General features: G+C 41.3%; 11 protein-coding genes and 2 long non-coding RNA genes across 23 annotated transcripts; 6 read left to right on the forward strand and 7 right to left on the reverse strand.

Moving 5' to 3' along the window:
• Positions 1-20,998: 20,998 nt before the first annotated feature.
• LOC115677744 (cytokinin dehydrogenase 3-like) lies at positions 20,999-24,216 on the forward strand. Its single transcript, XM_030600965.2, has 5 exons — positions 20,999-21,648; positions 22,132-22,259; positions 22,604-22,873; positions 23,081-23,349; positions 23,775-24,216. The coding sequence occupies exons 1-5, from the start codon at positions 21,042-21,044 to the stop codon at positions 24,067-24,069; spliced, it is 1,569 nt and encodes a 522-aa protein (XP_030456825.1). The 5' UTR covers positions 20,999-21,041; the 3' UTR covers positions 24,070-24,216.
• Positions 24,217-25,355: 1,139 nt separating this feature from the next.
• On the forward strand, positions 25,356-30,001 carry LOC115677714 (armadillo repeat-containing protein LFR). The gene is made up of 8 exons (XM_030600928.2): positions 25,356-25,588; positions 25,905-26,074; positions 26,209-26,333; positions 26,440-26,696; positions 28,776-28,881; positions 28,964-29,102; positions 29,203-29,330; positions 29,442-30,001. Exons 1-8 carry the CDS (start codon positions 25,402-25,404, stop codon positions 29,695-29,697), a joined length of 1,368 nt encoding a protein of 455 aa, XP_030456788.1. The 5' UTR covers positions 25,356-25,401; the 3' UTR covers positions 29,698-30,001.
• A 2,758-nt stretch (positions 30,002-32,759) lies between these two features.
• LOC115677701 (3-ketoacyl-CoA synthase 11-like) lies at positions 32,760-35,023 on the reverse strand. The gene is made up of 2 exons (XM_030600913.2): positions 34,103-35,023; positions 32,760-33,867 (listed from the first exon to the last, which is right to left on the reverse strand). Exons 1-2 carry the CDS (start codon positions 34,913-34,915, stop codon positions 33,088-33,090), a joined length of 1,593 nt encoding a protein of 530 aa, XP_030456773.1. The 5' UTR covers positions 34,916-35,023; the 3' UTR covers positions 32,760-33,087.
• Positions 35,024-42,765: 7,742 nt separating this feature from the next.
• LOC115677700 (U-box domain-containing protein 43-like) lies at positions 42,766-48,549 on the reverse strand. 2 transcript variants are annotated; one of them, XM_030600910.2, is made up of 4 exons: positions 48,042-48,549; positions 45,607-46,934; positions 45,023-45,341; positions 42,766-44,453 (listed from the first exon to the last, which is right to left on the reverse strand). In XM_030600910.2, exons 2-4 carry the CDS (start codon positions 46,837-46,839, stop codon positions 42,964-42,966), a joined length of 3,042 nt encoding a protein of 1,013 aa, XP_030456770.1. In that variant the 5' UTR covers positions 46,840-46,934; positions 48,042-48,549; the 3' UTR covers positions 42,766-42,963. The 2 variants fall into 2 exon arrangements, with proteins under 2 accessions (XP_030456770.1, XP_030456771.1); XM_030600911.2 differs by having other exon boundaries at positions 45,607-47,036.
• Positions 48,550-52,478: 3,929 nt separating this feature from the next.
• LOC115677604 (uncharacterized) lies at positions 52,479-55,082 on the forward strand. Its single transcript, XM_030600787.2, has 2 exons — positions 52,479-53,026; positions 54,851-55,082. Exons 1-2 carry the CDS (start codon positions 52,898-52,900, stop codon positions 54,950-54,952), a joined length of 231 nt encoding a protein of 76 aa, XP_030456647.1. The 5' UTR covers positions 52,479-52,897; the 3' UTR covers positions 54,953-55,082.
• Positions 55,083-64,268: 9,186 nt separating this feature from the next.
• On the forward strand, positions 64,269-67,235 carry LOC115677719 (CBL-interacting serine/threonine-protein kinase 4-like). Its single transcript, XM_030600934.2, has 2 exons — positions 64,269-64,997; positions 66,188-67,235. Exons 1-2 carry the CDS (start codon positions 64,395-64,397, stop codon positions 66,902-66,904), a joined length of 1,320 nt encoding a protein of 439 aa, XP_030456794.1. The 5' UTR covers positions 64,269-64,394; the 3' UTR covers positions 66,905-67,235.
• A 5,834-nt stretch (positions 67,236-73,069) lies between these two features.
• LOC115677667 (serine/threonine receptor-like kinase NFP) lies at positions 73,070-77,764 on the forward strand. The gene is made up of 2 exons (XM_030600850.2): positions 73,070-74,271; positions 76,808-77,764. Exons 1-2 carry the CDS (start codon positions 73,117-73,119, stop codon positions 77,555-77,557), a joined length of 1,905 nt encoding a protein of 634 aa, XP_030456710.1. The 5' UTR covers positions 73,070-73,116; the 3' UTR covers positions 77,558-77,764.
• A 466-nt stretch (positions 77,765-78,230) lies between these two features.
• Positions 78,231-81,397, reverse strand: LOC115677673 (uncharacterized). 2 transcript variants are annotated; one of them, XR_008816084.1, is made up of 4 exons: positions 80,413-81,397; positions 79,769-79,901; positions 78,736-78,994; positions 78,231-78,655 (listed from the first exon to the last, which is right to left on the reverse strand). It is a non-coding gene; the product is annotated as an uncharacterized LOC115677673 (long non-coding RNA). The 2 variants fall into 2 exon arrangements; XR_008816076.1 differs by having other exon boundaries at positions 78,736-79,901.
• A 252-nt stretch (positions 81,398-81,649) lies between these two features.
• LOC115677668 (adenosylhomocysteinase-like) lies at positions 81,650-83,159 on the reverse strand. 2 transcript variants are annotated; one of them, XM_056309492.1, is made up of 3 exons: positions 82,848-83,159; positions 82,449-82,712; positions 81,650-82,348 (listed from the first exon to the last, which is right to left on the reverse strand). In XM_056309492.1, the coding sequence occupies exons 1-3, from the start codon at positions 83,157-83,159 to the stop codon at positions 81,650-81,652; spliced, it is 1,275 nt and encodes a 424-aa protein (XP_056165467.1). The 2 variants fall into 2 exon arrangements, with proteins under 2 accessions (XP_056165467.1, XP_056165464.1); XM_056309489.1 differs by having other exon boundaries at positions 82,449-83,159.
• A 6,921-nt stretch (positions 83,160-90,080) lies between these two features.
• LOC115677674 (uncharacterized) lies at positions 90,081-93,351 on the reverse strand. 6 transcript variants are annotated; one of them, XR_008816058.1, is made up of 4 exons: positions 91,690-93,351; positions 91,027-91,602; positions 90,683-90,919; positions 90,081-90,612 (listed from the first exon to the last, which is right to left on the reverse strand). It is a non-coding gene; the product is annotated as an uncharacterized LOC115677674 (long non-coding RNA). The 6 variants fall into 6 exon arrangements; XR_008816065.1 differs by having other exon boundaries at positions 90,081-90,755; positions 90,839-90,919; positions 91,690-93,350; XR_004005293.2 differs by having other exon boundaries at positions 90,081-90,919; positions 91,027-91,597; positions 91,690-93,350.
• Positions 93,352-93,854: 503 nt separating this feature from the next.
• LOC115677669 (adenosylhomocysteinase-like) lies at positions 93,855-97,441 on the reverse strand. Of its 2 annotated transcripts, XM_056309500.1 has the most exons (4): positions 97,142-97,441; positions 96,743-97,006; positions 96,574-96,643; positions 93,855-94,480 (listed from the first exon to the last, which is right to left on the reverse strand). In XM_056309500.1, exons 1-4 carry the CDS (start codon positions 97,439-97,441, stop codon positions 93,855-93,857), a joined length of 1,260 nt encoding a protein of 419 aa, XP_056165475.1. The 2 variants fall into 2 exon arrangements, with proteins under 2 accessions (XP_056165475.1, XP_030456712.1); XM_030600852.2 differs by having other exon boundaries at positions 96,743-97,441.
• Positions 97,442-104,550: 7,109 nt separating this feature from the next.
• LOC115677670 (rRNA-processing protein EFG1-like) lies at positions 104,551-109,659 on the forward strand. 2 transcript variants are annotated; one of them, XM_030600855.2, is made up of 8 exons: positions 104,551-104,749; positions 106,242-106,371; positions 106,478-106,605; positions 106,789-106,927; positions 107,394-107,508; positions 107,876-107,939; positions 108,013-108,297; positions 109,448-109,659. In XM_030600855.2, exons 1-8 carry the CDS (start codon positions 104,612-104,614, stop codon positions 109,451-109,453), a joined length of 1,005 nt encoding a protein of 334 aa, XP_030456715.1. In that variant the 5' UTR covers positions 104,551-104,611; the 3' UTR covers positions 109,454-109,659. The 2 variants fall into 2 exon arrangements, with proteins under 2 accessions (XP_030456715.1, XP_056165489.1); XM_056309514.1 differs by having other exon boundaries at positions 108,019-108,297.
• Positions 109,660-117,128: 7,469 nt separating this feature from the next.
• On the reverse strand, positions 117,129-118,422 carry LOC115677672 (auxin-induced protein 22D-like). The gene is made up of 3 exons (XM_030600858.2): positions 117,926-118,422; positions 117,616-117,824; positions 117,129-117,494 (listed from the first exon to the last, which is right to left on the reverse strand). Exons 1-3 carry the CDS (start codon positions 118,150-118,152, stop codon positions 117,319-117,321), a joined length of 612 nt encoding a protein of 203 aa, XP_030456718.1. The 5' UTR covers positions 118,153-118,422; the 3' UTR covers positions 117,129-117,318.
• Between the last annotated feature and the right edge of the window lie 12,402 nt (positions 118,423-130,824).

The following is a 130,824-nucleotide window of genomic DNA, read 5'->3' on the forward strand; positions in this document are numbered from 1 at the left end:
CAATTCAGACTAAAAGAAAATGAATGATTACAACATCAATGAACGGGAGTGTGGGCCATTCAAGTTGAGCTATCTAAGGAAGCTACCATTTGACGAGATATTCTTCCATTGTTCATATACATATAAGCTCAACTCACATGCACCGTTAGATGAGATGAGTCCATACATCAAATTCATGAAAGTTGCTCCATTTGGACTTTATCAGATCAAAATTGAAAGCCTCGATACTTGGCTCGATACACTTAAAGCTTGATTTTAAAGCTTGAGCTCTCTTTTGATGTTTGATTCAAGGAGTTTAAAAGCCTCCAACTGAGATTTCGTCTTGCGGGTGAAGGTTTCTGCAAAGTGTGTTTCCATAACATTGGATGATATATCAGTACATGAACCTCTATATTTTCTATATACATGTACATTTTTTATGTCGGTGCTTGACTTGTTTCTTAACAGTCTTGTAAAGATTAGGCGATTCTTATGAATGTAACTCCAAAGGGTGAGGGTTCACACTTTTCTTGCTTCGGTAGCTCAGTCTAGAAGATAGAAAAAAATCGAATAAATCAATTCACCGACTATGTGATAATGGAATCTCTATGAATCAAGCACAATTAATATCCTAACGATGAATTTTAATATCCCTTTAGCTCAAGGAACATCCCCAGGTCTGCAAGAAAGATAAAGTCCGGATGACCCAGCTGCGCGGCTGCGCCAAAGAAAAAGAAGTTTCCTACCGATGGCTTTGAAGGACATTAAGGCTTCTGAAATTAACAGCCTTTCTAGGGCTCAAAATGTATTTATCGCGGTACACGTCTTACTGGTAACCCAATCGAGAGGATACAGAGGAATCAAATGAAAGTCAAATCATTGACTAATGATATCAAAATCTCTGCAAATCAAAGCCAAGAACCCTAACAATCATCTTCTTACAAGTTGCGTATAATAATTTTCTTTTCCAAGAGGACATGGCTACGCAAAAAAAGAAGAAGTCGAAACAACACTTAAGATCAGCGGGTTCGGCGAGAGTTGGACAGCAACACGATTATCGTAATGTTGTTACAACTACTACCTTTATAAAAACTTAGTGACCGCTTCCTTAAACAATAATGACTATGATATCAAGTTAAGAATAATGTGGAATATGAAATTGTGGAATTTATGTATATTTCTATATATATATTAATGAAGAATATATTATCCTATTTAAAGGCTTTATGAGATTATTAAATAAGGAAATCAAATCGGATATGCATAATCAAAAGAAATTTGGAAAATCACAATAGAAAATTGTGGAACTTTTGTATATTTATGATGTATATTAACAAAGAATACAACATCCTATTTATAAGCTTTATAATATTACTATTTAAGAAAATCAAATCAGATATGCGCAATCAATTATGAAATTTCTATGTATTTTGAATAGAAAATTGTGAAATTTATGTATATTTTGATGTCTATTAATAAAGAATACATCAGCCTATTATTAAGCTTTATGAGATTGCTATGTAAGGAAATCAAATCAAATATGCATAATCAAAAGACATATTGAAAATCAGAATAGAAAATTGTGAAATTTCTATATAATTTTTATGTATATTAATGAAGAATGCATCAACCTATTTATAGGCTTTATAAAATTAATATTTAAGGAAATCAAATTAGATATGTATAATCAAAAGACTTAGGAATATTAGAGGAAACATCATAAATATCTCTAACAGCAATAGTCTCCCTGCATGCGTGTTTATATGTGAGACCCTTGTGAGCTCTCCCTCTCAACTCCACCACATACACCAGCACACGCCAACTTGCTCGTTATCTCTTTGTTCCTCAAACGTTAAAATGGCACAAAACCATCCAATGGCCTCACGTTACATGAAGATACAACAAAAACAAAGTAAATATCAATACTCTGTTTTCGGAATATTTGTATTTTTAGGGTTTGGCCACCGTCATGCCCGCCCATAGATGCATTAGTTGCATGTTAAACAGTAGACTTGATTGACTATATATACATGCTTTGTATATTCATGTTTTAAGTTAAACTATTACAATTCAGACTAAACGAAAATAAACGATTACAACATTAATGAACGGTAAAGTGGTGCATTCGAGTTGAGCTGTCTAAGTAAGCTACCATTCGATGAGATATTCTTCTAATGATCCAGATACATATAAACTCAACTCACATGCACCGTTGGATGAGTTGAGTCCATAAATCAAAATCATGAAAGTTGCTCCATCTGGACTTTATCGGATCAATATTGAAGGCCTCGATACTTAGTTCGATACACTTAAAAGCTTGATTTTAAAGCTTGAGCTCTCTTTCGATGTTTGATTGAGGAGTTTAAAAGCCTCCAACTGAGATTTCGTGCTGCGAATGAATGTTTCCGCAAAGTGTGTTTCCATAACATTGGATAACCTCTATATATTCTATATACATTGTCGCGACCGAACTCCCGAGCCCTTTTTTAAACAACATGCAAAAAAGGGGGGGCTCGCCTGGTACGTGCTAAGTCTAGGTTCGGGACTTAACTCGGGCCCTCCCAAGCCCATACCATATCGCGACTTAGGGTTTAAATATTTAACATGCAAGTGGTTTATACCAAGGAGTCGCCACTAATCGATTTGGGGTGGGTCGATTAGAAACCCAAATAGGGTGATGGGAGAATCACCCTATTCCTACGAACCAGAGATTAAATGAGTTCGGGGACTTGGTTACACTAGTTGGATAACTAATGCCCTTTCGGTACCATTTTACCCTGTTCATTTCTGAAAACATTTGTCAGGCAATTTGGATTGATTTTAGGACCTTTCTCCTAAAATGTGAGGTGATCAAGCGAGTGCATAATCAGAAACGATTAGCAGTCAGGAACACAACAATTCATGCAGCCTAAGGTTCTAACCTTAACTAAGTCAGATGATATTCAAAACACAACTCATGCAATTGTATTAAAAACATGCATAACAATACGGCGATAATAAAAATAACATGCAAAATATTAACGCGCAATCTCAGGCTTGTCCAATTTAAATAAGACAATAATATGCATAATAATACAGCAATAAATTAAAAACTTAGATATAACATAATTTTTTTTTAAAAAAAAATTTAATTTAATTTAATTTTTTTAAAAAAAAAATTTTAAAATTTTTTTTAAATAAAATAAAATAAAAATATAATATTAACCGGGTCGGGTCGGATCCGACCCGGGTCAACGAGATCCGACCGGGCGTTGACCCGGGTCGGATCGATCAATCCGGGTCGGTCGGAACCGGCCGGGTCAACGGATCCGACCGGGCGTTGACCCGGTCGGAAGCCTATTATCCGGGTCGGTCGGAACCGACCCGAGTCAACGGATTCGACCCGGGCGTTGACCCGGGTCGGATCTGTTGATTCGGGTCGAATCCGACCCGAACAAACAGACCCGCGGGGAGGGGGGCGCCGGCGAGGCCAAAATTGGCCGTCCGCCGGCTGACCCAGGCCAGCGCCGCCCCCAAGTCGCCCGACTAGGACCGCCTGTGGCTGTGCCACTCACCTGAGCCACCGTCGGACCACCGTTCGCCGGCCGGCGATGAAACAAAAACCGGCGTGGTTGAGGCATTTCGTCGAACGCCTGGCGGGCGCGTGGAAAAACCGGGGATTCCGACCTCCTCCGGCGATCCGGTCGACTCCAGCGGCTTGGGTTTACCTCCGACGGCGACTAGGAGTCGGGATCGACGACGGTATGGGCCGGGATTCGCGCGAAACGGCCGGCGCGAGTCCCGGCCAAACCGAGCCAAAAATCAGGGGAAAACAGGGGAGCTTCGCGGCCGAGGGGGGCTCACCGATCGACGGCGCGTCTGGATGGCTTCCGGCAGGTCTGGCGGCGTCGACGACCGCTGCTGGTTCTTCTTTAGCTTCGGCGGACTCTCGGCTCTCTCTCTCTCTCCCTGTTTTCTCTCGGTGCTCTTTTTCTCTCTCTCCGTCTCTCGCTCTGTTTTTCTTTTTTGTCAAACGGCCGACAGGGACTCTCTCTCTCTCTCTGTGTCGCCGCCGTCGGCTCGGCGACGGGGATGGATGGCTGAGGCGCGGTGGCCGCCGGATGAGCTCTCCGTCTCTCTGTCTCGCTCCGTCTCCCTCTTTCTCTCGGCTCACGCTCCCTCTCCCTCTGTATTTTTCTCAAAAAATGGCCGACCGGGGCTCTCTCTCTCTCTGGCTTTTATAGGCGGCGACGACGCGTCTCTCTGCCTCTCTGCGTCGGCGTGACGACGGCCTGCACCGGCCTACGCCACGCCAAGACTTTCGTGGCCATTGTAGGCCGGTGCAGAGCAGAGCAGAGGGGGGGTCGGTGCAGAGAGGGTGCAGAGAACCGAGAGGGAGGAGGGGATAAGGGAGAGGGGAAATGGGAAGGACGGGACTGGCCATTAATGCCAGTCCCATCGGCGTGCTCATCCGGCCCTCCTCTGGCCAGACAGCGACGGCGAGAAGCGGCGCCACCGTGCGTCACGCTTCCGTCGCGAGCAGGGGAGAACAGGGGCGAGGAGAGCGACCGGCGCAGGGGGAAGAGAAGGAAAGGAAGCTGGGCCGGGCTGGGCCCAGCCGCGGGGGAAAAGAAGAAAAGAAAAGGAAAACGGGCCGGGCCCGCGCGAAGGGGAAGAAAAGAAAAGGAAAAGGGCCGGGCCCGGGGGAAAAAAAGGAAAGGAAAAAAGAAATGGGCCGGGTCGGCCCAGCTCCGACCCGGCCCGACTCGAATTTTTTTTTTAAAAAATTAAACTCTATAATAGACTCTATTAGTGCAAATGTACCTAATTTCTATATGCAATGCATTTAAATTGAAATATTTTTGTTTTAGGAATTAAAGAAAATTAATTCCTAAATTTTGTGTAATTAATTTTTGGGGATATTAAAAATAGGTGTCAACAGCTGCCCCTCTTTGAAGGTGAGCTTGCAGAGATTGAGCTCGCAGAGGTTACGTTCAAAGATAAAATGACACCTAAATTTGGCCCATGCATGCTCAATGAATGTTATTTTTGGCGAGACCGTGAGTCTCATTTTTTTATGATGCGATAAGATGATGCATGCTAAAGCAAATAAAAACATACCTGGGTCTACTTACCTTGCCGAAGGGTAGAGTAATTCCAGATAGTGATATTGTGTGTCGAGGACCCGAACCTGTCTTCGGTCACCTTGACGGGAAAAATGGTTTGTCTAGGACCCGAACCTATCTTCGGTCGCCTTGACTGGATTTTGTTTGTCTCGGACCCGAACCTTTCTTCGGTCGCCTTGACTGGGGGAAATCGCTTGCTTAGGACCCGAACCTATCTTCGGTCGCCTTGACTGGATTTCATTTGTCTAGGACCCGAACCTTTCTTCGGTCGCCTTGACTGGGGAAATCGCTTGCCTAGGACCCGAACCTATCTTCGGTCGCCTTGACTGGATTTCATTTGTCTCGAACCCGAATCTACCTTCGGTTGCCTCGACTGGGGAAATCGCTTGCCTAGGACCCGAACCTTTCTTCGGTCGCCTTGACTGAATTTCATTTGGTCTGTCTAGGACCCGAACCTTTCTTCGGTCGCCTTGACTGACTGGATTTTGTTTGTCTAGGACTCGAACCTTTCTTCGGTCGCCTTGATTGGGGAAATCGCTTGCCTAGGACCCGAACCTATCTTCGGTCGCCTTGACTGGATTTCATTTGTCTCGGACCCGAATCTACCTTCAGTTGCCTCGACTGGGGAAATCGCTTGCCTAGGACCCGAACCTTTCTTCGGTCGCCTTGACTGGATTTTGTTTGTCAAAGTACCTGGGGGTCGTCGCCCGAGGGTTTGACGGTTTGCCTGGTGGGTCCTCGCCAGCAGGTCTTGAAAAGGCTCAAAAGATGAGCACCTGGGGGTCCTCGCCCGAGGATTTGATGTGAACAGAGGGAGTCAGTTCCATGCTCAGGAGGGTGAACAAAGGGGTCAATCCAATGTTCAGTTGGTGAACAACGGGGTCACTCCGATGTTCAGAGGGTGAACAAAGGGGCCACTCCGATGTTCAGAGGGTACCATAACAATCGTAGGTACATGGATTTTTGGAATCAGGCATGGGTAAAATGTACTTACCTGGGCACATTCCTGCCTCTTAAGGGCGTGTCTCCTGTCAGACAAGTTTTTTTTGTGCAAAGACATACGTATTCATCGGAGAAATAGACAACTGAGGCTATTCTTGAATATCGTATGAAATATCTTGACCAGCTGGTCAAGATGCTTTTCTTTTTCAAAGAAACACCCCGTTTACCTTTTGGGTAGTTTGAAAAGAAATCCGATGAAATACCTGGGATTTCTTACCCGGAGGTTTGATGTATCATCTGCTGAATACCCGACCTTTTTCAGGGCATCTCTTTTGTGATATTAATGAGGGCTTCTCCAACGCCCGAATTTTCGTATTCTATCACTGGGGATTAGAACTCTGAGCTGCAAAAGCACGCTGTGTCGATTCCACTTGGGGAGCGGAAGAAATTTTCTGTGACACCTTTGGAGACGCTCCAAAGGTCATATGTTCTTTGAGTCTTTGAGGATATTTTACCTGTCAAAGAGGGTTAGCGCAAACATGCATGCATTCATCAAGGATAGACAAGCTAAGCTATCCCAGAATGTGTGTTTGAAAGTTCATGCATGATAATTTCGCCATGTTTGCATCACCAAACATCCACCGAGGGTCAATCAAGACAATTTTCGCTTGGGAGGTGGACTTCTCGAGATGCTGAACGGGAGATCCTCAGTCAGAAAGGACTTGCCACTCGCTCTCATTGAAAATGGTTGTTTGTCCCGTCCATTAATGCGGGAACATCGAAGGCACTCAGTCTGACCGTTATCACATCCGCAAGGGTCTGAGTTTTCTCGCAAGCGGTACGACGCTGCCAATCTGAGAGGCCTTCTTCAGGGTCGTAATGTAGGCTTGGTCAATGGCTTAACGAAGGAGACTATCCGAGTCAAGGCCATGAAAGAAAATATTCTGCAATCATCTCCGGGTTTACAAGTCAAGAACCCTGCAAAACGAGATAGAAATAGTCTCGCTCGCACTTCCTCGAGCGTTGTTTATAAACATTTGAAATTTCACGTTAATTCAAGTGTCCTAATCAGAAGAGACTTCATGAGGGACGTAACGTGGGTTCGGTTCACAGGTTGAGAAACGAAAGGATCGTTAGGCTCAAAAATGTGTGTAAGGGTGAGAGTTGGTGATCATCTTGGCATTGTCACCTGTCTTTTTCTTCATCATCAGGATCCTCTTGGACAACTCCCTGGGTAATCCCGTGTTTTAGCATCTTTGACAACATTTTCTTGATGAGCTTCTGCATCAAGCATTTTCCTGGATACCATTCTATCCCTGTTCCAATTGCTTTCTCAAGAATAGGCTTGTCTTCATCTATCATGTGACAGATCTTTATCAAGACAGAGTTCTTAAAGTAGGAATTTGTATCGAAGAAGAACTCAAGTTTAACCCTTTGGAGTCGTCTTTTTCATCGTTTTTCTTCTTCTCCTTTTTTCTTTTTCTTTGTTTTTTTATTTATGGGCATTGGCCTTGCTTTTACCAGGCACACTGCTTTTTCATGCCCCCTAGTTTTCAGCATTTTTTTTTTGCTGCTCTTTTAGTGTTGTCAGGACTAACCTAAACAAGTTTGAGCAGACAATGTTATTAGGCTCTTGGAGTCTTCATCTTGATTCGGTACTTTGGACCTTGATGCTCGAGCTGTGGTGACTTTTGCCTTGCCCCGGTGTAGGGGATGATCACCAACTGGGTTGGTACGAAATGAAATCGCCAGCTCAATTGGGCTAGCAAGGGATATGAGTATATGGGATAGAAGAAGAACTGCTCTTCGTCATCCTAGGGCACTTAAATTATTGTGAGAGTTCATCTGCAATAAAAACACTCAAAGATTAATGCAAGTGAAAGCAAGAAAATTTATATTCATCTTTTTCACCTTGTGAGAGCTGTTGCAGCTGATGATCATAGAAAATTTTAGATATTACAAACTCCTCATCCTTCTTGTCTTGCTCATCACTGTTATCAATAAGATGTTGACATTTTGGATAAGCTTTAGTTTGCTGCTTCTCTCTTGACAAAGCCCTCTTAGCCTCGACTGTCCGGCCGTCGATGACGTGCTTGTCTTGGAAGACTTTGTCGAGGACCACCGGATCCGTGAAAACGACGAGGCCGAAGTCACAGGGGCGGTGATCGAAAGGGAGGGACGCTCTTCTTGCTCCCTCTGAATTTGAATTCTCCCTGTGATGCTGATTTACCTCAAGCTGCCCCAATGTAGGGTGGTTCTTGACAGGGGTGATTTAAAGGGAACCTCCAAGTGTATGGGCTTAAATGGTCAAGCAAAGGATTAATGGAAGTGTATGGGGCAGAGAAATGAACTGCCTCTCGTCATTTTGGCTACCGTACCTTATGCGAGAAACCCCTTTACCTTGTAGAAGTGGAACCTTTTCGCTCATCTTGCAAGGGTTTGATATGTGAGAATGTGTATAGATTAAGGATTGCCTCTCATCATCCTGACACACCTCGTTCAATACATCGGAGCAGTTCGACGCCATTCGTCGAATTGTCAAAATTTTCATAGAGAATTGGTGAATTAAACAGGTAAAATTACCATGCGAAATTCTTTCCAAAAGATATGCAATGCACTTTGGGGAGGGTTAAGCATTTATTTGCTTTAACATGTTTCCTCTTTCTTTTGATTCATTCAACTCTTAAAAAGAGTTTTAAGGGAAAGAGATACTTACCTACGCTGCAGTAAGCGACGAGACAAACCTGCAAGGCGATAAGAAAGGCCGTGTTAATGAACGGGTCTTTGAGGAACAGGAATTGGGAACGACACAACATTACCCTTCGTGATTCCCTTCATTTGAAATTAAATTGACAACTCCTTGAGTTTTATCGGATGTTGATAATTTCTCCTAACAAAAACAGGAGCTTATGTTAGAAATGAGAGGATTGAGGGTAAATTGAGAACGATACAAATTACCCTTCTTCCATTTTGCCTTCAAAGCTAGCAGAGTCTTTTCTCCTCTTTACTTTGTTCAGCCTTCTTTGTCTCAGTCCGCTCCTCCATACTCTTGGTCTCGAAGCTCGAATGAAATCCTCTATAATTAGGGGTGCTTCCAAATAGAGGGTTCTATTGTCAGCTGATGCTGTGTCAATGCGGCTCCGGTACGTCGGGGAGTTTCTCGGGAATCATATGATTCCTGACATGCACAGGGTATGTGCAATTGCTTGCATGGGAATTTTCGCAGCAAAGCTAATCTCTACTTTAAAGGTCTTTGACGAACATGGGCATGACTACCATCGAGACTTCTGTGGTTGTCAGGATCTGCCTTGACGTCATTTTGTCATATGCAAAGTCCTTTCCAATTGCTTATACCATGAGTGTTCTTTACTCAATTTTGTCCTATGTAAAAGGAAGAGATATGTCATTTCTATGCTAAAGTGGATGAACTTTAGGAACGAAATACACCATTTTTGATGGACTGGGAGATCGCATGCCCCCTAGTCTACTCTTCCAATTAAGCACTTCTTCGTCATGTTTCATTCGAGAGGTCCCGGCATTGGTGCTCTATCCGGCTCGCTAGCACGTCAGAGTCTAGCATGTTCCCCAGTTCATTATCTGCAAAAGAAAAGGGATGGAATGTCATTTCCGAAATTTGTTAAGGAATAAGACATACCTTTTCTTTCAAAAGGGATAATCTTTTCTTGATCTGCCCCCGACTTTTGTACGAAATGATGTTTCGCTCATCATGGGGTCAAGGAATGGTCAGCATTCTCTTTGACTTTCTGGGGTTGATATCACCCACTGGTAGTAGTGAGATTTGCCCCATGTTTCATTTGAAGGTTGGATGATCTTTGCTCAGACTACCCCTATCAGATAAGTTGGTCCGCGATCATTACCAGGGACTGATGTGCTCTTTAGTTTGTGTCATTTCCAAATGTCCCATTTGTAATAACAAATCAAAAAGGAGTATGCTCTGAGACACGAAGTGAGCGAGTTAGAAAGACAAACAAGGCTAAGAGCATGCACGCTTTTCCACCATCGTTCCTTTTTGCCCTTTTGAAAAATGATAAAACGTTTGCTTTATTTTCAAAAGCTTACAAACGAGGAAACATGAGGAAGCCCGGGCCTCAGAACACTTTCCTTTTCGTGGCTGGATATCATCAACGGGCCGGTTTGGAATACTTCCTCAGGCCCTCAAAACAAAACATTTGTAATTCTTTTGAATAATTCAGGCGAATTACATTTGTTGAAATGGAAATTGCAATACTAAAATTCCAAGCATAATTACAAATTCAGAAAACTGGGAATTCTAGAAAACAGCTGAGACTTTAGAAAGCAAAAAAAGATCGCAAGTATGGGAGGATTCAAACTATTAAATATGCCTCTATTCTAAGGGAGGAAAATTGAGTCTACAGTTTACTCAATGACGACATCCGCGCCTCCTGCTTGATTGGGTGGTGCATTGTGGAATGAAAGCATCTTTGCATCCAATAATTTCTGGACCTTATTTTTCAGGACGACACAATCATTGACGGAATGTCCTATTTCGCCCAAATGATAGTCACATGCCTTGGAGGGATCGTAGTTGGGGAAACGCTCAGGATTTTTACGCTTTGGCTCTTTAGCAAGCAACCTCTTGTCCAGGAGAATAGGCAGGATCTGAGACATAGGCAAAGGGAGTGGCGTGCACTGTTTTTTGTTATTTCGCCTTTGGGGTGGAGGGATACCGGGTTTGTATTGTTCACGTTGCATGAACTTTGGGCATAGGGTGCTCAATTCCTTAGGATCAGGGGACTCCTGGACATTGTCAACTATGACATCTTTACTCTTCTGGTTGACACTGGATGGCTCCATTTGAATCATCACCCCTGGTCTTGGATTGCGAAGAGGAGTCATGGTGAGTTGGTCTAAGCGGACCGACAGATGTTCCACTTGTTTTGAGAGTCGTTGAAGAAAGGCGAAGACCTGCTTCATTTTGGTTTCCATGTTATTGAGACGGACGTTTTCTTCGGCCATTTTTTGTAACTACCTGCGAAAACGCGTATATGAATGAGTATAATGCCCAATAAAGAATCATTCTATGACTTAGTCATATTATTATTGCATATTTTCTTTATTTGCAAAGAAAAAAAATAAGCAAAAAGGGTTTTTATTAATATTAACATTACAGGCGGCGTCCCCGGGGTTCGAACCCCGGTCGCCTCGAACTGTGACTGCTCATCCCCGGATACCACTGGGCCGAAGGCCGCGGTGGTGTCATTAAGGGGCAAAAAATTTCATTTAAAGCATAAAAAACGGCCCGAGTTATATTAACATTAGTACAACCCAAAAACATTTTTACAGGAGATAACCAAAACCCCTGAACATAATTACTAGGAAATATAAAAGACAGAGGCTTTTAACAAAAGGGTGCCCTTCCCGAATACTCATTTTATAAACGATGGGGAAATCACGGTCTCTCGGAGGCGCTTATTTTTACGGACAAGCTCCGCAATAAGCGTATCCCTGGTATATAGATTGCAATCAACAGGTGGCCTAATATTAACAAATCAATTGAATAAGTAGGTCGTATATATAAAAAAATGAAAAGGGGTAGAATATATACCTTTCCTTGAACCATGGCAATCGCAACAACATGCACATGAGGAGTGAGATTCGATTTCTATCTAGACTGGCTCAGCAACATGAAATAAAAAGGGTGCCTGACCGTCGCAGTCTCGCGTTGGTGTCAAGTCCTTTTAACCTCGGCCAAATCGAAAGGAATATCTTATAGTCACGCGAATAGCGGCTAAAGATACTTCTTTACGATTTTTAGAAATAAATTTCGGGGAAAAGAAAGGCAACCTCTACATCGCGGGCTCGCGTTCGAGATCATATCTTTCTTAACACCATCCTAACATGCCCTATCGCGGCCCAGGTCCGGCAGCGTGGTTGTGTGTGCAACGGTGTAGTGCTAAATCATTAAAGCATGCACAACAAATTATAAACAATCAATTCGAACCTGCAAGACAAATAACACCTTAATGTCAAGATCATACCTGGAATCCTTGCTGCCAAACAAAAATTATTTTGAACAAGATAAAAAATTTTGGCTTAAATCCACTTTAAAAAAAAATGCAAGTCCCCAGTGGAGTCGTCAGTCTGTCGCGACCGAACTCCCGAGCCCTTTTTTAAACAACATGCAAAAAAGGGGGGCTCGCCTGGTACGTGCTAAGTCTAGGTTCGGGACTTAACTCGGGCCCTCCCAAGCCCATACCATATCGCGACTTAGGGTTTAAATATTTAACATGCAAGTGGTTTATACCAAGGAGTCGCCACTAATCGATTTGGGGTGGGTCGATTAGAAACCCAAATAGGGTGATGGGAGAATCACCCTATTCCTACGAACCAGAGATTAAATGAGTTCGGGGACTTGGTTACACTAGTTGGATAACTAATGCCCTTTCGGTACCATTTTACCCTGTTCATTTCTGAAAACATTTGTCAGGCAATTTGGATTGATTTTAGGACCTTTCTCCTAACATGTGAGGTGATCAAGCGAGTGCATAATCAGAAACGATTAGCAGTCAGGAACACAACAATTCATGCAGCCTAAGGTTCTAACCTTAACTAAATCAGATGACATTCAAAACACAACTCATGCAATTGTATTAAAAACATGCATAACAATACGGCGATAATAAAAATAACATGCAAAATATTAACGCGCAATCTCAGGCTTGTCCAATTTAAATAAGACAATAATATGCATAATAATACAGCAATAAATTAAAAACTTAGATATAACATAATTTTTTTTAAAAAAAAATTTAATTTAAAATTTTTTTTTTTTCGAAAAGAAAAAGAAAAAAATAATAATACAAAAAAAATTTAATTTTTTTTAATTTTTTTTAATTTTTTAAATAAAATAAAATAATAATATAATATTAACCGGGTCGGGTCGGATCCGACCCGGGTCAACGGATCTGACCCGGGCATTGACCCCGGTCGGATCGGTCAATCCGGGTCGGTCGGAACCGACCCGGGTCAACGGATCCGACCCAGGCGTTGACCCGGGTCGGAACTGTTAATCCGGGTCGGTCGGAACCGACCCGAGTCAACGGATCCGACCCGGGCGTTGACCCGGGTCGGATCTGTTGATTCGGGTCGAATCCGACCCGAACAAACGGACCATGAGGAGTGGCGCCGGCTGAGGCCAAAATTGGCCGTCCGCCGGGCGACCCAGGCATGCGCCGCCCCCAAGTCGCCCGACTAGGACCGCCCGTGGCCGTGCCACTCACTCCCGAGCCGCCGTCGGACCACCGTTCGCCGGCCGGCGATGAAACAAAAACCGGCGTGGTTGAGGCATTTCGTCGAACGCCTGGCGGGCGCGTGGAAAAACCGGGGATTCCGACCTCCTCCGGCGATCCGGTTGACTCCAGCGGCTTGGGTTCACCTCCGACGGCGACTAGGAGTCGGGACCGACGACAGTATGGGCCGGGATTCGCGCGAAACGGCCGGCGCGAGTCCCGGCCAAACCGAGCCAAAAATCAGGGGAAAACAGGGGAGCTTCGCGGCCGAGGGGGGCTCACCGGTCGACGGCGCGTCTGGATGGCTTTCGGCAGGTCTGGCGGCGTCGACGACCGCTGCTGGTTCTTTTTTAGCTCCGGCGGACTCTCGGCTCTCTCTCTCTCTCTCTGTTTTCTCTCGGTGCTCTTTTTCTCTCTCTCCGTCTCTCGCTCTGTTTTTCTTTTTTGTCGAACGGCCGACAAGGACTCTCTCTCTCTGTGTCGCCGCCGTCGGCTCGGCGACGGGGATGGATGGCTGAGGCGCGGTGGCCGCCGAATGAGCTCTCCGTCTCTCTGTCTCGCTCCGTCTCCTTCTTTCTCTCGGCTCACGCTCCCTCTCCCTCTATATTTTTCTCAAAAAATGGCCGACCGGGGCTCTCTCTCTCTCTGGCTTTTATAGGCGGCAACGACGCGTCTCTCTGCCTCTCTGCATCGGCGTGACGACGGCCTGCACCGGCCTACGCCACGCCAAGACTTTCGTGGCCATTGCAGGCCGGTGCAGAGCAGAGCAGAGGGGGGGTCGGTGCAGAGAGGGTGCAGAGAACCGAGAGGGAGGAGGGGATAAGGGAGAGGGGAAATGCCAGTCCCGTCGGCGTGCTCATCCGGCCCTCCTCTGGCCAGACAGCGACGGCGGGAAGCGGCGCCGCCGTGCGTCATGCTTCCGTCGCGAGCAGGGGAGAACAGGGGCGAGGAGAGCGACCGGCGCAGGGGGAAGAGAAGGAAAGGAAGCTGGGCCGGGCTGGGCCCAGCCGCGGGGGAAAAGAAGAAAAGAAAAGGAAAACAGGCCGAGCCTGCGCGAAGGGGAAGAAAAGAAAAGGAAAAGGGCCGGGCCCGGGGGAAAAAAGGAAAAAAAAAAGAAATGGGCCGGGTCGGCCCAGCTCCGACCCGGCCCGACTCGATTTTTTTTTTTTTTAAATTAAACTCTATAATAGACTCTATTAGTGCAAATGTATCTAATTTCTATATGCAATGCATTTAAATTGAAATATTTTTGTTTTAGGAATTAAAGAAAATTAATTCCTAAATTTTGTGTAATTAATTTTTGGGGATATTAAAAATAGGTGTCAACATACATAAACATTTTTTGTGTCGCTACTTGACCCGTTTCTACATAGTATTGTAAAGATTTAGGCGATTCTTAGTACACAGTTTTGTAGGGTTCACCACTTTTCTTGCTTCGGCAGCTCAGCCTATATGATAGAAAAAACACGAATAAAATCAATTCACCGATGCTGATTGGTTAAATGATAGTGGAAAAGATTCGTCCAAAAGGGAGTGGATTATCACCGCAAAGAAGAAAACGCTTGAAGGGGGACAGAGTTTGATCGAGAGAGAGAGAGAGAGAGGGAACAGAGAAGGGTTTTGAGAGGAAAGGGTTCGGTTCCTCTACTCACGTGGGAGGATCGCCGGAACCCATTCACCATCGCTGGAAAACGACCCCATTTATTCGTCATTTCAAACGTACGAGCCGCCATTGTTCATTGCTGTTTTGCCGTACCGAAAGACGCCCAGATCTGTCATGGGCCCGTTCGTGGACGCCTGTGACTTCACAGCCACGAACCAGGTAAACCTCCCGCCTATAATGACATGTGGTCCCCTGCATCAATGAGCTTGGGAGCATTGAATCTTAGTGGATGAGTTTGAACGAAAATCGTGACAAAATGAGAAATCTGTTGAGGAAAACTCCTATTGATTTTGAAGTTGACAAAACCTTCCATGTTATTGTAAATCTGATACTTATTCTGAACTAATTTATTCCAGGTATGTATATTCTGGAAGCTCAGAAGGAAGTTATTCAGACTTTACAAGCTGGTAAATACCTTATTGAAGACCCACATAATGTTAGTTCGAAGATTCAGACGAAGAAATTATTCGAAAGCGGAGACGAAGTTCTTGAGGCCGACGCGAAGTTCTTCGGATGCGACGAGAATTTCTTGACGAGATCGAACGAAACAAAACACTAGTGATCGATATGGATTTCACAGAAGGAAAGTTTTGATTGTTTCAATCTAAGGCTATAATTGATTGACAATCAAATACTACGACAAGCATGCATTACAACGGATAAAGCTCTACTTATGGAAACCAAGATTCGATTGTATGGGCGACGGAATCGGCGGGATTCGAGGACCGTCATCCAACGGCTACTCAATCCTTTTATACAAATCTGTCCAAGGTGAAGATTGGAAGATGATCCTCTGAAAGCTGTCCAACGGCTAGTTTGGAAGTAGATGAGTATTTAAGGAGATGAACGAGTAGCAGAAGGCAAAACAGAATCAAGAATCATCAAGTCCAAAGTCTGAGCATACTCCAATCATTTCTCTTGTCTTTCTGAGCCAAACATTAAGATCTTGAGGGATACTTTGTAAGAGTGATTGTGTGAGATAGAGAGTCCTATCATACACAAGAGTGCTAACACTCAGAAATTGTAATTCCTCTTGATTACATAGTGAAATCCAGCCGGTAGGCTGTCAGCGTGGGAGAGTGGACGTAGGCTTGCTATAAGCCGAACCACTATAAACTTGTATGCAGTTTTTCTATCCCTCATCTATCACTTTACACACTACACATCAAGAGCACTGTCTATATAAATTGTTTTGAATCTGAATTTTATTCAGACTCAACTGTGATCATTCATTTCCGCGTAAATTGATAAAAATTGTTTAAGATCAACTATTCACCCCCCTTCTAGGTGATCCTTGCTAGCTACATCAAAATCAAAGCTGTTTTGTGGTGAATAATGTCGACTTGAACTCTATAAACCATCTTTAGGCCGAGAACCACACTAAAATCGAATCTGAAGCTCATAGTCCAAGTCGCGTATTACCTGTTCGACAAAATGCCTGAATGAAATGTTGAAACCGATTTCGCAAAATTGATTCACAGAATCTTCGTTTTACGCTTTATTTGTTTTGAGATTGATGTTTTGTGACTGACTCTATGATTCTATTTGATTTTTGTGGCATATACAACGTTTTCCTGAATCGTCCATGGATGAACACCCTCTCACCGGAGACGCCATTCCCCTAGCCGGAGCTAAGCCTGCGGTTAGAGGCCGCAGTAGTCAGATTTCCATTCCCGTTCCGTGTGTTTATCTGTGTGTAGATTTAGAATTTTAGATTTGGTTGAGGATTGGAGATCGAAAAAATGGAAGTCGATAATGGTGTTTGGTGATTTTTGTGGCCGGAGTTAAGTGGCGGTTCAATAACAATTGTGATGGCTGACGATAAATGTGTAGGGTTGGTGGTAGTTGTCGGTGTTGGCAGAAAACGTTGACAACCAGAGAAGATTTGCTCCAAAGAAGCAAAAAAAATAGGGATAATGACACAAACAATCCCTAAATTTTGGCTCAATGTGTAATGTGATCCATGAACTTTTAATTTGTTCAATGTAGTTCATGAACTTTAGCTTAATGTTCAATATTGTCGTTGAACTTTTTCTTTATTTAATGTGGTCCCTGAACTTAATGGAAAGATTATATTGAACATTTTCATATAGTTTAGGGATTAAGTTGAACATGTACTAAAAGTTCAGGGATGACACTGAACAAATTAAAAGTTTGGGGACCGCATTACATATTAAAGTAAAATTTTAAGGACCACATTGAATAAAGTAAAAGTCCAATGACCACATTGCACGTTGGGCTAAAGTTCAAGGACTATTTGTGTCATTTTTCCAAAAAAAAAATATAGTGACGATGAGCTCTTTGTGCAAGCTCGTGAGGAAGAAGAAGACTAGAAAAAAAAATTAATTAGGATATAATAAAAAAACTGGGTTGGATCTGGTTATCGAAGATGGATCGGGTTGTGATTTGGGTCGGATTGGAAACGCAATGGCTGGAGGATGGCCGGAGGTTTTATTAAGTTGGGTTGAGTGTTTGAGATGAATATAAAAATGGGCTTAAATGGATAAAAAACAAAACTTGGGTATTTGGGCTTGAGCTAATATGCACACGTTTAATACTAGGCAAAAAGACCAGAATAAGCATGAGAGGGAATATTAGAATAATTAAATATTAAACCACACTTTCATCTAACAGCTTAAACTTTTAAAACAGTTAAAAATGGTTCCACAAATCTCACATGGTATCAGAACAGGAAGTCATGAGTTCAAATCTTACGGGCCTCATTTGCATTCCCAATTAAATATGTTCACCCTTAGTACTAGGCAAAAAGACCAGACTAAGCGTGAGGGAGAGTGTCAGAATAATTAAATATTAAACCATGTCTTTTTGTTTTAGCTTGACAAAATCTCACATTATAAATATTCTAGGATCTTCGAGAGAAAGGGATAGATAATCAGTAAAGACTACATATTTACTCAATTGGCTTGACTTTACAAGTTATTAGAGGGGATATTTATATCGGAACAATATGCATAGGAAAATAAATTAGCTATCATAGAGAATTACGAAATATTAAATAATATCTCTAACAATATTCACTAGTTGGGAAATCTCTAATCTCCATAAATATACTTTATCACTCCCCCCTCAAGCCAGAGTATTCGGCTTGCATATGATTGGTGCAACTTTCTTCGAAAGTCTATAATCAATTGCCATGTAAGTCGGATCTTACACTAAACAAACTAGATTTGACAAGTGCTAAAGCAACACATGCTTAGAAAGTTGACATCTTTTTTACAAAACCTTGATAGAATCGTATGGAAACCCAACTTGAATTGTAGTAGATATCACCCCCACAATGCTCATCTTTGACTACTTGATGAAGGTGTGCTTGACTCCGGCCCTAATAGCTACCTGGATACTTGATGACACCTCCCGGCGCTCATCTTTGGTTGCTCATTGAAGGTGTGCTTGACTCCAATGCTCACATTTACTCGCAATTAGAAGAGAGTACCATAATGAATAACGTCCATAGTAGAGTTGTTGAGTGTTGACAAAAACAAGAAGTTACTGAAAATGAGACGACTAAATATAGCATAAAAGAAGAAAAAGCTAAGGTTTGATTTAATTCCTTCTCTCCTTGTGGTTCGATACCATGTAAATATTTTAGAATCTTCAAGAGAGAGGGAGAGATAATGAGTAAAGACTACATATTTACTCAATTGGCTTGACTTTACAAGTTATTAGATGGGGTATTTATACCCAACAATATACATATGAAAGGTAGCGAGGAAATCTCTAATCTCCATAAATATACTTCATCATGAGATTTTGGTGAGACTATTGACAACTATTCTAAAAGTATAAACTATTAGATGAAGGTATGGTTTAATATTCAACTACTCTAATACTCCCCTTCACGCTTAGTTTGGTGGACATATTTAATTGGGATGCAATTAGGGCCTGCAAAGATTTGAACTTAAAATCTCCAGGTTTGATACCATGTAAGATTTTGGTGGAATCAGTGCCAACTGCTCTAAAAACTTAAGCTGTTAGATGTAGGCGTGAATTGATATTCAATTACTCCAACAGAATAGCTCAAGCCCAATAGATCAAACCGTATTTAGATCGGACCCAAGAGGTCGATCCGAATCTAAACCCAACACGGACCCACGATCTGGGTCAGACCGGCAAATCGGAAGGGTTCCCTGACTTGGTTTGAAGTCCCTTTTTCAGAATTAAAAAATAAAAAAATTCAGAAAAATAACAAAAATGTGGGAAAAGCTAAAACATTTAGAATTCACCTAGCTTGGGGCTTTTAACAAACATTTTGGGCTTAAAAAAAATTTGACTTGAAATTGAATAAGCCTTTAAGGCTTTTACCATAGGGTTTTTGAATGCATTTTCTTTTAAAGACAATACTAGGTCGCTGTTTATGCATTTTCGTTTCTATTTTACTTGATTGCACACTTTTCATCCATTGGTTGTTATTTTCTTTTTTAGAACGGGATAAATTTTAGGATCTTTGATTGGTAAAAGACTGCCCTACCTAAACGACATTAGTTAGATGACTAATGTAATCAAGTCCTCCATCCCTAAATCTTTGTTTTTACATGTATCGAGACGATACTCCCGTGCCTCAATTAAGGTTTTTAGCCGACCCTCAATAATAGATAATGGTGACTTCTAATGAATATATAGATTAAAACAATCAATGTCACGTGAGGTATGGATTTAGGGAGAGTCCCATAAAGTATCTCTAAACCTATTCCCCCAAGGGCGGCCCCTCGATAACAGGTATGTGATAATGGAATCTCTATAAATCATGCACAATTAATATCCTAAAGATGAATTTTAATATCCCTTTAACTCAAGGAACATACCTAGGTCTGTAAGAAAGAGAAAGTCCGGATGGCCTAGCTGCGCCAAATAAAAAGAAGTTTACTGCAGATGGCTTCGAAGGACATCAAGGCTTTTGAAAGTAACAGCCTTTCTAGGGCACAAAATGTACTTATCGTGGTACACGTCTTACTGGTAACCCAATTGAAAGGATACAGAGGAATCAAATGAAAGTCAAATCACTGACTAATGATAAAAAAAAATCTTTGCAAATCAAAGCCAAGAACCCTAACAATCATTGTCTTACGAGCTGCGTATAGTGATTTTCTTTTCCAAGAGGCTGTGGCTGTGCAATGAAAAACATTTGAAGATCAGTGGGTTCGATGGGAAATATACAGCAGCACGATTGTCGTAATGTTGCTACAACTACTACCTTTATAAAGACTCAGTGACCTCTTCCTCAGACAATAATGACTCTAATATCAAGTTAAGAATAGTGCGGAATAGAAAATTATGGAATTTATGTATATTTCTATATATATTAATGAAGAATAGATTAGCCTAATTAAAGACTATATGAGAGTACTATCTAGGAAAATCATATCACATATGCATAATCAAAAGAAATTTGGAAAATCACAATAGAAAACTGTGGAACTTTTGTATATTTTGATGTATATTAATAACGAATACATCGGCCTATTTTTATGTTTTATGACATTACTATCTAAGGAAACCAAATCAGATATGCATAAATTAAAAGAGATATAGACAATCAGAATAGAAAATTATGAAGTTTCTATATAATTTTTATGTAAATTAATGAAGAGTACATCGGCCTATTTATAGGTTTTATGAGATTGCTATTTAAGGAAATCAAATTAGATATGCATCAAAAGAGTTAGGAAAATTATAGGAAACATTGTAAATATCTCTAACCTATTGACAGGGTTTATGAGATTACTATCTAAGAAAGTCAAATCGGATATACATAATCAAAAGAGAAATAAAAATAAAAATTGAAAATTGTGAAATTTTTTTATATTTTTTTATGTATAAATGAAGAATACGCCAACCTATTTATAGACTTTATGAGATTACTATATAAGGAAATCAAATTAGGTTTGTATAATCCAAAGAGTCAGGAAAATTAGAGGAAACATCATAAATATCTCTAACAGCAATAGTCTCCCTGCCTCCGTGTCTATATATCAGACCCTTGTGAGCTCTCCCTCTCAACTCCACCGCATACACCCGCACACACCAACTTGCTCATCATCTCTTTGTTCCTCCGACGTTAAAATGGTGCAAAACCATCCAATGGCCTCACGTTGCATGATGATATTACTGCTCTCAATCGTATGCCAATCCAAGCCTTTGACCAATTCACTATACCACAAGCTCCTTTCTCTCCCCATCGCCGACAACCTCCACGTCGACCCCGAATCCATCTGTGCAGCCTCTGTTGACTTTGGCCTCATTGTCCGAGAAATTCCCGCTGTCGTCCTTCGCCCATCTCGCCCCGAAGACATCGCGACTCTTGTGGCATTCGCATACAATGAATCCACTATTCCCTTCACTATCTCAGCCAGAGGACGCGGCCACTCCATCTTGGGACAAGCTATGGCTCACGATGGGGTTGTCATGGACATGACATCTCTTGGTCACAAGTGGCGGGGCGCCACCGTGTTCTGGAGCTGGTCGCTCGGCCACTATGCCGACGTCGGTGGCCAGCAACTTTGGATCGATGTATTGGAGGAGACGTTGAAACATGGTGTTGCACCAGTTTCGTGGACAGATTATTTGTACCTAACCGTGGGTGGTACGCTCTCTAATGTTGGCATTAGTGGGCAAACGTTTCGATATGGTCCTCAAATCAGGAATGTCTACGAAATGGATGTTATTACTGGTATTTCATACTTACCCTCAGCTTCCATATTTGATGTCATTCTCGGTAGATGTATAAGTCAACTGGGTTAATAATACGTCCAGTTAATCTCAGAAGAACGAGGATTTTATTTATTCTTTGATCTTTATAACAAAAACTAATAGACTTCGAACTCTAGCCAACTACCATTTTTCTTGTTTATGCACGTATGTACACATGGAAAAAGACCACGATGTCCTCAGCGGAAAAGTTATGTCGCTGTTGTCGCGTACACACACCATTACTTATCGAAGAAAAAAATTCATATTACAATATAAACAAGGAATTTGATTTTAAGTTTCAAAATGTATCGACTTGGATAATTGATGAACATGTTTTGATGGATAAGATTCTTTCTCGCTCTAAAGTATTGAGTTATGCACCACAGACATGTATGTGTATTTCAGTTCCTCATATTTGCTTGCTTGTTGATGAGAGAAATTTTTTTTTTCCATTTTTTGGTAGGAACCGGAGACTTTTCGACTTGCTCCCCCCAGAAAAATCCCGAGTTATTTTACTCTGTCCTTGGTGGTCTTGGTCAATTTGGCATAATAACCAGAGCAAGGATTGCACTGGGTCAAGCTCCAAAGAGAGTACGTAATGCACTGGACTTAATCATCAATATGTGATCAGATTTCACCATAATCAGTCTTTAGGATTGGGACAATCACAATTTTTTTTTCTATGAGATTGGATGTCCAAGTCTCTTGATGTATCGAACCTCACAAGAGAAAAAGACATACTTGATACCACATGTTTTCATGTGACAGCGTAAGCTCTAATTTGCCTTTGGTAAGCTGCAATCAACTCTTATCTTTCACATTGACCAAAAACCTACAAGTCAGCAGCATATACGTTTACATTGGGTATTCTTTTAGTTGGTTGATAGAGAAGATTTACAAGGTACTAAATGTATTTTTTCTTGAATCCAATGCAGGCTAAGTGGGTGAGAATGCTGTATAGTGATTTTTCAGCTTTTACGATGGACCAAGAACGTTTGATATCACACCATGGAAGGGACCAAGATGAAGCATTGGACTATGTAGAAGGTTTACTTCTCATGCGCCGAAATTCAGATGGATGGATATCTTTCTTCTCTCTCTCAGACCACCAGCGGTTGATGTCTCTCGTGACCGAACATGAGCTCCTCTACTGTATCGAGGTAGCCAAATACTATGACGGACGCACCGAAAGCACAGTGGACAAGGTAAATGTTTGTCGATATCAAACTATCTTTGAAAAAGAAAGAAAAGAAAGATCCTAGCTTAAGTTTTGATTTTTTGTGCTTGCGTTGGGCTAGGGTTTTGTAGTACCTCTCTCTCTCTCTCTCTCTCTCCCTCTCTCTGTCTCTCTCTCTCTGAAACATCTTATCTCTTTTCTTTTACTAAATTCAATGTTATCTTGTTAACATTAGGACCTGGAGAAAATATTGAAAAATTTGAGCCATGTCCCCGAGTTCGTGTTCGAGAAAGATGTCGCCTACGTAGATTTCTTGAATAGAGTACGAGTTGAGGAGCTGGGGCTCCGAGGACGGGGGCTATGGAAGGTTCCTCACCCGTGGCTCCACCTATTTGTGCCCAAATCTGGCATCGCCGATTTCAACCTTGGCGTATTCAAGAACATTGTTCTCAAAAAGAACATAACAACCGGAACTGTCCTCATTTTCCCTATGCACAAAAATAAGTATGTTTTCTAGCTGGCAACCACTTTTATTTATAGCATATATTTCGTTAGTTGTGTCTAAAAGTTAATGAGTTGCAGTCACTAAACTTTGATTTTAATTAAATCAATGCACTAAATGTTTGATTTCTTGCAACCGATGCACTTTGACCAAAACTAGGCTCATTTCCCGACGAAATGTTCACGTGTTGCCGACGTGGCAATGGTGTGAGATCCCGAAAATTGGTCACTTGTCCACCACGTTATCAGTTCGTCAGAAAATCGGTCAAATCCTGCAGCAAGTGCATAGTATGCAAAAACTTGGAAGTTATAGCGCAATAAATGATTAAAATTAATAGGAAGTGACTTGATAAAAACTATACTAAACTTGAGTGACCATGTGTGGAACTTAAGCCTTCTATTTAATATTGATTATTGGTTTTTTGCAGATGGGATGATAGAATGTCCGCTGTCATACCAGATGAAGACGTCTTTTATGCGGTTGCATTCTTGCAATCAAGTGGGTTTAGAGACTGGCAAGAGTTTGACCTTCAAAATAAGGAGGTGCTCCGTTTTTGTGAACATAATGGTATTAAAGCTAAGCAATACCTCCCAAATTACAGCACCGAAAGAGAGTGGATGCAACATTTTGGTCCGAAATGGAGGGCTTTTCAAGAGAGCAAAGCTCGGTTCGATCCGAAAATGTTGTTATCTCCTGGGCAGAGGATCTTCAATCACAACTAAGGCATATATTCGAGATCGATGGGGTTTAGGGTTCAGTAGGTTTTCTACGCACGCACTTGAGTATTTTTACGTGAAATCGTGAATGCTCACTTAGCTTGTCATAATTTCAGATGTATATGTCTAATCACTTCATTTTGAGGAGTTTCATTATGGGAAATATGAACTATATGGATCGGAAAAAATGATCTTAATATGCAGGATAAATAGTCCCATGCCGATGTAAGAAGTGTAATGCATTAAACATAGAAGGAGTATATTTGATTCGTTTGAAATCTCGACAATCATCAACTTGATCTACATTTCGTGTAAAAAAACGGTTGATATCAACAAAATATGGCAATGTATGACACCAGGCAAATACATTCTTCGCAACGATAAGACAAATTTAATAAGTTAACCAGTTCTATTACCCATGGTTTGCTCGAGTTTGTTTTCCTCTCATTATATTTATCTATTTAAGGAAAAATATAACATTAAATTTATAGGAAATTATTTCCGGTTAATGTTTTACTTGATTCATGAGGTGGCGGCCACATTGTGCACCCGAGAATTTAATTATATTTCTTCCATTTTACTGCGATTAAAGGCAAGATAGAGATTTTTATTTCTTCCATTTGATAGCAATTATAGGCAAAAATAGAGATTCTGATGCACCTAGGGGACCGGCGGACCCGTTATGCGACTAGACGAACCGACGGGCTCGAAGTCAACAATCTTGGATTGAGCACAAATTTGGTCGGCTGAAGCGAAACGGCGTGCTGATTAATACTCACTGCCGTTGGCTGTGACTAACGATGAATTTTCGTGATTCGGGGTCGTTTAGATGGGTTTTTATATTATTTTAGTATTTTTTATGGATTAATTTAGTAAAAGGAAGTTTCGTAATTTTGCGATTTGATGTTTATTAATCCTAGTAGGGTTAGGTTTGGGGATATATAAGCTTGTTTTAGGGTTTCGTTTGAGCAGACTTTGGATATTTTGATTGTTAATCAATTGAGAGAACAGTTTGTTTCTCGTTATCGTTTCGATTTTTCTATTTAGTCTAATTTCTTTCGCGCTTCGACATCAGATTCTCTTTTAAGAAAAGAGATAAAAATATATTTAACGTACCAAAGTTCAAATGGATTTTACAAAATTCTTAAGCGCGCATTTGAAACCAAATCGGATCCTAAAATCAGTCAGTCGGATCCGGTCAGAATGGCCCATAACCCGATTCCACATCCAATTTTGCCAAATCGGATCGTCCGACCCGCTTTCAACTCTAAAGCATATTTGCCGCAGAGAGAGAGAGAGAGCGAGAGAGACGGAGACAGAGAGAGAGAGAGAGAGGGGATGCAGAAGCGAGACCTGAGCAAGTCCGGCGGCTCCGGCGGCGGCTCCGCGCCGGCGCCGGCGAAGAGGGGCCGCCCCTTCGGCAGCGGGGGCGGCAACTCCGCCTCCATGGCGGCCGCCGGGGCCGACGCGGCCTCTCCGTCCTCCCTCCTGGGGCCGTCCCTGCAGGTGCACAGCTCCTTCGCAGGTCAGTTTCCCAGAAACCCTAGCCTCTGTCCCAGCTTGCTACGACAGCGTTAGTACCGCCAAGACTGTTTTGACACGTCGGTAATGGCGAATTCTTGATCTTCGGCGTTTCGCGGCCGACCTTTGATGGGCATTGACACGTCGTTTTAGTTTTCGTCAATGATAGTGAAGTAGAAAGTACATGATGTTGTTGAATGTGTAGCTGTTGCCTTTACATCTGAGAGAGATTTCTCATGTGAAGCTGTGTAGTTTTAGCTTCTTCTTCTTTTTTTGGGTACTGATGATTTGCTGTGATGTTGTACATTGGTTCATGTTAGATCAAAACAACAAAAGGATAGTTCTGGCTCTTCAGAGTGGGCTGAAGAGTGAGTTGACATGGGCACTAAACACTCTCACGTTGCTCTCATTCAAGGAAAAGGAGGACATGCGCAAAGATGCCACTCCTCTTGCCAAAATTCCTGGCTTGCTGGATGCTCTTCTCCAAGTTGTATGTCTCTTTCTTGTCTTCAATTTTCATTTGTGTTCATTTAATTCATTTACAAAGCTTTCCTCTTGATTGACCAACTTTTTCCTGTGCCCATTGATCTTGACAAGAGGAATGCTTTTTGTTGTGCCAAACAGATAGATGATTGGCGTGACGTAGCTCTTCCGAAGGAACTTGTTAGGACACCAAGGGTCAGAACATTAGGTTCAAATTCTATCGTAACAGGGTTCGGGAATGAATATGATGCTTTAGGCTCCACCGGGTAATATCAATCGTGCTAACCCTTTTGTTCCTGTGTGTGTTTAACGACTTTTACAACAGAAAGCTTTGTAATTGTAATGTTAATGCGTAGATGTTCTTATTGGCAGATTGGGTTCTGGTGCTTCCATGACAGAAGCTTCTTTGCAGAAAAATCTGACTAGACCTCGTCCTGCCGAGTGGTGGTCTGATGAAGATGGTCTATTTAATCTGGATGATGAAGGGCGAGCAGAAAAGCAACAGTGTGCTGTTGCTGCTTCAAATGTTATTCGCAATTTCTCTTTCATGCCAGAAAACGAAGTCATCATGGCACAACACAGGCATTGCTTAGAAACAGCATTCCAGTGCTTAGAGGACCGCGACACAGGTGAGTTTTGTTGCTAATATAACTGGGATGCTCTGTTTTTATGTCTCCTGGCATTACTCTGTTGGAAGGTATTTCTATAGAATGGAGCTTTTCTCTCCTGTGGTAGACGGTAATTCCAAAAGCGCCGTCTAGTTTAGTTGGGAGGCCCTGTTTGGTTTAATCAGAATGGGACAATTAGAATGAACACTGAGTATTCGGGATGGGTATGTAAAGATATAATAAAACTTTCCAAAGAAAAGAAAGCGAAAAAATGGAAGAAGCAGAGATAGCATGTCATAGTTCTTGATTTAGTTGTTGTCATGCCTTAAAAATTCCTCCCTTTATGGGATTCCTATTTTGTTAATCCATGCCCATTACTTCTTATCTCATGTGGTTTGAATTTGTTTAAGATATTCTTTAGATACAATTTCTATTTATTTTCATCAGTATGAGGAATGTCTTATTAAGTTTACTTAAGATATTACTGTTAACAAGATTTGTAGTTATCCTACAATCTTCTATTAGAAACATAAAGTGGGCATGATGGTGTAATATTTGTTTTCTAAGCTTGAGTTTGGTGTTACCTTGGATATGGTGACGGTACACCCAGCTGCTACTTTCATTGGATGTTTTTTTAGTGTATGATGGTAATCAAATAGCAGGTCTAGGTGCATAAGGATTATCAGAAATTCTTGATTTCTTTTATATTATTTGGCAATGAGAAAAAGGATGCGTCAACTAGCAGCTCATAGTTTCTCAATTTGGGGAGGTTGTAGTTCATGTGGGGAGATATTTTTAGTGTGCCAGCTTGCCCTTGGGTTATGTCTGTTTCAAATTATGTGCAAACGGGGTGTTGATATACTTAAGCCTTTTCTGGGTTCCTTTACTTGTTTTCTTTATTTTTCTTTTGCTCTATTTGGAATTTTTCGGGTGGAAGGTCAGGGAATGTAATACCTTCATGCTGATATGCTTTTAGACTGAAACTTGAGAAGCCTGTTTCATACAATTCAGTAGATCAGATATTATATTGACTGATTGCTTATGTGCTCTTCCCAATAGATCCTTTTGAGATGTGAGACAGTAATTCCCGATCCAATCTTTTGCATTGAATAATCTAGATGTGACATTCGATCTTCTCCATTAGACTCAGGTGGTAAATCAGGAGTAATACATAGGAATAGGATGGTTTTCTGGCATTTGTTTGGCTATCATTTAAGAGTATTCATTTCAACATTCATCTAAAATTTGTATCTTGCTTTTCTGTATCTGATCCTTTTGAAATAGTTCCATGGTTCCAGCACAGCAACTGGCAGAGTTTTAGTTGCTAAGTGATGCTAAGTGCGAGGTCCAATAAAAAGCATGATAGGAATTATTCATGGTTGGAGACATCTTTATTGTCACACAGTAAAAATTAGAGATTTGGTTTACTCTATTTCAACCACCGGCACTATGCAATCCCCAAAGCGTCTTTGTATATAGTTTGTATGTATGTACTTATATGCATGCATCCATCTATATATGTATATATATTATGCTCTTCTAGGAACAGTTGCTAAGTCGCACATTTACTTGCGTGTTTGGATTTGTTTATGCCACAATGAACTGATGGAGCATCTGTTGTACGCTATCGATGCTTGGGCCACTATAGAAGTTCCTTGTATGGCTACTGATTGCTTTATTACGATCTGGTAAATTGCGAAACCTGTGTTCTCTGAAGTTAAGGCCTCAAACTTCTCGTGCCCTGACTAAGGGTAGAACCAATTAGGATTATGATGTCAATCATCGTGGATACTTGTGAAACTATTGCATCATCTCAATTATTACAATACATGATTATGTGCAAGTATATGAGGTAATGGCTTTGGTGAATATGTTGGAGCTGAAGTAGTTGATGGATCGCTATGTTCAAGTTCCTTTTATGCATAAAAAGTTTATATATTTACTTGCTAGCTTGTTTTTGCTTATAGTTGCTTTGTTTTCCATTAATGTTTCATCTTATTTTTTGGAAAAACTAGATTTGTTTGTGCATCTTTCTCTTCCTTTCTGTTATTTATTATGCTTGTCTGTTCTAAAACCTTAAGGAGTTTACACTATGTGCAGAGGATGAAGAACTTGTCACCAATGCCCTTGAGACAATTGTGAATTTGGCTCCTTTGCTCGATCTTCGGATTTTTAGCTCAAATAAGCCTTCTTTCGTCAAAATAACGTGAGAACTGTTTTCCAGCCTTTTCTTTTTATGTTCCTTATATAATTTGTGTCCAATCATTTCTAATTCTTTTGTCAAACAGAGAAAAGCGTGCAGTTCAAGCCATTTTGGGGATGCTGGAATCTCCTGTCAGAGCTTGGCATTGTGGAGCTGCTGAACTGATTGGCCGTTTAATTATAAATCCCGATAATGAACCTTTTCTTCTTCCCTTTGTTCCCCAGGTTGATGAGACTATGTCTGCTCTATTCTTTATCTTATATTGAATTAATTTTGCCTTATCCATATGACAAAACTTTTATCTGTTTGGAATTAAATATGCAGATACATAAGCGTATGGTGGATCTCATGAGCTTACCAACACACGATGCACAAGCGGCTGCTGTTGGTGCTCTGTATAATCTTGCTGAAGTTAATATGGACTGCAGGTTGAAGCTTGCCAGTGAACGATGGTAAACTCTATATGTCTCCATTCATGGGAATGAGACACATCAGAAAAGTTTAAAAATGGCATTTTACATCATCTATGTGGCTCACAAAAATATTATATGTATAATCTATAGGGCCATTGATCGACTGCTTAAAGTGATCAAGACACCGCATCCAGTGCCAGAGATTTGCAGGAAAGCTGCAATGATTCTGGAAAGCCTTGTATCCGAGCCACAGAACAGGACCCTGCTGCTAGCATACGAGAATGCCTTTGCGGAGATACTTTTTTCCGATGCCAGGCATTCGGATACATTTGCAAGGATATTGTATGAGCTTACGGCGAGACCAAACAACAAAATGGTGGCGGCTCGTGGAGTATGGGGCATGTAAGTTTAACCTTCATTTTGCAGTATAGCAGTGTGGCTTGATGACGTGACAGTTAGGATAGTAAAGGCCGAGTAAATGCTAGCTCACCCGAGCTTCAGTTGTGGGTAAGCAGTAGCACTTATATTTAAGCTAAACAGTAGTCAGAAGGATCGACATATCCTGATGCCACATCCTTGGTTACTTCGCCGTCCTTTGCTAGTGAGCACATGCTTTGTTGTAGCAATACGTCGTGCATTGGAGTTGGCTGAGTTCTCATGTCTAATTGTCTACATAGCTGGCTTAGTTCTAATGCCACATCCTTGGTTAATTCTCGTGTTTAGTTTAGGATATCTAAATGTGCATCTGTATGGGAACTCGCGGTGCCTCAATTTTGATAAATACTTTTCTTGAGCATCTAACATTGTTAAGCATATTGAAGTCCTCATTACCCATACCATTGCTCATGGGAAATGACCAGAGGCTGAAGCAGACTATTTTGGCCGGACCAAACAAGACTCGAGGAATTCGAGTCAAGTCCTAAATCACTGAATACAAAATAATCCCATTCAGCATCCTACAGAGGCTATACAACCTAGAATTTCAGAATAACACAAATTCAAGAATAGAGTATGTTTATTTCTGTTGATCAAGCATTGCGGGCATGAACAACAGTACCGATTCGCAATCTAATGTACCATATTGTTTGGTACAACTTTCTTGTAGCAGTTGGAACCGTGAAAAGGAAAGGAGTAATGTAGTTTTTATATAGTGATTGACAAACATCTCACGGTTACCTTACCCAATGTTAACGTGTGACGGCTTTAAAACATGCACCGCAAAAAATACAAGTACCAACGCTTCATAGCATGACTATGACACAATGTTAAGGTGCTCCAAATAATGCTGTCCAATTCTTTGAGAACAAAACTTCTGCCGATTTGGAAAAGAGAAACGTTGATTATGGCTCGGAGTTAATCGTGATTGATTTGGGATCGATGAAAGCTTTGTTTTTCCGTTGCGGGCGCATGAAGACAGGCGGACAGGCGGACAGCTGGAGACGCGAGGAAATGCCCTGCTTGGTGCCCGGACGAATCAGGCCGCGAGACGAGCGCCCGGCTAAGGAGTTGAGAGAGTGAGAATACTCCTCTCTTGTGATCAGGTCTTGTAGGTTTGGGGGCCATTTAGGATTGGGAAACGGTTAAGTGCGAGCGTTACGAGCTATTGTAGTCTTTTAGTATTGGGCAGGGTCGGTCAGACCAATCTAGCTATTGGGTTAATTTGAGCACCCCTATGTGCCTACATAGATTAGAGTGGTTTGTAACCTATCATAATCACGTGCGTCAAAGCGTCAGGAAACCAACTTCTTGTGGACCTCCCTTTGTTGCAGTTGGAGTATTGTCCAAGGAGTTCAAATTCGGTTGCAGACTGGGCAGCGAAAAACCACCGAAACCAACTTCTTCCACTGAACTGGCTGTCTTCCCCACCCCCGGCCCTCTGGGCCTTGCTTTGTAAAGATGCCCCGCGTTTGGGCTCAGCTACTCTATCACGTTTATGATATAAATAAAAATCTACTTTGGTTGACCAAAAAAAAAAAAAGGCGTTAGGATACCTAAAAATTCAAAAAAAAAAAAAGGAATCATTATGTGATGATCGTGTGAGAAACGGTAAACGGGTTATTGAGAAATTATAGAAAGCCTCCGTGGAACAACTTAGGATCTAAGCATACATGTTTTAGGCCTCAATTATCTGGAGTGGTCAAAGAACATTAGGACTTTGATTCTTTGAAGGAGGTGTAACCTTGAAACCACTCGCGTATCCTAACAGGACACTCAAACCTTAATCTAAACGAAAGTTCATAATCTCGGATCATAAGTTTTCTCACCAAACCATCCGTCCGCGCAGACATTTCCCTCATTGACAGTTGACCTCTTTATCGGCAGATAAACTAAAATCCAAGTATAAATGCAAAGGGCTCAAGAAAATTCCTACCAAGAACACAACTACAGGTTCTTCTTTCCTCCCTCGGCCAAACTCCACCTACCCTCAAATGAAGAACAGGGTAATGACTAAAAAAGAAAGAGCGGCTGCTTGATGTCACACGATCATTTTAGTAACGTAGAGATTCATATTGCATGTTTCGTGCATTTGATTAGCAATCTTGCTTGGGAAAATTACTGAAAAAGTCCAAGATCTATTATACGGATGTTAGTTCAATCATAAACTTTTCAATTCGGTCAATTTAGTTCTAAACTTTTTAAAAAATTGTCAATGTAGTCATTCTGGCAAATTTTGATTAGAAATCGCTGACATACCCGCTAGGCATTCAACGTGGCAAGGCCCTGGACAAGGCCTTAGCGACCTCGCTAGCCGCGAGCGAGGCGGCACTTGCCCAGATCTAGCAAGGGCTTGAAGCACTCACCCACAGCTGGCAAGGGTTGTCAGGGGCTCGCCTACCACAATGAAAAACAAAATTAAAGAAACAAGAAATATATGTAATTCAAAAGATTTTTTAAAAAATTGCAAAAATTGTTTATGTCAGCGTTAGTCGTCCCACGTAGGACGGCCGGTATTCAAATCAACCATTTCTTACTAAAATTGGCCGGAATGTCTACATTGGTAAATTGTCAAAATGTTCGAGACTAAATTTGCAAAATTGAAAAGTTTATGACTGAATTAGCGTATGTATAATAGATTTATGACTTTTTTGGTAATTGTCACATCTTGCTTCGGTAATCGTAAAACTAGTTTGAGAGATTTTTCCAACCGTTACTTCTCTAAGGCCAGGTGTTACTTCTCTAAGGCCAGGTGTCTAGAAATTTGAATAGTCAAGAGTTAAAGGACAACTAGTAACATGCTCGGACAGTTTCGACTTTAACTATGAAAAGAAAGGCAAAGCAGTTGGGGGATCATAGCTATATAAATGAAGTGATCTTGAACATGAAAGGCATCTCTACGTATTGTCCTATCTGCATGACATGTATGCACTAGACTTCAAGAAGGTTGTGCATCCAAAAATAGCTTGCCGTATAAAATAAATGTACGGAATACATTCAGGACGAACTGTATTGACCGAACATACGTGGCCGTACACAAAATAAAATCCCATCTTTATTCACTTGGAAATGAAGTTCCAACAGGCTAAGCTCTATGAATCTGTGTGGAGTTAAGAATGTGCTCTATCACTGTGGTAGAGCAAACAAACAGCAAATGCTTAGAAACCAAGCCCTCCAAGACACAAATCAGACACACCCTCTCAATAAGCATAGTACAAAAAGAATCAATCAGGCTTCAACTTCTCTAACAAATATGCTGAGAGATTGAATTGGCTTCTACTGTATAATGATTCCCCCAAAGAAAAATCTCTCTTCCTTTCTGATCCCCTGAAAGATGAAGACATGTTTGATTCTCAAGTGTTTAGCTAATCGATGCCACTCTTGGGACCTCAACAGGGAACTTGTCAATCTCATCTATCCAAGGGTTCTTCTCCTTTGCCGGGTCGATCGTCCTCAGCGCGCGCCACACTGCGCTGTTGCACTTGAAGCCAGACCCGAATGCAATCTGCCACGTTCTATCGCCCTTCCTGATCCTTCCTTTAGCCTCGGAGTAAGCCAGCTCATACCACAAGGAACTGCTTGAAGTGTTCCCGAATCTGTATAAGGTCATTCTCGAGGGCTCCATGTGATGCTCGGTCAATTCAAGGCTCTTCTCGAGCTCGTCGAGCACTGCTCTGCCTCCGGCATGGATACAGAAGTGCTCGAAGGCCAGCTTGAAGTCCGGAATGTAAGGCTTGATCTTCATCTTGAACACTTTCCGGACCACTAGAGTGACAAAGAACAGGAGCTGCTCGGACATGGGAAGGACTAGTGGGCCGAGTGTTGTTATGTTGGTCTTGAGGGCTTCCCCGGCCACAGCCATCAGGTCCTTCGAGAGCGAGACTCCGATCCGCTTGGTCTCATCCTCCCGCTGGAAGACGCAGCCATAGCATTTGTCATCCGCGCCCTTGTGGGTACGGACAGTGTGGATGAGCTGGTACTTGGAGCGTCGTCGGTCGGAGGACCGGTTCGACAGGAGGATCGCGGCCCCACCCATCCGGAAGAGACAGTTCGAGAGGAGCATTGACCGTTCATTGCCAAAATACCAGTTGAGGGTGATGTTCTCCATGCTCACTACTAGAGCATAAGAGTTGGGTTGCACCTGCTCAAGACAATTGGAAAGAAAAGTGTCAATAAGTAGTTACTTGAGTTGGGTAATTTTATTTGGGTCCAGTTTAGAAAGAAGAGGAACTACTTCACTTCATATAGTGTTTTCAGTCGAGCAATATGAATCATTGTCGGGGATTTTTGTTAGGTCCACTGTCGTCGAAAATAGATCTTCCACAAAAACATTCATTTCATGACATGTTTAGAGAGATTCGTTTATCACGACTGACCTGCAAGAGCTGTTTGGCCAAATCTATGGAGATCAAGCCTGCACTGCAACCCATCCCACCAAGATTATAGCTCAAAACGTTGCCTCTGAGCTTGTAGTGATTCACCACCATGGCAGAGAGTGAAGGTGTGGGATTAAACAAGCTACAATTCACCACCAGTACCCCGATGTCCTTGGCCTTGACCCCGGTCTTCGCCAGAAGGTCATCAATCGCCCCGAACATCACAGCCTCGGCCTCTCTCCTCGCCTCGGCCATGCACGGGTTGGGTGGGATCCGCATCACAGCCTCGGGCAGGTACGTGTCCTGGCCCAGCCCGGCCCGCTCGAGGATCTTCCTCTGGAACGTGAGGTTCTCTCCTGTGAAGCTCCCCGTGAGGGCGGAACGCTCCATGAACACCTCCCGCGTGCACTTCCGGGCCGGCTCGGGATTGTAGCACGCAAAGTCCACCAGGTAGACCTGCCGCGGCTTGGTCATGAAGTGGAGGGTCGTGAGGAAGACTATCAGCGCCGAGCAGAGGACGACAGCGACGAGGTTGAACTTGAGCTGGTCCCAGAGCTTGGCGAGGTCGTCGGCGGTGAGCGTAGATAAGTGGACCGAGGCCACGAAGAGGAGCGGCAAGAGGAAGATGTACATGGCATTGGAAATCAAGTAGTGGTAACCCAGCTTAACATACTTGAGCTTGACCGATAGGAGAAAGTTGGGAAGATTGCGGCTGCTTCGCCTCGTTTCTGGCTGAGGGTCAACGGAAACCCTCGCGGACGGTGACGCCAACCCGGGGTCGCCGCGGTTGTTCTTGCTTTCCTTATCGGCCATCGGAGAGAGATCCGAGCACAAGCTACGGAGCTGTGTTTGTCCACTCCACAGGCACACAAGGTACAAGAAGTTACGAAGTTGTGCCTCGCAAGGACTCACAGAAACGTAGTGAATTTAAAGAGGGAGAGAGGCAGAGAGATTGGAGGGAGGATGCAACTACCACCAACGAACTTTTAATTGGTATTCATCGAACGTGCCAACCGAGTGGCAGATTTTGGTTCGTATATATGCTGCGACATTATGGTATAAGATAATGTTGTCTCTTCCTATTTTCTTGCAAGTAAGCTTTGCCACCGTCTGCGACTGCGTAAGAGATTGTTGAACTAAAAATAAAAAGAACAAATAGAATACCCTAGCTCGACTTGACCCTTTACTTTCTCTTTCTTGTTTTGGTGTACCGTGATTAATGAATGCTGATGTGTATGTATTTCAATTAATCCACGTAATCAACTCGGTCCATAGAGTTGGATAATCCGGAGACCGCCCACATTTCTTTTTCTTTTTTTATTTCCCGGTGACCGGCCAAAGGAAGAAGGGCATAAAAAAATGAAAGAGAAAGAAAAGAAAAAAAATAAATAAGAAATAAATAAAATGTTTGAAAAAATATTAAAAATTATTCACATCGGTGCCAGCGGCGCCGTGTAAAACAGCTCGCGTCCACATTAGTAATTTCCGGCCAAAACTAGGTGGATGGACTCAATTGGAATAATGTAAAAATGTTTATGACTCAATTGGCAAAATTAAAAGATTTAAGACTGAATGACAAAAGAGCAATACGCTTAGGACTTTTAGGATAATTTTCCCTCCGCACGTCCTACGTACATATTAGGCACAATTTATCCCCATGCAACTAGTTATCTAGGGTTAGGTCACGGCCTCTGAGTTTTCAAGAGCTTGTTTCTCTTCTTCTCGAGAGACTTCAAATCATCTTTTTTGTCTTACATTGCTAAATCTAAGTCATATTTTGAACCTAAGCATGTCCCCAAAAGGTTTTATCTGAACACTCGGGATGTAAAGCACAGAGAGGTATTCCCTCCTCCCAGAGAAGACAAACATATGGAGGGAACAGGGGGGGTTGAGGGGGTCCCGTCGCCAGAACATTAAACAAGGATTGTAGGAGAGAGCCCTACAAAGGTTTTACTCTGCACCCCTCAAGGCAATGATCCCTAGGGTTAACGGTAACCAAAAACCCTAGGGTGAGCATCCCCCAGTTACCGTTTATATTGTTAGAGAAAAAAATGGGCTACTTAGATGATCATATGCTGGTAAACTACGTAAGTCCTTGTAATCATAGTTTTCTCGGTTCTTTATAATCAGTGAATAGCAAGTCCACGATCGATGATGATTCGATGAAGCATAAAACGTATTGCTCAATGGATAGTTCTTCGAAATGGGGACAGCACATAATCGATTTATTCAAAAGAACTTAATGAAAATATAGAGACCGGTTTTCACGACCTAAAGGCTCCGTTTATTTCGCAAAAAATGAATAAAATGAAAAACGTTTTTTTTTAATTGATCGTTTATATCACTTACAAAAATAAATGAAAATACTTTATTATCGATAATGAAAATATTTTTCGTTAATTAATTATTTCGATCGAATGATTTAAAAAATATTTTTTTTTCAAATTATTTATTTTCCGTGAAATAAATGGAGTTTAAATGCGAAACCTAGCGGATCCTAGACATAAGTGACAAGAGAGAGTCATTGGACCTATGAGAGGGGGTAGACAGGTTGGAGACTTAAATGAAAGGTGCAGTTGGTCAATTTGAGAAGGAAAACTTAGGTGCATGTTGGATGCATTTGTCCAGGTATTTTCTGGGTGTCCAATTTATTTGCCTCACTTCTTGGATAAATTGCAAGTGAGACCCAACCGACGAGCTTATGGCCCCATAATCAAAGCAAGAAATGTCCTTCAAGAGAATTTTTTTTTCCATAGAAAATTGAAAAATATAATATATGGTACTGGTAGAATAACTGTCCGGTATAATGGAACCTAGTGTATTACCATAAAAAGAAGTGTTCTTTCTCCTAGGTTGATATATTAAGAGAATGTGTGGCGGAATATTGTATTCACTTTTGAATTTAGCCCACTTATTTAGAAGTCTATTTATAATTTGCTACATCAGTTGTTATGCGAATTTTGTTAAGAGGTCTTACCATACTTGGCATTATTCGTGTTTCACGTCATAATGAATTTAAGACGGTCAACATAAAACAATTTAGATATTGCATATACGAATCTTGGAAAGAAGCTAGAAATCGCAAGTACAGTATTCGAGATGATATTACTTATGTTTAGGAGTGTAAGGAAGTCAAGCTACTCCGAGCTACTCAAGTTCAACTTACGAATTACTCGAACTTAGCTCGATTCTTTTCAAGTTTGAGTTGAGTTCGAGTACTTGCTCAAGTAGATCTCGGGCTCAAGCTTGAAAATACTTGTCTCGACATTAGCTCGTGAGTCTAGTCAAATAACTATACCTCTATATATTTGTATATGTATATAAATATGAATTGATAGATAAAAAGAAAATCATTAGAACAACGCATTTTCAAAATTCAAGCTGGAGTTTGAGTTTTACTTGAGTTTTGATTAATATTTATTGATCAATCGAGTTGAGTCAAGTCGCGCTTAAACTTATTGAAAACTTACTCGAGTAGAGTTTGAGCTTGAGAAATTACGCTCAAGAGTAGTATTGAGCATGAGTATTGAGCGGTGTCAACTCGATTGCATCCATAACGATAACTCGCTAATTCGATGGGGCTGGGAAAATTATCTAAAAAGTCCTAAACATATTGTACTTTTGTCAATTCAATCCTAAACTTTTCAATTTTGTCAATTGAGTCTAAATTTTTTTCACATTTTCCTAATTAAATCCATCTGGCCAATTTTAACTGGAAATCGCTAATGTAGACGCTAGCCGTCCTACGTGGCATGGCCGGCCCGTAGAACAGCTAGCGATAACGTTAACAATTTTTTATAATACTTTAATGTTTTTCGTATTTTTTTCTTCTTTTCTTTTTTTTTCTTCCAAGCCCAACGAGGGCCACTAGCCAACCCTTGTCGGTATAGTCAACCCTCACCAACCACTGGGTGAGGGCCACGAGGCCCTCATAGGCCATGGGCTTCGCGGCCCTTGCTAGATCTAGGCAAGGCACGCAAAGCCCTCGCCGGTCACGGGTGAGGGCCGACCGTCTTATGTGACATAACCGGAGTTCATGTTGGCGATTTTCAGCTAAAATTGATCAGATACACTCAATTGACAAAACAATAAAAGATTTATAACTCAATTAGAAAAATTGAAAGATTTATGACTAAATTAGTAAAAGTGTAATATGTTTAAGATTTTTTAAATAACTTTTCCCGTTGGGGCTAGTTGAATCTCAAATTTGAACCTTCCATCTTGCAGTTTCCTTAAGGTTTTACGATAAGAGAAAGTGCTTTTCTTCGTATTGGCTCTTACTTTAATATGAGAGAGAGAGAGAGAGAGAGGTGTAAAGGGACAATGTTGCTGGTGCTGGCGAGAGACAGTTGTAATGGGCCAATGGCTATCGTCAGGTACGCTGTGGTCTTTTGACTTCACAAGAGAAAGTCATCTCTTCCCATTAACTCCACCGGAAAAACAAAAGCCAAAAGAAAAACTCGAGAGCGAATTCAAATTCCTGATGTGACCGTGATCTGCCAGCCACACGTTTTCAATGAATTGATTCAACAACAAACCCCCATTTTCTCACCTACACGACCCGATTCCCACTTGGTACGTGAAGATTTTGCGTATGGACATCTATGTCTGCGTCCGCCTGTTCATATGAGGCAGACAAGAAACACAACTCTCACGTTATCTTATCCGGTACACTGCCCAGAGAAAGTCAAATGATAAACTCCCTGTCTTGAGATTACTTTGTAAATTACTCAATTTGATTATTGATTGCCTCTTTGGAGTGATGTTCTCAGCTTGGTCGAAGGAGCCCTTTTCTTTTCTTCACACTCAGTCTTCTATGGAGTTGAATAACGTTTGGAAGTCGCATTCACCCTCTTATGGGTAGAGCCTCACGCAACGTTGGTGGACGAGACAATTTGCATGCTTCTGTGGGGATTTGGCTAAGTCGATCGGTTCAGCTATCCTGTGTTAACAAAAATTACCTGAGGAGTACCTTAAATTAATATTCATGTGAAAATCTCTTGCACCTTGTCAATCTCTTAATCCTATTGGAAACAAACACTAATTACAAGCAAGAAAGTTAATAAATTAGAAACCATGGTTAACTAGTGGGGCACCGAGTTCCTAGACAAAAGACTACACAGATAGAGCAAGGTTCGGTGTAGGTTTCACCTAATAAGTGATTGATTAAATTGAAGGGATTAAGTCTAGATAATATTTCCCCAAGGGGCCATATTTTCCTCCAACTATACCTTTGATCAGTCGGTAGACTTGATCATCGGTTTGGTGGTTTAACACTGCCCTAGCTAGGCTTGAGTTAAAGAGCTTAACGGCGTCTTTAGATGAGCTGGGGCTATGGCCTATAGTTATAGGATTCGGCTCAACCCAATTTGGCCCGAGTCGGGCCTACTTAGGCCACAAATTTAGTATTACTATTATTAAACTATTAATGGGCGAGCTCGGGCTGTAATCTTGGCTTGATATGAGAGCCTGGCCTACCCCGGGCCTTGCTATTGACATGGATAACTTTACTCAAAACAACGTTCTACATAGACCACCACATCATAGATTTTCAGCTGCAATTAGCTGAAATGACTATATTAGAACTTCATGCAAAGATTTAAGATTATATTGGTACAATTGAAAAGTTTAGGACTGAATTGACATCCGTATAATAATTTTCAGACTAACTCGGTAATTTTCCACTTTAACTAGGCATCGGTGTTCAACATTCAAGACCAGCACTTTGAGTTCCGGCTGATCAACACCGTTTTTGAATGGGTCAAGTCCAAACATTTTTTTTTCTCAACGAACCCTTCTCTACCTTCAAAATGCAAAACTTTGAAGCAAATCCCCATGAAGGAACATAATGAACCTATACAGAAGAAAGGAAGGAGATCCCAACAACTGCTATGGACGATCTTTTCCTTTACTTGCTTTGAGTGCACCCAACAACAAATTAGGGCGAAACTTCTTGAGATTATAGTACAGATTCCTTGAAGTTTCTTGCGGGCATCGAATGTGTGCACCTCTCCCATGTTACTTTACAAAAATGAGGGCAACAGTCAATTAGTCAACTCCAATGCACATCATTTGCAAGAAAGAATAATTAGAAAATTAGTAAGAAAATGAAGAGCGAAGGTTTATTACTTACTTGGGTCCCTCACATTTGAGTCAACAAAGTCAAATTATTATCGTCAACTAAACTCATTTTATCGTATCGAATCAATACATTTCAAGAGCAACAAGATTACGGCGTTTCTCATGGTAAGTATCATCGAGATTCATTCATTCTTCTAGACTAAGTCAATTACGTATGAAATCCTACTAAAAGTTGAAAATTTCATACATAATTTACGCACCGTGATTGATCTGTCCATCACGCGCCTATAGGACGAGTCGATACGATATGTTTTGTGGATCGTGTAAAAGACACGGGCTCTCATACAAATTCCGTATTTGAATTAGTTGCACACACCGAATCGGGATAGGTTTAGATGTTATTTTCTAGGGCAGCACCAGGAGGCCCAGAACACCATCGGATCACAATTATGAAACTCCGTATGAGATTGGTTAGCTGGTAAAAATAGCTATTAATCTGCCGTGAGATATCACAGGTGGGCGATTTTGAAAACTACTGAACGGAGAATTGATATCAACTTATATTGGAGGCTTTAAGTGCGAGGGAAAACAGTTATATCATAACCCCTCGAGCGCGGCGCGTTTCTTGACGGCATCAGGGGATTTTCACGCTTAGGAATTGGAGGCCGCGTATCTAAATCTCGCAGTCTACATGCAAACTGCTCTGGATTGGGGCCGTCTATTCGACCCGGGGCATAACTAATTCGTGAAATTTGTAGGGTGTCTCATCTCATGTGTTTCCAAGTAATCGACTCTTTACGCTCATGCCTGTAAAAACAGCTATCGACAAAGGCGGATCCAGGGAGGAGCAAAGGGCCAACTAATTTCAGGGAATGACTGAGTCCAGCCCTAAACTGCTTGTTGAAGGGCTACATTATTTTTTATAAATTTTTTTTTGTTTTTTTTTCTCTTTTTAAATGTTTATCAAAATTTGTTTGTCTTACTTTTCATTATTAATGATCAGATAAGAAACATTTTTCTTAATATGGTTGTTTAGATATCTTGCAAAATAAGGAGGAACTCATAACCTTTCATAAGACTAATTTTTGTTTGAGTAAAACACTAATGCAATGATTAATTTTGACGAGCTTATGAAATGATGAACTTACACAAAATATATTAAAGAAAACTTTATTAACTAAAATTATTTCAATAAAACTCTTACTACTCGACAACAAAAAATAATCTATACTACTTTACGTTTTATATTAATTTATTATGTAATAAGAAATAGGGATAAGTTGACTAGAAGTCTAAAAACTTGTCATGAAAATACAATTGAGTCTTAAAACTTTCAAAAGATGCAATCAAGTGCTAAAACTTGTTATGAAAATGCAATTGAGTCCTAAAACTTTCGAAAAATTTAATCAAGTCCTAAAACTTATCAAGTTGATCCGATCAAGTCCTTCTATTAACTCCATTCAACCTGACAAACATGAAATGCTAACAAGTTTTATGACTTGATTGCACCAACATGGTAAGTTTTAGGATTTGATTGAACTTTTTAAAAGATTGATGACTCAATTGTACTTTCGTAACAAATTTTAAGATTTAATTGTACTTTTTAAAAATTTTAAGATTCGATTGCACTTTTTATCAAATACTAAATGAACCTTTAAGTTAAATACGTAGAAACTCTGGTTCCTCGCCGAAGTGATAACTTTCAGGCACACCTTTTCAGACAGTAGATGCATGTTCAGGAACACTTCGAAACAGTCCAAGAACCTGAACCTGGCAGAACATGGGCCATGTGGACTATGCATTCATTTTTTGTCAGGTTTCATCTGTGCTCTGAAGAACTAAAAGTGCAACGCCCTCAACAATCACTGCAACAAGCAGCGTACGTAGGGACATGTTTTGCCAGCGCTTGACCATGACGTCCCTGCTTTTCGAAGATTAGGGACGACGTTTTAATGACATCCCACCACAGAGACGCCGAGGGACAAGTACACAGAAACCTTGAATGAAATGACAGCAAAGTTTGACAGAGCTACTTATCAACTTACATTACTAGTCCACCGAGCAGAGAACTCTCAAATTTATGACGAGCGCTTGATTCGAATAGGATTTTGCACGGCTAGTAATTTTCCAAAATTAGATGGTTTGATGCATGCAGCTAACTCGTTTGCAGGAATCATCGGAGAATGCTCACCAATGTCTGCTAGAAGTTTAGCCCTGTTGTACTTGTCCAAATGAATAAGCAAATCTAGAAGTAACAATTGCACCGAAAACATGTGCCGACTGTCGTGGAAACAATCGCATTGGTGACATCATTTGCATTAATGCATCTACTAATAGAAGCTCATGATGCAATAGTGTTTTAGGAACATTACCTACAGAAGAACACTTACTAATGAAACCGTGATATTGAAAAAGAGGGAAGTTCTGGTTCCCCTAATGATGCAAAGAAATTTTGAACTTCACAGTGAATGTACAATTCCAAAGTCGGCAAGCTTCCCTTATATATTGGCAAAAAATTTCAGTGGTCACAATGTTGGCTAAGTCTTAAGACGCAGTAATCCTGTCTTTACAGAGTAAAGAACTTTGCAAAATGTCACACTGATAATAATCTGATATACTTAATCGTCACTTAACTACAAAATTTGTCATTTACATAATTATAGACAAGTTAAAGGGGCCATCTGTGTACCTTGAGTACTTGGGACATGGAAAATCTGGGCAAATACATAGATAATTCAACATAAATTGCAGCAGACTTTTTCCAGACCTTAAGATGATGACTATCCATATATTCCTGGAATGATAGATGTTGACGATTTTGAATATCGTTCCAAAAGTGACAAAACACGGGCGGCCCTCCTACCAATATGACTTTCATCATGAATGTTCCGGCCAGTCATGCTAACAAGAAGCAATTTAGCCGTTGATCCATAGTGTTCCACTATATCCTTTGAGTGGAAAATCTTCTCCAAGAATCCCAAAGCCTCTTCCTTGAGTGAATCCATTCCCCATGTCAAGATCTCCAAGAGGGGCCTGATAGCATTGGCTTCGTGCAGAGTGGTTGCACCTCTGTTGGGAGATCCTTCCCTCACCAGCGTGGAAAGTGCCTGAATTGCTTCGTATGCTGTTGCATGAACCTGTATCCTCAAGAGTTCGACTAAATCAGGCAAAGCATTGGCCTCCAGGAGACAGAACGTGGAGGCAACACTACATTTGCTGCCGTGGGCCGGGCATAGATGCACACGTGCACTGAAACACCAGCAAAAGCTAGGTTTAGTGGCCATAACGAGCCTTGGAGTGCTCATTGATAGATTACCGATGAGAGCTGCTGCTCTTGCCTTGGCTGTCACAGAACCGACCCGGAGAAAGTTTACTAGTAGAGGATAAACTCCTTGCTCGACCACAATACGCTGTGACTCCACATTTGCGGGGTCTGTGAACCTGAAGAGTGCACTAAGGGCATTCTCTTTTGCTTCCATGGTTCCTGATCTCAATACTTTCACAATCGCATCAACTCCATCCAACTCGATTAGCCTCGTAGTTAGTGATACTTCTGACTTTGGAAGATTGGCCAGTAAGCCAGCTGCTGCCATCTGCACATCACTCTTATCTTCATTCTCAAGAAACCCCACTAAGGCCTCCAATCTTCTTGGCCTAAGAAGGTACTCAACAACTCCGTGCGGTTCATGCTGTGAAAAGAGGAAGAGAAGTTTTATTGCAACTTCACGGATTTCCGAGTCTGAGTCATCGATGAGTGGAAGGACAATGGATATTCCATTTGCAGCCAAAACTGCCTTCTTGACCAGTTCAGGTTCGGAGTTGCAAATAGCTAGAATCACACGCAAGGCCGGTCTCCGCGCATTTGATGAGCTGGCACTCTGTTGAAACGCTAACATACCAGTTATGATCGGTTCTAACTCAAGTTGGGTGCCTCTTCCATTGACAAGGAATTTGATTCCATCTCCATCAGAAGTGAGTTTCTCAAGGAGTTCACAGCATTTGATTATTATAGCCGGACGCTCGTGGGATGTGAACATTAGTTTTATAATGTGAGAGACCCCATCAGAAGCAGCTAGAAGTTCTTTGTTGGCGCCGCAACTTGATAGCTTGACCAGCGCACGGAGAGACAGCTCCTTTGATTCAGATCTGCCCAGTAGCATCTCAAGCAACGGTGGTATTACCCCCATCTTACCAATGATCTCCAGATTTGCATCGACCAATTCCATATCGACCAGATATGTCACCATCGACGTTCTCGATGACTGTGGACCTGGCAATATTCCAGGTAACCAACAAACAAGAAAAGCCAATTATAAAACTTGTGCCATACTCGTAGAAAAAGAGCATAAAAGATGTCAGAAAGGCCTATCATGATGGTGCTACAAATTAACACGTGCTCAATTCACTCCAACTAGTCTTTGTTTATATAGAGTATAATGTCTTCTCTTCATGTGTAGTCTAATGTCTTTACAGTGGCCTGCATTTTGAGATACATGGAAATGGCATTACGGTCGTGTACTTAAACTCTATTTTATGTCTAACTAATCCACTCCAAAGCCCAATTTTTACCCTGATATACCGTGTAATTTTTCCTTTTATCAGGTGTTTGTAATCCACTATCTGGTATAGGGTTGTTTTACTTGGGTGATCAGCTCCGTGGAGTTTTTCGTTCCCCTGATAAGTAGGTTGCCGGGAGTTGTAAGGTTCAAAAGCAGTCAGCAATTCTGAAGCATCCACAGATTTAGCCACGTGAAATAAAATGGCATTCAAAACTAGGAATTTAGTGCATACGCCACAAGCATCAACAGCATTGGAAGATGGTGGATAAAGAGTTTTAACCTTGAACTATGCGATCAACAAGCGGATTGTACCAGCCTGACCTAGCAGCACAGGATATGTTCTCCTCATCCACATCGAGCAACTTATCCAAGATCTTCTTGGCATACTCTGCTGATTCCGTCTCCGGACCTCTCAAAAGTGTCACAAGGAAAAGAATAGAACTGCACTGCTGAGACAGTTTCTTGCATGCAGACACATTCCAACCAGATCTATCTTGCAATAGCTCGAATAACAATGCAATAGCTGCCTTTGAGATGCTTGGATCACGCCCCAAACAAGGAATGATGTAATCCCAACCTTTGGACTCAACTAGTTGTTCCTGGAAAATCGGGTGCATATAAAGCATGACACAGCTTCTAGAGATTGAGATTAGAGTTCTGACCAACTTAGGCGTCTGATTAAGAGAATGCCGATACTCTACTCGTAAATTTTACCAGTGGTAAGTCCTCAACATTAAAAAAACAATCGAAGGACAAGCCAATTATTTATGGAAAATCAACCTGATTTTCTTTCAGACGTTAATTGCTTCCTTTCAAAGACTATGTACCATTATTCCCATTTACAAGAAAGTCGTTGTCACTTACCTTACTTCTTGCATGCCCTTCCACGACCTCCTTTAAGGTAATAAGTATCCTCCTCTTCACATCTTTGTTGTGTGAGTTCCCTAGAATAGAGATAATGATGTCCGCCAGTCCTCCTATGAAGATCCAATCCTTGTTAACAGAATCTTCTCTCACAAGTTCTTGAATTTGGCAGAGAGCCTCTTTCACCGACTCATCAGAACCAGAGGACAAGTTACGTTTGCAGCATCTGATTTTCAGACAGTAATTAAGCTCTCTCCATTCTTCTATCGACTGTCTCAGCAGAAGGTTTGACCTCAGAGAAGTGTCCTGAAGAACCTCTCCCGTTCCGGGATCAGTTTTCTCGCCACTTTCAAGCCAAGCCTCGATGGCCACTCTCTCACAGGTGGTACCAGTGCAAAGGCTCACAGGATCAACCATTGTTGTCTGATTTATAGGACAAACAAAGGCATTCAGTGGCGGGATTTGTTCTTCCCTTTCATCATAACCCACAATGACCTGGAATCTTTGGAAATACCGGGTTCTTAATTCTTCGTAATTAATTGCAGCATCTGCCCGGGAGAGCAGTGCAATAACCTGTTGCAAGAAATATTCTTCAGCCTTTTCCTTTCGGTGTGCGGCTTCTTCCTTTTCCTTCCTGAAACTTTCCAATTCCTCATTTATTGCAGACGGCTCAACATTTACACCAACGGCGCGTGCTATTTCTTCAAGCATGTCATTCGCAAAGCCTTGATCCCATTTTTGGTCCTTAATGCCCTGGTTTAACTTGTCAATTATTTGGAGCTGAGAATGCGAAGTTTCAAGTTCCACTCTCTGCATTTCATTCTGCAGCCTATTTACCTGATCTGAAATGTTGGACAACACTTCAGTGTTTGCGAGAGATAGGGCAGCCAAGGACCTTCCTATGTCCCTTGTCACTTGTTCTACCTCCTTCACTATGTATCTGCACCTGACCAACAAGTAAAACCGAGATCGGTTCCTATACTTCTCGATCAAGCTACTAGCCTTCTTAACATCAGTTTCGAGGGATTCCAGTGCTAGCCGAGCGGCTTGCGAGTCGTTTAACTCTTGGAGCTGCAATTCCTTCAGAACAGGTTCTATGTCAAACAGGTGTTTTGACAGGACTCTGAAACTATCTTTCTCGACGAGAATGTCTTTTGCAGCTTGAGCTGTTTTGATGACCTGGTTAGTCAGCACAGCCAAGATTGTGCCAATGGGAATGAGCTCCAAGGCCATGGTTGAGCACAAGATTAAGAGAATGGGTTATTTCCTTGCTCAAATGTTCAACAACATCATCGAAAATCTTCAGATTCGAGCTGCATCCATATGACCTGTAGTTTATAACAAGTCATGTTCCACTCCACGCGGTGAAAGGATCCAGCACAGCTATTTGTTGATGGAAAGATGGCGTTGTGAACAAGTTCTCTCGTATTCTGTTAGGATGAATCAAAGATCAAATGGGATGAACAAAAGGCTTAAGGAATTTAAACGACATCCACAAGGCCACAGGATAGCAAAGATGAACGTCTCACAATCTCTCTGTTTTTCTGATTCATTTTGGCATTAACATATGAAGGTCCCTTGACCTTGTAACACAATGGGTCATCATTTTCCAACACAGTATAAAGACCAATTACAAACTAATTCATGCTCCGCTCATCTTTCTTCGGTCTACATGGATTTCTTATTACCTTAATCTCCCAACAGTTTTGTACCACCGTGTTATATTCAGTTTGCACATGAAAGTGAATATTCTGCCTCAGGTAATGCTACCGCTACGGCTCAGTGCACTTGACTGAATTGCAGTTCCTTTGGATGCCCGATAATTTAAGTTGTTCATCCTCCATTATAATGCATAAGCACAATGATATGCAAATGTCTCCACGCCAACCATTTTAATCCCCCATTTCGTAGTACGCATCATTTCGCGCTTTAGACGCGTGCAAAGGAGAAGAAACTGAGAAAGTTCAAAAGAAGCGAAGACAAACATAATAACCAAACTTATCATAGACTAGAAATAAAACTCGACCGCAGTGTAACTGCCGTAAGCAACCCTCATATCCAGAATGATAACTTTCTTAGTCAACCAATTTCCCAGAATCCCAGAACAGGACCAAGAAGACAGATTTTCTTTCGGCGAATTTTTCCCTTCACGGCGGTTTTTACTTCCCCTCTTTTGGCTAATTTTCCAATTTCAATCACAATATCAAAAGCATAAAAACGGGGAGACCCGAGAGAGAAAGAGAGAGCTTCAAGTGACTACAGCAAACTAGCAAATTATACAGAGGAAAAAAAATCCAAGGAAGCCCATGTATTCCCTGTACTCAGCTGAATGAATCCCACAAGCAGAAAAAACTATGAATCTCTCTACCACAAATAAACAGTGACAAACATCCAAAAATGGCAAATTTCACTTCTCATGCATTCCGTAAAATTACCTCCAAAGAACTGCGCAAGCCCCCGAGATCCCCCACCAGATCGCTGTCTCCGCAACGACTCGAACGTGCGGTGAGAAGCGGGCAGACGCGAAGCACGAATTATAGCTCGCCGGGCGTTTCCGTACGGGAATACGAAGACTTGCCCGAGTCAATGCTTCCTTGGACGACAAAAGTTCCGGTCTTTGCATATTAAAAATACATTACATTACATGATGATCCCGTTTCGTTTTTGACGTGGTCTGGGGGGAGGGGGGCAGCTTGCTCGTTCTTTCTCGATCCGGGAAAATCCGAGGCAGCCTTCGACACTTTTCGGGATTTTCCGGGAAAGTTCGCATCTTTTTCTCACCACCCTGGTCTTTGTCGGGGCAGCGACAGTTGATGTGACGGTTGGTAGTTAGGACAACCTGCACGATTCCTTTCTGAACGGCATCATCATTGGTCGGTCTCGCTTCGTAGCAAGATCACGCGAGTCTATAAAGTCGAAAATCGATGTTGCGGAAAATCGATAGCTGGTGTTGGAAAACGTTCTTGCGGTCTTTTCTTCTTTTGGAGTTTGAATTTTCATTTGTCGTGCGTACCACGGACATTTCGAAAAGCGTAAGGTCAATCAAGACTTTTGTCGTGCACAGAGTCAAATTATTTGCGCTCTATGATCATAAGATACAAAATACACTTAAAATTTCATTCGTTGCAACTGAAAATTAAATGATTTAAAAAATATTTTTCTAAAAACGATTACTTACATCCCTTAATTTTATTAATCAATGAAAAATATCAACGAAAAATATTTTTATTATCGATAATAATTTATATATAAATATCTTCATAGACAACAAAAATATTTTTATTTATTCATTTTTTGTGAGCGATACAAGCGATTATATTTACGAAAATATTTACCAAACTGTCCATTTTTTGTGAAACAAACGAAGCCTCGCGAAAAATAAATAATTTGAAAAATATTTTCCTAAAAATGATCGCTTGAAATAATCAGTCTATAAAAAAAAGTTTTCATTTTCGACAATAATTTATGTTTAAATTCATTCATTTTTGTGAGCAATATAAGCGATCAATTTTAAGAAAATGTTTTCAAAATCATTCATGTTCGTTTGATTCACTATTAGAAATCCATAGGTGTATCGTGCCGATTGATACGGTCAGGCCCTTTAGATGTTTGTGAAAATTCCTCAAATATATTCAACTCGTATCCACGTTTGATCTTTTGGGTTATCATTTGAGTCGTTGTTAGGCCCCCCCCCCCCCCCCCCCTATGCAAACATTCTACTATTCTTGGAGGAATTCATCCTCAGCATGCAGTCTGACCTTGGGTTCTATAATTGCCGATTGTTATAGTCAGGTCCTCAAGATGTTTGTGAAAATTCCTCAAAGACATTCAACTCGTATCCACGTTTGATCTTTTGGGTTATCACTTGAGTTGTTGTTTTAACCCACCTGATGCAAACGTTCTACTGTTCTGGGAGGAATTCATCCTCATCATTCAGGAGGCATTTGGCAAGTTGCCAAATAGTGAAAATTTCTATTCTTTTGTTTCCATAATCAGTTTGGGAACAGAAATTCGTTTGTTAAAATGTTTGTACCTAGGCACAAATTTGCAAAAAATTATTCCCAGAATCAGTTTTGGAACAGAATCAAGAAGCTACTAGCTTTTTAATTTTGGAACAAATTTTCCATTTCTGATTCTTCTTTATTTTTTTCTTCCTTTTTGGTTTGTTATTCTTCTCTTCTTGGTCTGCCGCTGGCCTACCGCCGGCCAGGGCTGATGAGGGCGGCTCGCGACCGCGACGGCGAGGCCTCGCCAGGCCATGGCGAGGCCGACCTCGCCGTCGTGACCGATGAGGGCGGCGGCGAGGGCCACGACGCCCTCGCCGGCCTTGACCTGTGGCCGGTTGCCGGTGCCGGTGCCGGTGCCGGCAACCGGCCATGGCCAAGGAAGGGGAAGGAAAAAAATATTAAAAAAATAAAAAAGGAAAAAAATATTAAAAAATTCAAAATGTTATTAAAATATTATTAATAAAAAGAAATTTTGTGTAGTTACCAAACACATTTCTGTTCTTTTTCTATTCTAAGAATAGAAATTTTAGGCAGTTACCAAACACTTTCAAATGCTTAGAAATTATTTCCGGGTACAGAATCGTTGCCATGTGCACCCTTAGTATGTCCTTGGGTACTATAATTGCCGATTGTTACGATCAGGCCCTCCAGATGTTTGTGAAAATTCCTCAAAGATATTCAACTCGTATCCACATTTGATCTTTTGAATTATCATTTGGGTCGTTGGTTTAACCCCCAATGCAAACATTCTACTATTCTGGGAGTAATTTGTCACACCCCGAAACCTACTAGAATGGGGGATGACACGGCCATCCTTCCTCCCGAAAGATGCAACCTCAAACCACAACAAATAATCCAACTCCCAAAAGTTCCCGCAACAACGCTCTCGCTCTACAAGCTACTAACCAAGGAACCTGAAAAGATAGAGGAAAGAGAGGGATAAGCAACCATAGTTCAGTAAGTAATGCATATATTTTCTAAGCAGATCGAACAACCACTATGCAAGTATACATAAAGCCATATCAGAAACTCATACTTCAATCCAAAAATATAAAATACATATCGGTCACATAAGAGTTGTTTCCTTTACAATTTAGAAAATACTCATTTTAAATCATCGTCTCAATTCAAACATCAATGGTCAAGTCCATTGATCAATCTCAATAACTCACATATCAATGGTATATTCCATTGATTAATCTCATCATAAAAGGCCTCGTTCGGGGTAGAGGCGCAGTCGCACTGCTATCCCTCAACCTGACCCGATGTTATCATTTTTTAGCCGCAATCGCACTGCCATCGCTCTCAATGATTTGTCCTGGCACAGTGGAAAACACGTCAATAGTCTATCCATTGATCAATTTATTGCTCAATATCAAACCATGATCACGCATCTCGCCCCGTGATAAGGCGACCAAAATTTCTCACTTTGCAAGTTCTCCACCTACTATAAGTCGGTAGCTCGGCTCATAAGGATATGCTAGACTAGTATGCGCATACCTACAAGCCCCACAATGGGCTCACAGCGATATTGAGCACCAACACAAACTCACAACGATATTCTTCACAATTCACAAAGCCAATCCAGAATAAATATCACATTTTGGTTTTATAAACTAAAACATTTAATCTTCAAAATACATTTCACATGGCATTTCTCAAACTCTTTCAGAACTCTTCATAAACCAGTTCGTAAAACAGTTCATATATCTAACTTTCTCAACACCTTTCATAATTCATTTCTCAAATCATTCTCAAATGCAAAATGGTAGTAATTGCTCGATCCATATTTTTTTTATGCACTAAACATGCTTATTAACTCATACAATACTCAAATCTTTATCACTTTCAAGACATGAGTTTATAAATTCATAGAAGAGATAGCACCATTCACCTGGAATCCCAAAAATAAAACAATGACGCTCACTCGAACCGACAATCTCGTAATCCTAACAATTAAACGAGGATCGACGTCAAAACCAAATAACATGCTACGATAACTACGAAACGGCTAAACGACACTTAAATGCTAACAAGACAACTTAAAGGGGCCCACAAATTACTTGTCCAAAGCGATTATCCAAACCATCTGCAAAGCGGAGCTTGAGCGCGAAAGTTGATCGCACCATGACTCTCTCCACCGAACCCCATTCCAAGCGAGTTTACAGTCAAAACAAAGCTGATTCAAAGAACTACAAGAACCCCAACTTGGCCAACCCAAACTCGAGCAAAAAACGAAGAAAATCGGCATGAAAAGCTGCTATCACGCACTATTCACCACACACGCTCAACTTCAAAAATTCATTTCAGGCAAACGGTAAGTCCAAATTGAGTTCCGTAAAATTCCACGGCTCCACGACATCATAAATTACCAATTCTATATATATACATAGCTCAATGATTCAAAAATCAGACTTTGTGGCTTGAATTTCTCAAAATTTCGACTTTAAACCCTAAATCTGAAAACTTTTTTGATCGGACGAACGGGGAGCGCAAGTGCTTACTGGACATTGCAATACGAAGTCGAATTAGTTTGGCGGAACTCCCGTAGCGAGTACGCGTCTCTCTTTCTTCTTCTTCTTTCTTTCTTTCTTTCTTTCTTTCTTTCTTCCCGTCTCTCTCTCTTTCTTTTCTTTCTCGATGAGCCCCTTTCTTTTCCCTGTTCATTTGCATGCTCTCAGTCCCTTTTATAAATTGAAGACATCAACTTTATGCTTCTTTTGACTTTTCAACCTTTTCTTTCTTTTCTTTTTTGAGGGTCAAAAAAATCCAAATATTACATAATTCATCCTCATCGTACAGCCTGTCCTTGGGTTCTATGATTGCCGATTGTTACAGTCAGGCCCTCCAGATGTTTGTGAAAATTCCTCAAAGACATTCAACTCGTATCCACGTTTGATCTTTCGGGTTATCATTGGAGTCGTTGTTTTAACCCCACCCTGGATGCAGACAATCTACTGTTCTGGGAGGAATTCGTCCTCATCATTCAATCTGTCCTTCAGCACTACAATCGTCCCTGTTAATTTTGATCGCCAGTTCAAAGCCAGCATCAACTGGGTTTGGTATGCTTGTTGCAGTTCCTCTTTCATTTCTCTTTCGAGCGGGATGAGCCCAATTCATCTCTTACCAGGCCCGGCTTGGCCCATTTTGCTCTACCGTTCTCAAATTTCTCAGGTATACCCCTCTCTCCCTCTCCCTCTCCCTCTCTCCCTCTCTATCTCTGGGTATTGCAGTGATCTTCGTTTGCGGAGGATCTTCTAGTTCACGGTCTTTCCGGCGAGAAGATGTCATCCATCGGGACTGCGAAGGGTATCTTGGAGATTGCCAAGTTCGGCGTCTACGTGACGATCCCCATCGTTCTCATGTACGCCTTCGCCAACAACTCCAAGAATCTCCAGAAATTCATGGGCAATGTGAGTTTCTCCCCCTCCCCTCTCTATCTCTCGTGACTCGCGTTCGCGTCCTATAAAGCCAATTCCCTTATCAGTGCGAGCGAATTGCCAGATTTGAATGGTGCGTGTTGCGTTCTTTTAGTTGGCTAAACTTGCCAGGCGACTTTGGGGTTTTAGGGGGGTTGAAACTGTCGGTGCCTTGAGCTGTTTGTGATGCAGATATCTGGAGTTTGAGCTTGTCTGGATAGGAAATGGTGTTTGGGCGAGAAGCGCCTGAGTTGTTTTCATGTCGGACATGGTTCGGTTGCGTTGTAAATGTGCTGAATTTGTTTGTGTCCTATAAGGTTGCAACGATTGAAAAATGTTGTTTATGCAAATCGAGGCGATTTGCCTGTCTTGTATATGCTGTTGGGATCTATGGCGAGGGAATGGAACCACGATGAGTATAACTGTTTTAATGCGGGAGCCAGGTCCCTGTGAACTCTTCAATTTCAATCTTCTTGATGAAGGGTCTGTTATTCGAATTTCAAAGAATGATTTTGGTCATCTTGTTGTTTGGTTGCCAAGGTTGTCTGTCTTCAGTGTCAAATTGCAAGAAACAACAATACACTTTGAGCTGTTCTCATTTTCAACATAGCTCTTCACTTAGATCATCATTGATGGTTCCCCGAGGCTTGTCTTTGAGAATCTGGTGGGTCATGATGACAGTGTTCAACCTAGACTAAAATCCAATCTCTTAGGGTGATAAACTTTTCAATTACTCCAGTTATTTGCTTTTCCTACTAGGACGCATCAGTTCCAAGTTAAATTTTGGAGGATATACTATACCACATACATCCTTGAGACATCAATAAGTAGTTCGGGATGATGATAAACAAAGCTGGGACCATGACCATCTAATGCAGTGACAGAGCTCAGATATTTCGATGATTGTTTGCCAAACGGGCTCATCCATGGACATTGCTTTGCACACTGTAGTAACTAGGAAGGTTGCATAACCCCTTAATCATCTGTGTATGGGATCAATTTGGTGCCTTCAAAGAATGAGCCCAATTATTTTGCCACATCTTGCCTCTTCCATGAACTTCGGTATTCGCCGGGTTCTTCAGAGTGGACTTACAGTTGTGTGAATGCTTATTACTGTACATGTTTCTAGATTTTTCAACGTTTTTGGTTTGAAACCAATGATTTTTTCCTGCTCAAGTTTTTCCCGAGTAATAACTGTGCAAAGAATTATTGGAGATGGGCAGACTGCTTTTTATTTGATTGTCCATATTAATTTAGCCTTTTCGTCGCTTAAAGGATTCTTTTTACCTGATGGGCAGACTGCTTCCATGAACCATCACACTTCCTGGTGTGGCAAATATGGCTAAAGTTCATGAATGGCAAGAGCAGTAATGATTAATGAATCATCTCGGATACATTACAAACTTCCATTGACCTTTTCGCACTAAGTGAATTTGTGGGCCAAGGATGTGTTATGGTTCTTTTAGTAGTAAAAATTGAACTAATGTCAGAGATTACATCTTAGCCCACTTTGATTTGGAAGTTCACAATGAGCATGAGGACCTGCTGATTGCTCCTGATCTGGTGAAGCCATACTGCATGGTTGAAGCTTTTGTTTATTATCTTATGAATGTGAAAACTTCAAATCATGCACTGAGATGAAGGAACTCTGCTGTTTATGCGCACGATAGTGCTTCTTAAGATCTTCGATAGTCCATCTTCTGAAACTTGTTCGCTCAAGATTGACTCTTATTTCCAAAATTCGTGCTGGATATTAAATGTCGGCACTTCTATCTGGCTATGAATATGATCCTGAAGTTTCTTTTTCTGTCTGTCAAGAAATCTTACGTGGTGTATCCACCGGAGGGACCCAGGCCGCCTTCACCAGAAGAGCTGAGGGAGATGGCGAGAGAGATTGCTCGCAAGAGAAACGGCCAATGAAACAGCTTCCCTCCGACGCGGGTCCGAGCTACTCGCCTTACTTGTCTGTATTATGCGAGACGCATGCACAAATTAAGCTTGTACGAGTTCTAATTGCTCAGTGAAGTCACTCTCTCGTTTCCCTTTCCAATGCATCAAGTAAATAGACACGAATAAAGAAAAGGGGTTGAGGATGGGTACGATATGTGCTTGTGGTTGTGATGGATTGCTCATTGTTTGTCTGTGTGGACCATCTCGATTTCCAGAAAACATTCGTCAGAGAACTGGATTGAAGAAGCACCTAAGTAAAATAAATTAAGAAAATTAAGAATTGCAAGTTAAAAAAAATGCAAGAGAAGCTTTCTATTTATTTATTGTAAACTAATTTCACTATAGTGTAATTCCACTAGATAAGGGCATCTGTTTTAAAAGAGTGAAGAAGTCTATTGGATATGTAGCCTACCATGTCTCCTATACATAACAAGTTGATTTAAACCCTAAGATAAATTGAAAGATTATATTACTTGACCGCGGGCTATTTTACTAAGATCAAAGATTATCTAAAAAGTAAGGTCTAATTCACTTTTGATGATCAAATAAACTTTCCAGCCTCTACCTGAGGGTCACGTGACCATAGAAGGGGCCTGGCGAGAAGAATTTGGTAGTGTTTTTACTTCTGGAGTTCAATTGACCAAGTTCAGAATTCTCTACCGAAGGAAAACTTTTCTAATCTTGCGTGGATTAGCTTTTTGGACTTTTATGCGTTCGGTTTGCTAAAATTGATTAGTCGATAGAAAATCATTTGTGGTCAAAGAAAATATGCATGCTTAAGTTTAGAAAATGAATTCCCCAACCTGAAAAGGCATTTTTCTTTATCATAAAATTTTTCCTAAAATATACACGATCTTATTATTTTCTTTTTCTTTTTTTTTTTTGTATTACATGTGACCTCAACTTGTGCATAATAAATTGATTATGTTAGCAACATGCATGAACTCTTTGTTGTCATGGATTGTCGTTGACTTTTCTCAATACCAATAGGAATAGGAACCTTTGTGGAGAGGAAGGACAAGTCCCCTTTTCCCTACGGGTGAGCAAGATAGACCGTCCAAATCGGGACCGAACCGGACCGAACCGGATCGATCAATTTGATCCGGTTCTCGGGAATATCGTTTCGATTTCCGGTTCCTAAAAGTGGAACCGGTTTCCGGGCGGTCCGGTTCCTGGTTCTAGGTGGAAACCTGACCGGACCGGACCGGATCGATAAATATATATATTTTTCTAATTTTTTCATATATATAATATTTAATATATATATGAAAAATATTTAATATTTGTCTCATTGGAACCGATTGTTCAATTTTTTTATAAATTATATATATTTTTCCAATTTTTTTCATGGCCTTATGGGATCAAATCAGAACTACAAAGAAAAGAACAGAACAATCGGTTATCGGTTCACAAATAATATTTAATATTGATCTCATTGGAACCAGTCCGGTTACGGTCCCAAGACTAGTCGATCCGGTCTCCGTTCCTAGAAATTGGGAACCGGTCCTTCCGGTCGGGTTCCCGGTTCTTGGGTTGGACCGGACCGGACCAGAAACCGCTCACCCCTACTCTTCCCCCACCACCCTCCACGAAATGCCAAACGAAAAAATGTTCTATATATAATAATCTTTAATCAACGATCAGAAATGAACCCCAAGTTCCAATCGACCATATAGCAATCATGGGATTTGGAGCCATATTAGGGTTCTTCAATTTGTCTAATCTCCGCCTGACACTTACACTTCTTCAAGAAGGAGCTAAAAGCTAATTATGCCTAATTATTACATGGGGCCATATATCATTAGCACCGTGGGGTATGGTGATCAATATTTTTTTTATTTCTGGACCTTAGTATTGGACATTAGACAAGTTGATCATTACATGAATAATTTCGTGCACGACCTATGTACCCTTCGCATGAATACAATTATATGCTTTGGGTAGGAGAATCTTTTTTCTTTTCAATTGGAATGTCTGCGTCGCCTATGAGACTAGCGGGCCATTCCGTGAGCTCGAGATTTATATGCCTAGTTGACCTTCCTCCTCGTCATCAAATAATTCATACCTCCTATTGCCAAATAGATATAAAAAGCTAGGATGTACCTATACATCTACTACGGATTTTATTTCGTGCACATGGTATCCATGAATACCATCGTCTGCTTTCTTGTAGGAGATTGTTCAGAAGTAGAATCTTTCCTTTTCAATTGAAATGTTCGCACATCATTCATTCAAGGCAAACATACATCAACGAAACTAGAATTCTGTATAGAATAGAAGTCGCTAAAGATGTTCGCATGTCATGAGATTAGCAGGTCATTTCGTGAGTCCGGACAGGGACGAAATAATGAAATTGCATTCCTGTTGCCATACCAATGTGTACCAACTTATGCATAGCAAACATGAAAGGGAATAATTGAAGAATATGATATGATAGCAAACATATGAAGAATATGTTGCTTCCTCCACGCTCTACTTATGTCGCCATTTTTTATTTAATAAAGTGGCAGCTGAACCCCTTTTGTTATATAATATTCGGTTTTTTAAAGTATATGCTTTAAAGATCCAGAATCTTTAGCAAATAAAAAAATATAAAAGTGGAGAAGGGAGCGCAAAGGGAAACACATAGCAAGAACACATGGGGCATACATACAGGGGGAAAAGGACGAAAAAGAAACAGATGCCCCCAATGTCTAGAACCATTTTGTGGCTTTAAAAAATTACTTTAATTTATTAACGAGTTCATAAGGTTCATACGATTTTGGACGCATCAAGATTGTTAAACCATACACGATCCCTTGTGCGACTAGCTAAAGTTAAGGACCGTGGTACATCCATTACACATGGACCCGGTTCACTTTATAATTCATTTTTTTAAAATTTCTCCAATCGATCTCTCCTATTTGACCGACTGGTTAAGAATTTTTAATAATGATATTTTAAGTAAATCATTTAGAAAAAGAAAACATTTAGAGATACAAGCCATGTTTTTATGTAAGTTTTCAGGATCATTGTGTATTCGACCTCACATCCTACACAATTTACAAGTGGCCTAATACGTAATTTATTCGTACTTAAATTAAAAGAGTTATTAAATTAAGCATAGTTTCTCCAACTATATTCCTCCGAACCTCCTAATTTTTTTTAAAAAAATAACCTCTAAAAAAAAAAAAGCATAATGCGCGATCATTTCCTCGCTTCGCCGTGGGGGCCGACGTCACAATGTGGGCCCCACGCGTCCGTACACGTGTCACGAGACGGACCGCCGGTCTGAATCCGACCGCGATGCTGCAACCTCCCGATGTCCAAAAGTAGGGCCCACCTGAGGTCATGCTCCTTTTTTGACTCGCGTACGACCGATCCGACGGCCAGGATCGATCAATTCAACTTAAACAGAAAAGGAGCACATTGCGCATTCTAAAGCCATGGGTTTGTCTATGACAAGAAAGGTTAACGGGCTACAGCAACATTGACGAGATAAATTAGCTAGCGCTACGCCAAATCTAATAATAGGAAGAAAACATGATTATTCAACTTTGCAATTTCGAAAAATATAGCGATTTGACTCTCTCGACACTTACGTGATACTTCAACATGAACCACAGAGTTATGAAAAAGAAGAAGTTTCCGCTTTTTTGTTGCTTTCATGAACTTTTGACGTGAACTAGAGATCTACGAAAATGAGTTTCGACTCTCTCGTTGTTTTTGTGGAGCTTTGACGTGAACGAAAAACTATGGAGAAGTTGTGAAACTTCAACATGAATTAGAATTACGAAGGAGAAGGAGATGGAAAGAATTAGAAAGATCTGTTTCTAGTTTGAATTTGTTCATTTAAAATCGAGGTTCTTCTACTTCATTTTTATTTACTTATTTTTTAATTACTTTTCCTTCTCTTTTTTATTCCGTTCCGTCATTCCTTAATAAAAAATTTATTAAATAATAAACTATACTAATATACCTAAAATATGTAATAAAGATAGATGTTATATACACAAAATATATATTATAGAATAAAAAGAAATAAATAAAAACGAAAATTGTCCATCATTTTTTTGGTTATTTTGAAATTTATTTTTTATATTAGAATCCAAATATTATTTTATATTTAATTATTATTTTAAATTTATTAAGTTAAAAAGTTTATTATTCGAGAAAAATAACTTTATACTATGGAGATAAGAATCCCCCATGAGGTACATCTCCATTATATCCGGCTTAATCTAATGTTGGGCAAGAACCAAATACAGGGTGGGATAAATTTTATCCTATTATGACTTTTATCCTAGCTACCAAACGTGGCCTAATAATATATGTGGCTGGGCAGTTGGCATGCAATCCGCTGCCATTGCTTGTGGTGGCTTGTGGCCATAGATGTGGCGGGGGTGGTGGCGGTGGCCGCAGTGAAAAAGGTGAATTTTCTTTTATCCTTTTCGAGATGACTTTGGGTTATAAGGCCACGCTCTAGGAAGAACATTTATATGCTTTGGAGAATTGATTTGACTCTTAATACACTTTGCAAAAGGTCAAGGATGATATGAAATATGGGGCTCGAGCTACTTTGTGGGTAACTTGAGATGATAACGATGATGGGTTATGCGCCATATTGCAGCTAGCATTCACACGGCAAGTAACTAAAATAACTTCATTTAGTGTAAAGTGATTAGTATGGTGGACCAGGATTACAGTACACATATATGCAAAGATCAAAATGAGCCAATAAAGGTCATGCAAAGACAAGATGGCCTATCTTTCGAATGCAAAAACAAACGAGCAAAAACGAAGATAAGGTGATAAGGGTTATCCTTTTTGATAAAATAATGTTTGGGCAAATCAGAATCCTTGCCATACCAATTTTGGTCGAACATGTTTAAGCTCAACACAGAAAGAAAAAGTTGAGGTTGCTTGTAAGTGCATGGCGACAACGAGTTTCGATTTTATTGTGAACATCATGATATGACAGACATTTATATGTTGACGTGGTTACGAAAGTGTGTCATTAAAAAAATATATCCGAGAGATTAAGAATATAACTGATGATAGCTATTTTAGAGATATAACAAAATTAGTTCGATGGATTGAATTGGCAAAAATTCAAAAATTTTATGACTCAATTGACAAAAAAAAATGATATATGACCTAATTGACACAATTGCAACTTGTTTAGAATTTCTTTTGATAATTCTTCCAATTTCGAGATTATTGAGAACATCATGATAAGGCAAACTAAAATGTCGAAGCGGTCGCAAAAGCGGGTCATTAAAATATCCTAGAGATCAGGAATGTAATTGCAGATTAGCTGTGTCCAATTGATGGCTGAGTTGATGTTTTCGGCACGGTTCAGAAAAAGCTAAAAATGCAATAAAAAAGTCTTTGCTTCCCCGCATGCGATTTGCTGCTCAGGATCCTGGAGAGAGCTTGGGATATCTTTGTTTACTTCCCACTTGACATAACCTAATCTTTGGCGTCATGGTTTTGAATTGTCCCGTTTCTCCCGTGTTTGATTTTTTGTGCCTAATTACCTTTGTCATTTTAGTCTTTATTCCTTAGTGGGTGTACTTTTCACTAAGCTGTCCTATCATAATTGATTTGATGTGACATCCTTGGTGGTTTTCAGCCGACATTGGATGAATCATACTGTTCTCTTCAGACAAATTGTGCTCAAGGAACGAATTATTGCACCATTTACTACGACACTTCAAGTAACAAGGCAAGATGACATTTTCTTTTTTTTTTTAATCAAGATGTCCGGATCAGTTTGCACGCATCTCGACTATTTTTTTGAGGGAGATTAGCACAGCAATTCACCGCCATGGCCCCCCACTTAAATCACAAGTACTCAACTGGGGAATCGAACCTGGGACCAGTGCGCCTAACCACACAATCCCAAATACGCCCTAACCAATTGAGCTACCCATAGGTGGGTAAGGCAAGAAGACATTGGATGCTTATATATATTTTAGAGAAAGCCAACCAATGAATGTATGTACTTAATGGTGGACAAAAAGCTTTAGGTTTGGGGCAAGAGACATAGATTTTGTAACAAAGGTTTTTCTGCATTTAATTGCTTATCAAAAATAGCTTAATGTTATAAGGTAAGTTTTGGTGTATGCACGAGCGCAAGGGAGACCACAAGCCTTAGGTCCTCTAGTGCATAAGATCTCGAGAGATCTTCATGTGACTATCGAGACTCGAGATCATTTCAAGATCTGACTATTCATCCGTTATGATTTCAGTGAGATCTCAATGTCATTCTCCTAATTTTGAGGAGGCACCTTCATATTTAGAAGAGCGCCTCTTCTAAATATTATATAAAGTAAGTTTTGGTGTATGCATGAGGGCAAGCGACATCGTGAGCCTTAGGTCCTCTCGTGCAAAAGATCTCCAAAGATCTCCACATCACTGTCGAAACTCGAGATTAATTCGACATCTGACTATTCATCTGTTGTGATTTCAGTGAGATCTCAACATCAATCTTTAATTTTGAGGAGGCACCTCCATATTTAGAAGTGCCCGCCTTCTAAATTTTGTATAAGGTAAGTTTTGGTGTATGGACAAGGGCGAGGGACACCACGAGCCTTAGGCCCTCTAGTGCATAAGGTCTCAAGAGATCTTCTAGTCGCCGTCAAGACTCGAGATAACTTTGAGATCCAACTATTCATTCGTTATGATTTCAGTGAGATCTCAACGTTATTCTCCTAATTTTGAGGAGGCGCCTCCATATTTAGTAGAGCACCCCTCCTAAATATCGTATAAGGTAAGTTTTGGTGTACGCATGAGGGCGAGGGACACCACGAGCCTTAGGTCTTCGCGTGCATAAGATCTCCAAAGATCTCCACGTTGCTATCGAGACTCAAGATCACTTCAAGATCAGAGTATTCATATGTTATGATTTCATTGAGATCTCAACATCATTCTCCTAATTTTGAGGAGGCACGTCCACATTTAGAAGAGCGCATCTTCTAAATATTGTATAAGGTAAATTTTGGTGTATGCACAAGGGTGAGGGACGACATGAGCCTTAGGTCCTCCCGTGCAAAAGATCTCGAAAGATCTCCACGTAGCTATCGAAATTTGAGATCGCTTCGAGATCCGACTATTCATCAGTTGTGATTTCAGTAGAGATGTCAAAATGGGTCTTAAACCCATATATGACCCATTTAAAAATAAATGGGTCATATATGGGTCACTTTAATTTTAAAAGAGTCAACCTTAAATGGATTTTAAATTTTAAAGTTTAAAGATAAATGGGTCTAAATGGGTTGAGTTTGGAACCCATGTCCAACCCATCCACATTCTCTCTCTTTACAAAAATGTTTAAAAAAAATCGAAATTTAATTATTTTTATTTTATTTTTTTTCTTTTATCTTCTTTCTTTTTATTTTTTTTTTATTTCAGCCAATGGTCGGCCACGGTGACCGGCCACCGGGGTGGGACGACCTCGCCGGAGGCCGGCGAAGCTCGAGCTCGCCGGCCTCAGGCGAGGCTCGAGCCTCGCCGATCTGGCAAGCCTCGAGCTCGCCCGATTCCGGCGACCTCGAGGCTCGCCTGATCCCGGCGAGGCTCCAGCCTCGCCGATCTAGCGAGACTCGAGCTCGCCGACCTTGGGCGAGCTCGACCTCGCCGGATCTGGCGAGGTGGAGCCTCGCCCGAGGCCGACGAGCTCGAGTCTCGCTAGATCGGCGAGGCTGGAGCCTCGCCAATGGCCGGCGAGAACAAGCTTCGCCAGCCTCTGGCGAGCTCGTCCTCGCCATTGGTCGGTCGTCAACCACGGCGATTGGCCAAAAATAAAGGAAAAAGAAAAAAGAAAAAAATAATAATTAAAAATTCAATTTAAAAAATTAAAAAAATATTAATATTATTAAAATGAATGCACAAAGTAAAATCAAATCAGATTTTATATACCAAATATCGAAAAATATTTTCTAGTTTATTTTCAGGTTTCAGCCAAACGTTAGAAATTTTTTTATTTTCTTGGATAATGACTTTATGGAAAATATTTTCTAGAAATGTCGCATTTTTCGTAAAACAAACAGAACCTCAATTTTAAAAAAAATTATAAAAATTTTTCACTAACTTTGTATTGCATAAAATGTTTTAGCAGTATAATTTAAAAAAAATCATAAGAAACAAGTATTCCTAGATTAGGTTAAATATAAAAGTGTTTTAGCAATATGGGTCGGGTCGGGTATGGGTTGGGTATGGATCGGGTCGGGTATGAGTCGGGATATTTACACTATGAATAAATGGCTCATAAACGGGTTAATGGGTCAATTTGGGTCGGACCATTTATTACCCGACCCAAACTCGATCCGACCCACCCGTTTAACAGGTCTAGATTTCAGTGAGATCTCAACATCATTCTCCTGAATTTTGAGGAGGCGCTCCATCTTCTAAATAACGTAGCCGAGCCGGATCTAGCGTGCACCGTTGAGCTCCGTCGATAGTGAGCTCGTAAGCAAACACGCTCTCCCACCAAACACCTCATAGAGAAGCATGGGTTGGTGTACTTTCCCGCAAGTTGATGCGTTTTCCACCGTCCTTTTCCGACCACCTTTTGATTGGTGTGTTTAAGTATAATTTTAACCTACATATTTATAATCTATCAATCAGAAAATGAGTTGAAGAAAGTTTGCTCCTAGCAAGAATCGAGGAACAAAAAATAGTTTTTCGACTGCGAGCAAGTATACAATAATTTGTCCATGTGACGGTTTTTGAGTGGTGGGATAGCGATAGAATAAATTTTGAGGAAGCAGATCCCCATCCTATACGGCAGCATTTACTCATAAAGGATAGCCACATAGTATCACCCGGATTTAAGTAAAATTAAAAGATAAGAGTAACGCTCATGTATACAAATTCACCAATCACGGTAATTGTTAGTTTGGACTTAAGCAAGTCCTTAAATATTTTGTCTAAATTCTGAGACGTTAAACACATATTTATTTCTTGAAAAGAGCAAAAAAAAACTTTCTCCTTAATTAAGAGACGAAACGTGCAGGTATCGATACATTAAAATAAAAACGCAGTCCTATCAGTTCAACAAGGTAACCTGATAGGCAAGGCGGCTCTTGTCGGAGCTTCAGCTCCTACTCTTTAGTGAGGTTATATTGTAATTGGGGAGCACCCCTAATAATTCACCAGTCACAGTAATCGTTGGAGAAAAATATGCCACTGCAGAAAATTAGGAAAAGGACATATTCATTGATGAAAACAACATGAACGAGGGCAATTGCGGAAACCCATAAGAAGACACTCCTAGATTCGACTGACGGTGCAAACCCAGCTGCCCAACCGGTCCCTCTTATAATAACCCCACAAGTCTCCCCCGCATGAAAAGCTTGTTCCTTGCGCTAACCGAATCGCTCCTCCCCAGCCACCACCGCCATCACACATCCGCCACAGCCACCAGTCCATGGAACCACCACCACGACCACCACCACTTCCGCCACCAGCCCCCGCCTCCCGATCCTCCACCACCACCACCCTCCAAAACAAGTACCAGCTGGGCCGGCTCCTCGGCCGGGGCAGCTTCGCCAAGGTCTACCAAGCCCTGTCCCTGGCCGACAACACCCACGTCGCGATCAAGGTCATCCACAAGGACAAGTCCGCCCTCAAGTCCCCCACCCTCGAGTCCCAGATCCTCCGTGAGGTCGCCGCCATGCGGCGGCTCCAGTCCCACCCCAACATCCTCCGGATCCATGAGGTGATGGCCACCCGGTCCCGGATCTACCTCGTCATGGAGCTCGCCGCCGGCGGGGAGCTCCTCTCCAGGATCGTCCGCCGCGGCCGGTTCACCGAGCCGGCGGCCCGCCGCTACTTCCAGCAGCTCGTGTCGGCGCTCAACTACTGCCACGAGAACGGGGTTGCTCACCGGGACGTCAAGCCGCAGAACCTGCTGCTGGACCACAAGGGGAACCTGAAGGTCTCGGACTTTGGGCTGTCGGCGCTGCCGGAGCAGCTCCGGGACGGCTTGCTCCACACCGCTTGCGGGACCCCGGCTTTCACGGCTCCTGAGGTTCGTTTGTGGTCCCTGATGAATTTGTCAAGTACGATGTCGGGTCAACCTTGCGGTAGTTAAGGATGTCACGTTGTTGAATGTCCAGTATGAGGTTGTGAATGTGCTTCGAATACTTGATCAGTGTTTGATGAGACTGAAGGCTATTACAAGGACGTAATTACGTAAGGTTAATATACACAAATTTCCTTGATTTTAAGAAAAATCAGTCACCTTAGTCTATAAGAACAGATGAATTTATCTTGTTGAGTTGTTCTCGATGAACTCTCGTTCTTCTTCTACATTGTTTTCCTTTTCGCCAGTGAGAAATTCAATTTCAAAACACAATATACCAAGCTTAGGACACTTCAAATCATGTCATGGGTCGTGTATATAGTGCATAACAAGTCTGAGCTTAAGTAGTAGAATCACGAGGGGTCGCTATTAACTTGTGAAATGAATTCGTGGTATGATTATGCACTTTGAACGTCTTCAAAACTCATCTTTGGTGCTGAAGCTTAAATATAGCAAATTTCAATTCAGTCTCAGATGATCCAGAAAGGGTTTTTCCTGCACATATTTGAATTTTAGGGTATTCGGAAGACTACTGCATTTACGTTATTGTATTAACTTGTACTTTCGTATTTACTGAAAATATAAACATCGAACTTATTTCATCCTGCAAAGTATGTGTCAATTCTAACTTCTTGATTAGAGGAAAGTGAAAAAAAGAAGAAGAAGAAGGCAAGCGAACTCAAGCTCGGCGCTTCGAGCTCGAGTACTCTAGCTCAAAGTACAGTATATTACTGTCATTATTGATGAGTTTATAATTATAGCAAGTTGTTTTTTCCCACTGTTTTTTAGCATGAAAAATGTCAAACTCTATCTGGCTTGAATCGAGTTGAAGTATTGCATACTATGTAGGCTCTACTTGGCTTCATGGGAGATTATTCTGAACCACATAACTGAACCTAGATAGCATCAAAATAAGAAATATTTGTTGCGGACCCGACCATATATATTGTAGATCAAGATGTCTCATACTATTGACTAACAGACAAATAAAATTATGCATCTCTCCTATTTAGCATATCTTATAGCCACCTTGGCTCTATTGTGAACGCAGTACTATATTGATATTCACACCTTGCTGTATTATGAACCCAGTGGTTAGATGGTTTACATCTCTCCTCGTTTTCATTCCACTTCAGGTTGTTTGCCGGCGTGGCTACGATGGTTCCAAGGCAGACGCGTGGTCTTGCGGTGTCATCTTGTACATGTTGCTTTGCGGTTACATGCCCTTTGACGACAGCAACCTCGTCACCATGTACAAGAGAACCCACAAGAGGGACTACCAGTTCCCCGATTGGATCTCCAAACCTGTGAAGCACATCATCCACCAGCTTCTCGATCCCAATCCCAACACGAGAATGAGCTTGCAAGCTTTGGCGGGCACTTCTTGGTTCAAGAAATCGCTCCCTTTGAAGTCCCACAATAGCTTCTCGGACGTAGAACACTTGTTAGCCAGCGAAAAGGACTGTAGCGACTTCGATGTCGGACCGAGCCTAAACGCGTTCGATATTATTTCCTGGTCGTCGGGTCTCGATATGTCCAGGCTTTTCGAGATCGACAGTAGGAATGAGAGGCGGTTCGTGTCCAATGCTTCTATGGAGGTGATTATGGGGAAGTTGAAGGAGGTCGGTGGGAGATTAGGGTATAGTGTGGAGAAAGGGAAGGGTAGGAGTGTCATCTTGGGGAAAGGGAAGTTGGTTTTGGTGGTGGAAGTGGTGGTGGTTGTGGAGGAGGTGGTGTTGGTGGAGGCAAAGGTGGTGGTCGACGGTGGCGGTGAGTTTGAGGAGGCTCACTGGGGAGAATGGAAGGTCGGGCTCGAGGACATTGTCGTCTCGTGGCACGAGGAAGTTTCTTGATCGAAATCTGAGGATGAGATACGAGACGAACAGGCTTTCAGGTTGTAGGATACTAAGTAGAATGATGCAAGAACGTGTTGGTGTTCGTATCTACGTAAACCCTAGTGTAGCCATTGTTACATTGTTTGATTGTAAGAGAAAGGGAACGGGATGGGTTTGAAACTAATGCTAGAGAGGAACATGTATTGGTCTTGTACGTAACCCTCGGACAAGATTTCTCTTCTTACTGTTGTTCTTGTTCTGCTTAGAGATGCCAGTATTGCGCTGTCAATGATTTTGTGTATATTTTGGCTATTTGGCCTAGACAAATGAAGATGATTTCCTTTCCACATTACTAAATTTGATCGAGCTCCCATCTTCTCTCTATTTAGAAAACAAATTGACATCTTCATATCATCTTGATTGAAGAACATATCGATATATTAATATTGGTGACCGACATGTGCTTTCACAGTTTTTTATTGGGTCACGCTTTTTCCACTCCCTTTATGGCTAAAACACTCCTTAACACAGTATCCTGACAATATTGTCCTTTGTGGGTCCCACTTTTTAGCATCATTTGTCCTTTTTTTTAATTAATTTCCTATTTCTTTTCTTGTGAGTCTCATATCGACTTTCTTTCATCTTCTTTCTCTCTTCCTTTTTTGGTCAAACTCTATTCTCTCTCAACAAGCAGAGAAATGGAGAATCATGAAGGTCACGTTCTTATGCCCGTATATCCTAAATAGGGCGCAAAGCCCTCATCCTAATACGCGCTTTTTGTGAGGAAATTTAGCAAATTGGTTGGAGGATATTTTCGACAGCTAGATGGGGAGAAGGCGAGGAAATTGTTTATCAGGCTTTGGGAGGTAATGAAATGCCAAAAGGATTTGATTGTGAGCAACGCTGTTTTTGGTAATTTCATTGATTCCTTATGCATAGAAGGATTTTTCAATGAAGCTTTATAGATTGCGGAGAGTGTGCCTTAAGGCCGTCACCTTAGCCTCCCCATCATCCTTCTTAGCTCCTCCTTCCCATTGGTGCGAACTGCTCCACCTTTGTCAGGCTCATCAAATGTAGAGTGCACATCCTCCTCATGCCCGTTAGTATGCGCCACTCTCCGCGAACACCATCCCTTGCTGCCAGTAAGACATGTGGCGCAAAGCCTTCACTCATGAGGCTCGAGAAGATGCTGTTGTAAGTCATGAGGACTAGTTCAGTTGCCTCCGCCTACACAAGCGTGGAAGTTTCCATTTCTCTGCCTCTCTATTGCCGCAAGTGGTTACATGAGAGAGAATGTAGACAAGGAAGAACACAATAAGGAAAGTGAACATGGGGAGCCACAAGAAAAGAAATATAAAATTAAGAAAAGAAAAAAAGACACGATTAGAAAAAATGTAACAACACTTTCTTAAAACATTGGCCGAAGAGGGATGCTCGAAAGTGAGACCCACAAATGGTAATATAGTCATTTATGTTGAGGAGTGTTTTAGCTAAAGAGAAAGTGAAAAAAGCATGACCCTTTTTTATTTTGTATTTCCTTTCTTTCCAATCTTGGACTATGTCTCTTACCATAGACAGAGACTTGTTGAGATGTACGCGTGAGTTATGTTAAAAAAGTCTCACATCGGATAATGGTGTGGTGTGGATAATTAATCTATTCTAGTTAGCCCATAACTTATTGGCTCAAGCTTTTGAGTGAATGTGGGTCTAAATAAATATGTTAACAGGCTCGGACTTAAGCTCTTTCTTGGCGATTTTCTCGTTGGAAGGTATTGGATTTCTGTTACTTACTCCCAACATGACCATCTTCTCTTCTACCCTCTTCAAGTTCAGGATGGTATGTATGAGCTTACCAGGCTTCTTCATTTGGAGTTAAGCCGATAGATAAACTTGCCAAATGGGTACATCGGATTTGAACGAGTCGCAAATGGGTCCGATCCAAATTGATCAATTTATATTCTACATTGACACATTTTTATGTAGTGACCCATGCCAAATCCAAGCTAGACCCAATATTTACCCAACCCATCCCACGTTTTTCTTCTTCTTTTGAGTTTTATGACGAGGATGAGTGAGCAGGAGAAGATTGTCAAGCATTTAGTTTTTCGGGTGCTGTCAAGCAATCGCTAACATCAACAGACCTTGTTTCCTTTTCTTGGAGCAAAAAAATGGAAAGAAATATTGTTATTTTGATTTTTTTTTGGCAAAATATTAGCCGGCAAAATAATATTAGGTTCGTGTGGGTTGTCATTCGTTTATAATTGATGTTTTTATTTGAGGATCTCCCATATATTTACTCTGTCTCTTTACAAAGTAAGGGAGTCGAATCTCACACTTAAAACTAAATGCCCTCTTCCCCCACCGGACCCAATTTCTTACCACGCCTAGTGGGTCATTAAGTATGAATTAAAAAGTGAGTTTATAACTCATTTTGACTCCTCATTTTGTTAGGTGAATTACCCCTGCATCATTTCCAATGGCAGTGATGAGATCATTCACTTAAACTAGCGCACTAACTAATTTACCTTATGATGCCTTCACGAGTAAACTTGAATATGCAGTTACTAATTTATTTTTAGGTTCTGTTTGTTTCGCGAAAAATAAATAATTTGAAAAATATATTTTTAAAAGTGATCATTTATATCGCTTGCAAAAATAAACGAACGAAAAATATTTTTATCATTCACGAAAATGTTTAGACATAAATTATTGTCGATGATAAAAATATTTTTCATCGATTAATTATTTCAAGCGATCGATTTTAAGAAAATATTTTTCAAATCGTTTATTTTTTACTAAACAAAAGGAGTCTTATGATGTATTTGAGAAAGCATTTTTAAGAAGCTCTAGGCCTCTAAAGGCTCTTATATCAAAATTGTTTGCAATGTTTTTTTTTTTCGGAAATGCTCTGAACTCAAGGCAAGCCTCTTTACTTTGAGTTTTAGCATTTTCGAAATGCAACTTAAGGGGTTTAATAAAAAATTTTCTTCAAATCTTGCCATCATTAATATATTAAAATTCTTGTTTTACCCCTCATTTTTTAACTCGTCTTGCACCAGATCTGAGAGAGAGAGAGAGAGAGAGAGAGAGAGAGAGAGAGAGAGCCGTGGTGAATCATGGCTAGGAAGCTTCACGAAGGAGGCCGACAAGCTTCGCCGAGGGTCAAGCCGCACTGACAAGAGTTCGCCATAGGCAACGCGAGTCGGATTCCATGATTTGACTGACAATTGCGAGAGTCACGCCTTTGAGATCTGGGCAAGTGGTCTCACCTCTTGAGATCTGGCTTATTGCTAGGCTGTCAACACGTCATGCAGCGGTGGCGCCGTGCCTAGGGTCACGCGACGTCAGTGTCGCATTGCCTGAGGCCGCACGGCCTTGCCCCTCTCGGTGGTATTTACAGCGAGGGTCATGTCTTGTCGCTTGAGGTTGCACTCTCATTTTTCTTGATCATTTTATTTCGTTTCTCATTTGACAAGTTGTTTTCCAAAGTATGTTTCACATTGGTTACCAGCTATCTCGCCGTACCGTGCACGAGGAGCTTTGCTTCGATACGTGCAGCGCCTTTCTCAATCTCGCCCATACCGTGCATGAGACGCGAACACGAAGGTTACTTGACAGTAGGAACGTCTGTTGAATTCGAGAGTTGACGTTAATTCTTACCGACTTATATTTGGGACGTGCCGTGAAAGAAAATTTGTACAGAATTAATTCTGTTGATGATAAAGGTAGACTAAGTAAAATATTAAAACTGAAAATAAAATAAAAAATGGGTTTTTTTTGTTGGTTTGATAATAGATAAAAATTAGATCGATAAATTTTATTAGCTTCCCTACCAAATATAGAAGAGTGAATATTATTGGAAGATTTCGATAATATAAATAATAAGGTTTTAATTTTCATTGGATATTTATAACTTAACCAATTAAGTAAACCCTTCCTTACTTTATTTGAAGGTTTTGATAAAATAATTGATAAGATTTTAATTTCCATTGGATATTTTGTAACTGAACCAATTAAGGAAGTCCCACCTTACTTACCGTCATCAAGTGGTTCTTGGCTTAGAAAAAAATTCATTTAAGTTGTGTTGTGTGTAGTTGAAAGTTATGGAACGCAATTAATGACATTAAAGGTGCGTTTGTTTCACTAAAAATTTCATGATAAAAAAAAATACCTTTCATAGAAATCATTTTAAAAGAAAATGATTAGTTTTCATTTTTTTAGTGGTTTAATAAAGTGATTTCTTTTTTCCCAAAAATGGGAAGGCGTTTTTTCCCAATCTAAACGTGTTATTTTCAAAGAATATGGTTAGTTTCATTTATTTGATACTAATTTTTTTGTTTCGAACTTGGTTAGATATTCAAGCTCGATTTCATATATCAACTCGAGCTCTAGCTAGAGGTGATCAACAGGCAGGCGACCTCCTGGCCCTAGGGGTGATCGGTTTCCGGGCGGTCCAACTGGACCGGTGGATTCACAATCTATCAATATCAATGTGACAAAAATCCTTGGCCATTCCTACACTTGACTGTCATTTATCCAATACATAAGCCAGCAACCGACGGGGCACAGCAACGATCAAACAACAAGTATAAAAGCAAGTTTAAAGAGATACATGCGGGCACGCCGAATTACGCCACAAAAACCACACACACCGAAAAAAAAAAAACCCTAAACTGCGTTCTGCCACAACAAAAACAGGATGGAAACCAATTGCCGAGCCGAAAAACGAGCGTCGCGGGGACCCCAATCGAAACCCTAACTCGATTATTCCAATTGACCCAGAAGCCAGTAAGACCAAAGAACCCAAAGAAAATCTTCGGAAAATCGCTACCACTTATGTGAAATCAAGGGGGCGAGACGAATGAATCCGAAATTGGAGCTTGGAAACTGGAAAAGAGTGAGGCGTAAGACAAGGAGAGGGTGACTGTGAGGAGGCGAGAGGGAAAAGGTGAGATGGCAACTGCGAGAAGCCGGTTGTTAGGTTTACGCTATCTTTTAAGGAAAAAAAAACCATCCGATCTAGTCGATTTAGTTCCCACTCTGGAATCGGGAACTGGCCCGGCGCTCTTGGGAACCACTCAAAACCGGCCGCCTTAGTTTGGTCTGAGTGGTTCTCATTTCGGGTCCCTACATCGTCCCGTTCAGATTTGAGAGACGCAAAAGATGAATAAACAGATCTGGGCAACGGTTTCACAAGAGAAAACCCGTCTCGCTCAAATTTTAACATTTCTATATAAATTTTATGTTACGAGCTCGCTTGGCCAAAGTGTTAAAGCACGACATCTAGGCTCCATCCATGCCTACCCAACGGGCACCTCGATTGAGCTCTAGTCTAACAAGTTCGAATGTTTTCTCAGCACTTAACCCATATACATTATATACATATCAAAGCATAATATGATACACATATCAAAATTTTTTGAAAATAATAATAGAAACTCAATTAGTCCCGTAAACCCATCAAGTTGGGTATTGACTAACTCGATCTCGACTGGACAAGATACTCCAATAATCCAAAGACCCTTCTTCCCTCGAACACAGGCGAAACAGTCCCTAGCAATCGTCGAACGAACCGAGCCTGTCCGGCGCTAGTGACGTTGACTCCATTTTGGCCCCACCCATATAGTCAAAGAGAGAATGCCATTGGATGGAGCCACGTGACTCACCTGCCCACGGAAAAGTCAAAGTCAAAGTCAGTCACCGATGTGGACAGGACAGAGGAATTCCGTGACCACATACATCCCACCGTTCCTAAAGAAAACCTTATCCATTGACCCAACGTTGCTGCCCCCCATCGTCTCCAATTTTGCCGATTCTTGACTAAAAGCATCTTGACAAATCTCAACCCCACCGCTTTCCCACTCTCCTTCTAGACAAACCTTACTCCCAATCACATCGATTCTTACCCGAATGCACCAACTTATATGAATCGGATTTTTTAATTTCACCTCGACCTCAACGAAAACGCCTTACCTCCGCGGGTCTGAACCCAAGAAATTAAAACTCCGAAAAATGTCGAGCTTTGCATAACCGAGTGAACATATGATGCGCACATAATCTTGATATCATTTGAGATATGATCGAGCGCATGATCTAGTAATTTGAAATTAGGTCGCTTGACTTATGATGGATCAAAGAAAACCTTAAAAAAATCAAAGAAGAATTCTCGTGCGTATATAAAACCCCTCCTCACAAACGTGACCGAAAAGCATCCAAAACGAAGAAGGAAAATGAGGACCAAACTCCACCAGTCCTCCGTCCTCCTCCTCCACCTCCTCCTCTCCTTCTTCTTCTTCCTCGTCCTCTTCCTTCGCCGCTCGCACGCCCAGCCCAACACCACCGGCTACGGCTGCCTGGCGAACCGGACCGGCTACCCGTGCCAGGCCTACGCCTTCTACCGGGGCAGCCTCGCCACGAACTACACCGACCTCGCCTCCATCGGCGACCTCTTCGGCGTCAGCCGCCTCATGATCGCCGACCCCAGCAACATCTCGTCCTCCGCCGTGTCCGCGCCCCTCGTCGCCGACCAGCCTCTGCTCGTCCCCCTGACTTGCTCCTGCAACCCCACCAGCAACGGCACCAACATCTCCTACGCCAACATCACCTACACCATCCGCGCCGGCGACACCTTCTACCGCGTCTCCACCGAGCCTTTCGAAAACCTCACCTCGTACCAGTCGGTCGAGGTCGTGAACCCCGCCTTGGTCCCCACGAACCTGACCATCGGGGTCGACGTGGTGTTCCCGATCTTCTGCAAGTGCCCCAACGAGACCCAGTCGGGGGCTGGGGTCAAGTACCTGGTCTCCTACGTGCTTCAGCCCGGCGACAACCTCTCGAGCGTCGCTTCCAGATTCGGGGTCCAAGAACAGAGCATAGCGGGCATCAATGGCCAGGATACCAAAACCACCGAGACCCTCTTCGTGCCCGTCTCTAAGCTCCCGAATCTGACCCAACCCATCGTCACCGCCACCGCCCCCGCCCCCGCGCCATCCGCGAAGAAGGAACGAACAGGGGTCATCGTGGGGCTGGCGATCGGGGTCGGAGTTCTTGGGGCTCTCTTGATCTTGGGGATCTTGCTCTGGGTCCACCGAGAGAGCACGAGCAAGAAGCGGGGGGCGGGCGGCCTGGAGGGAGACGGGGAGAAGCGGAAGGCGTACGGCGAGAAGAGGTCGAGCGAGATGGAGGTGAACCTGATGGCCGACGTGACGGACTGCCTGGACAAGTACAGGGTGTTCGGGATCGACGAGCTGAAGGAGGCGACGGAGGGGTTCAGCTCCAAGTGCCTGATCCAGGGGTCGGTGTACAAGGGGTGCGTGGACGGGGAGGTGTTCGCGATCAAGAAGATGAAGTGGAATGCCTACGAGGAGCTCAAGATTCTGCAGAAGGTAAGCGGGTTTCTTCCGTCGCTGATGCCTCAGTTTAATCTCTTCACAAATTGATTTGATCCTCTGGGTTTGCTCACAGTATTGCCAATTTCTCACATGTTATCTTTGTTTGTGCACTTTGGAATGAGTTATGTTTACGTTAAAATTGCGCTAAATTACATGACATGGTTAATAAAACGGGTGGTTTTGGGGGGGTTTAATGCGTACATAACGAGATTAATTTTCGGGTAATCTACTAAGAAAATGGCGAATATCGGTCTAATTAATGGTTGCGGCTTATATTGACTCATTTAATGAAACATGGTAGACCCGATTTTATCTTCTTCTTTTTTTGCCGAGATTAGTGATCAGATCACTAGGAAGTAATATTGTTTGTCCGGGTTCTGATTTTACTGTACAATGCAACACAATAGTTCAATTTAAGTACTTTCTGAACATCCTGAATCTTTCCTTTTTTTTGTAAGTTAGACAACAAAAACAGAGTTGATAAATTCTTTTTTATTGTTTTTCCAAAATCTTCAAGGATTTAAGTGGGTATTTTTATTCTGTTCAAATAATCTTAAAAAGCTATGTAAAAAATCTAAATTTTCTCATGGAAGCTATTTTTGTGTTGCATTCTAAAAAATAAATAAAAGAGGAAAGAAATCCAAGAATTGCAGAGGCATTTAAAAACGACAGCCATTGACCTTTCAAACGGCGTAATCCGGAGGCAAAGTCTTCAAGTGGGTGGTGGGCGTGACTTTATCGACACGACACTGTTAACGACTCTCCTTAACGCACCAAATTAGTTAATCAAAATGATGAAATCTTGAAAATCTTGGAGGATATTTGACTATTTTATGGACTCATTTTCTCCTTTTTTTTAAATATATATAAGTAATATTTTCCCGAGTGCTTATGTTTTTCGTTTGGAAAAATGCAATGCTCGTCTAATTGCGAGGGTCGGGTCAAATTATGTTGGCGGGTGGTGTAATTAATTATGCCTTTGGAATCTGATTAAAGTTTAATCTTTTCTTAATTATAATTTTTTTATCATTATGTGCAATAAAGAAGTGACCAGTGTTGTTCTTGGATGGTGATATCACTGGAAAGACCAAGTGGGAAGGACTGCACATGCACTCACATGCGGCTTTGCCTTTGATTTCATTTATTATTCATTAATTTGATTTTGTCCAAAAGGATATGTATTGGAATAATTTTTTTTAAAAAGGGAAAAAAATTTTATACAGCTCGTGCATATAGTGACAGTACAGACAGCGACTCCATTATTAAAACGACCATACTACAAAATTGATTATCAGCGGACTTATTGCTCTTTTTTTTTATTTTTGAAATAAATTAATGCGATTTCTCAATTCTTTACGTTGGTTTAGGTGAGTTGAGGTTTTCCTTAATTAAATATGCTCTTTCGTCTATGTACTTTAATTGAAAAGTCATTTTCATCACTGTACTATGAAATGTCGAAATTCATATTTCATGACTAAATTGCGAAAAAGAAAAAAAGAACGTCGAAGCGCAAGGATTAATATGAATTTCGATGGTGAGTAAAGGACCGAAAGATAATGATATAATTTACAAGATCGGGGGTTTTTCCAATTTTCCTTATTGTCCTTTCTCGAGCTTTTTCAAGTATTTGTCCAAATTTTCATTTTGTGCTGTCTGAATTGAACATGACTCGATGACTTATAATTGTTTACATATTTTGCCTACCCTTTTTTGTTTATACATATTTTGTGCTTTAGCCAAGAAATTTATCTAATAAAATCTTCCTTATGCATGTGGTGGTTGGCTGATTGCTTCGGCACGAATCTACTCAATTTTCCCACTTAATAAAAATCCGATGGCTCTTATTGTCGCGATGCATGTATGATTATGATGATTATATTATACTTTTGTTTTATTGTCTTAAGACTATAGAGCTGTATAATATTCCCAAATAGTTAAGGTAGGCTGTCTGAGGAATAATTGAACTAGAAGACAAATTTTGGTAGGCGCTTTTATTAATGAGTCGAATGGTGCTAAAATAATCTTTACTGAAAGTATTTAAAAAGAAAAGCTTATCTTGTAGTTACTTTAGATAAAATATGAAAGTGATTTTATCTCGAGCTCGAACGCCGGTGACTTGGGCCTGAGCATCGGGGTCCTAGGCCCGAGCTTGGCCACTAGGGACCGGGGCACATTCGCCGGCGGTGTCTCGAGCGCAACCGCTGGGGACATGGGAATGAGTGCCGCTCACGCTCGGCCCCAATTCCCGTGCCTGAGACCCCGACGGTCGATCCGTGACCCCAGTGGCCGGTCCTAGGTCTCCGGACCCGGGCCTAGCCGAGATTGGGACCCCATCTCCTCGACCCAAGCATAGTTCCTTAGTTTGAGCGCCAGGATTGAAAATTATTTAGAGAGGAAATCATAATTTTAAATTTGTGTGTAGGTTTTTCATTGATTATGATAAGATTTCCTATTGACCATTCTTTTTAAGAGATCTAATTGAAACGATGATTCTCACTATAATCGTACCCTCTATTTTGTGTTTTTGAAGGTGAACCATGGCAATCTGGTGAGGCTAGAGGGCTTCTGCATCGACCCGGAGGACGCCAGCTGCTACCTCATCTACGAGTTCGTCCCGAGCGGGTCGCTCCACTCGTGGCTCCACGAGGCCGGCCACCGGGGGCGGCTGAACTGGAAGACCCGGCTGCGCATCGCGATCGACGTGGCCAACGGCCTCCAGTACATCCACGAGCACACCCGCCCGCGGGTCGTCCACAAGGACATCAAGAGCAGCAACATCCTGCTCGACTCCAACATGCGGGCCAAGATCGCCAACTTCGGCCTTGCGAAGTCGGGCTGCAACGCCATCACCATGCACATCGTGGGCACCCAGGGGTACATCGCCCCCGAGTACCTGTCCGACGGGGTCGTGTCCACGAGGATGGACGTGTTCTCCTTCGGGGTCGTCCTGCTCGAGCTGGTCTCGGGGAGGGAGGCAATGGACGAGGAGGGGAGGGTCCTGTGGGCCTCCGCAGCCGGGGCCTTCGGGGGGCGCAGCAGCGAGGAGATCGGGAAGGACGAGAGGCTGAGGGGGTGGATGGACGACGGCCTGGCGGCCGACACGTCGTGCTCGGTGGAGAGCGTCGCGAGCGTGATGAGCGTCGCGGTCTCGTGCTTGAACCGGGACCCGTCGAGGAGGCCGAGCATGGTGGACATAGTGTACGCCCTGTGCAAGAGCGACGACATCTTCGATATCTCCGAGGATGGACTGTCAACCGACGCCCAAGTTGTGGCAAGATGAGGGAGGGAGAGAGAGAGTGAGACTGAGGTCATGGTCGGATCTACTTGCTTATAATTGGAATGTGGATAAATAAAAATTGAGCAAATGAGCTATAATGAATGTTACTATAAGAGGCTATTGTAAAGCAGCACTAGTTTTTCGGGGTGATAATGTGTAATTTGCTGTATTCGGGAAATATTATTAGCATGGCTTGATTTAATTTGGTTCGTGTGGTGCAGTTTAGATACAAACCGATACTTCCTAACTAATTATATTTATACACAACGAATGTTCTTTGTTTGTTGTCAATTTGATTCGATTTAGAACAGATTTTTGGTGGAAATTGCGCCGTTCGTCTCTATAGTCCAAAGAAAAAACATTCATGTGATTTGATAAATAATCACAAGTTGGAAAATCGCCATTCCGAAAAATCCAAACGATTTAACGAAAAATATGTCGGATAGGAACTCGGTAAAATTATACTAACTATAGATCCTCCAAAAGCAGATGATACTACACATGATGCTAATACTAATCAACATAAGATTCGCTTGTAACAAGATGATCCACCTGACAAGCACACTCAGCAAAGACTTTCTTTCCAAAAGGAGACAAATTTAAGTTAAAAAATTCTCCTGAAGAATCCCAGGACTTCATCACATGGTGGAATTTGGGATGTGAAGAGTAGCAGTTGTGAATGAGGAACACTTAAATTGGCATTATCCATGTCAGGAGCTACCTTGCACTTCAGTTCCAAGATACATTCATCTCAGATTGAAAGCAAATTCAGTACCACGGCTCTCGTGTTCATTCTTTCTCGAGGTGATTCTTCTGAGCATGCCTCTCCAACTTTAAGTACGGTGAGCAAAGATTCGATTTTTGCTTGCTTGCTGAGTTGCCGACATAGGAATTGCAAATGTCTTCTACTTCTTCCAGGACCTCTTGCAGGGTCATTCGGTCCACAACTCTAGGATGCAGTAAGGCAATGCCATCTTAGCATGCTTGTGCAGCTTCAATTCATCTCGGAATGATTCGCTGGTAGGTCTTCTCCAGAGCAAGAGCATTCCTTAGCTGTACACGTCTCTGAGACTAGATAGCTCGGCTCCCATGCCTGCCATTCTGATTAAACACAAGTATTATCGCCCTCTGTATGCTCAATATCATAATATCACTAGAAGCAAATTCATGATGAATCGTACCTGGAGCTGATGTCCTGTGGTACCCTCAATACCGAGAGAGCTACATTAATTCGCATGATCTTTACCCAACCTCGACACCAGCCTTGCCAAACCAGAATCACTTACGTGAGCAGTCATTTCATTATCGAGAAGAACATTGCTTGGCTCCAGGTCACAGCGGATCACGCAGTGGAAAAACGGTTTACCCCCATGTTGAAAAGTAATGTAGATTAACGTGGAGACATTTTCACTCTATGCATATGAACATTGGATGTACTGGCTGCGAACATGAACATTGGATAGTAAATATACAGAGAGGAACAAGAAGAGAGTAATCAACCACGCAGAGAAATAAGTAGTATAATCTAGACATTTCTGGTGAAGGCTACTGAGATACACAAGTAAGCAGTGTTACTAGACCTGCAAGTAGGAAATGAAGAAGACAACAATCACTACATGCCTGATACATAAAATGTGAAGTTCTCTGTGCATGTGAGATTACAGTACAACACTACAAAGATTTCCGTGCATGAGGGAACTCACTATAAGGTTCCATGTCTCCATGCAACTACCTACAATCTATAACAGAAGCAAGGAACGAGTCTCCAAGAAGATATTTTTCAAACATTCCAGTCCCCAGTCAATTTTGAGACGTAAAAAAAGAAAACTCTGAACACGCACCAAGGACTACTAAAAAAAACAGAGCACACCCAGAAACACCATTGGTTTTCTTGCTCAACTAAGGTCAACCTAAAAGCAGGAAATGAAGAAGATAACAATCACTAAACACCTAATACAAAATATGAAGAAGTGAATATGCAATAAAAATAAAAATTTGGTTTAAAAGGCTCCAACTTCGTCAATCATCAAGAGAAACCATTATTGATTTGGGCTCCAGGGTCATAGTTGACAACTCTTATAGAAGAGCTCAAAAATTTTGAGCACATATAAGAGCCTCCATCATACTTGGGGTCAAGGAACAACAAAACACGTCAAGCACGCAACCTCCTATGCTGATAGCGGCCTCTGATGCTATAGTCGAGACGGGCACAACCTCTAATGCTCTTGTTTGCACAAGAAATCCTTTCAGAGTGATCCCACACAGTGGATCTCCTCCTTCTATTTGTGGCACTAAGATCCCTCATCGTAGACATTTTGCAATCCTTTCTATCTATGACACTTGAAACCTGCAAATTATTATTAGAATAAGATAAAATAAGCCAGACCAATTTTCCTCTACAATCAAATAAAACAAGCACAATGTAATATGGAAGCTGTAGCCTTCTACAGCCCAAGTGGCAGGATTCTTTGGCATGGAGTGCCCAGATAACGTCATAAATAACTAGAAAAGCACTATGTAGTATGTAAGCTGTAGTCCCGCAACTTTCAGGATAACAAAACCACAATAACTAGTGAGATTATAAACTTACGACAAGCACATCTGTACATGCTGAACTATAACTCTGCAATACTTCTCGAAAACAAGACCTCTCTCCTATGACTCTCCAGAACTTCTTGAAAACACCGTATACAATTGACATTACAAAAGGGTTCTGCTCTCCAAATTGCTGCCCTACGTGATATGGTAGTATTCAGCTACTTAGAGGGCACAAAGGCTCCAAACTGCTCTACATGCGCGAGCAAATAAACACATAAACGTGCACGCATGAAGAATCAAACTCACTCCAGTTAGCGCACCTTGAATAAATTCAAGAACTAGTAAACGCCAAGTACGGACACATTTCCCTGGGCAAGAACTCAAGCATCTACACGACACGATTTCACCCTATGCACGCACCCCCAAACTTGTCGTGCAAAAATTCAAACCCCGCAATTCATCAACATCTTAGAAATGACTCAAACGAGCTCAGAAGGAGAACAACGAACGCATGATGCCCGATTTGAAAGTTTATACATAAGGACGAAATGCTTTTCTCAGCTCTAGTTTCCCTGGAAGACGCAGATAACCTAACACAGCTGAAGAGATCATGAAGCACCCTCGAAAGTTCTTGAAACTCTCAATCCTCCCGTACCCAACATTCAACTTGGAGAACAAAGCAAAATAGCGATTAAAAGCGGTTGCCAAAAACCACCCGAAATTTGTCCGGTCGGCAATCAAATAAGGAAGTTCCCAAAGCAAAGAAGCTAAAGGAGATTATATACATCACTCTCCTCATATAATGCAGAAACCTTATATCTCCGGGTGTTGCCACCAAGAGAAGGGGTTCTCTTACACCACGCCCCTGTTCATGATTTCACGCACCTTTCCTCTGCCAATCGAATATTGCATGGAACACAACTAATGAACACTATGAGCATTTCGATGTCTACACAATCCTACCTACAACTTAGGCACACGAAAGGCAGCACCATCCATCTGACGTGGCAAATTTAAACGTTCAAACAGGTAAAAAATCGAATTATATGGAGTCTTTGAAGACGCTTTGAACTTTTATCTCTGAGCGTGCTTGATGCTCAACTGACGAAAATCGCAAAAAAGAGGAAGAGGGAATCAGAGATCGAACCTTGAAGACGCTGGGAGGGAGACCTGATCCGAATCTCGGGTCAGATTTTTTTGGCGTGTTTCGGAACCGAATGGTCCACAATGTCCGATTTTTCTCTAATTATCCGATCCGGAAGGAGACCTGATCCGAATCTCGGGTCGGGTTTTGTTCGGTCGGGTTCAGGTTCTTTTTATTTAATTAATTAATATTCCACTAATAATAGTCGTCGCCCTTCAGTTTTGAGAATCATTGAGGCCGAGGGGAGTTTATTTTACTTTCATTTTCTATTTATAGCTGGGGAAACCTTCAGTCATAAGAGAAGGACCAAGTCATCCATATTCTCTTATTATACATTATATATATTTTTATTCTACAAGCCTTCTACCAAACTTCATCCACGGCCCACCTTTAAACCCTGAACGGGGACACTTTCAGTCGGCATGCTCCTTGCTAAGTTCGGTGAGCTTAGCGCCGAGCTTGCCGAGGTGAAGAGCCGCCACCTTCTCGTCCAGATGCTTGGGCAAGACGTAGACCTTCTTCTCATACTTGCCGGTGTCCCTTTCCATCCACAGCTCGAGCTGCGCGATCGCGTGGTTCGTGAAGGAGCAGGACGTCGCCAAGTTGGGGTGGCTGGCGGCGCGACCCAAGTTCACGAGGCGTCCCTCCGCCAACACGATGATGCCCGACTCGGTGTCGAGGAAGACCCACCTGTCCGTTTGGGGATTGGTGGTGAAGCTCTTCACGCCCGGGAAGTTCTCCAGGCCCGGCATGTCGATCGCGTTATTGAAGCGACCGACGTTGCAGACGATGGCGTTGTTCTTCATCTTCCTCATGTGGTGGACCGTGATGATGCCCTCACTGGCGCCGGTGGTGACGACAAAGATGTCGGCCTCGGAGACAACATCCTCGAGGGTTAGGACCTGGATACCTTCATGGACAGCTTGGAGAGCGCGGATGGGATTGGTCTCGGTCACAATGACACGAGCACCAGCCTGCTTGAGAGCAGCAGCACGGTCCTTGCCCACGTCTCCATATCCACAGACCACGGCAACTTTTCCAGCGATCTCGACGTCGGTGGCCATCATTAGACCGTCAGGCCCAGAGGGGCGGCAACCGCACAAGTTTTGAAACTGTTTCATGCAAGAGCACTGTTCCAAGAAAGAAATAAATAGAGCTACTCGTGACTCTACTCAATCATATAACTGGAGCGATCAGATTCGTTTTTAGTACCTTGCTTTGGGTGACAGAGTCGTTGACATTAATTGCAGGGAATAAGAGAGTCCCATTGGCCTGCATCCGGTACAACCTCTCGACAGCAGTGGTGGTCGCCTCGGAGACTCCGACGAGTCTATCCATCATCTTGTGATACCTCTTCGGATCGGTCTTCATCCCGTCCCTGATTACGGTCAGCACGATCTGGAACTCGGCGTTGTCCGTGGACGCTGGGTCGGGGAGCCTCCCGGTGTTCTGGTAGGCCTCCTCCGCCTTGACGCCCTCGTGGATAAGGAGGGTGGCGTTGCCCCCGTCGTCGACGATGAGGTCGGGGCCACCGCCGGGTCCCCAGTCGAGGGCCTGCTCGATGCACCACCAGTACTCCTGGGGGGTCTCGCCCTTCCAGGCGAAGACGGCAGCGGAGTCGCGGGCGATGGCGGCCGCCGCGTGGTCCTGGGTGGAGAAGATGTTGCCCGGACACCAGCGGACCTCGGCGCCGAGGGCGGTGAGGGTCTCGATGAGGACGGCGGTCTGGACGGTCATGTGGAGGGAGCCGGTGATTCTCGCGCCCTTGAAGGGCTGCGAGGGGCCGAACACGGAGCGGCAGGACATGAGGGCGGGCATTTGGACCTCCGCGAGCTCGATCTCGAGGCGGCCAAAGTCGGCCTGCGACATGTCCTTGACCTTGTACTCGCGGCCGCTGGCCGTTCTCCCCATTTGAAACGCCATTCTTTTTTCCGTCTTCGGGTGTTTGGACAGAGATCTGAAACACACTCTGGGGGGATAGAGAGCGAGAGAGAGCGAAGGGAGTTAAATACTTGAGCCCCAGTGGTTTTTTTAACCTTTTTAAATCCATTGTTGTTTGTTGATGTGATGTGCAGGAACCTTTTGACGTCAAAAGGTTATCAAAACTCAAACGGTTCCTGCATTTTAACAGCCCATCAACAAACGGTATGAATTTAAAAAGGTTAAAAAAATCACTGGTGAATTTAAAAAAGTTTTTCTTTTGGCTGGGTTCAACGGTATGAGTTGGAGAGGTTTTTTGTGGTTGGCTCGGCTCATGTGGTCTGTTAACTTGGTGGTTTTCTGAGTACCCTGGTTTTTTCAACTTTTTTGAATCCAGCCAAAACACCCTCCAACCCACGTTAAGGAACATCAACGCATCAAGGAGCCCAAAACATATTGGGTTCCTTGATGCGTTACGAACACGTCGTACCTTGTAGTACAGTCCGTATTCATATTAGTAATTTCCTGTTAAAATTGATTAAGTAGACTCAATTGACAAAACGTGAAAATGTTTATGACTTAATTGATAAAATTGAAAAAATTTAAGATTGAATTGGCAAAAATATAATAAATTTATGACTTTTTGGATAATTTTCTCACCGGTCATGCCGGTTCCTCTTGAAGTGAAAGGTGATGGGTGAAAGTGGACCGTCGTTTTCAATCAATAACGGCACCGTTCTACGAGCATTGCTCAATACTTTATTAAGAGAGAAATGGACGGTCAGAATTTGGTGTTGGATGTTGGTGGACATGGTGAAAAAAGGGAGAAGATGGTTGGCGTAGAAGCCGGACGCTGAAACTGGAGCACGCATGATGGACGGTCAGGATTTGGGTTTGGCTTAGAGCACCGATGGTGGGCCGTGTAGAACAAATCGAGCCTAGCTTCGATGATGGGCTAGATTTGTAGGCCCGGCCTACATAAAAGGAATTCGACAGCGTTCTTCCCCTGTGTGTTCGTGTCTGTGCATGGCCGATGACGCAATCGTCCTAATAAAATCCGACTGTTTGGTGAAAGTTTGAGCGCTAAACATCCATTTTGAATTTTGTTTTATGTAAAAATTGGAAGTTAAACGGAGATTTAATAACTTAGCACTAATAGCCTTGTGATATCGGTGCTACTTTTCCAAACCGGTCAAGCAGCAACAGTCACGGGCTTGTCCCGAGACATCTCCAGACTGACAGACCAGAAGTTTCGCCAGAGCAAGGCCCAGCTTCGAGGGAGATCTGGGCCCGTGAATGCACGTGCGGTACGAGAAGCCTCTTCCTATCGCCGCCGAGATTGAATGCCGTCTACTTCACTAATTCTTCAGACATGTCAAGCTAAGGTCGTACATAAGCATCGGTCTCTCCCTTTTTCTCTGTGCAATGGGATAATCATGGCACACGACGGGTACGGCAAGCGAAGGGTCGAGCCCGCCGGCCGCCGATCGAAGGCGTCGGGATTGGTGAAGAAGTCTCTCTCAAGAACCAGATTTAAAGCATTAAGCAAATGCTTCGCAAGAGGAAAAAGAGAAAAGAAAAAGAAAACCATTGCCGTGGATTACAAAAATCGTGCTTTTAGTTTCCTGATGTATATTTTGTTGGTTTCACTTTATTTCTTTATTTAGGTCTCCGTTTATTAGACTTGAGGTGTGCCATCTTTGTTCCATACGCTTTGAATGAGAAAGTCATTTTGATCGCTGTACTATGAAATGTGGGAAAAATGACCAAAAAAAATATAAATCAGTTCATTCTTAAACTTTTCAATTTTGCTAATTTAGTCCCAAATCTTTTGACGATTTACCAATTTAGTCATTCCGGTCAATTTTGACCAAAAATCGCAATGTGAATGCCAACTGTTTTATGTGATATGATCGGCACTGACGTGGACGATATTTGCAATTTTTTAAAAAATTCTTATTTTTTTTCTTTTATTGCCCTTTTCCTTTTCTTTTTTTTATTAATTAGGTCGGCGATTGCTGCCCAGGACCTGGGCACAGGCCACGATGCCCTCGCTATGTCTAGGCGTGGCCACGCTACCCAGATCTAGGGAGGGTGTTGCAACCCTCGCCTAGATCCAGCCTGGCGCACTCACCTGGGGTTGGCGACCTCCCCCAGCCACCGTCAAGGCCGTAGACCGATGAAAGGAAATAAGAAAGAAAAAAGAAAAAGGAAAGAAAAGAAAAGGAAAAAATATTTTAAAAAATTCATAAACATTATTACAAATTATCCACGTTAGCTTTGGCCGTGCCATGTAGGACGGCCGCACTTCATGTTGGCGATTTCCAGCCAAAATTGACTGAAAGGATTACATTGGCAAATCGTCAATAGGTTTAGGACTAAATTGACTAAATTAAAAGGTTTATGATTGAATTGGCAATTGTAGAATAAATTTATGACTTTTTTTAGTAATTTTCCATTGAAATGTGATCACCATTTTTCACTCTTGCTAAATCGATTACATAGACTTGACCGATTAATGATGGCGAAATGCATATTTCATGACTAAATCATTAAAATGAATTTCAATCTTAAGTAAAGGACCGAAAGTAGGCTTTTCCATCCCGTCTCTGTCTTTGATGAATCCTCTATGGTAATTTAATAATTTGCGATATCGGGCATCTTTACGATTTTCCTTACAAGGGGAAAAAATCAATTGTCAGTGCTTGAGCTTTTCTAATTATTTGTGCAAATTTTCATTGTATGCTATCTGAATTGAACATGACTCGATGAGTAATGAGATCATTTACATTAGTTTGCCTACTTATTTAAGTAAATCTAGGTTTACCCAAAAAAGATTTTTTTTATAAAAAAAGCAAGTCGAGATGGATTTTTTGTTTTTGCTAAAAAGCCGAGATGGGTTTTCTTCAACATTCCAGTTATGCCCCACATATCAAGATCAGGTCGAAATCAAACATTAGATCCGGGGAAAACTACACTTGCATTCCTGCATTGATGTGATGTAGCCATGAATTTTGCTTTTTAAATCTTCCTTATGCATGTTGTGATTGGTTGATTGCTTGGGTAGGAACTACTCAGTTTTTCCACCAGTATTTTTCATGTTGTGTCGCGATGCATGATTTTCCACCAGTATTTTTCTTGGGTACGAATTACTTTCATGCATGTTGTGTCGCGATGCACGTATTATTATGAATTTATGATGATTATATTATACTTTTGTTTTATTGTCTAGACTCTAGTGCTGTTTAGTATTAATTAGTTAAAAGTCGGTTGTGTGAGGAATATACGAACTAGAAGACAAATCGCGGAAGGCGCCTATGTTATCGATTAATTAGCCGAATGGTGCGCATTTCCCTCATAAAACTCCGATTATGAAAAATGAATATTATTGAAATGTTTAAAAAATTTATTTTCTAATTGTATTTTATAAATAATATGAAAGTAATTTTCTTATGTTTGTTAGAGGAAAATGATGAAATACATGTTTCGAGAAAAAGTCTTGAGAACAAACTCCCGGTTCTAGGTTTGAGCGCTGGGGACTTGGGCTTGGGCGCTGGGGTCCCGAACCCATACTCATGGACTCGAGCTTAGTCATTGGGGATTGGGGTACGTTCACTGAAGTCCCGTGATCTCGGGCCCGGCCTTGAGGACCTTGGCTCATTCATGGGGGTCTCGGGTATGGCTGCCAGTTCTAAGGCCCGGCTACTCCTTAGTGCCCACGCCTACGTCTCCTAAGGCGGGCCTGGAACCTCGGCAATCAATCTTGGTACCCAATTCCTATGGAAACCCGATGGCTAAGCCCATGACCCCAGTGACCAGTCTCTTTGTGCGCGTTAATATTTAAATATTCCAACACTTCCTTTTACGCATAGGTTGGATTTTGGTCTAAATCTAAAACGTGAAAATATGTAATTATAGATGCATATAGGGGCTTGATTTGAACTCGAGACCTCCCGACTCTCATAACATGTGAGATTTTGTGGGATCATTATCAACTATTCTAAAAACTTAAGTTGTTAGATGAAGACATGATTAATATTTAAATATTCTAACGGTCCACAAGGACATCAAGAGCAGCAACATCAAGATCGCCAACTTCGGCCTCGCGAAGTCGGGTTGCAATGCCATCACCATGCCCATCGTGGGCACCCAGGGCTACATCGCCTTGGAGTACCTATCCGACGGGGCGTGTTCATGAGGATGGACTTGTTCTCCTTTGGGGTCGTCCTGCTCGAGCTGGTCTTGAGGAGGGAGGCGATGGACGAGGAGGGGAGGGTGATGTGGGCCGCCATGGCCGTGGCCTTTGGGGGGCGCAGCAGCGAGGAGATCGGGAAGGCCGAGAGGCTGAGGGGGCGGATGGACGAGGGCCTGGTGGTCGACTCGTCGTGCTTGGTGGAGAGCGTCGCAAGCGTGGTGAGTGTCGCGTTCTCGTGCTTGAACCGGGACCGTCGAGGAGGCCGAGAATGGTGGACATTGTGCACACCTTGTGCAAGAGTGACGACATCTTCGATTTCTCGGAGGATGGATTATCAGCTGATGCTCAAGTTTTGACAAGATGAGCGAGAGAGAGAGAAGGGTCATGGCCGGATCTATTTGCTTATAATTAGAATGTTTTTTTTGGTCGAACTTATAATTAGAATGTGGATAAATAAAATTTGAGTACATGAGCTATAAAGAATGCTACAATATACCACCCGCCTGAGTGGCGCTGCTGGAACGCGCACTCTTCCTCTCGCAAAAGGTTGAGTGTTCGAATCCCGAGCGCCGCAGGGTGACTTAACCGGTGGCACGTGTGTGGTGGCTAGCACGTGTTGCCCCCAGGGTTTACTCCCCGGCTGCCGGCCGTGCTGGGGTTCCCTGGGTTACCAAAAAAAAAAAAAAAAAAGAATGCTACAATATAGTTTCTTTTTTGTGGGCGGTGGTTGATAATATGTATATGCGGAAATAAGGAAATTTTATTAGAATGGTTTGATTTAATTTGGTTTGTGATGGAGTTCAAATACAAACAAATACTTTTTTGTCTTGAAAAATTATATCCAAACTGGAAGCAAATCGATAATTGCAACTCTAGTCGAACGAACCCTTTATTTATTATCAATTTGGCTCGATTTAGAACAGATTTTTTTATGTATTTGCTAATTGCTGCATTCAGGAAATACATTAGCATGGCTTGATTTAATTTGGTTCGTGATGCAAGTTTAGATACAAACCAATACTTCCTATCTAATTATATTTATACACAACGAATGTTCTTTGTTCGTTGTCAATTTGATTTGATTTGGAACAGATTTTTGGCGGAAATTGTGCCTTTCGTTTCCATCGTCCAAAGAAAAGACATTTATGAGATTTGATAAATAATCATAAGTTGGAAAAATCACGCTAGACCGAACGATTTAAAGAAAAATATGTCCGAATATGAACTTGGTAAAATTAAACTAACTATATATCCTCCAAAAGCAGAATTAAATTGATAATCTATATATTTTATGTCAAGAAGCACCATTCCGAGCTTGTCATATATTTTGGCCTCCAGCCAAAAAATTGAGCTCGACCCCTAAGAATGGGTCTAGGATCGCACCCGAAAACTCGAACCGACTTGACTGGGCCGGTCCAGGTAATAGGGTGCATGTGGCAATGGTGAATGGATCTGTGTAAACCCTACCGACACTCGTTGAGCACCCAATATTTTTTCAAATTAATGGTGTATTTGTTTCGCATAAAACTTCATGACAAAGGAAAATGCGTTCTATGGAAATTATTTTTAAGGAAAATGGTTTCTGTTCATTCATTTGGTGGTAAGCTAAAAATATTGCAACTGAAAACATTTTCGGATGTTTGGATCTCATTTGGAATAATGGGTATTGAAAAATGTAAAGAAGTGAACGTTTGTCAAGAAACTTGACATGCTAAGGAGAATGATTTCCTCTATTTAGAAACGGAAATCCGTTTTTCTAATTTTAAGTGTGGGAGTTCTATTTGATTGTAAATGTTTTTGTGTTAACTAACCATTTTTAACGAACTAAACACGTGAAAGTTCGGAAAATTAATTTGTGAAAAACTCTTTCATCGACACAAACGCACCCTAGGTGCATTTTCTATTCTCATCGGAACAAAATAAAAAAAAAACATGAGGATGAGAAGGAAGAAGAGAGAATAACCAAATTAGGGAAAGAAATAAGGGAGAGAGAGAGGGTGTGGCTGGGAGGGACCACGCGGCGGAAGAACGGTCCATCTGGGCTGTAAACTAAACAGGCCCCCTCTGGCCTCTTCAAAATCTTCACCGGTAAAATTTGCCAAAATTGTTCAAAAAGTCATCAACCCCTTGTATTTTTTAAAATTGAATCCTAAACTTTTCAATTTTATCAATTAAGTCCTAAAATTTTTCACATTTTGCCAATTAAGTCTATTCAGTCAATTTTAACTGGAAATCATTGACGTGGATGCCGGTAGTGTCACGTAAGACAGCCGGCGCAGAGATATACTTAGGACCAACTTTCAGGAAAATGTTTTCTTGATTTTTCGACGTTCATTTCACGGAAAATATAATTATGAAAAACATTTTCCTTCAATGGAAAAAACACATTCAAAAGTGAGGAAAATGTTTTCCTCTCTTTCCATAACTTCCTTCACCTCATTTTCTTTCAAAAAACACATTTTTCTTTTTTCCTTTTAAAAAAATCGATTTTTTCTTTTTTCTTTTTTTTCCTTTTTTTTTCTTTGCTTCTTCGGTCGATTGCCGGCCACGGCAACGGCCGGCAACCAGCCACAGACGAGGCTCGAGCTCGCCAGATTTCGGCGAGGTCGAGCCTCACCAGCTTGTGGCCAGCAAGCTGGGCGAGGCTCGAGCCTCGCCATATCCAAGCATCATAGGTGTGGTCAGACGTGTTTTTTGCCCAGAATCACAGATGATACTACGCATGACACTAATACTAATCAACATAAGATTCACCTGTAATAAGATGACCGCCTGACAAGCACACTCGGCAAAGACTTTCTTTCCAAAAGGAGACAAATTCAAGTAAAAGAAAAACAAAAACTGGAATTCCAGGACTTCATCACAAGGTGGAATTTGAGATGTGAAGAGTTGCAGTTGTGAATGCGGAACGCTTGAATTGGCATTATCAATGTCAGTAGCTTCCATGCACTTCAGTTCCAAGATACATTCATCTCAGATTGAAAGCAAATTCACTCCAACGGCTCTCGTGTTCATTCTTTCTTGCTTGCCTGCTGAGTTGCCGACATAGGAATTGCAAATATCTTCTACTTCTTCCGAGACCTCTTGCAGGATCGTTTGGTCCACAACTCCAGGACACAATCAGGCAATGCCATCGTAGCATACTTGTGCAGCTTCAATTCATCTCGGAGTGATTCGCCGGTAGGTCTTGTCCCAAGCAAGAGTATTCCTTAGCTGTACACGTCTCTGCGACTAGATAGCTCGGCTCCCATGCCTTCCAATCTGATTAAACACAAGTACTATTGCCTCTGTATCACATTATCACTAGAAGAAAATTCATGAGGAATCGTACCTGGAGCTGCATATCATATGGTACCCTTGATATTGAGCGATTCGCATGATCTTTACCCAAACTTGACACCAGCCTTGCCAAACCAGAATCACTTACATGAGCAGTCATTTCATTATCAAGAAGAACATTTCATGGCTCCAGGTCACAGCGGATTACCAGTCACACAGTGGAAAAATTGTTTTCCCCCACAATGAAAAGTATCACTCTAAGCATTGACATGAACATTGAATGTATTGGCTGAAAAAATGAATATTGTGATTACATTTTTTTTTTCCTTACCAAAAAAAAAATGTAACAACAGGAATTTCACTATTGGAGGTAAATTTACAGAGAGGAACACGCACAGAAATAGAAAGTATAATCTCGGCATTTCTGGATAAAGGCTACTGAGATATGCAAGTAAGCAGTGTTACCAGACCTGCGAGTAGGAAATGAAGAAGACAAAAATCACTAAATGCCTAATACACAACATGTGAAGTTCTCTGTGCATGTGAGATTACTCTACAAAGATTTCCGTGCATGAGAGAACTAACTATCAGGTTCCATCTCTCCATGCAACTACCAACCATCCATAACAGAAGCAAGGAATGAGTCTCTAAGAAGATATTTTTCTAACATTCCGGTCCCTAGTCAGTTTAGAAAGGTTAAAAAAGAAAACTCTGAACATGCACCAAGGACTACTGACAGAAAAAGAAAGCACACCCAGAAACACCATTGGTTTTCTTGCTCAACTAAGGTCAACCTGCAAGTAGGGAATGAAGAAGACAGCAATTACTAAACGCCTGATACAGAATATGAAGAAAGTAAATTCGCAATAAAAATAAGAAATTGGTTTGACGAGCATCAATCTCCAACTTCTTCAATCGTCAAGAGAAACCAATATCGAGTTCGACTCCATGTTCGTAGTGGACAACTCTGCACTAAATTCACAATGAAAATCAGAACTAAAGTATCCATTGTAATATAGAATGGCGTAAACATTCTATAAAAATTTTTTTTCACCTAACTCAAAATTTGTGAGTTCTTCTAAGTCCTCAGTCGAAAGTGGAACTGGTGCAGATCGTAGCCAACCTTGAGCACATGTAAGAGCCTCCACCATACTTGCGGTCATGGAGCTACTAAACACGTCAAGCACACAACGTCCTATGCTAAATGCGGCCTCTGATGCTATAGTTGAGATAGGCACAGCCTCTAATGCTCTTGTCTGCACAAGGAATCCTTTTAAAGTGATCCCACACAACGAATCTTCTCCTTCTATTTGTGGCACTAAGATCCCTCATTGTAGACATCTTGCAATCCTTCTGTCTGTGACACTTGAAACCAGCAAATTATTATTACAATCAAATAAAATGTGCCAGACCAATTTTCCTCTACAATCAAATGAAAAAAGCACAATGTAATATGGAAGTTGTAGTCTTTTACAGCCTCTTGACAAATAACTAGAAAAGCTAGCCTAAGTGGCAGGATTCTTTGGCATGGAGTCCTGCCAAAGAATGTCATTAATAAGTAGAAAAGCACTATGAAGTATGTAAGCTGTAGTCCTGCAACTTTCAGGATAACAAAACCACAATAACAAGTGAGATTATAAAGTTACGACAAGCACATCTGTACATGCTGAACTATAACTCTGCACAACTTCTTGAAAACACAAAATGCAATTGACATCACAGAAGGGTTCTGTTCTCCAAATTGCTGCCCTATGTGATATGGCTTCAGCTACTTGGAGAGTACAAAGGCTCCAAAACTGCTCTACATGTGCGAGGAAATAAACACATAATCATGCGCCCATGAAGAATCCAACCTCTATATAAAATAACTCCAGTTAGTGCGCCTTGAAACAATTCAAGAACTAGCAAACGCCAAGTACAAACACATTTCCCTGGGCAGGAAAATCGAAATTTTATACACATCGACTCAACTCAAGCATCTGCACAACACGATTCCACCCTATGCATGTACCCCCAAACTTGTCGTGCAAAAATCCAAACCCTGCAATTCATCAACATCTTAGAAATGACTCAAACAAGCTCAGAAGGAGAACAACGAACGCATGATGCCCAATTGGAAAGTTTATACATAAGACGAAATACTTTTCTCAGCTCTAGTTTCCCTGGAAGACGCAGATAACCTAACACAGCTGAAGAGATCATGAAGCACCCTCAAAAGTTCTTAAAACTCTCAATCCTCCCGTACCCAACATTCAACTTGGAGAACAAAGCAAAATAGCGATTAAAAGCAGCTGCCAAAAACCACCCGAAATTTGTCCGGTCAACAATCAAATAAGGAAGTTCCCAAAGCAAAGAAGCTAAGGAGATTATATACATCACTCTCCTCACATAATGCAGAAACCTTATATCTCTTGAGTGTTGCCACCAAGAGAAGGGGTTCTCTCACACCACGCCCCTGTTCATAATTTCACGCACCTTTCCTCCGCCAATCGAATATTGCATGGAACACAACTAATGAACACTCTGAGCATTTCGATGTCTACACAATCCTCCAACTTAGGCACACGAAAGGCAGCACCATCCATCTGACGTGGCAAATTTAAACGCTCAAACAGGTAAAAAATCGAATTCGATGGAGTCGTTGAAGACGCTTTGAACTTTTATCTCTGAGCCTGCTTGATGCTCAACAGACGAAAATCACGAAAAAAAGGAAGAGTAAATCAGAGATCGAACCTCGAAGACACCAAGACGCTGGGAGGGAGACCTGATCCGAATCTCGGGTTGGGTTTTTTTGGCGTGTTTCGGAACCGAATCGTCCACAATGTCCGATTTTTCTCTTGTTATCCGAACCGGAAGGAGACCTGATCCGAATCTAGGGTTGGGTTTTGTTCGGGCGGGTTCAGGTTCTTTTTTTTATTTAATTAATATTCCACTATTAATGGTCGTCGCCCTTCAGCTTTGAGAATCATTGAGGCCGAGGGGAGTTTAATTTAACTTTACTTCATTTTCTATTTGTAGCTGGGGAAACCTTCAGTCATAAGAGTAGGAACGGTCATACATGCATCTCTGATCACACATTATATACATTTTTATTCTACAGGCCTTCTTCCAAACTCCAAGTCATACATGCATTCTCTTATTATACATTATATATATTTTTATTCTACAGGCCTTCTTCCAAACTTCATCCACGGCCCACCTTTAAACCCTGAACGGGGACACTTTCAGTCGGCATGCTCCTTGCTAAGCTCGGTGAGCTTAGCGCCCAGCTTGCCGAGGTGAAGACTGGCCACCTTCTCGTCCAGATGCTTGGGCAAGACGTAGACCTTCTTCTCATACTTGCCGGTGTGCCTTTCCATCCACAGCTCGAGCTGCGCGATCGCGTGGTTCGTGAAGGAGCAGGACGTCGCCAAGTTGGGGTGGCTGGCGGCGCGACCCAAGTTCACGAGGCGTCCCTCCGCCAACACGATGACGCCCGACTCGGTGTCGGGGAAGACCCACCTGTCCGTTTGGGGGTTGGTGGTGAAGCGCTTCACGCCCGGGAAGTTCTCCAGGCCCGGCATGTCGATCGCGTTATTGAAGCGACCGATGTTGCAGACGATGGCGTTGTTCTTCATCTTCCTTATGTGGTCGACCGTGATGATGTCTCTGTTGCCGGTGGCGGTGACAAAGATGTCAGCCTCGGAGACAACATCCTCGAGGGTTAGGACCTGGATACCTTCCATGAGAGCTTGGAGAGCACAGATGGGATCGATCTCGGTCAAAATGACACGAGCACCAGCCTGCTTAAGAGCAGCAGCGCGGTCCTTGCCCACGTCTCCATATCCACAGACCACGGCAACTTTTCCTGTAATATTCGGGTATTTGCGAAAAAAAAATAAAAAAAATATATATATATCAAAAAGTCAGAAAGTCAAAAGTTGCTACAGTAACACTCTGATTTTCTCATTTAAGCCGAGAGCTGGCTCGGCCGAGACAGAGAAAAAGGAGAAGAAAGAAAAAGAGAGAAAGGGAAAGGAAATGAAGAAGAAGAAAAAGGAAAGGCTCACGTCATCGGAGCCTCGCCAGCTCGGATCAACTTTGTATTTTAACTTTCGGTAAGCACTCGCGCCCCTCGTTCGTTTGATCGGAGAAGTTTTCCGATTTAGGGTTTAAATTCGGAATTTTGGGAAATTCAAGCGGCGAAGTCTGATTTTTGAGTCGTTCAGCTGCGTATTTTTATAGAATTGGTAGTTTACAGTATTGCGGAGCCGTGGGATTTTACGGAACCTGATTTGGACTTACGGTTTGCTGGATATGAATTTTTGAAGTTGAGTACGCGCAGTAAACAGTGCGCGAACAGTGGTTTTTAGGCCGATTTTCGTCGGTTTTCGGCTCGATTTTGGGGCTACCAAGTTGGGGTTCCTGTAGTGCTCTGAATAAGCTTTCTCTTGACTATAAGTTCGCTTAGAACGGAGTTTAGTGGAGAAAGTTATGGCGCAATTAAGTTTCGCGCTCAAATTCCGCATCGTGGACGAATTTGGATAATCGCTTTGGACGAATGATTTGGGGGCGTCTTTTAGTCGTTATATTAGCGTCTAAGCTTAGTTGAGCCGAATCGTAGTTGAAGTATCATTTTACTCGGTTTTGATACCGTTTTTCGGCTTATTGTTAGGTATTCGAGTGCGTCGGCTCGAGAAACCGCTATAGGTTAGTTTTCAGCTTTTCAAGGTGAGTGGTACTATCTCTTCTTTGGTTTTATAAAAATCATATCTCGAAAGAATTATGATTCGATATAAATATATATGTTGAACTTAAAAGAGCATTTTGCTGCATAAATTGGGATCGAGCATTTACTACTTTTTAGTATTTGAGAATGATTTGGGAATCGTTTTTGGAAATGTATTATGAAAGGATACATTTGTATATTGTGTTATGAACTAGTTTATGAAATGAGTTCGGAAATTATTCAAGAAATGCTCTACGATATGTATTTCTGGCGGATGAGCCGTATTGTGAGAAAGTTATTTGTTTGGTTTGTGAAATGTATTATGGATTGGAATTCTGATATTGGATGATGATTGTTTGATGCTCAATATGACTGTGAACCCATTGAGGGGTTTTGGGGTATGCATACCGGGTTTAGGATATCCTTCTGGGCCGAGCCACCGGCTTTGTAGGTGGAGACCTTGCCAAGGGGGGAATCTTGGTAGCCTTGTCACAAGGCTTTGTGTCGTGACCATAGTTAGATATTGAGCAATAGATTGGTCGATGGAATGGACCATTGACGTTTGATATGATATGAGATTCATCAATGGAATAGACCATTGATGTGTGATTTGAGATTAGTCAATGGAATGGACCATTGACGTGGTTTGTATAGAGATTGATCAATGGACTTGACCATTGATAGTTTGAATTGTGATGGTGGATTTAAATGTGTATTTGTGACTTGTACAAAGTTTTGATGAAATGAAATAACTCTTATGTGATTCTATATGTATTTTAAACCTTGGGTTTGACTTCTGAAGTTCTGGTATTGCTTTGTACACATGCATAGTGATTGCTCGATCTACTTAGAAGAGATGTACTATTCACTGAGCTGTGGTTGCTCATCCCTCTCTTTCCCAATCTTTTCAGGTTCCTCGGCTAGCGGCCGTTAGTACGAGAGCGCTATTGCGGGGACGTTTGGGAGTTAGATTTTTGGGTATGATTTTTTGGAGTTGTTTGTAAGGTTGTTGATAGTTCGTCGGGTTGGCTGAGTTCTTGATGTACATGTTCTTTTGGTGGATTATAGAAACTCTGATGACGTAACCAACCCGTTGGTTTATCTGATATATATGTGGTTTGAGATATATATGTTGATAACAGGTTGTTGGTTATTGTCGTGGCTGCGTCCTTCGTGTGGAAAGATGGTCGTGTCATCCCCCTTTTCTAGTTGTTTTTGGGGTGTGACATTTCCAGCGATCTCGACGTCGGTTGCCATCATTAGACCGTCAGGCCCAGAGGGGCGGCAACCGCACAAGTTTTGAAACTGTTTCATGCAAGAGCACTGTTCCAAGAAAGAAATAAATGGAGCTACTTACAATCTACTCAGCCATATAACTGGAGCGATCAGATTCGTTATTAGTACCTTGCTCTGGGTGATAGAGTCGTTGACATTAATTGCAGGGAATAAGAGAGTCCCATTGGCCTGCATCCGGTACAACCTCTCGACAGCAGTGGTGGTCGCCTCGGAGACTCCGACGAGTCTCTCCTTCATCTTGTGATACCTCTTCGGATCGGTCTTCATCCCGTCCCTGATTATGGTCAGCACTATCTGGAACTCGGCCTTGTCCGTGGACGGTGGGTCGGGGAGCCTCCCGGTGTTCCGGTAGGCCTCCTCCGCCTTGACGCCCTCGTGGATAAGGAGGGTGGCGTCGCCCCCGTCATCGACGATGAGGTCAGGGCCGCCGCCAAGTCCCCAGTCGAGGGCCCGCTTGATGCACCACCAGTACTCCTGGGGGGTCTCGCCCTTCCAGGCGAAGACAGCAGCAGAGTCGCGGGCGATGGCGGCCGCAGCATGGTCCTGGGTGGAGAAGATGTTGCCCGAACACCAGCGGACCTCGGCGCCGAGGGTAGTGAGGGTCTCGATGAGGACGGCGGTCTGGATGGTCATGTGGAGGGAGCCGGTGATTCTCGCGCCCTTGAGGGGCTGCGAGGGGCCGAACACGGAGCGGCAGGACATGAGGGCGGGCATTTGGTCCTCCGCGAGCTCGATCTCGAGGCGGCCAAAGTCGGCCTGCAACATGTCCTTGACCTTGTACTCGTGGCCGCTGGCCGTTCTCTCCATTTGAAAAGCCGTTCTTTTTTCCGTCTTCGGGTGTTTGGACAGGGATTTGAAACACACTTATGGGGGAGAGAGAGCGAGAGAGAGCGAAGGGCAGTTAAATACTTGAGCCCTAGTGGTTTTTTGAACCCTTTTTGGACCTCCTATTCCACATCAAGGAACAGTGTGGGTGTAAAGATCCTAATCCACGTTAAGGAACGTCCCAGTTGTTTTTTGAACCCTTTTTGGACCTCCTATTCCACATCAAGGAACCTGAAACCATAAAGTTTATATTCCCCGTCGTCAAGGAACCTGATTTTTGAACCCTTTTTGGACCTCCTATTCCACATCAAGGAACAGTGTGGATGTAAAGATCCTAATCCACATTAAGGAACGTCCCAGTTGCTTTTCGAACCCTTTTTGGACCTCCTATTCGCCGTCAAGGAACCCGAAACCATAAAGTTCATATTCCACATCAAGGAACCTGACATCAAGAACCCGAAACCATAAAGTTCATATTCCACGTCAAGGAACCAGTTCATATTCCACATCAAGGAACCTGACATCAAGAACCCGAAACCATAAAGTTCATATTCCACGTCAAGGAACCTTGATGTGGAATAGGAGGAACAGTGTGGGTCCAAAAAGGGTTCAAAAAACTAGGGCTGTCAAAAAAATCTGGCCAGCCCGAAAATTTAGGGCTTATTCGGGACGGACCTCCTCTGGGTCGGGAATAGTTTTAAATTTTGAATATTATCCCTATTTAGGGCCGGGTCGGTCCGGACCGGGCTTTTTTAACAACCAGCTCGTGAGTTAAAAAACCCTAGCGCAGCACATTCTCCTCCTCCTCTTCTCCTCCCTCTTCTTCTTCGCTTCGCATCTTCTCTTCCTCACCAGACCATCGCCGCCTCTCTCTCTCTCTCTCTCTCTCTCTCTCTCTCTCTCTCTCTCTCACCATGGCGGAGTAGGCCGAGTCGGTGGAGGACCGGTGCGGCTTTATGGCCAGGGCGTCAGCGGGAGTTGCTGCTCATCGAACTGGTGTGGCTCGAATTCAAGGTCTCGACGCTGCTGAGTTCACCGTCCGAGTCGCGCGATGCTCGATCATCCTCTTAAGGAAAGGGAAAGCTCCTGATGGGCTCTCGCGGGACTCCGGTTCTCTCTCTCTCTCTACTACCAGAAGAAGAATAAGAGACCCGCAATTCAAAAGCCGGTGGAAGATGGTCAGATTAGCCGACGAACTCGGCACGGCAACACTCGTCTGATTCTGCTTCGGAACTTCAGGCGCCGTCTGTGCTGGCGTTTCCACGTTTGCTGCGCTCTGCGTCGCGTCCTTCACTTCGCCTCGCTTCGGCGCTTGAGGGGCAGCCGAACTCGGCGAACTCTAAGTAGCGTTTCGCGCGGGCGGTGAAGCTACGCTCACGGAGGAAGCATTCACGGTCTGATTCGGCTTAAAAATTGGATCTTTATCAGAATTCACCGGGACTTGAGTACTGTTCCGCTCTTCCGGAGGTCAATGAGGAGCCGTGGCATTCGATCCGGTCCGGACATTATCCGAAGAGGAAGGAGGAAGGGACGACGACGCAGCACTGTCGTTGCTGTTGGGTCCAGACATTATCCGAGTTCCTCCTGCTCCTCCCCCCACCTGCAAACCCAAAACCCGTCCCGACCCGACTCGGACCGACCCGGATTTTCGCTTATGATTCTATGGGTTTTCGGTCGGACCAGGTCAGAGAAAGCGCCCCTTGTGATTTGAATCGGATCGGGTATCATAGAAATCTGACCCAATCCATTGACACCCATTCAAAAAAAAACCACTGGCAGTCAACAAAGCACGTCAAGGAACTCAAGGTGTAGTGAAAGTTGATGGAGACTTTTTTGGCTGGGTTCAACAGTATGAGTTGGAGAGTTTTTTGTGGAGAGTTTTTCCCATCAGTTGAGCCAGCTCCTCTTGAAGTGAAAGGTGATGGGTGAAATTGCACCGTCATTTTCAATCACTAACGGCACCGTTCTACGAGCATTGCTCGATACTTTATTAAGAGAGAAATGGACGGTCAGAATTTAGTGTTGGATGTTGGTACATACGGTGAAAAAGGGAGAAGATGGTTGGCGTAGAAGGCGGACGCTGGAACTGGAGCACGCAGAAACTGTCGGCCGTGTAGAACAATCAAGCCCTAACTTTGATAGATGGGCTGGGTTTGCAGGCCCGGCCAGCATGAAAGGATTTTTTCTTTTTGGTCGAAGCATGAAAGGAATTTGAAAGCCTTTCTTCTGTGTGCATGGCCGAAGACGCAATCATCCTAATAAAATGCCATTATTAGGTGAAAGTTTGAGAGTAAAATATCCATTTTGAATTTTGTTTTATGTAAATTTGCAAGTTAAATGTGAAATAATAACTTAGCACTATATTCATCAAAATGGATCATAAACCCATTTTCTTAACCCATACTTGATGGGCTGGGTTGGTACATAAAGCAGTTATATTCAGTAAATAAGTCATAAATGAGTTTAGAATGATAAAGTTCGAAATAATATGGATGTTAAATAAGTTCACAATCTAACTCACTTATATGACTCTCTTGCCTTCACTTAATCTCACACTCGCTCACTCCATGCTCTCACCTCAATTTGGATATGAATTTTCCTAGATTTGGTTAAATATAGAAGTGTTTTATGAATATGGGTTGAGTCGGGTATGTGTTGGGTATGAATTGGGTCGGGTATGAGTTACTAGATTTGTATTGAATGAAAATATGTCAAAACGAGTTAAATGGGTCAATTTGCGTTAGAAGATTTTCAATCCGACCCACCCGTTTGATGGGTCTACCTAGCACTAATAGCTTATGATGTTGTGTTGTTTTCGAAACCGGTTAAACAATAGTCATTGGCTAGTCCCAAGACATCTCCTGACTGATATACTAGAAATTTCACCAGAGCAAGGCCCAGCGTAGTGGGAGATCTGGGTCCATGAATGAGTGCAATATGAGAAACCTCTTCCTATCTCACCGAGATTTTGTTTTTGGTCCAAATCTCGTCGAGATTTTTTTTTTTGGTCCAAATCTCGTCGAGATTGAATGCTGTCTTCTTCACTAATTCTTCATACTTGTTAAGCTAACCCCGTACATAAGCATCTCTCTCTCTCTCTCTCTCTCTCTCTCTCTGTTCAATGGGATAATCATGGCACACGACAGATACAGCAAGTGAAGGGTCGAGCCTGCCGGCTGTCGATCAAAGCCGCTAGGGTTTGGAGAAGAAGCCGAAGGCCGTCTCTCCCAAGAACCAGATTCTAAGCATTGAGCAAATGCTTCGCAAGGGAAAAAAAAAAAGAAAGGAAAGAGAACCATATTGCCGTGAATTACGAAAATCATGCTTTTAGTTTCCCAATGTATATTAATGTTGGCTTCACTTATATCTTCACTTTGGTCTCCGTTTATTAAATGGTTGATATCACGAAAAATCTCAAACTGGTACACCTGTAACAAATTTACCCCCCGTTAGTTTCAGGTAAATTTTACCATCAAATTATTGAATTGAATGACACGTGACAGTTAACGGGTGTACAAATTTGGGATTTTACCCTCCGTTTATCATGGGTGTACTAGTTTGTATTTTTTTTGTGGTATTAATTCAATTTAACGGAAACTAATGGAGGGTAAATTTGTCACAAATGTACCAGCTTGAGCTTTTTGATTATCAAAAAATATTTCGGGGTAAATTTGTCACAGTTGTACCGATTTGGGATTTTTGGTGGTCAAAAAATTAGTTTGGGGTAAATTTGTCATAAGTGTACCAGTTTGAGATTTTTCGTGATATTAACCATTTATTAAACTTGAAGTGTGCCATTGTTGTTCTATGCACTTTGAAAGAGAAGTCATTTTGATTACTGTACTCTGAAATGTGGGGATAATCATAAAAAAAGTCATAAACCTATTGTATGAATGTTAATTCAATCTTAAACTATGAATGTCAATTCAATCTTAAACTAACTTAGTCTTAAATCTATTGACAATTTGCCAATTTATTTCTTCCAGACAATTTTGACCGTAAATCGCTATGTGAACGCTAGTAGTTTTACATGGCATGACACGCATTGACGTGCACAATTTTTGCAATTTAAAAAAAAATTATGAAATTTTTCCCTTTTCTTTTCTTTTTTTTTTAATTGGGACAGCGACCCTTGCTAGCCATGGCATGGCCAAGGGCCGCAATGCCCTCACCGGCCATAATGAGGGCTCGTGGCCCCTCACCCAAATCTAGGCTAGGCGAGGGCTTGGGCTCAGGCGGCAATGCCCTTGCTAGATTTGGCCGTGGTTGTGCCATCCAGATCTGGTGAGGGCGTTGTGGCCCTCACCTAGATCTGGCGAGGGCTACAGTGCTCTCGCTTGGAGTCGGTAACCTCCCCCAACCACCGCTGAGGTCGCAAATCGGCGGAGGGGAACAAAAAAGAAAATGGAAAATGGAAAGAAAAGAAAAGGAAAAATATAAATTAAAAATTATCCACGTCAGTATTAACTGTGCAAACATAAAACAACCGCCATCCATGTTAGCTATTTTCGGCCAAAATTGGTTGAAATGATTATATTGGCAAATTGTCAAAAGGTTTATGACTAAATTAGCCAAATTGAAAGATTTATGATTGAATTGGCATCCGTACAATAGGTTTACAAAATTTTTGGTAATTTTCCAGTGAAATGTGATCATCATTTTTCACTCATGATGAATCGATTACATAAACTTGACCGAATGATTAATGATGTCAAAATGCATATTTCATCACTAAATCGTTAAAATGAATTTCAATCTTAAGTAAAGGACTGAAAGTAGGCTTTTCCATCTCTTCTCTATGGTAATTTAATAATTTGCGATATCGGGCTTCTTTTCGATTTTCCTTACATGGGAAAAAAATCGATTATCAGTTCTTGAGCTTTTTTAGAAAATATTTTCCATGAAGTCATTATCAAAGAAAATAAAAAAATTTCTGGTATTTGGCTGAAATCTGAAAATGAACTAGAAAATATTTTCCAATGTTTGGTATATAAAATCTGATTTGATTTTACTTCGTGCATTCATTTTAATAATTTTATTTTTTTTAAATCGATTTTTAAAATTATTTTTTATTTTATTTTCCTTTTTTCTTTTTATTTTTCCTTTATTTTTGGCCGGTGGCTAGCCACGGTGATAGTCGGTGACCGACCACAGGTGAGGACAAGCTCGCCGGATCACCCAGATTTGGGTGAGGATCATTGGCCCTCGCATTGGTCTGAGAGAGGGTCGTTGGCCCTTGCCTCGGTGATACTTTCGACCGTTGATGAGCTTGAGCTTCGCTAGCCTCCGGCGAGCTTGTCCTCACCTGTGGCCGGTCACTGGCCGTCACGGTGGCCAGCCACCGGCCAAAAATAAAGGAAAAATAAAAAAGAAAAAAGAAAAATAAAATAAAAATAATTAAAAAATCGATTTTAAAAAGATAAAAAATATTAAAATTATTAAAATGAATGCACGAAGTAAAATCAAATCAGATTTTATATACCAAACATTGGAAAATATTTTCTAGTTCATTTTCAGGTTTCAGCCAAATACCGAATTTTTTTTTATTTTCTTGGATAATGACTTCATGGAAAATATTTTCTAGAAATGTTGCATTTTTCGTGAAAAAAACAAAACCTCAATTTAAAAAAAATTATAAAAATTGTTCACTAGCTTTGTATTGTATGAAAATGTTTTAGTAGTATAATTTTTTAAAAAAGTCATAAGAAACAAGTTTTCATAGATTTGGTTAAATATATATATATATATATATATATATATATATATATATATATATATATACATATTTTATGTGTTGGGTACAGGTCGGGATATTTACATTACAACTAAATGGGTCATATAAAGGGTTAATGGGTCAATTTGGGTTGTACCATTTATGACTAGATCCAAACTCGACCCGATTCACCCGTTTAACAAGTCTAGTTCGTGTCCATGAGAATGGATGTTTTCTCGTTTGGGGTCGTCCTACTTGAGCTGGTCTTGGGAGAGAGGCGATGGACGAGGAGGGGAGAGTGACATGGGCCGGCAAGGTCTAGGCCTTTGGGGGAAGCAGCAGCGAGGAGATCGAGAAGGCCAAGAGGTTGAGGGTGTGGATGGACGAGGGCCTGGTGGCGAACTCGTCGTGCTCGGTGGAGAGCGTCACGATATCGTGCTTGAACCGAGACCCGTCGAGGAGGCCGAGCATGGTGGACATAGTGTATGCCTTGTGCAAGAGCGATGACATCTTTGATTTCTCGGAGGATGGATTATCAGCTAATGCTCAAGTTTTGGCAAGATGAGAGAGAGAGAGGGAGAGGGGTCATGATCGGATCTACTTGCTTATATTACAATGTGGATGAGCTACAAAGAATGTTACCAGATAGATTTTTTTTTTTGGGGGGGGGGGGGGGGGGGAGATGATAATATGTATGTGCAGAATTCAGGAAATACATTAGCACGGTTTGATTTAATTTGGTCTGCGGAGTGGTTCAAACACAAACCAATACTTTTCGGTCCAAAAAAATTTATATCCAAACTTGAAGCCAATCGATAATTGCAACTCCAATCGAACGAATACCCTTTATTTATTATCAATTTGATTCGATTTAGAACAGATATTTTTTTATGGAAATTGTACCTCTCGACTCTATAGTCCAAAAAGAAGAAGAAAAATAATCATGTATTTCGACGAATAATCATAAATTGGAGAACGACGCCTGACCAAACAATTTAAGGAAAATATGTCGAATACGAAATTGGTAAAATTAAACTAACCATAGTTCCATAAAAAAGAATTAAATTAAATATCTCCTATTCTATAATTAGAAACCCCCCATTTTTGCATGGTTTTATTTATTAATAATATATATATTTTTTTTCCGATTCTAAAGAGCTTTTCCTGTGTTTGGGCCTCGAGGCCGAAATCGAGCTCGACCCGCTGAAACGATTTGAAGAGCAGGCCCGAAGGAGAAACGGGTCTAGGACCGCAACCGAAAACCCGAACCGACTTTACCTGGCCGGATCCGGGTTATCGGGCTAAGGCCCGACCCGAGATCGAAGGCCCGCGCCTTCTTCGTCACTAGTTCTTCGGACACGTTACGCTGTAGCGCCCGTACATAAGCATCGCTCTCTCTCTCTCTCTCTTCCTCTCCGTGCAATCGGATAATCAAATCCATGGCGCACGGCGGCTACGGCAAGCGGCGGGTCAAGCCCGCCGGCGGCCGCCGGTCGAGGGCGCCGCCGGTCGAGAAGAAGCCGAAGGCCGTCTCCCTCAAGAACCAGATCCGAAGCGTCGAGCGCATGCTCCGCAAGGTATCCTCGTCACGGTTCTATCTACCTTCCACGGTGTTTGGCCTCTTGCGAGCTTGCTTTAGGGTTCAATGGTGTTTTTGTCTTTCGTATCGTGGAGTTGGGTTTGGCGAACCGTGCCTTGCGGTGCCTTTTTAGATGGAATAGTCTAATTTTGTTTTCTGATTTCGTGGGTTGTCTGGTTATTCGGCGATTTCTCGATGTTGGTGTTTTGGTTGACTATATACTCTGTGGAGTGTATGCCCGGATTCGGATGGATGGATGCCATTGCTGCTTGCTTTGAGTGAAGATAGATGGAACTGTCGGGAGTCTGGTTTCGCTCGAGTGTTCAGCTGAAACCCAGTTCCTTCGGGGCATGAAAACGAAGCCTGCGAGAAGCAATGCTTCGGAGAGTCGGGAAATATTAGGTCGACTTAACCGGCCAAAGCTTTTTCTAGTTCGAGTGCATAGTCAATTTTATCCGGCGCTTCCGTGAGGATGATAGTTCATCTGATAAAAAGTTAGGTAGATTTTCGATGAGCTATATGGCAATTGGCAAAATCTCCTCCTTGTAAATTGGACAAATGTCGTCCCTGAAGACTGCGTTAGGAAGTTATGATTCGACAAGGATGTGCCTTTGAAGTGTTTGAAGAGACGTGCTTCATTCAAATCTAGTTGGTTTGCTTATCCAGCTTCTGTTGTAATGAATGTCATTGGAGTGCTATGTTTTGTGCTGTTACTTTCAGTGTTAGTGTCGTTTTAATGTTAGGAGAGACTGTAGGACTGGGATTCCATAAATTAGAACTGTCCACTCATGGTTGTATTATCTACTTGGAAAGCCAATGTGTCTTGCACTTGGCCATTTATAAGAGCACTCTAGTCATTAGGATAAAAATCGACATCTCGACAACTTAGTCCCTTCAAGAGTCATTAGAAATTCCTTCCCTGTATTCTCTTCACTCCATTACAACAATTGTTATAGGAGATTGCCTATGTCTGTCAAAAAACAATCAAGCTGCCAGTTCTACCAAAGAGGGGTCATGGCTTTGATTCTAGTTGTTTGATAGAAATAGGCGACCAATATTGCTAAGTTAGCTTTATTTCTGAAGATGAACAAACTGATTGATGAGAATTTTGAGGTTTTTCAATTGGGGATAATCTTGACAATATTTAGATTTCAACCCTTAGTAATGTTGGTTTTCAGTTAGTGCTTGACGCGCCTTCATAAAGGCCCTTTTTTGTGGAAAACACAGAGCATGCTTGACTGAAATTGAGCTCATGGGCTTAAAATAAAGCTAACTGAGGAACTTTGGGATCTACATGCTTGACGTTTCAACGACCAAGCTTTAGGCATGATGTGTGCTATTCTACCTATGTTGTACAGACCTAGTCATTTCTGTATTCTTGCATCAGAAATGTTCAATGACCTATATTATGTTATTTTATGTTTTGATGCTAATTCAAAATGTATTGGAATTGCATGATGATATTGATGTTATTGTTCTTATCTACAAAGGATCTTCCTCCTGAAATGAGAGAGGCTCAGGAAAAGAAGTTAGAAGGACTCAAGAAACAGCAGGAGATTCATTCTCGTCTGGCTGTTGAGAAAAAGATATTCCTACGAGATAGAAAGATTAAATTTTTTGGTTAGTCTGCACATCATATGTACTAGTTCACATGCTCAGACAGCGCTTCTTCTGAATATTCTGATCATTTTTATTGGCTCATCAAGTTTAATCTTTCATTGAACAGAAAGAAGAAAGATAGAAAGAAGAATAAGACGGTTAGAGAAAATGCAGCGCACTTTATCGGGCCCGGAACAAGATGCTGCGATTGCTGAACAGCTATATAAATTGAAAGAAGATCTTGAATATGTCAGGGTGAGTCATGATGATGCTGTGGAAGTGTACATTTCTTTCTTAAGTTTGATGCTGAGTGGCATTTGTTTTTATTGTTAATCTTGCTTATGCACAAGAGTTGTTAGCATGTTGCAGTGTGTCCAAGATCAAATATAGCACTAAAGACAAAACTCCATGCTTTTTACTTTCGTATTTTATATGCAGTTCTTTCCCAAGACAGAGAAGTATGTATCTTTATTCTCTGGAGGTGATGATTCAGACATGGTTGATAGGAGAAATGGATTGCGTAAGCAGATAAAAGCTAACTTAATAGCTGCTGCTGCCAGTGGGAAAGATTTGGAAGGTACAGTTGTTTTGGTCATTTCTGTCGCTTAATAAACTTCTAGGTTGGTCATCATCTACTAGATTTTCAATTTCATATGTGATGATAAAGTCCATAATAGGTACGTCTCCATTCATTGAGCTGAAGACTTTTCCCGTATGGAAGCTGTTGAATGTCTAATTCTTGTATACAGTAATTACTTTAAATATCTTAGTTTTCCCAGTTTCACTCGGTTGTTCTATATATATTAGGCATGGGTTTGTTTACTAATTCAATGAACCAATGTTTGTTCTGCTAGGAACTCAAGCAACATGATGTCCAAAGTAATTTTTTTTTGCAGAAGTAGTATATATCTTTACTTTTTAACATCTAAATACTTGTCCTTTTTGTCGGTAGGCTGATAGAATACCTTTTATGTTCTGAGTGATGATCTAATGTTGGGACACTTGTCCTGGTTTTTGGCACATATGTGGAACAATTTTTGCAGAGACTGGAAGTGAGGACGATGGACTTTTGGATCTAAGTGAAGATGATTTCTTCCTTGCTGGAAGTTCAAGCGATGAAGCTAATGCAGATGATGAATGGACAGATAAAAGTTTGAGGTACTAACTGTAATTATGAACTCGCATGCTATTTTTGGGAATTTTAGAGCTTCAAGTGTGTCATCAATCTGATGTGCTTTATTTTCTTTTGACGAGATCTGATTGCCATTTCTTGGGTAATATTGAGATGTAGGAAGTCCTGTAGTGAAATGGACAAGTTAATTCCAAACTATAGATTGATGAATAGAAAAATTTGTAGCTAAGAAGCAATATCTATTTCTCATGGTTTGGGCCTTTCCTTTGAAGCTGTGATCTCTTTGTTGTGCAAAATGTGAGTTTTACTTTCTAGTTGCTCAATGACTCTTTTCAATTTGCCTGTTGACAATGTCCATTGAAAATAAGATGTCTCTTAACTTTTACTAATTAGGGAGCAGGCTTCTAGTGCGTCAGGAAAAGCAGCATCTGGTATGTCAAGCGATGAAAAAAATCAGGTATTATGTCTGAGCAATGCATCTAATGCCCGTAATCTCTTATTGTTCTTCATTCTTAATGTTACTTCTATAGAGTCAGGTTTCTGCTCGAGCTTTAATGCCTCCTCCAAGGCCATCAAACAAGTCATTTTCAGCATCTGTTCGTGGTAAATCAAGGTTTGGCTCTACATCAAGCACAAATCAGTCTGTTCAAAGAGCTGAACTGTCTACATCAAGCAACACATCAAACAGCAGAAGTAGATCTTTCCATGCAAGGGGATCCTCACACTCAAGGACTGGTCTTAGTAGCAACTTGAGTTCAAACTCTGATGCTCATAAACCTCGAAGAAAAAGAAGGCCAAAGAAGAAAAAACAACAGGTATGTTATAGTTGACTATGACAACAGTGCAGATTGCCATCAGACCACGTATGCCTTGTCAAACTTTTGTTTCTAGAATCTTTGATGTTTAATCGTGTTGTGTCATTAGCAGTCAATGGCATTGCATGGATGGAAAATTTGCTCTTATTAGTCCTGTAATCTCACTAGCCACTGTTACAATTGCAATAGGAGAATAGATAGTAATGATGTCCAGATGAATTTTCATTCTTTGGCTGCCCTATAGTCGTTATGATATTCGATCTTTTTGCCATTCGTTGTGAGATGTAGCTAGAGATCGTAAGTCTAATTCAAAATGCAAAGTTATTATCTGATGGGAAAATGAGATTTTTTTTAATCCCTGCATAGCAGGATCATAACAATTTTTTTGTCAGCATTATTAGTTTGCTATACTGGGCCACTACAACCCTATTATATTCGGGAGTGTAAATGATTATGACAAAGTGAGTTTTAAGTGGCCACAGGATCTTCAATTAGACAACTGTGTTCTGACTTGTAAAATTATGAATGATTATGACAAAGTGAGTTTTAAGTGGCCACAGCATTTTCAATTAGACAGCCATGTTCTGACTTGTAAAATCATGTGATTTTACGATAACATAATGTGATTCTGAATATAATGATTACTCATAGTCAATTGACATTAAGCAACCATAACATTTGAGTTGCAGTATGGATGTTGACCAAAATTCGTAGCTCGACAGACATTTTTGTATTGCACTATGGAAGTTGACCCAGGTTCACAGCTGTCCATTTAGTTTTGATTATAATTATCAAGAGTATAAAAGGTTTGCATTCTTTTTGGGTCTAGCTAAAAGATTAACTGTAAGGCTGGGGAAATGTCCAAGGAGGGGTGTTTAAGATTTGTAATTCTCATAGGTCGATGCTATTGAACCGAGTAATGGCATACCGTGTTTGGATTAAAGTTATCAATGTAATATTCTTGTTAGCAGCAGCACTGGACTCTTTGTTTAGAATGGTTTATGTAATCTCTGAAAAATTAGTATGTCTGTTTACGTATGCCTATGAGAGATGATCAAAATATGTCTCCTGAAATAGAAATGAAAAGAGCCACTTTGCCTGTTGGCTTCTGCAAAGAGGTGATTTTCTTTACTTGTTATTTCTTTTGCAGGCATGATGTAGGTGGACTAACCGGAATATTGGCTCGGCAACCAGGTGAATTAGGGTGTTGTATGCTAGGTTTGTTATTCATTCTACTTGATTGTCAGTATTTCAATCTCTTTTTTTTGCATAGATAATCATGGAGCCTGTAGTCACCATTTTAACTCCATGAATCTTGGAGCTGCTTTTTATCCCCCTTTTTCTAATTTTTTGTTCCCCCTTTAGATATCATGGTGGAATTTACTCTGTTCGATGTTCGAATTGCTATTTATGCGGAAATGTTTCCTTGCGGTAACTGGTGAGTAGCAATTCAGAGGTAATTGGATTTCTGGAAAGCTCACAGTTCGTGCGCATGCGAGGGCCTTTTACATGGTGACATTCTGCTTCTGTAGTTCAACCGGGGCATGTTATCTATGGTCACCTTCTGAAGTTTACTTTTTCGAAACCGGAACTTAGCTGGACTGAGATGAGGAACTTCTTTGCACTTCGAAGCTCCAATTAATCCACCAATCTTTGCACATTGGGCAATCACGCAGCCATGAATTAGAGACCGAGGTGCATCTATTACTAGTTGAGACTTCTCGCTTATAAGTGGGATTTGCAGGAATGAGAATGCTATTGTGCAAGTGCATGGTGCAATACATGCTTGTTCTTACTCTCTTCTCAGGCTTCAGCCTAAGTTCCTCCCGCTAGTTTGGGCCGGCCGGCCCATCGAACTTGCTCATCTTTTTTCTGTTTATTAAGCAATACGAAACATGTAGGGGTTCTCTTTTCTGCCTATAATGTTTGCATTTTCAACTCCAGCAGTCTCAGTCCTTTTGGAGCTGATAATGTTTTAGATTTATGCATATGTTACAATTAGGATTTATGAAAGAAACAAAAAGGGGTAGAATGGAAATTTTGTCAAATCTCTGAACCGGTAGATCTACTTGCAATTACGTCGTTTATCGACGCAACTTTGAATGTAAGCAACGACGAGTTCCTTCAAACGGCACGCATTATTTATGGTTTGTATATTTCGAGAAGGATTTGCCTTAAAGAAGCTTAGTGGCCAAATTCACAAGGGGTCTGTATGGTTTCGCGAGTAATATACATCAATCCTTTTCTATATTTAATTTAGTTTTGACATTTCGGTGCTCTTCATTGTTCGCGTTGATGTTATGTGTTTTTTACCGGGTCAATTCGCACATTGGATTCAAATTTTCAAAGTCGATACTAATTGCAAATTGCTTTGTATGTCCATTGAAGTGGGAACAAAACGGGCCTACGAGGAGTCCTGTCTAGCAGTCTGATTGATTTCGCTGTAGTTCTGATTGATGTTTCGAGCTCTTTTTCGCATTGCCTTCAAAACCAGGTTTTGACCAATTCCTTCGTGATCAAGACGATGATGGAGTGAGAATTGATGTAGTATGCTTGTCGCTTATCTTGGGTTCATGAAGGTTCTACATTCTTTAAAGCAAAAAACGAAAGCAAGAGGAAAAAATAGCATGCGTTTGGCTCACCTAATAGTGAAAAATTATGGGTGCAAAATCAATAGCAGCATTTCACGGGAAAATTATCCAAAAAGTCATAAACCTATTACACTTTTGCCAATTTGATTTTAAACCTTTCAATTTTACCAATTGAGTTCTAAATCTTTTCACTTCTTGCTAGTTTGAGTCCTAAACATTTTCACTTCTTGCTGATTAAGTCTATCTGGCCAATTTTGGCCAGAAAGTGCTAATGTGGACATTGGTCAGCCTTCCTAGCATTTTGCAGTACTATGTTAAAAGCTGGTGTATAAAGTTAGAATTAAATTAAATAAAATTAAAGTTGTATGCTCATAGTGCTACTCTGTATGTTCTACATCCCCCCTTCCCAAGTTCAATGAGCTGGGCTAAGTCCCACTATCTGAATTTTTTGTGTTGATTTATATTCTTTTTTGCTTGTTTATCCTAAATTTTAATACTTACTTTCCCTTCTTATATTTGTAGAAAATTTATCTGATTAATAGTTAGATAGAAAATGCTAATTTCTTAATTTGATTATTTATTATTTACGCCCTTGATAAATTTAATTTGTTATTCAAGGTGGAATCTAATTATAATAATTGACTTTTGGTGTCTTATAAAAGTACGAACCTTCTTAAAATAAACGTAAAAGACGTCACTAATGTTTAAACTTATTTCAATAATACTCTTTAGTGTTTCTCACTCGTGTTTTTTGCTATTTCACTTTTTAGTAGTAATTTTGTTGCGTGATGTTCTCTCCTACATGTAATAATAACAACCATAGCATGTTAAACAGCTTCTTCAGTTGCCAACGTACAGATGCTTTGAGATTCTTCAGTTGGTTTTTGTAACACCGATTAGAAAGTTCAACTTAAAAAACTTAATTAGGTGAATAAAGATGATGCGAATGCAAATGATGTTATAAATTCTAAACTCATATTTAAGCGATAGATATATTAGTGGTTGCTATCACATGTGAGCACAAGTAAATACCGTACGGAGAAACGTGTGTGGAGTTATAAGTGAACGGCATAAGAAGAACAAGAATTTACATGCGAACTGAATAAAAGGGCAGCCAAGCATTGAAACTTAGGGCATGTTCGTTTCCATGAAAATGATCTCTATGAAATGATTTTTCAAACTTTCATGTGTTTGGTTCAATATTAGAAATCGATGGAAACCTTTCCGGGGAAGGAAAACAACCATACTTAAAATTGAAGAAAATAATTTCTCCACCCTAAAAAGAAGAAATCGTTTTCCTAAACTCATTTTCCACATGCACGCTCGCAGAGAGCTTCAATCTACATACTCTCTCTCTCTCTCTCTCTCTCTCTCTCTCTCTCTCTCTCTCTAGCTTTTCTTCTCTTCATAAAAAACTCTCAAGCAGTTTCAGCTTCTCTTCAAATTTATCCCTAATTTTAGCCTCAATCATATAAATAAGCTCTTAATTTATCGTAGATATGTTGGACTAAATCATCATTTGATTATGTTATTTTTCACTAGTCCATGTGACTCATATTTGAAGAATGGTATGGAAGGTGTTCGTGAAAATGCCAACTTAGGATGCTCTTGTCTTCAATTCTACCATGACATTTCTTTTTCGTTGCTTTTTTCTTCTTCTTTTCCAGTTTTGATGCTTACTTTGGTATCACTCTTTGACTGCATCTTTGGAATGAACAACCATTCTCACGTGAAGGTTTATGAGCGACGAGAGATTAAGTTTATTAATTATTTGCATAATCCATTTTTTTGGTTGCTTTGTTTTGATTAAAAAAATAAAATTCAAACTTCATGTGTAGTAATATCTTAGACAAGGATTTTAATATTATATTATTATCTTATGTTAGGGATAAAATATGATTATAATGGACAAAATAATTTTTGAAAGTATGATCTAAATCTCGAAAAGCTTTTTCCTCGTCACTTTCAAGTATGCCACCAAACAACTAAAAACCAGTCATTTTTCTTGAAAAATGATTTTAACAGAAAAAACGTTTTCCTCCATCGATCCTTTCGGGGCTGATCGTGGTTTTTGTATCTGCGTACGTCGCTTTTAGGATTTATAATTGGTTCTATTTCGAAAAGGATCATGCTAAAGTACCACAAGGGGCTATGCAGCTCTCACTAGCAAACACATCAATCAGTCCTTCTCTGTCTTGTAAATTTATCACATTGATGTCATGGGTTATCACTAGGTCAATGTGTGCATTGGATTCAAACTTTCAAAGTCGTTGCTAATTGCAGATTGCTCTATTGTGTCCATATAAGTGGGAACAAAACGGGCCTACAAAGGGTCCTCTCGACTATTGTAGTCTGATTGGATTCCCTGCAGTTCGAATTGACGTTTCGATCTCTTTCTTGCATTGCCTAAAAAACCAGGTTTTGATCAGTGCCTCCGTGAAGACGGTAATAAATTGAGAATCCAGTGCGCTCATTTTGTGAAAAATGAGTGATTTGGAAAATATTTTTCGAAAAAATAATTGCTTTTATCGTTTATAAAATTAGTCAAACGGAAAATATTTTCATTATCGATAACAATCTACGCCTAACTATTTTCGTAGGTGATGAAATTTTTTTTTCATTTATTTATTTTTCTATACGATAAAAGCGATTATTGTTCGGAAAATGTTTCCAAATCATTTATTTTCCGCTAAACGAACGCCTCCTTAATATGCTATGTTTGTCGCTTATCTTGGGTTTAGTATTTACTTTTCCTTCTTTATATTTATAGAGAATTCTCTTAATTACTTTATCAAATTAATTATTAGATAGAAAGTATTTATTTCTTAAAATGATTATTTGTAGTTTTCGCCTTTGGTAGAAACCGATTTCTTATTTTAGGTAAAATATTAGTGTAATAATTAACTTTTGGTGTCTATAAGAGTATGAACTTTCATAAAGCGAACTTAAAGGACGTCACTGATATTTAGAATTATTTCGATATTAGTATTTCTATCTCATTTCAAAACAAAAACACGTTTTGTTATTTTCCTTTTAGTAGAAATTCTACTATGATGTTCTTTCACACATGTAATGATAGCAAATATTAATCAACTTTTCAGGTCAAGCATCTTGAACATTTCGCCCCCGCTGTTAGAATTCTGGGTTTTTTGTGCTTAGTTTATGTGAAAGTGTAAGGTAATGAGATGATGAATCTCAAATGGCTTCGTAAGTTGCTATGAAAATGTAGCGGTTCTTCCATCGGTTTTTACAACATCGATTAGAAAGTTCAACCTAAAAAGCTTACTCGATTGGGTGAACAGAGATGACACATATGCAAATGTATTGTGGACAATATATCTCATATATAAGCGACATGAGATACATCCGTACGTCTTTTCACATGTAAGCCGAGTAGAAATTGTCCAAAGAACGTATGGAGGAGCTAAAAACGGATGGAATAAGAAGAACAAGATTCCACATGCGAACTAAATTATTTAAAGGGCAACCAAGCATCGAAACCTAGTTCTGATACAATGTTACTGGGCACAACGGGGTGAACATCTCAATGGTTGTAGCTCTAAAAATATACCATTTGCTGTACTTTATTGAGCTCTTCCTTTTTCGACTCCATGTCCTGGACGTGACTCAAGTCAAGACAATGTGCTAGGAAAGTTGCCGTAACTTTACAACTATTCTGTTTTTTTACCTTCATCAGATCCACCGGCTCTGCCAGATCGTGGTTCAATCTAGGACATGAAGTAGTTTCTGTTGCTGTCGCCAGTTGCATTATTAGGAATGTGTTCGAGAACAAAGCTTACGGCAATAATCATGCTCACCTACTCTAGACTTTAACATGATCCCCACTTATTCTTCTGCCTACCCGATTCTTGTTTCCCCCTTTAAAGAATCCTAACATACCAAGAGTAAAACTCGAACGAGATGAATGATTAATTGAAGATTCTTCAACATGGCACGTTCGTATGATTTCTTGAACACAGTTTGAGCTTGTGACATGTTCGGGTTAAGCCACATGATCTGCTGCTAAAACCCTAGACTCTCCATCGATGAAAGGCCAACATTAATCTGACTTTTCTAGGGAAAAACTCGGAACCTGTCAGATCTTGCTTCATACCTCCCCTTAAACGGAAGAAGGAAACGAGAGCACGCATTGTACATGGCCTGTCTAGCGATTCGATGCGTGCACACAATTCCGATACCCGTACGGTGCAGTGATCCTTCCGAGAGGTAAAAAACCGAATATTTTTGGAATCGAAACAAGTACATGTCATGCGTACCTAACATAAAGTCTGCGTAAATCAAGCTTTACATCCGGTCTGTGCTTATATTTTATTGAGCATCCTTCGTCAGGTGGCACTGTAGACGCAGTTCATGTGTCATTGTGTCGCCTAATGGAGACATAGACCCAGTCCTTCAGATGGAACTCCAATTCAATGAATCTTCTCTCAAAAGGAACGTTCACATGGAATAGAATACATCACGATGTGAACGGACATACAAAAATCATTAATCTTTTAGGGAACACCAGAAATTTTTTAATCTGCTTTATGCTGTGCGAGGTCTCTTTCCAGTACACGTACATGAACTTCCACCTTATTATATACGTGTTTTCTACTCCCTCTTTATGTTTTGGGACGCACCAACTGATCAAATTCAATGAAAAATGATTATCGGTCAAGAAACAGTGTACACGAAGCCCTAAAAATCTTCGGTCTGCTCGATAAATATTTTGGCCTCACCATGGTTTTTTTTATTAACTTGATGATGATGATTTTTAGGCGGCACTGTCTGGGGTTGATGCATGGTGGAGAAAGATACTGAGGACAACTAAATCTGGAACAAATGATATCTTATGAGGAGGCAGCCAAATCAAGAACAACATGCCGAAAGGTACTGTGAAAAAGTTGGAGATTGCCCCCCTCTGATGCGCATTCGCAGACAAGTAGCATCGAGTGCATGTGCTTTCAACTTGAATGGAATCAAGTATAGAAAAAAGATTATGCAATTTTACTTAATAAGATACGACTTAATTTACAAAACCCTTATTCCACATATTCTGGAAAAAAGAAAGAAGAAAGAAAGTCAGTATATCAAAAACCTTAGTTTGATTACTTAACGAGTGCTTTAGATGCGCTCTTTCATCGAAATATTTTCATTTCCATCCTAACAGTAACCTCGTGTCAGAAGTTTGTCTTGTTTGAAGATTTCACCAAAAGATTTTTGTGCAATCGTGCTTTCAAGTGGTGGTCTTGCCCTTAACAAAATCTGCATTTGCTTCTTCACGAAGAAAAAGAACCTAGCTGTCCTCCCTTGTAAGGTATGGTCCAAGTAAGTTATATAATTCAGATGCAATTTCCGTGTATACAAGGTGTGTCAATTCATCCATTCATGGCGTCAATTAGGGTATCATGTCTTCAGCCCACTTGATCCCTTCAAAAAGTGTCAATTCTTGGCTGAAGAAACGTGCAAACCATAAGACGTTCAGATGAAGTCTGATTCTGTGACCAAGACATTGTCAATGATATTACGTAATTGCATTATGGACTTTTTGACCGAACGATAATCTGTGTTCCATTTTTGCTGATATCAAGATCTTCATCATATTTCAAGCTTCTATTAATGGTGAAGAGTTTTGGAATGGAAATAACAATTCAGATACAAGAAGAATCTGCAAATTCGTTCAGATGGAGGCAGCTAATTACATAACGAGCTTCTTATAAATCTGTTTCATGGCAGATCTGCTCAATCCTCTCGTAAAATTCAGATCCAGGTAAATTAGAACCTGTAGCCAATGGGTTAAATTTTCATAATCGTGCTACAGATCTAGGTCCATCAGCGCCAGATCTGGAGCTGCTGAAGTTTTGAGTTCGATGTCTAAGAACAAAAACAATTGAAACTGATATGGATTCAATTAGATCACCTATATCTCATGTTGGAATTCGAAAACAAGAAAAGCCAAAACAAAATTTATGTTCTAATCTTTATCTTAAAGTGGGAACTTGTAAGAACTGTACTGAAAAGTACATGAACTCATAAATTCTGATAACTTCCCCTCTATACAGACAAATCAAGAAAAAAAATATCTCTGTATGCATTTTTTTTATCCCTGACATGGATAGCTAGAAAATGGTATCTTTGGCATAACATATGCTCAAGCCACCATACAATACTGCTTCAAATTTTACAAAAAAGAACAGCTAACTCACTATGCTTCTCTCTCTCTCTCTCTCTCTCTCTCTCTGGTTTAAATCATATATCTCTTGAAGACCCATCACTCCAACCTTGGAGAAGACCAGCCACAGGGAGATTACCTATGTCTAAAGATCACAAAATCCTTCATGAACAACCCAAGCTGAAAATCTCTCCCTCTGGCTATCTTCTTCCTTCATTTTTTTTTTCTTTTTTAGGGGACTTTTATGGGCTTTAACCCTCATACAGCACATCCCAGTCCTCTAGCTTCAGATCCTCTCATGATTCTCAGCTTCTTGCAAGATGTCATGAACATCTCCCACGGAACATCTCCCATAAGCATCCAGTCACCATCCTTGTCTTCATAAGTGGGTGCAAATTCTGACCCCTTGTAGCCTTCTCTCTCTGAATATTCCCCTGAAACACAAGATCACAAAAACCCAACATTAACATTTCGTGATTCTATAACATCAAAATTTTTGACATAACAAACGATTCAGATCCAAAAGAATAGAGGAAATATTCAACAAGAATTTACCAATGGTGAACTTGAACATGTTCTCCAAGGCCTTGAGGAGATTTGAGTAACCCTTGTAGACATTGAGGTCAATCTTCCTGAGGTATGGTGCTCCATCCATGCTCACCTTCACATAAATCCCAGATGATGATGTTTCAGTCTCTGCCTTCTTCGTCTGAAGGCTGTTCTTCCTGTAAGATCTGATTGGTGGCCACCCAACTATTTGTGCTCTGCAAAAATTTATACCCAAGAAAATTAGCTCCCACCCAAAACAAAAGAAGTACTAAAATGAATCATAGACAAAAGGGTTAAAAAAAAAGAGAACTCATACTTTGAAGAAGGAGCAGAGTCATGGTCCTTTTGAAGAGCCCGAGAAGCATCCTCTGAGGCCTCCTCCTCGCACCTGTCGACCAACGACCTCTTGTTGTTCCTCGCCTGCCTTGCCTCCGGCTCTTGATCTGTTGCTGCCGTTGACGAAGTCGTGCCCGGCAAGCCCAACCTGAGCTCAGTTGCCTCCAAGTTCAGATCCTTCTCATAACTACCACCACCGCTTCCCATCTTATTGCTTTGTCCTACGACTCAACCCCCCTCAAGATCAAAGCTTTCTCGAAATGTCTTCCCCAACTTGGATCAACTTCGCAGTTCTGAGCTCACACAACAAAACCCAGAATTTCTTTTGTCTTCTTTTTCGGTTCTCTGGGGAATTCCTCGGCTGATGATGTAAAGCTAACCAAAGATCTGGTTCAACCAAGCCTCTTGCAACAACCCAAAAGAAAAAAAAAGGGATTTTGAAAGGCAGAGAAAGAAGTCGAGTTGTGAGGGAAGGTGGAGGTTGGCAAGTTGTGTTCTTATAGGAGAGAAGATGACAAACAAGTGGCCAGAGAGGGAGAGCGGAGAGAGAAGAGAGAAGAGAGAAGAGAGAGAAAAATTTCTTTCCTGTTTTTCTTGACAATTCTTAGGTTTAGTGTTATATTATTCTCTCTCTCTCTCTCTCTCTCTTCTCTCTCTGTGTCTAGCTATGGAATTGCATGAATTAGGGACAAAGAAAAGGGGAGGGGTGTCGGCAGCAGCGGGAGCAACATCGGGGCAAGTGCTGTCAATCAGGGGGACAAGGTTGGGACAATCCTCAGCCGCCCATATGGATTACCTTTTTCGCTGGCCCCCGTCCGACGGCCCAGATCCGTCCTTGGCCCGTGCGGGACTTGAGATCGGGACCGTCCATTCATCTCCCCTATTTCCCTCTTTCTTTCCATAAAAAAGGAGAAAAAGGAAAAATAATGATAAAGGAGGGAAGAAGGAATTGGAAAAATGATCACCCATGTGAATCGGGTCCACATGCGTGTTTGGTACCCGGGTGGTGCACGAGCGTGTGGGACTTTCGATTCTTTTCATATTCGGTAAAAAAATATTAGATAATCACACAAATGGTCTCTAAACTTTGGTTTAATACGTGTAATGTAGTTCTTGAATTTTTAATTTGTTCAATTTGGTCTCTGAACTTTAACTTAAAAGTTCAGGAATGACATTGAACAAATTAAAAGTTCTTGAATCACATTGCACATTGAACTAAAGTTTATGGACCAAATTAAACAAATAAAAAATTCAGGGACCACATTACACATTGAGCCAAAATTCAAGAACCGTTTGTGTCATTTTCCAAAAAAAAAAGACTTTCCTTTAAGATTAATTTAGGGGGGTTAATTGAAAATTTAATTATTGTTCATATAATTATTATTTGGGGGAGGTGGGGTTGAATTAGCTGGAGTGCTTTTGGTTAGGTCCGGTGCAATTTCAAAACTCACCCTCCAATCCTCATATTACAAGCACTTTTCTCATTGTGCTAATGATATAAGGTGGAATTGAAGAAATTGATGAGAATTATGAATTCTCTCTCGATAATAAGGAATCTAATTATTGCATTTGTCGAGAACATGGATTATTAGAAACTTATAACTCACTGCTTCTTGAGAATTGTGTAGATGTCAAGGACTAATAATAAAAGAATCTCCACATGAGCTACATTTTCATCTTCTATCAATAGGTGGAAGCATAAGAACTTTAAAAACTTTCTTCTCAATCTCATTTGCAACTCGTGATAGATATTAGATAGTGTGTGTGTGTGTTTGGAGCTAATCAACCAAATAATAAAGAGGTGGAACCTGAGAATGTAATGACAAAGCGATTCGAGGACCTATTTATACTAGGGTTACAGGCAAGACAATCTCAAATTTAATCTAACATAAACAACCTCTATCATCGAGACTTCGTTCATTAAAAGTCACATCACCGAGACATGAATATCTATTAACCGGATAACTTAATACAAGGCTTCGAAGGAAATGTGCCCTATTTAACTTGTGGACTATTTTCCCGCATCCCTTGTTGGAGAGAATTTCCTCTAGCCATACCTGTGATTGGTAAGTGTAATTTATGGACATCAACTACAAACAAACTTAACTAAATATATATATGGGGCGATGCACTTGTTCGTGTTTGTGACCCTCCAATCAGAAAAGTTGTTGCAAGAAGCATCTAGCTTGCAACGAGAGAAGGAAGAAAATATGGTCCTAAATTAGAAAAATATGTTTTGATTTAGGATGTGGAACTCCACACTAATTTAGAGGATAAACCTCGGCTCACATGCCTCTCTAATCTTATGGACCGGGTGAAAACGCGAGTAGAAACTTGAGTTAATATGGAATTGACCTAAGCATAGTCTTATTTGTACTTATATACCCAAACCTAGTCTCTCAGCTTAATAAACTGAGAGGATTCTGAACAAGACGACAAGGTTCATCTAAAGAACTGATCACTAGATGCTCAATGTAATTGACTTTTGTTGGTTAACCTAAATTTAAATACCATCATCTCCCCTAAGCTAAGATTTAAAGATTAAAAAAAAAAGTTCAGAGATCACATTGAATAGATTAAAAGTTCATGGACGATATTACACATTAGGCTAAAGTTCATGGATCACATTACACATCTGACCAAAGTTCAAGGACATTTGTATCATTTTTCCAAAAGAATTTGATAAAAACAAGAAATGGGTTTTAGCCAAACAGCATACATGTGCGTTAGGTATACTCTCTCCATGCAAGACCGAATATTAGGTCATTCTTCAATCAACAGTGGGGGAGAAACCAAGTCAAAGGAGAAGAGAGAAGGAAAGGCATAAAGAAAAGATGGATAGCCCAAAAAAAGGTGGGACAATTCACGGTGGAGGAGAATCAAGACAAAAGCAAACGTTGTCCATACGTGCTCTAGAGGGGAGTGGCTCACTCCTTGTCCGCTGGTCTGAACCGTCTCCATCCTCATCACCATTCCCAGCAACAACACCACCACCCCCACACATTCCATTGATGGCTCCTGGGCTCCATCTCTGCAGACGCCCGTGTGCATCAAAAAGTTGGGTCATTAATGACCTGTCCTTGAATTTCTTTTGGGTTTTTCCTACAGAAATATTATTAGGTCGATAGCCCGTGTGAAACATAACACGTACGTTATTGGAGCGAATATCGAGTCACGTTCTATTTGGGATATCCTAAATTTATAGCAGGGTAATATGCATTTTTAGTTAACTTACCCTCGCAAAATTAAGCTAATTGTGCCAAAATGCCCTTAAACTTTTTGGAAAAACCCTTCGCCCCAATCTTTCTACCTTGAAGTCCTCCCCCGTGATTCATTGCTGCCTCCCTTGCTTGCGTCTGCTGCTTGGAGACAATCTCCGGCCAGTGGCCACCGCCTAGATGACCGCATGATCTATCCATTTCTCTCTTCGGCCGGACTACCATGGTCCAGCATTTTGTGGAGGCTGTTGGGGTGGAGGGTGCTGGCGACGATAACGGTTGGAGGTGTATCAGGAAGGGGTTGTGGCAGCAAAGTGGCAAAGTGTAGGGTTCTCGCGACTTCTGCCATCATCATGGGAAGAAGTTAAGAGAGAAGAGGTAAAAGAGAATAAAAGATTAGGAGAAAATGAAAAGAAAAAAGAAAAGGAGAATACATCTAAGCCATTGAATATATAAAGTGTTAATGTGTCATCCTATGAAGGGAGTAAATTTACATCTTAACAGTTTACTGCATTAAATTCAAAGGATCCTTGTCCATCGACGAATGATCATCTTCTAACGCAAAGGAATCGCAGAAACAAATGAATTATATCTCATTTTCTGCGAATGTTGTCTCTCTATAGATTTTCGAGTTAGCTGAAGCTGGTTGTATCCGATATCTTACTCGATTTTGTTCATAAACAGACATAGGCTTCACTGATAAGTGCATGAACTGAGGAACAACCTCGCTTGTGGCCCTGGATAGTGTGAGCCAATGTAATCCTTTGCAAAACCACATTCTATTGAGTTGGACATATATCTACCTTGAGATATTCAATTTCCTTCCACCAAACATATTTCCAGGCTTTTTCTCTCAGGCGGACCGACACGTCACCTATAATAGACAAATTTAAATGGAAATGCGTCGTCCCGGAACGTATCGATTCAGGAAATTGGTCGGAAAACGACTAATTGCGATGGAAATCTTCCTACATGTTTCGAACAAGCTTGTGTAAATGTGGCTAGTTCGAACTTTAAGATGTGCAACCACTCTTTGTACAAATGTTCTCGCTAGCTGTGTGAGCGGATGAGCAAGCGCTGAATGAATGTCGTGAAAGCAACATTGATGAAACGATATCAAAACGAGCAGCAAAGGTGCACGTGATCTTGCGCTCGAGCCTGTGTGGTGCATGCAATTTCTTTCGTTGTTTTTCTCTGAAGCAACGCGCTTTCTTTTGTGGTGTGTGATCAGCGAGTTTAATTCCATCGGGTTCGGCATGACTCGGGCCACAAAAACAGCTCAAGAAGATAGCGACGCCGAGGTGGAGTATCTGAACTGGATTTTTTCGATAAGGTTTGTGAATGTACAATCCGATTCAAAGCTTTTTGATGCACTGGAATTCTGCATGCTTGAATACGACGTGACTTTAGGGTTTGATGATGCACATGCACATGCTGCTGGGAACATTCAAGTCGGCAAAAGTCGCGCTTTGACTACTAAGCCTTGCAAGGATGAATAGTCGGAATTGGAAGACCAGTAAAAAGTATTCTAAAAGCAGCTTAATAAAAAATAATAATATTAGACAATTCTTTTATATCAATTCCAAAATAATTTTTTTATTTAATTTTGTCCATTGATAACGCGAATCAAAATTAAAGGGTAAACCATTCAGAGACTTTGCCTCCTTTATCACAAATTTAAATGACGAGTTATGCATGTAAGTTTTCCATGCAGACACCAAATTGCATCTGACGTGAGTTAATTCTTTAGTTTTATTTACAAAACTGCAATTCCTCATTCAAAAGGCCTTTACCACATCACTAAACTGCTCTCGTCCACCATGAAATCCGCAGATTCAGAAGGCCGTAACAGTAACCACTCTAACCTCACCCGAGCTGCCCCTATGTCATCGATCTCTCTCTCTCTCTCTCTGTCAACGAACTCGCCGACGCCGTCCCTGGCATCCATGAACCACAAACGGCGGCCATACTGAAGTTGTCCATTGCCCACGATAGAGAGCAAGAGAGAGAGAGGGCAAGGGTCATCGTCTGCCACCGGCGATGGCAACAACAATGCCGGCAAAGTGGTTTCTAGCTTCACTGGTGACTGGATAGAGTTAGGGTTTGTTCGCTGATGTAGTTTTTATCATAAAATGCCCAGTGGTAGTTTCAAGATTAGACAAGGCAAAACTGGACTAGTTGTAAGATTTGATGAGTGATTCCTTGGCATTTTATCTAACTTAATTAAGGGATTGGAGCTCTCCTAATTAAACAACTTAAATCAATCTTTTCCAGCTCGGGAAAAAACTATAAACTTTGGCCCAATATACAGTACATCGTTCTCATCTGGTACCTAGGGTTTTACCCCCACGCACCAGGCACAAGATTGAAAAATACAAAGAAAACACAAAAGTTTAATGAAGAGGGATTTATAAGTGGTCCCTAGGAAACCCTAGACATGTTCACGCAAAGAGAAATCGAAGAGACACGATGGGGGAAAAAATCAAAAGACGACTTGTGGACAAAAGGATTGCGGGGTCGCCTCTTAGTTTCCCGCATTAAAATCCGTGGGCATTTCTCTAATTTTATCATTCTCTGATCCCCACGATTGTTATCATTCTTTTGGACCACTACGACATTCGAGGGTCCACCCCTATAAAAGATATTGGACCGACTCATGTGTTTCTAATCAAAGTCTGACCCACATGAGTGAGCCACAGCACCCCCACTCCCTGCTACTTAGTAATGTCAAGGATACTAACATTAATATGCAAAGTTTGATCCACCAAGTGATTTTGAGAATTTTATTAGCTAGTATTAGGATTTCAGTGCGCGAGTCATATTTAAGGGAAAATTTCTAAAGAAAAAGTTGTAAATCTTATTGCACGGTGGCCAATTCAGTTCTAGATCTTTTGATATTGTTAATTTAGTTATAAATCTTTTGATGATTTGTCAATGTAATCCTTTCGGCCAACCGCTAACGTGGCAGTTCAGTGTAGGGGTGTGCATCAGGAACCGCCTAAAACGGAAACCGCCCAAAAAGGAAACCGTCCGGACCGGACTGGACCGGCTAGTTCTGGGTGGTTCCAAAGGTCATCGGTCCGGTTTCTCGCTTCTAGGGTGGGAACCGGGCCGACGGACTGGACCGGCTACATTTTTTTAAAATTATATTTGTGCATACAACATATACGACATGATAACATACAAGCTAGATAGAGTTACATGTATACTAGACTTGTGTACACATTGCACAAGTCTATGCAGCTTGTCTGCCATCTCAAGACAAGAACAATGACTACACATTGCACAAGTCTATCTAGCTAGTATGCTATCTCCTTCCAATATATTTTTTTTTCAATTTTCTCCTTGTCTTCCACATAAATGTAATTATGTAAATATAGTAAGATTCACTTTATTACAGCGCCAGGGAATGAATTCTTTTCCTGGTTCGGCCGACAACGAAAGCTTTCTCCACTCTTATGCATAATGTGACATTGTACACATTGCACGTGTTTTTAACATCATAACATATGCCAAGTTGTTGGTGTCACATGCCACTATGTATGAAAAGCCATTGTATTTGGCTCATGCCTTGGTGTTCTACACCATCGGAGCATATCTTTGGACTTGTAGACATTGCACAACGAGATAGCTCACTCTATGTGGAATGAGAAGCTTAAGTCACCGATTCCATCGAACCAGTTTGACCGATCCGGTCCACAATTCCTAAAAATTGGGAACCAGTTCTCCTGATTTGATTCCCGGTTCCTAGGTGTGACCGAACCGGACCAGGAACCGATCACCCCTAGTTTAGTTAGCCTTGATTGTCCTACATGACATAGCCAGCATTCATTTCAGTAATCTTCGACCAAAATTGGCAAGAAGGACTACATTGGCAAATCATTAAAATGTTTAAGATTAAGTTGGTTAAATTAAAAAATTTAGAACTGAATTGGCCGCCGTATAATAAGTTTAGGAAATTTTTGGTAATTATCCGTCGTATTTATAACACTCAAAAATCATTTGTTGCTTCACTATGTAAATTAATTTTTTTATATCGTTTTTTGATGTGTGTAACATTATTCAATTATGCAGTCTGATCCTTTAAAGTAGTCGAAAACACGCAAAGAATGAGTATCATATGAACGAAAGGACGTTCGAGAGACGTGTGGAGCATTATTGGAACACGCATCCGACCTTACATTACAAATGGTTCCAACAACACCTCCATAAAAAGCGTGTTATGCATGTGAAAAAAGAAGAAGAGATTTTATATATCGTTTAAATGAGTGGCATGTTATAATGCGTTAATCATAATATCAAGGTAATTTGTACTCTAATCGACTTTGCACTTCATTATTATTATTATTTTTGGTAGGTTGCTTTACAAATTTTTAAAAAGCTCACCTCTTATTGGTCTGCTTCTCCATATGATGACTGGATGGACTTTCCAATATAATATCAGAGTCGGATGCCGTCATCTCCTTTTTCGTGCACGTCCACCCCTATTATTCAAATTCCACGTCTCACTCCTAACCTGGCTCGCACGTGAAAGGGGGTGTTGAAATACCTCACAGCGCTTGACAAAATGGTTTTATGAGCTTTTCATAAGCATGTGGTCTCTCTTCACTTAATAGCTTAAGTTTTTGAGTTAGAATTTCTAATAAAAACACATAAGTGCTACATTAAAAAGGGGGAGGGGGGGACCTTAGGTCAGTTTGCTAGGAGAGAATCGAACCTGCCTGTAAATCACAATATGTGATGCTTAAGCAGTGAATTCCGCCACGATTCGAAGGATGGTAGGTACAGGTACGCGTGCATCGGTCGTATACATATTTTGCGCTCTTTTCTGTTTCCTTCGAAGAAAATTATACTTTGTTTTGGCATTTATGGAGAAGAAAAAAGGGGAGGGTGTTAAGGGAATGTATCCATGTCGTTTGATTTAGTAACAACTTTTCAATTGGTAAAAGGTAGAAAGAAAAGGAGAAAAAGGGCGAAAAAAGAAGGGGGGAAAGAACGGAAATGGGGCATCGTTTCCGCTGTGGGTGTTGGGGCCCACGAACGAACCATCATAAAATTCCGTGCGATGACAGAAGGAGGACAATCAATCAATCAGACCTCGTGGGCCCGACGTGGCAATGAACACGTGTGATCCGCGTGATGATGTGGACAGGACAGGACAGGTGGCGGGCCCCCCGTGATCAATCCCTTCGCCTGGTTGTCAGACGGACAGAAAATTCATTATTATTATTATTATTATTATTATTATTGCCACCAAATTTTGGGCCGGATTCCCGGCCGGTCCGGTCGAGCCACGTCTCCTCATCTCTCACCATTCATTGGCTCCCTCTAGCGACTTGACTTCGATAACAACATAAATGGTATTTGAATTTTGACCCATCGTCTCTCATCATTCATCGGCTCCCTCTGGGGATTTGCCTTCGATAACGACATAAATGGTATTTGAATTTTGACCCAACGTGCAATGTGGTCTTTAGACTTTAAACTTGTTCAATGAATCCTCGAACTTTTTGATGCACGTTTGATTTAGTCTCTGGATTATATGGAAATAATCAATATTGTCATTTTATTCAGGTTCAAGGATAAATATTGAACATTTTCATATAGTCCGAAGACTAAATTGATCATGTATCAAAAATTTAGGAATTATATCGAACAATTTAAAAAGTTCATGGACGACATTACACATTAGGCTAAAGTTCACGCACCGTATTGAACAAATTAAAAGTTCAAGAATCATATTACAGATTATGCCAAGACCCATGGATCATTCGTGTCATTTTTTTCCCTTTAGATAGAACCGAATTAAGAAATGTGGACCATCAAATTACAAAATAACTAAAGCTTGTCAAACTTAAAAAGATGTCGGCATTCCGCGATAACCATTCATGTCACTGTTATATAGGAACATAGCATTTATTAGTTAGAACAGTCAAAAGAATTTGTGGTCCAAGAGTCGAAACGACTTTCCATATCGACATCGACACGAGTAAATGGAACAACAAATATATGCGTGTCACACTCGTATTAGTCTATATTAATAAGTTACAAATCGAAATAAGATCGACATCGTGTTTCTATTTTGCTAATAGGAGAATGAATGTCTGGATTTGGTGGTGATGGGTTCCTAAAAATGGACTTGAATTGGGCTGGATCGAAGCTAATTGTAACGCGGCCTTCAAAAAAATTAATGTCTCTCCCTAATTGCTTGACGGCCGTCGAATAGAGAACAGAGTAAATGTCACCACCCCATCACCGACGGCCGCCGCCCCCCGGTCAAGCTCGATAGCCTCGACCTCCATCGCGGCGTCGAGCTCGAGCCCTAGATCGGGAGGGCTCGAGCTCTGCCACCATGAAACGAGCCGGGAGGAAGTCCGTTGAAAGATGGACTCGGACCGCGGAACCGGCCCGAAGCACGGCTGATCTATCGAACTAGGTCGAGGATCGTCGATTTGGGCCCGTTGCGCAGGGGGGAAGAGGCGCGTGGGCCGATGCTCGAGCCTGCCTACTTAGGCTAGCGGGCTCGCAGCCCGGCTGGGTCGGGACTCTTGTTATCTTGATTAATATTTTTCGATTATTTCTTCTCTATCTATTTACGCTCTTCAAAAGGAAAAATATCCCATCCATGTAGCACATGCAAAGATTCAACAAAGATATAGAGTTCGCCTTCATCGGTATCTTTTTACATCCTTGTTTTAGGACCGTTTCTCTAGCACACGAGAATGTGTGATAGAGTCCCCATATTTGCTCTACACAGGCACATGACATCTCACAAAAGAAAAAAGTTTGAATAAGGAGGGGTTAAAACGGAGGTGAGAAAATAATTTCTCAAAAGAGCCATTTCAAAAGGGCTAAAAATCACCGAAATAATGTATAAATCCCAAACGATTCAAGGCAAAAGATAATATATCTTGGAACAAGGAAATATGTATTTTTTAAAATTGTCTCGACAACTAGATCAAGAGTAAGCAGTCCGAATATATATTCTAAACGAGACAAAGAAAAAGAGGGTTAGAGACCACTCAAAAAATCAAATGCCTGAGAATCGATAATCTTGCCGGCACATGATAAAGTCATCCTAAAAAGCAAGAGAAGAGCCCGTGTCAAATCTTAGAATTCCGGTATCATAAACATTATAACCATATTCATTGATATCAAAAGAAAATATAAAAGAGAAATTTTGGGCATCGAGTGATCGAAAATCAAATTTCGACAGTGAAATCTGAGACTGAATATACAAGTTTTGGTTTTTTGCCCTAAAGTTGAATCTAAGGGAAGGAGGGCAATGCAATGTCGAGCAACATGACAACAACAGGCAACAGAACATACAAATGCAGAAATCCAATCTGGTTGGGGACGCTGTTAGACATTAAAGACCAGAATGTCAATGAAACTAGAACATGCAAGAGGATACAAGCCACAGAAAAATTGTTCCATCCTCTGTCCATACGCCAACACAGAAACAATTAGATATGGGACATGGGCCCATCGAACAAATGGATGCAATTGAATGGGCCAGGTTAGGGCTCCGTATGCGACTCCGGCGACGCCGTCCCGTCCCTGTCGTTTCGTTTCTCCTTGGGGGCCCGTCTTCGCGGAGGTAGTCGATCCAGTGAGATTGCAGCTCCTCCATGAAAGGAATATCTTGATGTTTGATTGGAATTGAATCCGATTAGTTGGAGGTCTTAAATATAGAAGGAAGGGCGTCGCGGACCACGGGTCGCACAAGATACTTTCTCGCGGCTGCAGTGCAAATGCTAACGAACTTGACCGTGATGTTCGATTTCAGGAAATCTTAACTTCTTAGCTCTAGTACTTATTATAACTATGGTGGTTAAGAGACAGACTCGTACACATGGATGAGACACACCACACAAAATTCTCTTTCATACATAATAGATTGATCGTTACGCCTTGTAATTTCTTTGCCATGCACGGAAAAAACCATGATCTAACGTCACATTACCACGAGTTAAACATGAAATTACGGAAATTCATAGAGGATAACCCAATTTTGGAAGTTTGATCAGTTGGGTTTTGAATCTTATCTTTGTTCCTTGGTCTGTAATATTGCAGCTAGATAATGCAAATCATTTTTTAGGCTTGTGGAATGTGACAAAAGAGGCTTTTACCCTTATCTTCTCAGGTCCAACAACACCAGCCTGGACATAGAATCCTAGCACATGGTTCTCCCTCCATCATTTGCATAATGCATGCATATTCATACTCTCAAATCCTCAAATCTCCTAGACCCAAAAAAAAGAAAATCCTCAAATCTCCAAATTAAAATATAAAAAAAAAACACTATCTTCTGTATCCATTGTTTTGAAAAGATTGCATTTTACCTCCCTCAACTAGAGAGAATTGCAATTTGCTCCCTTGAATTTTTAGTTTGTCACTACCGTCGGTCCTTCGCTAATATTGGTCAAAAAACAAAAGTATATATTCGTTGCCGACCTCAGGCTTGGTCCACTAGTAAAGGGTTTGCCAATTTATTACATACAATAAGAACGAGTCCGTCGTCGTAGCCCTTGATCGATGTTGTACATATATTCGAAAATATCTCGATCCGTGAAGGGTACCCGATGTATAGTTCTAGACATAGGTGTCGTTGTCGTGGAGAGCCACCATACATTTTTCGTACATAGGCAATCGGCCTCCCGTTTGCCATGTCTAAATTAGGAATGTTTGAACCATGCCGCTACTCCATTCATCTTGTTACAACAAAGTGATGAAAAAAGCCAGAAGTCGAGAGGATTAAAGTCCGTTCGGTGGCGTTAGGCGCAATTTCTCCAATTATCAAATCAAGGGTCTAACTGCAAATTTCCGCACAAAATTCTTAATTCGATGAATTAGCTCCTTAATCATCTTCGACAAGATGCTTTCGATTGGTTGGCTTGCAATTTTTTTTTCTAAATCTTCCCCACGGCTCCAGCATTTGCGCATAGTTTATGCTGGCCTTGTCCCACCCTTTCTTCACGCCTAAAAATCTCATTCTCCATCTTCCCCATTCCCAAAGTCATGATGACACCTCCATCTTTAAGCTTCAATACCGCAATGATGAGATTTGCATCGTCCTTTCTTTCGAAATTTCGTGACCCGATACACCCTTTTGCGAAAGAATGGTGTGATCCTCTTGTCACCCACTCAAATACACGTTTTGGTACCACCTTTTCAGTTGCGCCAATTTCACCTAAATCAGACCCGTTTAAACATATAATTACATGCATATTAAGAGACCATAAGGCTGGCTACAAACATGAAGTTGGCCACCTCAATTTGCATTTGTATCAATTAAACCCCGAAAATTATTAAAGGCGAGGTGTTTCGAAACCGCGTATGATAATCGAATTTTTTTAAATTTTTGGCAGACATTCCAAGCAATGAGTGCAATGCGCAGCCCCCACTATGGCATCTCATGTCCCGGCTTCAACCAACACATGGAGTATTTTATATTGATGGGAAGATTCTCATATATTGTGTTCGATGGACCGGCATGTACATAACTCAATTAAACTATGCTAATGACATGATTATATTAATTAAATGGGGGCAGCATTAATTAATGGAGCATGTCTCCTTTGGAAAAAGAGAATCGATTCTCGATCTGCTGGGCTATTGATTGGTCAAAAATGGCTAAAATATACACGGGAAGTTACTT

Source organism: Syzygium oleosum, unplaced genomic scaffold (assembly GCF_021117445.2).
Source record: "Syzygium oleosum isolate NSW1041296 unplaced genomic scaffold, Sole_v2.1 Sole_v2.01, whole genome shotgun sequence".
NCBI classification, from domain to species: domain Eukaryota; kingdom Viridiplantae; phylum Streptophyta; class Magnoliopsida; order Myrtales; family Myrtaceae; genus Syzygium; species Syzygium oleosum.

Bases quoted from the DNA above. Each gene is read 5' to 3' on its own strand.
- LOC115677744 (XM_030600965.2), top strand. From the start codon at position 21,042: ATGGTGCAAAACCATCCAATGGCCTCACGTTGCATGATGATATTACTG. The intron at 22,874-23,080 runs GTAAATGTTTGT...TGTTAACATTAG, and splicing joins CCGAAAGCACAGTGGACAAG to GACCTGGAGAAAATATTGAA. The intron at 23,350-23,774 runs GTATGTTTTCTA...GGTTTTTTGCAG, and splicing joins TTCCCTATGCACAAAAATAA to ATGGGATGATAGAATGTCCG.
- LOC115677714 (XM_030600928.2), top strand. From the start codon at position 25,402: ATGCAGAAGCGAGACCTGAGCAAGTCCGGCGGCTCCGGCGGCGGCTCC. The intron at 25,589-25,904 runs GTCAGTTTCCCA...GGTTCATGTTAG, and splicing joins GGTGCACAGCTCCTTCGCAG to ATCAAAACAACAAAAGGATA. The intron at 26,075-26,208 runs GTATGTCTCTTT...TGTGCCAAACAG, and splicing joins TGGATGCTCTTCTCCAAGTT to ATAGATGATTGGCGTGACGT.
- LOC115677701 (XM_030600913.2), bottom strand. From the start codon at position 34,915: ATGGCCGATAAGGAAAGCAAGAACAACCGCGGCGACCCCGGGTTGGCG. The intron at 33,868-34,102 runs GTCAGTCGTGAT...TGTCTTGAGCAG, and splicing joins TGGCCAAACAGCTCTTGCAG to GTGCAACCCAACTCTTATGC.
- LOC115677700 (XM_030600910.2), bottom strand. From the start codon at position 46,839: ATGGCCTTGGAGCTCATTCCCATTGGCACAATCTTGGCTGTGCTGACT. The intron at 45,342-45,606 runs GTAAGTGACAAC...CCGATTTTCCAG, and splicing joins AAGGGCATGCAAGAAGTAAG to GAACAACTAGTTGAGTCCAA. The intron at 44,454-45,022 runs GTTAAAACTCTT...GAATATTGCCAG, and splicing joins TGTTGATCGCATAGTTCAAG to GTCCACAGTCATCGAGAACG.
- LOC115677604 (XM_030600787.2), top strand. From the start codon at position 52,898: ATGTCATCCATCGGGACTGCGAAGGGTATCTTGGAGATTGCCAAGTTC. The intron at 53,027-54,850 runs GTGAGTTTCTCC...CTGTCTGTCAAG, and splicing joins TCCAGAAATTCATGGGCAAT to AAATCTTACGTGGTGTATCC.
- LOC115677719 (XM_030600934.2), top strand. From the start codon at position 64,395: ATGGAACCACCACCACGACCACCACCACTTCCGCCACCAGCCCCCGCC. The intron at 64,998-66,187 runs GTTCGTTTGTGG...ATTCCACTTCAG, and splicing joins CGGCTTTCACGGCTCCTGAG to GTTGTTTGCCGGCGTGGCTA.
- LOC115677667 (XM_030600850.2), top strand. From the start codon at position 73,117: ATGAGGACCAAACTCCACCAGTCCTCCGTCCTCCTCCTCCACCTCCTC. The intron at 74,272-76,807 runs GTAAGCGGGTTT...GTGTTTTTGAAG, and splicing joins AGCTCAAGATTCTGCAGAAG to GTGAACCATGGCAATCTGGT.
- LOC115677668 (XM_056309489.1), bottom strand. From the start codon at position 83,159: ATGGCGTTTCAAATGGGGAGAACGGCCAGCGGCCGCGAGTACAAGGTC. The intron at 82,349-82,448 runs GTACTAAAAACG...TGCATGAAACAG, and splicing joins ACTCTGTCACCCAAAGCAAG to TTTCAAAACTTGTGCGGTTG.
- LOC115677669 (XM_030600852.2), bottom strand. From the start codon at position 97,441: ATGGAGAGAACGGCCAGCGGCCACGAGTACAAGGTCAAGGACATGTTG. The intron at 96,644-96,742 runs GTACTAATAACG...TGCATGAAACAG, and splicing joins ACTCTATCACCCAGAGCAAG to TTTCAAAACTTGTGCGGTTG. The intron at 94,481-96,573 runs CTGGAAATGTCA...ACCCGAATATTA, and splicing joins GGCAACCGACGTCGAGATCG to CAGGAAAAGTTGCCGTGGTC.
- LOC115677670 (XM_030600855.2), top strand. From the start codon at position 104,612: ATGGCGCACGGCGGCTACGGCAAGCGGCGGGTCAAGCCCGCCGGCGGC. The intron at 104,750-106,241 runs GTATCCTCGTCA...TTATCTACAAAG, and splicing joins TCGAGCGCATGCTCCGCAAG to GATCTTCCTCCTGAAATGAG. The intron at 107,509-107,875 runs GTACTAACTGTA...TTTACTAATTAG, and splicing joins TGGACAGATAAAAGTTTGAG to GGAGCAGGCTTCTAGTGCGT.
- LOC115677672 (XM_030600858.2), bottom strand. From the start codon at position 118,152: ATGGGAAGCGGTGGTGGTAGTTATGAGAAGGATCTGAACTTGGAGGCA. The intron at 117,825-117,925 runs GTATGAGTTCTC...AAATTTTTGCAG, and splicing joins GACTCTGCTCCTTCTTCAAA to AGCACAAATAGTTGGGTGGC. The intron at 117,495-117,615 runs GTAAATTCTTGT...CTTGTGTTTCAG, and splicing joins CATGTTCAAGTTCACCATTG to GGGAATATTCAGAGAGAGAA.